Raw genomic sequence first — 116498 nt, 5'->3', positions numbered from 1 at the left:
GCTATAACTAATAAGATTAGAAGAGAACGATATAATGGTCAGATTCAGAAAGTTAGTAAAAGGGTATAGGATGAAAAATATTCAAATAAAAAGAAAGAAGAAACAGTTGAAAAAAAGGAGAGTTAGTAGAGCTCAAAAATAATAATTTATTCATCAATTGAGCAGCATAATTTTCACAAGATTTTTTGAATGTATTGAAGCGGTCATAGAAGGGGTTAAGGAATGGGTTTAGTCTATTGTACAATCTCATTGTTCTATTCAGGTAGGAATTGAAATGGTGAACGGTTTTGACAAACGGTATCTGGAATAGCATATTAAGCCTTGGTCTATTGCATGGAACATGGAAATTTAACGAATTGATGAAATCTGGCATGAATATATTATTATTTAGAATTTCATATAATAACATTAATGCTCTAATGGATCTTCTGGTTTTCAATTTTTGGACTTTAAATGTTGACCTTAAGGTTTCGGTGGAAAAAGCTATTGGACAAAATGTATTATACGTTTTGAAATAAAGATACCTCAATAACTTATTTTGAATAATCTCCAAATCATTTACGGCAGTGCTCTGTGATGGCTCCCAAACAAGTGCAGCATACTCTAGCTTGCTCCTCACTGTTGCATTATAAATATTCAATATGACCTCACATCTAGTGAAGGGCTTACAATTACGAAAGGGAAACCCTAGTGATCTATTGGCCGAATTCATGACATGAGCCATTATAATGCACACTTAATTTAATTTTTTTTAAAATTGTAATCTATAGATACAACTTATAAAATTTAACTTGTAGAGACGTAATCAATCAGTCTATTTTATAGGGAGTGCAAACATAAGCATCTTGAAGAAATACTTGACAATTACAGTCGACTCCCTCTATACAGAGTTCTGAAAAAGGTGCCCATAAGTTTTTCAACAATGTTGAATGTCATTACAACATACAGGACAGTGACATGGCATTTGATTAGTCAATATTAACATTCAACTAGAAATAAATCGAAAAATACTATAATAGCTTATAGTCAATAGGTAACTCTATACCATATTTCAAACATATTTACAATCGACTCACAATATTATAATGCACACTTAATTTAAATTTTTTTTAAACTGTAATCTATTGATAGAGCTTATAAAATTTAACTTGTAAAGACGTAATCAATCAGTCTATTTGAGTGCAAACGTAAGCATCTTTTATTTTCTTGGTATTTTAAACAATATTGAATGTCATTACAACATACAGGACAGTGACATGACATTTGATTTGTCAATATTAACATTCAACTAGAAATAAATCGAAAAATACTATAATAGCTTATAGTCAATAGGTAACTCTATACCATATTTCAAACATATTTACAATCGACTCACAATATTATAATGCACACTTAATTTACTTTTTTTAATTGTAATCTATAGATAGAACTTATAAAATTTAACTTGTAGAGACGTAATCAATCAGTCTATTTGAGTGCGAACATAAGCATCTTGAATAAATACTTGATAATTACAGTCGACTCCCTCTATACAGTGTTCTGAAAAAGGTGCCCATAAGTTTTTCAACAATGTTGAATGTCATTACAACATACAGGACAGTGACATGGCATTTGATTTGTCAATATTAACATTCAACTAGAAATAAATCGAAAAATACTATAATAGCTTATAGTCAATAGGTAACTTTATACCATATTTCAAACATATTTACAATCGACTCTCTATATTATAATGCACACTTAATATAAATTTTTTTTAAATTGTAATCTATAGATAGAACTTATAAAATTTAACTTGTAAAGACGTAATCAATCAGTCTATTTGAGTGCAAACATAAGCATCTTGAAGAAATACTTGATAATTACAGTCGACTCCCTCTATACAGAGTGTTCTGAAAAAGGTGCCCATAAGTCAGTGCGTGATTCCTCACATCAAAAGAACAAAAATAAATTCCAATTAACATAGATCCGAAAATGCTTGGTTACCAAGTTATACAGGGTGGAAGATTTCGTCTGAATTTCTGTGCCCCTGCTGAAACGAAGCCCTACGGGTATTTGTTGGCTGTTAATTAAGATGTACAATTTAGCGTACTTTATGTAAAATGAACTGAGAAATTGAAAAAAACCTTTTCCAGATCTGTAGCTACAGTAATTTTTAAGATATGTGACGAAAAACGCGTAACTTGGTCCCGAAAAAGAAGTTCCTTCAAGGTTTGAAGCAGATTTACTATGTTGAATGTAAAAAAAACACGGAATAATTTTTCACAGAACTTGTAGAAAATTTAATTTCGAAGAAAAAGATGTAGAATAAGTCTATAATAGACAAACGCAAAATTAAAAAATAATCCTTAATTACATACAAAACGCTTGAAAAATGGGTAACTTAAAAGATTTTGTCTGTTTTTCATGCGTTTTGTATCTAATTAAGGATTATTTTCTGAAGGTTGCGTTCGTCTATTATAGACTTATTCTGCATCTTTCTCTTCGAAATTAAATTTCCTACAAGTTCTGTAAAAACTTATTCTGTGTTTATTGTACATTTAACACAGTAAATCTGCTTCAAACCTTAAAGGAACTTGTTTTTCAAGAACAAGTTTCGCGTATTTCGTCACATGTCTTAAAAATTACTGTAGCCACAGGTCTGGAAACAGTTTTATTCAATTTTTCAGTTCATTTTATATAAAGTACTCTGATTTGTACATCTTAATTAACAGCCAACAAATACCCGTAGGGCTTCCGTTTCGGCAGGGGAACTGAAATTCAGACAAAATCTTCCACTCTGTATAACTTGGTAATCAAGCATTTTCGGACCTATGTTAATAAGTACTTTTTTCCTTCTTTTGATGAGAGGAATCACGCCCTGACATATGGGCACCTTTTTCAAAACATAATTTATAATAGCTTATAGTCAATAGGTAACTTTATACCGTATTTCAAACATATTTACAGTCAACTCTTTATATTATAAGGCACCGTCAATATTTATAATAATTCTAACAATTATTGTTACTATCTATAGATACAACATATAAAATCTAACATAAAAATATAACTCATAGAGAGCAATCAGCCTATTTGAAAGAGAGTACAAACATAAGCATCTTAAAGAAATACTTAATAATATTACAGTCGACTCTCTATATTATAAGGCACCCTCAATAATTATAATTTTTATGATCTATAGATACACACCATATAAAATCTGACATGAAAATTTAAATCGTATAGAAGAGAGCAATCAGCCTATTTGAAAGGGAGCGCAAACATCTCAAAGAAATACTTAATCATTTATCCTATCAATCTCTAAGGCCCGGTTGCACAAAAGCCGGTTAAATATTAACCGTGATTGATTTCTCCTGAACCAATTGGAGAAGGTCTTTTTGATAAGACGTCTTATTGATTGGTTCCCGTGAATTAATCACTATTAAAAATTAACCGGCTTCTGTGCAACCGGCACATGTCGTGACGAAATAACTTAAAAAGGGTACTCACAAATTTAAATTATCTACTGAATGCTCGAATTAAAATAATCGGCAGGGAGGCAGGTGAAATTCATAATGAAATTTTACTTTCATTTTAATGTCTGTTGATGTGAAATAACTTTGTACTATGGACTAGTCCCCTGTTACATTATGAATTGATATTATTTCACATTGCTATGTATTTTTGGCGTTAAAGTGTTTATTTGGCGTCGAAGGGTACTCAGATTCATTTTATTTTCATTCATATTCAAAAGTAGCCCTAAGGAAAAAAGACAATTTAAATTTCTCTTGGTCCCTGTAATTTATTCTTAAAAATCGACTGTAATAGACACGGCCCATTCACACTGAAATTCGATGTCAGTAATACCAGTAGAATTACACAGTTGTTTCCAATCTGGCACCAACTTTGTAACCACCATGTATGATTTTGTGCTCGAATAGAAGTTACTGTAATGTGTAATAGAAAGAAAAATAAAAATCTTAGTACGCTTTTTGAAATATTTAATCACAACATGTTTCGGACATTGATGCCATTTTCAAGTGATATAAAGTAAATAAATAAATAAATTTATTTATTTTATTTATTTATCTATTGTACAAAATACTACAATCATAATATAATTATGACATTGAAGGAAAAACTAGGCTGAGCCTGTACTATTTCTCTCCACAAATTTTGATAAAAAGTTAATGTTGTCCAAAGGTTGAGGTTATGATATCACACACTGCTTCGTCACTTGATTTTTGGTCCAGGAATAATGATTTGATGATTTTGAATTTTGAAGGTTGACATTATTCTTCAAATAAATCACAGAATGTATCACAATGAATAAAAAATTTAAGAAATATTTTACTTATTTTATAAATTTGGATACAAAATCACAAACCTACCCACTCTTGATAGATAAATACTGCTAGAAGATTCTTATGGCATCAATGTCCGAAACATGTTGTGATTAAATATTTCAAAAAGGGTACTAAGATTTTTATTTTTCTTTATATTTCTATAGAAGTAGCCCTCTACAGAGAAGAGTGTAATGTGTAATGTATTGTATATCTCCTACTGCATTTCAGTTTCATTGCCAAACTTTATGATTTAATAATAATTATAATAATTTATTAATACATTTAATAATAATGGTTATCTTTCAAACATAATTACAGCAAATTACTCATCATTTACGAAGTGTATGTAGATGCTTGGGAACATTTCAAGTTTTTAAGAAATACTGATATGAGACATACTTTTATACTTCATGTGATAGGCCTACTTATTGGTAACTTTTATTATAAAAGACTAGTTAAGACAGTCAATTTCGTTAATAAAAGTGAAAAATAATAAGTAAGATAATAATAATAAAAATAATAAGTGAGACCATTCCGTAATAAAAGAGATCAAAAAATTACTTTAAGGTACAAAAAGTGATTAATCACTGACTGGTAATTGCTTTCTCAAGCGCGACGAGACTGACTGTATGCCACCAGATCCTGGAATGCCTCAACAAGAAGGTGTGGAGAAGATGAAACCATAGCCATCCACCCATCTGTCTTTGAAACAGCATTGGCATTTGTGCTTATGAATTCAATCGTATGTTTTTTTAGGTTTTTTGCGCCATGTTTATCGGCAAAAACGAGTATGGAGGCCGCATTATCAATCGACAATCTTTCAAAAAGCACTAGCTCGCACTTTGCCTTCAGTAAATCCAGTTCATAAATGTTCGCTGCAATCAAGAGTTCAAATGCCAGCATTTCATTATTATTTAGGCCGTTACAGTCCACTTTCCCTGTATATATGAACCTCACCATCTCTTTCAATGCACGAAACTCTATTTTGTCAATTTCATATACGGGACCATCACTAAGAAGCGCAAACTTTCTAAACCCCCAGGCTGTACCCACCATGAACTTGTGAGGCTTACCTGTTGTGCTTTTAGCAAATTCCTCCTGTTTGTTGTTGAGTAAAATGAAATCAAACTGTGCCGTTATTTCTTGTTTGTGACTAGCCAATAGGGCTAGGAAGACGGACAGATATCTCTGGTTACCAGCGATCCAGTTAGGGACGAGGCGCAAACGCCATTTCAACTTGTGAGAACGTCGAGGACAAAAGGGCTCCCTCCTCAGCAACCAAATTGAAATGCTCGATTGTCCATTTGAACGTGCACTTATCGAATGTCAAGTTGGTGTTACACCACTGTTCAGCCGCCATCTTGTATGCTGCTTGTAACGTCCTCGCCCTGTAACATAATTACAATAACAATTACAATAGTTGTATCAAACGGCTCGCAAAACTCGAACTTCTGGCCAGGACAATGATAATTCAATTCGAATGATTTATTTGCCAAAATACAATAGTTATTTGTGCAACTAGTGCGCAAAGTGACAGTTTGCTGCACCGAAAGAAACGTTTACGCCCGAGCCGTAGGCGAGGGCGGAATGGTTTCTTGAGTGCAGCAGAGGAACTTTGCGCACGTATTTCACATTAAGTTTTTCCTACAGTTACCATTGAATATGAAAAGTGGGTAATTATGGGTAAAATTGCCTGAAATCCATCAAATGTTTTTCTGTGTAATTTTATTATTGATAAAAACCTTAATTATTGTTAAATTGAATAAAAATGTTGTCCTTGGTTATAATATATAAAAGTAATAATTAGCGCGTTGTGCTTGGTTGCACCTCTGCTCACTATAGCAGCCACAGCAGTCACTGTTACCAACTTCATTTTGATTTTGCTGCACTGTTGCTCCATATAACCTACTAAGTATTTTGCGTTGCCATGTTGCAAATCTGGAGTGCAGAAAAATTTTTCCCGCACTAGAGCGAAAAAGTGATTCTTTGCGTTCTGTAATCAGTGCAGCAATGGCCACTTTTCAACGTAACTGTAGGAAATAATAATATTCCGTTTTTGAACTATTTTCAGTGTCGTTAAAAATAGTTCAAAAACGGATTATTACTTGCAGTTCGTCATGGATAGTGAAATAGATGAGTATAATCATTTGGAGGGTTAAGTAAGTGTAAGAGAGGCGTTCATCTATTGAATTCCTTATTTTTATTTTTTTTCAAGAATTTAAATCAAATAGCTTATCAAGCCATCCTGAAATCATGATAATGGTACAGTAAGAGAGACTACCACTCTACCAGCGTCACAACTTCACGAAAAATAACTATTAGGACTAACGGCTTGAGTTAACAGTTGATTTTGGAACATAAACGCTCTATACCATGAGATATCTTCTTATGCTATCTTCTCTCTAAGGTGTCATTAATATGTGCGATATCTCAAACGTAAGAGTATTCCAACATTTCGTTATTTGTGTTTATTATCTAAAATATCATTTCAAACAATAGTAGCATATTGTCATTTAAAAGCCAAAACCTAACCTTTCGTTTTACCTTTAAAACCTAATTGAACAGAACCTCTTAGATTATGTCCATAAACTAGACAAATTGAAATATCACAGATCTAAGGCAGTCCCGTGGAAGTCCCTTGAAAACCCCTCCAAATTAATGATGTTTCGACTGGAGCTGATAACCGAACGCGTATTATTAAGAATTTAATCTGAATCTCACTATACACTACTACACTCACACTAACGCGACTCAAGTCGAGAAGAGACTGCAACTAGTCTCTTCTCGACGCAGCATGAGTTTTCAATTGTAACTCTCAGACCAGTCGATTCTAGTCTCCGCGACGTCACTATTTGAAAACAAATGCTGCGTCGTAAGGAGACTAGAGTTGCAGTCTCTTCTCGACTTGAGTCGCGTGTGAGCTGAGCCTTAGTGCACTTTACCGGTACATAACCTATGCATTCTACTAGAAACTTCTATAAAGCAAAGTGAGGTATCGAAAAGGCTTCAGGAACACAAGAGGTTCCGTTGTACTCTTATGTAGAGGCTATCAACATTGAGAAGGCTTCTCTGATCACGACATGAATGATGTAAGCTCAATCACACCATCCCAACTGGAGAGGGAGGATGAGCTTCTCAGAAGTCCAGAAAAGCAAGAATCCGCAGGAATGCCTGAGGATGCAATAGAGCAACCGAGCAGTTTGCGGGAGGAGAGACCAAACCTCACCACTGCTCAAAGAAGGGCGGCCATTCAGGCAAAACGTCTTGAAGTTGTGAAGGGGCAAAAATAAAAAACCAAGAGACCAGAGAAGGGTGAAACTCCAGGCACAAATGTGGGTCAAGAGGCTGAGTCGAGGGTGACCAGTCGCCGGGAGCCCTAGAGGCAATATGGCGACCACTCCCTCACGGGAAGGACCTACAAATGAAAGGCCAGGAGTGGAACTCACGTAGGTCACCAGGACCAATCAGTCTGAAGAAACTGCCTAGCATATCTTACTGGATTGCGAGAGACTATAGTGAGGTCCACTTATAATAGCAGTGTTTGATTAGCAATTGTATTGCTATCCTTGTCTATCATTCAACAAAGCAGATAGCGCTATCTCTTTCTCACTTTGCTTTGTTGCCAGATTGTTTTTTAACAACGTGAAAATATAATTAATTAACAAAATATTTGATCTTGATTATAAAAATTCATTATGAAATCATTGATAAATATAATTTCTTGCTTGATAAAATACTAGTAGTTCTGCGAACAGTAGACCTCGCTCATGAATAGCCTACAACTTTCAAACTAATGAGAAGGGCCATTAAGAAAGTACAGTATATTGTGAAGATTTATCCATGACATCTATTATTTTCTCCTTTGAAAGTGCCAAAGACATTGTTTCCAGGGACACCGGACTTATAAATGTCTCTCAAGAAGGTACCTCCATATTGTCCCCATATTTACAATATTACAACTTTTCTAACAATCAATATTATAAGAAATCGGTCAACTGATAGAAAAATGGAATATGCAGTAGACAATTTAGACGATGAATCGTCTCACAGACGATAGTGAGATGGAAAATGATTCTAAATAAGATGGGTTTGTTGGTGACAATGACAGGAGATTGCTAATAATGTTTTTCATGAAAAGTGGATTCAACGTCATGGCGGCTTGTTATGCCTATGCAGAATGTTTATGCTCACAATTCAGTTTCCGATCTCATACTAAAACGAAAACAAGAGCTAAAACTAAGCTGTGATGTCTCCGGCCGGTTCGGTAGGTCTAGAAACTATTAATCTATGAAACAGGGAAATATCGTGTTGAAAAGGGAAGAAATGGTGCAATCAAGTGAGAAGTTTTCTTCAATTAATAAATACAGTATGATTTGGAGCGGCTCAGACGTTTCAAGGTTTACCGCTGACAGCTCTTGTCCTCTATCGATAGCATTCCAACGATGCAATTCATTCAATACGGTACAGCACATTTTAGAGTGGCACAATTTATATTCAATTTATTTTAAAACCGGAGGTCTTATCAAAAATCGTTACACATCGTTACAGTTCTTGTTTCAAAGAACTTTCGTTTTGGCTAATGGTTTTGTCTAATGACAGACAAAGATAGCCTACTTAGTACAGCCAGAAATTTCACACTATAGAGCTTCCTCCATAAAGATCATTTCACACATAGAATGGGTTTGCAAGCCCAATTTTACAAACAAAACTAAAAAATAAAATGCAATAACTAATAGCAGAAGAATTCCACCACTTACTTGAAGCAGGCTTTGAAGGCTGAATACTGACGGTTCTAAGGCACTGTAAAGTGTTACCGGTTCTAAGGCACTTTAAAGTGTTATCACTGAGCACCTAGAAAAAATAAAAGTAATATAAGAATATTTTTCCAATAACCAAAAACATAATAATATCGATTACAATCAATTTGAATAAGAATTTTTAGTTATTCGTTGAAATTCCAAAAACAGTGAAAATTAGTTGATATTAGAGTTTGTTATTGCACCTCTAGCATTCTAGATCCTTTTCAAACCAAGTAAACCAATAAATGTTTCACAATATCATGCATTGGCTAGTTTTACACAATAGGTGGATGAGGATGAGCAAGAACTTTGAAAGAAAAACATTTATATACTAGTGACCCCCTGTGTTGGAGAACTCGCTCATGAACTGAACATGAAGCCAGATACAGCATATTGATTAAATCAATGTCTGTGAAGTGTCTAACATTTCTCATGATAAAGCCTAGCATCTTATTTGAATTATGTAGGATGTAATTAATGTGATCTCTGAAGGTGAGAGATCTGAATTATTTAGAATTAAAATAATTATTTATTATTTTGAATTATTTCGGATGTAATTAGTGTGATCTCTGAAGGTGATTTGAGGACACCCAAATCCTTAATCACATGAACTCTCTCAAGATGCTCATCTAATAATTTATAGTCAGCAAAAATCTGCTGCTGTCTAGTGAAAACAATAAATTTACATTTATTCGCACTTAGTGCCAGACTGTTTCTCTTACTCCAATTATTCAAACTGCCCAAATCCTCCTGTAACATCTGAGAGTCCTGATCATCCTGTATAGTTCCATAGATTTTAACAAACATCATCTGCATAAATAAGACAATAACTGTTTTTAATACACTCTGGAATGTCATTTATACGTAAACGGAACAAAAGAGGCCCAAGATTACTCCCCCGGGGTACACCTGAACCACTAGTAAAACATTTTCATCTGATATTATTGAAATACACAAAGAATACACGCTGAATAAGGTATGAGTGGAAGAAGGAAACCATTTTAGGTGTGAAACCAATAAAGGCAAACATTTTCTGCGGAAGGATCTTGTGGTCAACCTTATCAAAAGCTCTGAAATAATCGAGACAATGTTAAAGCTACTGTAGTGAGATTCACGTTGTAGTCAGTAGAAATAATAGGACGGCGGTGTTGCCACTTTTCCTTTTCAACCGCCTTCTAATAATGATCAATTCTATCTCAAATATATTTTACCCGTCAAGAAAATTTATTTTTCCATGATTTGATAGTAGGCCTAATACATTTTCATAATTGAGACAAAAGATTTTGTAAGTTACATTCTTTCTTCATAACTTGGAATCGATTTGGCAACGGTGCGAGGATGGAACAGGATAGAGCTATTGGTTTTGTCTAATGACAGACAAAGATAGCAAAACAATGCTTTCAGATGCTGAATTAATAAGGTGTTTCTCACTACAGTAGTAGCCTACTTAGTACAGCCAGAAATATTCACACTATAGAGCTTCCTCCATAAAGCTCATTTCACACATAGAATGGGTTTGCAAGCCCAATTTTACAAACAAAACTAAAAAATAAAATGCAATAACTAATAGCAGAAGAATTCCACCCCTTACTTGAAGCAGGCTTTGAAGGCTGAAACTGACGGTTCTAAGGCACTTTAAAGTGTTATCACTGAGCACCTAGAAAAAATAAAAGTAATATAAGAATATTTTTCCAATAACCAAAAACATAATAATATCGATTACAATCAATTCACACTATAGAGCTTCCTCCATAAAGCTCATTTCACACATAGAATGGGTTTGCAAGCCCAATTTTACCAAACAAAACTAAAAAATAAAATGCAATAACTAATAGCAGAAGAATTCCACCACTTACTTGAAGCAGGCTTTGAAGGCTGAATACTGACGGTTCTAAGGCACTGTAAAGTGTTACCGGTTCTAAGGCACTTTAAAGTGTTATCACTGAGCACCTAGAAAAAATAATAGTAATATAAGAATATTTTTCCAATAACCAAAAACATAATAATATCGATTACAATCAATTTGAATAAGAATTTTTAGTTATTCGTTGAAATTCCAAAAACAGTGAAAATTGATAAAAGAATTTTCGAAGTTGATATTAGAGTTTGTTATTGCACCTCTAGCATTCTAGACCCTTTTCAAACCAATAAATGTTTCACAATATCATGCATTGGCTAGTTTCACACAATAGGTGGATGAGGATGAGCAATAACTTTGAAAGAAAAACATTTATATACTAGTGACCGACCCCCTGTGTTGGAGAACTCGCTCATGAACTGATCTTTGATCAGCTTTGATGAGTTGCATGATCTTTGAAATCAACAGCTTGTGATTATTATATACAAAGTTGGTGAAAATTATGAAAACAGTTCAATATTCATTGTACAAGGATAATTTGACAGTAGGTGTTTCATTGAGAATCCTATTCAAATACAAAACCAATCTACTTTTCTGTCGCTTCAAAATTTTGGTCCGCCATCTTCGATCCACCATATGAATCCAACTTAACTTGATTCCAATTTCATATCTTTTAATGGGAAGGTGGTCGGTCATGTGATACATTATTTCGATACAGAATTTTGAGAGAAAACTAATGGCGAAAACCACACATCGATATCTCAAACCGATTATCAGTGAATATATCTAGAATCGTATTCAGAGAATTGTAGAATCTAACAGTTTTTTTTTTTGTAAGAATCAATTTACATGATGTACAGTACAGTGTAGGCCTATATTCTATACAAAGCGAAAAACATATGTGGGATAGTGTTTATTTATCAAAAATATCATTCACTATTCAAATATTCTTGAATCATGAACGTGCGCTAAAACATTCCAATAAATCGACATTCAAGATTTTAAATGAAACATTAAATGTTTCATAATGTTTTTACATTTTAAAAACAACATCCAATTAAGGCTACATAGATATATAACATTTTCTTTATAATCATGAAGAGGACTTAATTAAAATATAGACTATTTTAACTACAAACACAGTATTGATTTTGTTTTAATTGTTTTGTTTTTTTCATGGACGTTCCTTTTTTACTGGACAATCTACAAGATAAGAATTGCGTAACATGTATTGAAAATGACTGTAAAAGATTTTTCAATGTAAATTCTTTGAAGGTTTTTCATTTAAATATAAGAAGCGCTGCGAAAAACTTTAATGAATTATGTGTACTCCTCACAAGTCTGAATATTGATTTTGATTTGATAATTTTGACAGAAACATGCTGGGCACCTGGGCCTCAGAAGACTGTGGTAACTATGAATTGTCTAATTATTGTAAAATAATGAAAGAAACAAAGTATAATAAATGTGATGGCATCATATTGTATAGCCTACATCAGGCAAGATATTCCTTTCAATGTTCTTAATACTGATATTGAGAATACGAATGTCTTAAATTTTGTTATAACCTATGAAAATAATCCTTTTTACTGCACAGCGATGTACAGGTCTCCTAACGATACTGATCCAAATGATTTTTTAGATAGTCTAGAGCTATTCCTGGATCAAACCAGATCAAACAGGAATAGTATCTTAATAGGAGACACGAATATTGACATCTCTGAGGGTAATATGTCCATTACAGGTCATAAATATTTAGATTTATTGTCAGAGCATGGTTTTGTGGAATACCTTCAGGGTTGTACAAGATACTCCTCTATTCGTAAGCCTTGTTTGGACCACCTTTTTGTTAAGAGTCAATCCTTTGTTTTGAGACCGGCTATTTACAGCTCTTCTATTACTGATCATGAAATAGTAATGAGTTCAATCTCGCTTGTTTGTGATGATCGCGCTGGACCAGAAGTTAATGCTCCTGAAAATGATAGAGTTGAACATTTTAGTTGTACTAGATTTTATGAGCAGATGTTCAATGCATTGATTGAAAATGAATCACGGACAAATTTATATGTGGAGAATAATACTTCTAAGGCTTTCACTTTATTTTATAATAGGTTACTGTTATTATTCAATTCTTACACCATCACTAAAGCTGGGAAAATAAGTCACAAATTAATTAGAATCAAGCCATGGGTGACAAATAGTTTGGTCAAGTCAATCAGGAAGAGAGATAAGATGTCACTTAATATTCGTAAACAGCCATTTAATCCACTATTACGCATTACATATAAAAATTATAATAGAATTTTAAAGTCTGTTCTTAGGGCTGCGAAAGAAATGTATTTTCAAAAAAAGTGTGTTGATTGCGGGCTCAACTTAAAAAAGGTTTGGAAAACAATTGATGAAGCTACAGATACTGTCCGGCAAAGAAATAATTTCATTTCAAATATTGTGTCTTTGGATAACCAACATATAAAAAGTGATAGGATAGGGGGGTGGAGATGGCTGAGGAATTCAATAGGCATTTTGCAAATGTTGGTAAAAATATTACAGAAAAAATTAAAAATAAGAGAGATATAAATCATGGCATTAAACACAAAATTAATAGGACTTCATGCAATTCATTTTTAAGTTTCTTACTTGAAAATTATACTATCAATCATCAAAACTTTGTGAACGCCATGCGAAGAAAGCAACAGGTATCAAATCGGTACAAGCCTACAAACAAAATCACATGGTCGGACACAGTTACCGCAGTTTACTCAGAAAATGAAAATATCACATCCTTGAAAATAAGAATTGACATATAGCCAAACTGTATGAGTATAGACATAACCTAAGAGATAATAGAACCTGGAAGGTTTAAAAGGTAAGAGGTAGTTGGAGTATTTTATTTTTGCTTTATAATAGTAATATACTGGTAATATTTCAAATTTTCACTTAATTTGAAAGCAGGAAGCTTGCTTCTAAGAGCATGGTTTTGTTTTATAGTTTGTCTATATGTCACTATTCACTATTACGTGATTTTTGGGATGCGATATTTTGCCTATAGTGAGGTCCACGTTATAATGACAGTATTTGATCAACTTTGGTTTTGCTATCCTTGTCTATCATTCGACAAAGCCGGTGGTACTATCCTTTTATAGGTCCACAACGATTCCAATTATGTTTTTGACAGTGTAGAAATATAATTAATTAATGAAGAGAATCGGCATCGCTATTCTTCTATCTTTATCCACTGCCATTATAACGTGGACCTCACTATACCTGTTCTGCTTCTGTTCAAAATGTTATCATAATGCGCAAGCGCTGATACTGTTAATTGCTACCAACTACGATGGAAAAAGAAAAATAATTATGATAAAATTCTTAAATTATTCAGGAACGTACTAGAAAATTGCTATGTAAGTGATAATTTCTATGTTTATTTGTTGCATTTTTATTATGAAAAGTATATTATTATTAAACTATTATCTTATCCATCAATAGTAACAGCTGATTCCTGGACCGAAGTCCGAACCGAAGCTCACTGCTCCTCCTTGCCATGTATTGTTTGTAGAGTTGTTGTGGGTTGTGGGTTTTATTATTGATAGAGATGCTAAGTTGAATGTAATTAAAGCTTTATTTAAAGGAGTGTTACTTTTCTCAATTTCTGTTAGAACTATTGAAAATGAATCTGAGACTACTGTTCAGTTTTCTAATCTTACCAATATTGGTTCATGTATCGGTATTTGCTGTCAGTTTGGAACCCATAAATGCTGATGTTGTTTTTAAAAATGTCGATCGTTCCGTTAATTGGTCACGTAAGCTCATCATACTCTAGGCTTACAATCTGAATTTCCCAATAAAAAAAAGAATAGCTTCAATTGATTGCTGTCTACTTTACAGGGTTGAGTAATGAAGTATGGATAATTTTGAATATCAGTTATAAACTCAAATTTGAACGAAGATCCTCACAAGGTCCTTGTTCCTCAAGCTGCCTGAGAGTACCATAAGTAAGTCCGAACATTCGCTTAAAATCATGCAAGCTATTTCAATGGAGAGGAAAAAATTGTATCATGCGTCTATTTCGCTCGTGCGAAGCCAATGCATCCGGCTAACGAAAATTTTAGCGCGTCTAGTATAGTTTGGGCCTTAGTGGGGTTCCACAGCAAAGCTGGGCCGAGCCGAGCGGAATCCACGTGCGCGGTAACTATGCAGGATCTAGTCATGAGCATTCAAATTCAACGCCGGGCCGAGCCGAGCGGATTTGTGCAGTCGGCTTGACGCCCAACTCGAGCGTTTTCGGCCAACCGGATTCTGCCTTCTTTCAGTTTAGTTCGATCTTCCCACGTGGTGAGTTGCTCAGTATTTTTTATTACTGAGCGTATCGGCTTCAGTGCAAACGCAGGCAGATTCCGCCCGGCCCGGCTCAGCTTTGGTGTGAAATCCGCCTTAGAATTGCCATAGCTTCTCTGGATGTAGCCTATGACAATGTCATAATGACTATGTCAATGTTGGAACCATACAGTATATCGTGAAATCCTTTCCGGGATCAGACCCAGTAGTTGAAAAATTACCAAGCAAAGGTGTAAATGCAAGTTTCAAATTTGGAATTAATTTTGATAAGAGGGCGGAAATCATGACTAGCTCTGTTTGGCCAAAAAACCTAGTCTTGAAGCGTTTTTTATTCAGGAGAGACTCCAAGAAGACAGTCAGCTAGCTAGTACAAACGGATCTGACTTGAAAACTGTACAAATTGTAAATAAAATTCTCAAGTTTGTCTATGTGAATGTTCAATGTCTTAGAACCAAATTTAATTTAGTGTCTCTATTTGTTGACAATGTATGTCCTGATATTTTGTGTTTGAGTGAGCATCATTTGGTGCAGTCTGAAACCAATCACTACAACTCCATTTCTCATTTGAGTCTGGCAGCTGTTTATGCTAGGACAAATCACAAAAATGGTGGTGCTGCTATTTATGTTAACAAAATTTTGATTACAAACCTATTGATGTAACACAATACTGTGTTGAATTTGAAATTGAATTGGCTTGTGTGGAACTCAGTGCTTTGTCCATTATAGTGGTCTCTGTCTACCGTGCTCCAAGTGGAAACCTGGATAAATTCTTCGATTTGTTGGATGGATGCTTGGTGTTCTTGTCTAGGCTGGGCAGGCGGATGATACTGGGAGGAGACATGAACATACATCTGCAAGTTGAGGATGAAAAGTACTCTATATTCAAGTATCTTCTCCAGAGTCATGGTCTATTTATCACAAACCGTGAACCGACTCGTGGTAGCTCCTGCTTGGACACAATTGCAACATCCTTGAACACCTGGGAATATGAAGTGACTGTTGTTGATCCAGTTATTGCTGACCATGATGCAATTGTGATGGACCTGCACCTGGGGCTGGTGAGTGATTCTGGAGCTGGGCAGCCTGATACTGGACCAATCACATATCGTACTATCAGGGCAGACCGACTGCCTCTCTTCAAGGCTGCTGTTGATGGTGTTGACTGGAGCAATGTTCTGAACTGTTATCAGCCAGAGAACGCATTTGGTGTTTTCTTTGAGTCTTTTATGGATGTGTTCAACAGTCATTTTCCTTTAAAAGCCAGTACTTCCAGGAAATTTGCAAGGAATCATGGAAAGTCTGTAAAGATTCTCAATGACAAATCCTGGTACACACCAAGGCTGGCACAAATCAGAAATTTGATTGTTGCTCTCCATGCGAGGATGGGGCTCATTGATGATGAGGGGGGCAGACTTCATCTCCGCAACCAGTACCTGAGAGCAAAGAGCATTTATCGAGCTGAGGTTGATGCTGCTAAAAGGGCGGCCAACATGTCAAAAATTGAATCTGCAGGAAACCCATGTAAAGCTGCCTGGGACCTCATAAACCAGATCTCCAAAGATTGTTCGAGACCTAAATGTAAAGCTACACCGGATGAATTCAACAGCTTTTTTATTGGTGAGGTGGAAAAGATAGTTGCTTCCATGAATGATGTGAGATATAATGCTCCTGGTTACAATAACAACCGAGTGAAGTTAGAACGGTGGAAGGAGGTCAGACCTGCGGATGTTGTTCGTGTTATTCGCGGCTTCAAGAACTCCCACAGTCCTGACGTCCATGGAGTTACAGTTGGTGTGCTGAAGTGTGTTGCGGATGGGATTGCTCTTCCCCTGTCTCATGTGCTCAATGTCTGTATGCGACATGGCTGTTTTCCTGATGTCCTGAAGTTATCCCGCACGATTCCAGTCTTCAAAAAGGGTGACCCTGAGTCTATGAACAACTATAGACCTATATCAATCATTCCTGTATTGGGTAAGGTGTTTGAGGTCCTAATGAAGGAGCAACTTGTGTTCCACTTCGAGAGAAATAATCTTTTTCTGACGCACAGCATGGCTTTAGAAGTGGAAGGTCTACGTTTACAGCTGTCTCAGAGATGATTGATTTTATTGTTAAAGCCTTTGAGGAGAGAGATCTTGTTCACCTGGTCCTTGCTGATCTGAGTAAGGCATTTGATTGCGTGCCTCATGGAATTCTTCTTGAGAAGCTTGCTGGGTATGGACTGGGTGGTGAGGTGCTTGTGACCCTCAGATCCTACTTGACTGGAAGGAAGCAGATCATATCCATTGGAGGTGCTCTCTCACAGCCTATGCAGGTGGATCATGGTGTGCCACAGGGATCGGTGATGGGCCCACTACTCTTCCTGGTCATGATCAATGATCTTGGGCTTCTTGGGCCGGTGCTGATGTTTGCGGATGACACCACAATTTACTCTAGAGGGCGGACGGTTGAACAAGCTGGCTTGCAGGCTCAGCAAGTTTTTGATGATGCCAAGCAGTGGTTTGAGAGAAACAGACTCTGCTTGAATGAGGGGAAGACTCAGCAACTGGTTTGTGGACTTCGCAGCCTTGCTGACTCTGCCCATAAATCGTGGTGAAACTCCTGGGATTTGTCATTGACTCAAAATTGACATGGGCAGGCCATATTGATGGAGTTTGCACCAGGCTGGCACGAGTAATCTACTTGCTGCGTAGACTCAGAGCCCTTCTCAGCGGGAAAGATATGGTGATGGTATACTTTGCCCTTTTCCATTCCCATCTGCTGTATGGACTCCTGCTGTGGGGGCATGCAGCGGGCTGCAAGAGTGCTGATGCTCCAGAAGAAAGCACTTCGAGTGATCACCTCAGCAGGGCATCGTGAGCACTGTAGGCCTATCTTCATTGACCTGGGCATCCTTACGGTCTTCAACCAGTACATACTGTTGAGTCTGTTGCATGTTAAGGACACCGAGGGCAGTCATGTGCTGAGGGCTGATCGTCATGTGCACGCTACAAGGAGGAGACTTGACATTGACATACCTCGCTGCAGAACCAACAAGAGAAAAGACTCCTTCCCAATATTTGCACTGCGCCTATACAATGACCTGCCTGCTGGTGTGAAGAACCTGCAGGGTATTGCTTTTAAAAACCGAGTTGAGATCTGGCTGAAGAGGAACCCATTCTACTCAGTCAATGAGTATTTTAATGCTCACAAGGACAATATAGTTTGACCTGTCATCTTACCATTCGACGCCATCTATCCAGTTCCCTGGTCATGGATGTAGAAGGAGGAATTAAGGAATTGAGGAATTAAGGCTCATTATTATGTTGTCGTCTCAATTGTGGCAGAAAAAATCAAGCAGTATTGTTAAATGAAGATTTTAATTGACAGTGAAGCTTTCTCAAAGAAAGTAATGTCCCATAATAAGTCAGGGCCAAGCCATATTTAGCGTTTTTCAAGCGCCAAGCTTATCGAATTTAAAAACGCTTAACCTTCAGGTAGTCGCGCCCTACTCAATCACACGAGCAGTTGCGTGTTGTATTTATTACAGCATCCAATTTTCCAAGTGTTATGTACTCTGTTTACTGTCAAAACATATCAATTAATTGTATAATTACTTTTTCCATCTTCTTGGATTATTTTACGCCTATGAACATTTGTATGATTACCATTTCATAGCCCAATACGGTACATCAAGCAAAGCCATCAATTTTGTGTTATTGGTTCGTTTACAGTCCCCATATACAGTTTTCCCCTATCTTATGCACAGTGCGACTTATGTACTGTCGCGACTAAATAGCTCCTAAAGACTGTACCATTGCTCGGTTAATACTGCAACTCAGTGGAGTGATGGGGGAAAAGTTTTGGAATGCATAGGTGACTCATTCACTGACACCACCCCATTCAATAGTTTTGTGCAGCAAAAAAAACTGACACTGTTGTACTTTTCACAACAGCGCGACTGCCGTAAGGCTAATATGGTCTGACCCTTAGGCATTGCATAATTTGGGTATTGATCTTAGAAACAGTATTGAGAAATGGCTCAAGAGAAATCCATTCTACTTAGTGAATGAATATTTAGATGCGCACAAGGACAGTATGGTTTGACCTGCCATCTCAATTATCTCCTACTATCATGACTAACTTAATGCTACACCAAACAGTCAATTATTCGCCAACAAAAACAGCAATCAGAAAACTAGAATATTGACGTTTCCTCCATGGCAGATAGGCAAAGTTATCTCGTAAACGGCAGTACATCACAACAGGAGTGGAAATGATTGTGTAACTGCTATTTCAAATTGACCATACTTCTTTGCCGCACCCTGTATTTGAAGGATTTTTGTGGAAAAACTTCTATTACTTACTTGATACTTGAAGTAGTTGTCAATGACTGGGGTTTACAGATAGGAAGTGTCGGAATTTCTGATCACAGTACAATAACCTACATGGTCATTCACGCTGTGCTTGACTTCCAAAAAGAGGTTCCCTGTAAAAATCCTGCAGTGAGTAGAGTGGATTTTCTAGGAGTTTACTTTTCACTGTGGTATAGAACTAAGAGTCCCGTGTTTCCTGAATTTCTCTAGGAAGGCTGTTAAAAAATCGTATTGCCTGAGAAGGAAAGCTATTGAGAAGTTATTTAGAAGTACACATTTATTCAATTATTTCATATTTTACTTTTTCTGAAAGGTGATGCTCACATTCCTATTCTAGAAAAAAAACAAGAAACCTTACTATTCATTTCCTGTTGTAAAAGAAAATCTGGGCGACTATTTGTTTTCCTGAATTGAATTATTGTATTGTTCATATTATTTTTGGGTAGAAAATTATGTTCTCCATCTTTAATGTAAATAACTGAGAGTATAAACATAAAATGAAACATACTCAAAGCTCTAATAGTCTTTAATGTATTTTACAGCCTGGATCCAATTTCAAAGTTTATCCGGTCAAGGTGATCCATCATCCTGATAAACAGTTTTGGCATATTGATTTGAAAGAACCTCTCCAGCCAGGGAAAACAACACTCGTAAGTTTAAGCTAGTATATACTCACTTTGCTTATTAGGTCTACTGAGATTATTGAAACACAACGAATCTATCAAATACCGGATTATTTTAACATAATATTAGTTTAAACTCTTCAAGAGCCATTTTCAAGTCATTTAAACTTGAAAATGGATTTTGAATAGTTGAAACTAGGTGTGTTGTGATAAAATAAAAAGGTATACTTGATAACTTTACTTGTTTTTCAATAATGAAGCATGCATTTTTATTTTTAAAATACAAATTGACAGTCTACAGATGGAAATTACTGAGATATTGCAATTATTCAAATGCTAATGAATTAATATTTAATATTCAATTTTTCAATTCAATTTATTTCACCAAAACACAAAAACTTTACAAAGATGTGACAATCAGAAAAAAAACAATAATTATCATTCTAAATATCTATATCATCTATCTGTAAAATACGGCTGGAGGTGAAGAACTAACTACTGGCATAAGTGAAACACTTGTTCGCCAGTAGGAGTAGAGACTTACCGTAACTGTTTCTAAATCTTAAGCTAATAATTTAAAATGGAATATTTTTATTCAAACAATGGTAAGTATAATTAAAATAAATGCTATTAATTGTGAATTAATCCAGACAATAATGAATAGTTTTAAAAGCTGAAAAAAATTTTGAACTCATAAAATATTAAGATGGAAATAATAGTTGTGAAGTATCCAGTTTTTAATATTTATTGGTACAAGCTTAATATTAAACGAAAATCAAAATTAAATCCCAGGCTGACAAATAATTTTTGAATAGTAGCGCTCATCGAATTTCCATCTAGCTGTTTACCCTGTTGTCAATATTTGCAATAGCCGAAGTCTTCGGGGTGAATTACAGCATTTAATTTGGATTTTCGTTTAATAATAATTACAAATTGACAGGTTTAAAGTCTATACAGGGGTGAAGTTTAATGAATGTTGTATGAATAATTTAGTCTGTAATCTCCTGTTATCATATATTATTGTATAATATAATGATTTTTATTGACAATAAATGAATAAATAATGCTTTGAAACGTTTATATCTTTATTCTAAGAATTTTCAATTTCATCTTGAAAAAGTTGAAAATTAATTACAAGGATGTGTTTCATCTATATTTTTATTGTTTTTTTTTATTATTCAATTAGAAAATGCTCACACATCAAGTTTGCAAGGAGACTCATGCATCATGCTCGACTATGGACTTGGTGTGACAAATGGTGGTCATACTAAATGCTACCACTTATATACGATTCTTCATAAAACTGTTTGAGTTGCTTTTCCTATAATTCATACTACAAGGTGGTGCAGAGGAAACGCATGTTTTTCGAACCGCTAGTACTCGGCGACGGGAGGGGGTATCGACCTTGAACGAATGTTGGCAGACGGTTCATACTATGCCATTTCAGTCGCTATGTAGCATACACCATCGTGTGTTCACTGTCGAGCAGTTTATCAGAAACAATGGCCCATATGAATAAAACCAGAGCAAAAGCTCATGAGCAAGAGCATGGAGCATACGGTTTTGCTCATGAGCATTAGGTAGAAGCATAAGCATTTGCTCATTTCGATATGAATAAGCTTTACCTTATGCTCCTGAATCCTGGAGCAAATGCTCACGTATTTTAAAGATTTTTCATCAGCTGATTCACCTTTGTGGCCTTACTTAATTTTTATAGCTCACGTAAGTGCTAAATATGCAAGTTAGGAGACATCGCTTGTGTTTGCGTCGTCTGCTTTGTTTTCTATTTATGAATTGAGTTCTAGGCGAGTTGAGTTTAGAATTTTGAAATAATAGCGTGAAAAAATGTCATCTCTATAATAATCTTTAGCATATCTTATAATATCAATAGCCTTCTTATAATCGTCTACACTCTCATCTTTTTAAATGCCTATTTCGTATTCTGTGATGGTTATCTTTATATCGGATAGGTATCTTTTGTATTCATCCTTTTGCAGGAATAATGGTGATATATATCATGGTTGAATCTAAAAAGAGTTTTATAGTTTTCAACTATTGGTTGTGATCTTGTCTGGTATAGTTTCCTCTTACTCACACGAATTAGTTGAGCCATTTTACTATGAGCAAAAAGTGAAAAGCTGCTCCAGAGTAGACTCACCTTTTTTGAAGCATTTGCTTAATGCTCTAGTTTATTCATACAAATTTGAGCAAAAGCTTTTACTTTTGAGCAAATGCTCAAACTATTTTTTTGATGAGCATGAGCAAAAGGTTTTGCTCACGTTTATTCATAGAAAATTAAGCAAATGCTCCATATTTTAGAAGTATAAGCAAATGCTCAACTTTATTCATATGTCCCAATGAATCTGTAGCCACAGTGCAACGTATTCTTGGTCAATATTTTAGAGTTGGATGTCGAGGTGCAGTGCCTGATCGAATTACTGTACTCCGATGGGTTACAGCGTTTAGAAGTACTGGTTTAGTGATGAAAAAGAAACCACCTAGTCTTCCCCGTTCAGTTCTTACTCCGGAAAATGTAGACCGAGTCAGTGTCGTCTAGTCCTGAGACCATGTCATCTAGTCGATCTTTTAGGACTAGTAACAACTGCCGTTCAGACTCGGTCTACACTTTCCGGTGCACAAACTGAACAGAGGAGACCAGGTGGTTTACTTTTCATCACAGAATCAGTATTTTTAAACGCTGCAACCCATCGGAGTACAGTATTTCGATCAGACACTGCACCTCGACGTCCAACTCTAAAATATTGACGGAAAAGCGTTGCACTGTGACGACTACTAAATCATTGTTTCTAAAATACTGCTCGACAGCGAACACACGATGTTGTAAGTTCCAATGTTGGATATCGACTGAAACTGCAACATATTTCAAGGGTATTTATGTACCTCCTCCCATCGCCGAGTACTATCGGTTCGAAAAACATGCGTTTCCTCTAAATAATATTATATACAAGTACTAGACTTAGTATCTTAAGTTTCATAACCACACATAAATACCCTTGAAATATGTTGCAGTTTCAGTCGCTATCCAACATACACCATCGTGTGTTCACTGTCGAGCAGTTTATCAGAAACAATGGCCCATATGAATAAAACCAGAGCAAAAGCTCATGAGCAAGAGCATGGAGCATACGGTTTTGCTCATGAGCATTAGGTAGAAGCATAAGCATTTGCTCATTTCTATATGAATAAACTTTACCTTATGCTCCTGAATCCTGGAGCAAATTCTCACGTATTTCAAAGATTTTTCATCATCTGATTCACCTTTGTGGCCTTACTTTGTTTTTATAGCTCACGTAAGTGCTAAATATGCAAGTTAAGAGACACCGCTTGTGTTTGCGTCGTCTGCTTTGTTTTCTATTTATGAATTGAGTTCTAGGCTAGTTGAGTTTAGAATTTTGAAATAATAGCGTGAAAAATGTCATCTCTATAATAATCTTTAGCATATCTTATAATATCAATAGCCTTCTTATAATCGTCTACACTCTCATCTTTTTAAATGCCTATTTCGTATTCTGTGATGGTTATCTTTATATCGGATAGGTATCTTTTGTATTCATCCTTTTGCAGGAATAATGGTGATATATATCATGGTTGAATCTAAAAAGAGTTTTATAGTTTTCAACTATTGGTTGTGATCTTGTCTGGTATAGTTTCCTCTTACTCACACGAATTAGTTGAGCCATTTTACTATGAGCAAAAAGTGAAAAGCTGCTCCAGAGTAGACTCACCTTTTTTGAAGCATTTGCTTAATGCTCTAGTTTATTCATACAAATTTGAGCAAAAGCTTTTACTTTTGAGCAAATGCTCAAACTATTTTTTTGATGAGCATGAGCAAAAGGTTTTGCTCACGTTTATTCATAGAAAATTAAGCAAATGCTCCATATTTTAGAAGTATAAGCAAATGCTCAACTTTATTCATATGTCCCAATGAATCTGTAGTCACAGTGCAACGTATTCTCGGTCAATATTTTAGAGTTGGATGTCGAGGTGCAGTGCCTGATCGAATTACTGTACTCCGATGGGTTACAGCGTTTAGAAGTACTGGTTTAGTGATGAAAAAGAAACCACCTAGTCTTCCCCGTTCAGTTCTTACTCCAGAAAATGTAGACCGAGTCAGTGTCGTCTAGTCCTGAGACCATGTCGTCTAGTCGATCTTTTAGGACTAGTAACAACTGCCGTTCAGACTCGGTCTACACTTTCCGGTGCACAAACTGAACAGAGGAGACCAGGTGGTTTACTTTTCATCACAGAATCAGTATTTTTAAACGCTGCAACCCATCGGAGTACAGTATTTCGATCAGACACTGCACCTCGACGTACAACTCTAAAATATTGACGGAAAAGCGATGCACTGTGACTACAGACAGATTCATTGTCTCTAAAATACTGCTCGACAGCGAACACACGATGTTGTAAGTTCCAATGTTGGATATCGACTGAAACTGCAACATATTTCAAGGGTATTTATGTACCTCCTCCCATCGCCGAGTACTATCGGTTCGAAAAACATGCGTTTCCTCTAAATAATATTATAAACAAGTACTAGACTTAGTATCTTAAGTTTCATAACCACACATAAATACCCTTGAAATATGTTGCAGTTTCAGTCGCTATCCAACATTTGAACTTACAACATCGTGTGTTCGCTGTGGTTTTATCTTCACTCATAATCTATTCTCTCCATTGGACCATTCATGAAATAAACATAAATAGAAACGTTTTTTATCTCTTTTCTGTATAGGGCTACTTGTAATATAAATATAAAGAAAATAAAAATCTCAGTACCCTTTTTTTGAAATATTTTATCACTACATGTTTCGGACATTTATGCCATTTTCAAGTGATATGAAGTGAAAATGGCATAAATGTCCGAAACATGTAGTGATAAAATATTTCAAAAAAAGGGTACTGAGAATTTTATTTTCTTTATATTTATAGAAACGTTTGTATTTTAGTAATACCCTAATCATCACCTAGGCTTCAAACATTTGTAGATTGTTGCCTTTGTAAAATAGATGGAAGTTCAATGTGGAAATATTATGTATAGAGTTATAATTATATAGAGTTGAAATTCCGATATTCATTTATAAACACCGAGTATTAATTCTATAATATTTATAGTAATTAATTTATTTGTCTTGGATTGGGAAAATATATGCATTTCATATGCTAAAAAATGACTTTTTTTGTTGTAGGTGGAGATCGAGCTAGTCCTGACTAATGCTCTGACTTCTTTCCCAACCAAAATCACCCAAAAAGAGAAGCAACTTGTCCGTTTTACTGGGAATCATTACTTTTTTAGTCCCTACCAAGTGCTGAAGCAGACAACTACGGTGACCATTGGAACAAGACATGTCGAAACATATTCCAAATTACCACCCGTCTTGCAATCTGACTCAGTTTTCACCTACGGACCCTACTCGCAAATCCCGCCATTTTCTTATGTAAGTCGCACTAATGTATACTACCTAACATTTTATATTGACATTTAGAACCAGACCACATAAAGCGTTTTTACTTTCCTTGCCCTACTACCATAGGTAAGGAAAGTATTGCTTTCCAAAAAAAATTAAGGTACCCTAATTTCAAGTTTTCTATACGTTTCAAGGTCCCCTGAGTCCAAAAACATGATTTTTGGGTGTTGGTCTGTGTGTGTGTGTGTGTGTGTGTGGGTGTGTGTGTGTATGTGTGTTTATGTGTGTATGTCTGTGAACACGATAGCTCCATTCCTAATCAACCGATTGACTTGAAATTTTAAACTTAAGGTCCTTATACCATGAGGATCCGACAATAAGAAATTCAATAAAATTGAATTCAAAATGGCGGATAATTACTAAAAAACCATGTTTTTCACGGTTTTCTCGAAAACGGCTCTAACGATTTTCTTCAAATTTATATCATGGATAGCTATTTATAAGCTCTATCAACTGACATAAGTCTCATTTCTGGGAAAATTTCAGGAGCTCCGTAATATTCTTGAGAAAAATGGCGGATAATCACTAAAATACCATGTTATTCACGGTTTTCTCGAAAACGGCTCTAACGATTTTCTTCAAATTTATACCATGGATAGCTATTTATAAGCCCTATCAACTGACATGAGTCTCATTTCTGAGAAAATTGCAGGAGCTCCGTAATATTCTTGAGAAAAAAGGCGGATAATTACTAAAAAACCATGTTTTTCACGATTCTCTCAAAAATAACTTGACCGATTTTTTTCAAATTCATACCCTGTATAGTTTTTTATCAGCTCCATCAACTGGCATGAGTCTCCTTTCTGGGAAACTAATTGGGGGTCCACCCCATCCTTGATAAATGGACTTAGAAACCTCCTTCTCGTGCATGAGGTAGGTAGGTAGCGCAGTTCATAAAAAGAACACATAGTCGAGATATTTCATCTGTAGAACAGCTGCTTCGATGACTTTAAAAAAATGAGGACTAAAAAAATCATCGAGTTTCACAATTTACACAAAGGAAAAAGTACTCTGAAAACAATTATATATACACATATACAGAAGTCTGATCGTAGTTTCAAATATGAGCAAGAAAAGTTGTGTGAGTGTACCACACCGGATTTTTTTCAGGTGCCAACCCAATCAGACAATCTGAGAGTGTCCTTCCCTACCGACTCTGAAAACGCTTAATATGGTCTGGTCCTTATTGTGTTGCATATACAGAGTGTTCTGAAAAAAGGTGCCCATAATTCAGGACGTGATTCCTCTCATCAGAAGAAGAAAAGAAGTGCTTATTAACATAGGTCCGATAATGCTTGGTTACCAAGTTATACAGGGTGAAAGATTTCGTCTGAATTTCAGTTCCCCTGCCGAAACGAAGCTCTTCGGGTATTTGTGTGCTGTTAATCAAGATGTACAATTCAGCGTTCTTTATGTAAAATGAACTGAAAGATTGAATAAAACCGTTTCCAGACCTGTAGCTACAGTAATTTTCAAGATATTATGAAATACGCGAAACTTGGTCCCGAAAAACAAGTTCTTTTAAGGTTTGAAGCAGATTTACTATGTTAAATGTACAATAAACACAGAATATTTTTTTACAAAACTTGTAGAAAATTTAATTTCGAAGAGAAAGATGTAGAATGAGTCTATAATAGACAAACGCAACCTTGAAAAAATAATCCTTAATTACATACAAAACGCATGGAAAAATAGAGAACTTAACAGATTTTGTCTATTTTCCTCACATATCTTAATAATTACTGTAGCTACTGGTCTGGAAACGGTTTTATTCAATTTTTCAGTTCATTTTACATAAAGTACGCTAAATTGTACATCTTAATTAACAGCCAACAAATACCCGTAGGGCTTCGTTTCGGCATGGGCACAGAAATTCAGACAAAATCTTCCACTCTGTATAACTTGGTAACTAAGCATTTTCGGACCTATGTTAATTAGAACATTTTTTTCTTCTTTTGATGTGAGGAATCACGCACTGACTTATGGGCACCTTCTTCAGAGCATCATTTATAATAGCTTATAGTCAATAGGTAACTTTATACCGTATTTCAAACATGTTATTTTACAGTCGACTCTTTATATTATAAGGCACCCTCAATATTTAGAGGTCACCTTTTTCCAGAACACTCTGTATACATTCTTTTCCTCTATTGATTCAACATTGAATTTAAAAACTCTTGTGGTTTATTTATTGTTATTGATTTTTATTTTATGTTAGAAGCCTCTTGCAGTCATTCTTCTTGACTACATAATAATTATTTTCAATTTTTGTGTAGTTGAGAAGTTGATATTGTGGTAATTATTCATATTCAATGAAAAAGACTAAGAAATTGTCAAAAAACCACAGATTTATTGATACTTAGAAAGACCATGTGTATTGAATTTTCTAGATTTAAGAATATATCATAGCATTGGTTTTCACAAGTTTTCTATTTTCAGAAAACCAACCCCTTACTGATGTTATCATTCCTCTTCATTCTTGTTATCCTATTTCTCACAAACTTGCTGCTTTCAATAGCATGGTCTATAGAGCACCAACAATACCTATGAGTCATCATGATTTTGATACTGAGATCACTAAAATTAAACAGATAGCTGTCACAAATGGGTATGAAGAAAGTATGGTGGATAGATTATTGAGTAAAATTAACAGACAAATTTCAATCAATTCTAGCTTTGTAGGCTCAAACTGTGAGGAGAAGACTTGGATAACAATCCCATATTTAGGCCTTGTATCTGATAAGATAGGTAGGGAATTGAAGAGGAATGGATTTCATGTTGCTTTCAAGACCAAACCGATTTTAAATAGTCTATTTAGCTGGAGTAAAGACAAAATTGATATTTGGGATAAAAGTGGGGTGTACAAACTTAAATGTGGTGATTGTAATGCTTGTTATGTGGGTCAAACTGGTGGAAGTTTCAAAATTAGAATTAAAGAACACATCAGAGATTGGAATAAACAAAATGGGGAATCTAACTTTGCAGAACATTTGATAACAAATAATCACAAGTTCACAGTTGAGGAGAATGTTGAGTTTCTGCATGTAAAGGCAAATCTTTGAATATTCTAGAGGCTTTAGAAATAACAAGAGTAATTAAGGAAAATTCCCAGTATAGTTTAAATGACCAGATTTATTTCAACCAATACAACACTACGAATTTAGTTTTATCATAGCATTGTAAGCATACATTAGTCAATAGTTTTTCCATTTACATATTTGTTTTATTATCTTTCACACTTGTTTTCTTGGTTCTTATTTTGTACTGAAAGTAAATTTTGTTATCATGGCGAGTCTGTTGCTTAAGCCGCCATTTGACACCGTTGAGTGGGAGGAGACTGTCTAACTGGGCCAATGGCAGGCGTTCATGCCCTTGACCAATAGCAGTACTCTCCTACTAGTATAAATTCTGCTACTCTTGTATTTAGTTTTAGTTTATCAGAGATTGACAATTTTATGGTGTAATAACCGAAACCGGTCTTTCTAAGTATCAATAAATCTGTGGTTTTTTGACAATTTCTTAGTCTTTTTCATTCAATTATTTTCAAATTTCCAGGATCGTATGTATTTACACTATGAGAATAACTCTCCGTTCTTAAGCGTTACCAACTTGGAAAGAACAATAGAGGTATCGCATTGGGGAAATATTGCCATTGAGGAAACAATAGACCTTCTGCATACTGGAGCTCAACTGACTGGGCCTTTCTCGCGTTACGAGTATCAACGAGAGGTTCAAAGCGGCATTTCCAGTGTCAAATCTTTCAAGGTAATCAAAATATGCCACTCTAATTTCGAGCAATCTAATTTTACGTGATGATCACACTAATTATTCCATTGTGGGATAAGCGAGACAAAAGATATCATCGTCGAGATGTTCAAAAGAATCTGTAGACAAAGATTGCTGAACAAATAGGTATGAATAATCTGAAGGTAAGATTATTGTAATGAATAATCAATTTAGTGGATATCTGTTTATTCAATTTTCAAAATCTCCATATAATCATTGTTTATGAAAAATTTTGGTGGCTATGATAGTAGTTAATTCAATAATTGGCAACCAGCCAACTACTGAACTAGACTGAAGTAAACTGTTCCAATGGACGACCATATTCGGTCGAATTAAATACCAGTAGATTCGTCCGATCCAACGGCCGAATTGAATACGGTTCCAGTGGACGGCTAACCTACTGCGCCTCTTCCTGGATCAACAGTTGTCACACTAACGTTGTAGATGTGCAACTGAACAATTCAATGTGCATAATTTCGGGAGCCTCACGATCCACTCCAGTTTCCTGGCTCCCTGTGCTCAGCAGCATACCCCCACCTCCTCTTCGCAGAGCACAAGCTCTACTTCGGCTCTATGAAAGGATTTGCTCCAATCATCTACTCCCCATCCATCAGGACATTCCGGATTTATAAAGAAGGGAGCTAAAGTCTAGAAGGCCAGCGGTCAGGATGGTAGAGCAGTTAAGAAACGGGAGGTTCTCTCTGACCATAAGGGTAACCGTCTACTGGAACCGTATTCAACCGATCCGTTCGGCCGTTGGATCGGTAGAATCTGCCGGCCGTCAACTCGGCCGAATACGTTCGTCCATTGGAACCGTTTTCGTCAGTCCAATTCAGTAGTTGGCTGGATGCCAGAAAGTGAAGTGGCAAGCTAGTTAGTAGGGAAAGTGATTCTTCTTTGTGTGTTTATTTACAAAGTGTGTAAGATTCCATCCATCGAATGGATTTAGATGAGATTATATTACTTGAAAGTGCCTACTAATCATCAATTATTTATTTATTACATTCCACAGTCACAATATCAATATATTATAACACAATTATTTCTACTTTTTAATTCCACATCAGTAGAATTTTCTACATTTTTCCACTTGAATTCAGTTTTTTCTCTTAGTTTTTTGGTGTTAGAAACAAAATAGGCAAACTCATAATTTCCCCAACACATTCAAATAACTGTTTAAATTCACAACCTTCTATATAAGTCAATTGTGAGAAGCCTGTTAGAATATGCATGTGAAATTTGGAATCCATATTATAATGAACAGATTTACCTACTGGAACGTTTACAGAACAAATTTTTGAGATGCATTTATTACAGGAAACATAATATCTTTTGTCCTTTTGATTATCCTTCCAATTCACTTAGAGATGAGTTCGATTTTACTTCATTGAAAGTAAGACGCGATGTCAAATCACTTATTTTCCTTTATAATTTACTAAATAATAAAATTGATTCATCCCATTTGCTATCAAAAATTAATATATATGTCAATACCATTGCTCGCCGTTCTGGTTTTTCATTTGATATAGCGCGCTCTAGAACCGTAAGTCATTATAACTCTCCTCTAAATAGAGCTCAGAGAATCTTTAATCATTGTTCGGAACACTTAGACGTCTTCTGGTTCTCCCCCTCCAAATTCCGTAAGATCTCATATAACTTGGTTGGTAGCATGTGATCTGTCTTTTTGTGATTGGTGTACTAATTTTATAAAATTTCTATTATTATTAATTTGATTATTCATTCTTGGTTTTACACAGACATCCTTTCTCTCTTCATTCTTTCTTCTTCTTTTTTTCTCTTTTTAATATTACTTGATTCTATTTTGTTTAGTAATTATTCTTATAATCAATTATTATTGTTTACTTCAATGATTATTTGTATTCTTTCATATAATTGTATATTTCTTCTTTTTTATCTTCTTGTATTCCAAATTGTATAATGTGTTGAAAATATTGTATTGTGTGAAGGAGGCAAAATGGGTTTATCCTGTTGTCTCCATTAATAAAATTATTATTATTATTATTTAAATTCACAGATTCAGTTATTCATATCATCATACAAAAATAATTATTAAATATTCATTTATTAACTAAATATCAACAAAAGTAGAAGAATTTTATCTTAAAAACTTGAAATGATATTGTTTGATGACTTTGGAGGGTTATTTGAGGATGAACGCTATGACACAATTATAGAGTATGATGATGTGTTGAATTTTCAGCCGTCATTGAAATAGAACAATGCTTGTAAAACATCTTTATGACACAGAACAACTTCAAAAAAACAAACAAGACTGTGAAACAATTTTAGGTTAGGAACTCTAGTTGCTGTCTCAGCTCGACTAGCTACTTCGGCCGGATAGAGCCGGAAAATCCCATTCAATTCGGATCGAAAAATTGATCGGCCGTGCACGGCCGTATGAACCGGTTGCAATGGATGAGCATCTATTCCTTTCTTTGTTTGGGGATCGTTCGGACGAGTTGGGTAGTTCTCGGCCGATGCTAGTTCGGACGAAAACGGTTCCAGTGGACGGCCACCTTGGATTGAGAAAGGAAGTGCCCCCCAGGAATACCGGAGAGCTATTTCTCAGGCATTGGGCCTCCTGGTTCAGCTCCCCCGGCGCATCTTGGTGACGCTTAAAAGAATTAGAACCCAACATGGGAGATGCAATGCATCATTTTTGAAATGGGGACTTGCAGACTCACCACTATGTGACTGTGGGGCGATGGAGCAGACAGTGCACCACATTATATTTGAATGTGAGAGACGTGCCTACCTGAGCGAGGCTAACTTCACTGTAGCCAGTCCCCAGGCAATACACAGTACATTACAACATTTTACGTGCACTTATTACAGTGTGAAATTTTCTTAATTCTGACAAAAATACCATACTCTAAATAAATAATTTTTTGATATCATATTCATTTCAGAGGGTTCCCATCATCGAGTTACTTGATCTTGAAAGAATGTAGTACAATTAATCTTTTGATTAATTGTCAGGAAAATGATCTAGTATACTTTGGACATTTTTCCAAATTTTGTGTCTGGTTTAAGACAAGGGTATTTCCTGAAACGGGAGCAAAGAAGCCGGGTACTCAAGTTGCTCAACCAGCAATAGCCACACACCAGGCAGGTTTCTTTCCCAAAACAGGAGTTAACCCTCAGATGAGTGCCGTCACCGACAGGAGATGATTGATTGATTGATTGATTGATTATATGCCTCCTTATTAGGGCGGAATTAGGACTCCTGGTCCTCTCTGCCACACAACCCTTTACAAAAGAAGACAAATTTACATAAGAACAGAAAATAGATTAAATATTATGTAATAAGATTACATAAGAATTATATATAAGTAAATAAAACTAATTATCAAAATACAATAACATATAATAAAAGAGAATTTTAAACTTTATTTATTTATACAATTGGAAACAATATTTCAAATTCCACTAGATAAATCTATAGGAAAACCTATCAGAAATGAAGATCTACACTGACTGGTATTAAACATCACACGTGGCGTTTGTGAAAACGTTTTTCACATTTGTGAAAATTTTTTGTAAGCCAATAAAATTTGATTTGATTTTGTGTAGTTGAGAGGTTGATATTGTGGTAATTATTCATATTAGATAAAAAGACTAAGAAATTGTCAAAAACCACAGATTTTGCTATAAAATCTGTGGTTTTTGACAATTGTTTAGTTTTTTTACTTAAAATAAATAGATAACCGCATGAAAATCTCACAACACTGTCACTAAACCTGGATTGGTTGAAGTTGCATGAAAATTTTTGTTTTTAATCAGTTTTTAAATATCAAAATTCAAAATTTTTAGTTTAGTCATTAGTTTTGAAGTGGAAATTGGACTTTTTGAAGTGAAAGTGAAATCTTAACCTTATTCTTTTTTGAAACTTTTGTTTGTAAAAATTTGGGAGAAGACAGTTTTGGGCTATGCCTGTTGTCTTCACCCGATCATATTATATTTATTATAATTATGATTTGTAATTGTCATTGAAATAAATAAATAAAATGTCAGCCTTTTCCTGCCAGGTACCGAGTTGTAAAAAATTAAGAAAATATAGTTGAAAACCTAATTCTGGAACCATCCTCGTACATTGTATTGAAAGGACTCACTAACAAAACATTGTATCATTTCCAGACTATTCTTCCAGCTGCTGCATCAAGCGTGTATTACAGGGATGAAATTGGTAACATTTCTACATCACACATGAGAATTCTGAGTGACTCTGTAGAATTGGATCTGAGACCAAGATTTCCTCTGTTTGGAGGGTGGAAAGCACACTATATTCTTGGGTACAATGTTCCCAGCTATGAATATCTCTACAACTTAGGTAAAACTTATGACACAACGTCCAGTATTGATTTTATCTTCACAATTTAGTATCATAAGGATTATATTGTACAATATATATTTTGACCAAGTGTGATTGACTAATATTGATCATATTAGTGTACATGTTGATTCATTCGAAATTGTGATGTATATCCAATAGTGTATTTCTTTGAATATGATTTCTCTTTGAATTAAAATTGTAGTTTAAACCATCAGCTGACTCAATTGATACACATTATTATAAATGCGAAAATACTTTAATTAGAGTGGTTTAATAGTTAAACAAACTTCCGATAAAGCGATCCTTTCTCATCAGATATTTAGTCGGAACCACATTCCGATGTTTTCACTCATTGAACAAAATTTACTAAAATTGAAGGTTTCCAGGAAAGTTTATTTTTTCGGTAATATCAGCAGTGAACTTATTTTATTCAGGCTATAATTTGTGAATATGAGAATGGCAAGGGCAGTAGTGTGAGACTGCCAAACATATTTTTGTAATCAATTTGTGTTACAGTTTTTTGGGATTGCCTATAAAATTAGATTTATTTTTATAAAAATACATTTATATATTTTTGTATTATATTTTAATTAGATATATTTTTGTAATCAATTTGTGTTACAATTTTCGGGATTGCCTATAAAATTAGATTAACATTACCTAAAAGGTTCTGTTTCATTATGTTTCAAGGTAAAATACCATAATTACTGAAATACTTCACAATTTGAAATACAGAACAAAATTAATGTCACCCCAATTTTTCCCTATTAAGTATGAATATAAAACCTGAATTATCAGTCACCCAGAAAACAATTATAAAATCTGGCCTTGGCCTTTGCAGAAGATTTCCATCCGACCAGTTGTTCCTGACTTTTGATGTTTTCAGAATTAGGCAACTCTTCATCAAGGCAGTTCTTTTGTACATGTTTAAGAATAAAATATACTTCAATTCAAAAGTCTAATCACCCTCATTTTACTAGGCATGCCCGATTTCATCACCCGGGTCTCCCGCGTAACTTACGCTCAGCTTGCGATAGGAATATATCATTTCTGTGTCACACCATTATGAATGATATTCCTCATGAAATTAGTCAGCCGGGCATATATAAAATATCCAAATACAAAAAATCGTTTCAAACTGGCTGAAGACTATGGATGTAGATCAATGTGAGAGGCTGCTACAATCTGCCTACCAACACTAAATTAACCTTACCCAATTTCCTCTTTTTTCCCTTTCTCTCTTTGTCAACCGACTGTCAAGTGTAGACCCTTTTCTCATGGATATATCCTTTGCCATTGTGATTGCTCCGTATTCAACGTGTCTGAGTGTGTGTGTTATATTATTATTATTATTATTAAATAACATAAAATACTTTCAGTAGAATAAAACATATTATACAGTAGTTCTGAACTCATTGACCTACGAACAGGCCTATTAGGCCTATGTGGGCAATTATTATTTCATTATTAGGGTTCAGATACTTTGCTAAGCAGTGCAATGTTCTCACATCTAAGGCTAAACTACAATAGTCTAAAGCTCTTTATTTATAACACTATTAATAGATACCAATCTTTATTATTTCTTATAAGATGTACCACTATTATATTAGGTCACCTGGTCATATGGGACATATATATTTGTCTCATATTGATCAGGATTTTAGAGTTTTAAAATTAAAAAAGTTCAATGAACAGTGTTTTTGTCTTTGAACAATCTTTGTCATCGACAGAAAGATTGTTTATTTCATTTGTTGTCAAAATTAACGTAGCTTCTCTTTTGTTTCTAATAACAAACGTGCCGCTTCTGCGACAGATAAAAATATGTACTTGAAATGGCTTTCATGTTTGGCATTGACTGAGTTTATATTAATACCCAAAATTTAACTTTTGGCCAGTGAGCTCGTTCGTTAGGACTGTGAGTTAAGTCCGGCTGATCCAGTGAAAAAGGCTAGATTTCGTTTCGTTTTATAATACAGTTATTCTGTCACAGATCAGGCAGTTTAAAAATAATTGTATTGTTAAGGGAGACGGGTTCTGAGCCTATTCATTGGTTCAGTTAATATTTGTTCTTTTAAAATACTAAAGTCGCGATTAAACCAGTGAATGCCAAAGGGGGAAGCCTTTTCAAAAAGGTAGGTGACTACTGAATCCTTGTTCTTAAAATTTTCATAACCACAAAGATTGAATCATAATTAGCTGCAAGCGAGTGTTTTCCCCATAAAATTAATATGAATAATGTTTCATAATAAAATTAATCTTGTTTTGTTTAAATGTATATATATGTTAAAGATTCATTAATTAAAGTTCTAGTTAACCAGTTCTCTTTTGTTATAATAGTTGGTTGCCCTCACATAATTGGTGTAGGCACATCGTGTTTACAAATATAATATTATTATTGTATTACTCCTTATGTCATGATGTCTTAAGCTGCGTACAGATATACGCGCCTCCAACCCGCCCCGCGCAAGCTCCGCCCTCGTTCCGCCATCGCTCCGCCTCCGCTCTGTACACGCACCAATCATGAACGTTACGGGAGATGTTAGCTGTTCTCGCGTTCCACTCTTGCTCCCCGGTCGATCATCAATCGCTCTGCTCGAGTGACGTTCGGTTGCGGAGCAGAGCGAAAGTCTGTACGCACCTCTAAGTTTCATTTTACATAATTGTTACGTTGTGCTGCATGCATTATAGAGAGATAGATAGATAATTCAGCAGCCACTGACCACCTCTCAAAGGGGTATATGGACTTGTCAATCATTTAAATTATTCAACTTGAATTGTGCATTTATAAAACAGATTGTAACATATAATACTCTCGAAGGTCTACGAAAAATCACCGTGAACTAAAGCAACTGAAAAACTCCTGAATCGAATAAAAGCACTGTCTTCAACTGAACTCTCAGTTTTTCAAGCGTTAGACACGGCATTTTGTGCCCTTTTTAAATATTATTATCATATATAATTTGGCGAAATAAACTCAATTCAAATATACTGTGTATTGATATGTTTGATATATTCATAAATTTTCGTGAGAATAATTTTTTTCCACATTTTTAAGGTGATGATTACAAACTGAAAATGCGAATTGTTGATCACATATTCGATGACATGATTATTGATGGAGCGATTACCAAAGTAATTTTACCAGAGGGCGCACATAAGATTAGACTCAGTACTCCGTACCCTGTTGAAAGACTTCCAAACTCCTACCACTACACCTACCTTGATACAAAGGGCAAGCCTGTGATTTCTCTAAAATTGAAAAATTTGGTTGAACATCATATTCAGGATTTCGAGGTAAGGAGCTCTAATCAATTTTTTCATTTATCTGGCATTTCATCAATTAATATATACCGTATATATAGCCAAACACAAAGAGAAATATTTTCAACTGTGGTTAAAAATACAAATATGTTGTCAAATTCTACACAGTTCTACACAACTGTGTAGAATTTGACAACATATTTGTGTTTTTATTCAATTATGGAACGGTTCTACAATATTGACAATGACTCAGTCGAATTTTTAACACTGTGGTTGTTTCAATCAGTAATTAAGCTCCGTTTAAATTCCTGTTCGTGAAGACAGCTTTTCTTAACCTTCATTTATTCCAAATTCACCTTAAGCAGGATTTTCGTTTGTGCGTAAATGCCGTTGTCTCCCACGACAGGGTGAGAATCTTAGATTGGGTAGATTTCAATTTGTCTAAATAACTTGAAAGATTATCTTCAATCATGTTTTAATGGGGGAGGTTGAGTTAATACTTTTTCCTACAGGTACCTTGATTAGTGACCATTCCTGCACTGATTACAGAACGCAAAGAATCACTTTTCCGCTCTAGTGCGCAAAGTATTACTTTGCGTACTCTTAATACTTTGTGTATTATCTTGCAGCCATCCCAATCAGCTGTTGACATTGTTGGCGTGTATTTTGAATGCGAATTTGTTCTATCTATATTTTTTCTGATTCTCAGATAAATAAAAATGAGAACTCATTAAATTATACATTTTGAATATTATTAATTATTCATTATTTCAAATAATATTTTTTTTCATTCATAAATTGATTGGTTGAAAAATTATTTAGAAATCAAGATTCACTCAAAATTATTCAAATTTTCAAATTAATTGGATTAATTTAATTTTCAATTTGAATAAATTATCGATTATTAATTTTCAATTGGATTATCAAGTTTAAAATGAATTAAAGTTGTTATTAATAACAAAATTATACAGACAAACATTTTATGGATTTCAGCCATCATTTTACCCATAATCAATCACTTCTCATATTCAATGGTAACTGTAGGAAAAATTTAATGTGAAATACGTGAGCAAAGTTCCTCTGCTGCACTCAAGAAACCATTCTGCCCTCGCCTACGGCTCGTGCGTAAACGTTTCTTTCGGTGCAGCAAACTGTCACTTTGCGCACTTGTTGCACAAATAACTATTTTATACTTTTAAATGGCAATATGTTGTATTATTAGAAATGTTTTGATTCTTGATTAATAAATCAGCTGTTTTAGCACACTTGAAATTTGGAAAATATGAATGTCAACAATGCTTGTCGTCGTCGACTGCAGAAATTTACGCACAAACGAAAATGCACCTTTAGGATGGCCACTAACAACAGGACAAGTGCGTTGAACATATGTGTGAACACACATGTTGTGTAATCAACGAAAGGCTTCGAACAAATTTTTTTGAGGTTGGGTTTTTGTAGCTTCGATTTTTTGTTGTTTCTTTATTATTATTATTGGTTGTTTATTTCAAGTTAGAATGTGCTGTCAAACAGCTGTGAATGTCTTTTTTGTTCGAAGGCATGTCCGTTCACACATGTTCGACACACTTGACGTTAGTGGCCACCCTCATTGGGTAAATATTCAAAACTTGATTGTTTGGTAGTAAGAGCAGAGGCAGTGCTTATAATAATCAAATAATTCAACTATCAAAAATATACAATCTTGTTTCTACTTGCATGATAGCATTTAATTTACATTGTTTGCGTTCAAAGCCACTGATAAATTCCATTGTGTTTTTTTACGTTCAGTAAAAAACCTCATCACAGATTAGTGATCACAGAATGGAAACTCGGCTAGTATCCTGACGCCAAAATCCGCCACCTTGAAAGAAAATGTAGCAATATAGCAGTAATTTTAATTTCTAACAAGATGATGCAATTCTTGTTGCAACAGTATTGTATTTGCTGTTGATTTGTTGTTGATTACAAAAATCTTCTAGATCTTTAGTATATAATAATCTTTCAGATTGTCCCCTCAATGGCCGATTTCAATTCCAACTATACTAGCACTGCATGTGAGTCTATGCATCGTTCAACGACCTAACAGTGCTTCGTTCAGAGCCACGTTCACTCACCGTTCTCATCGTTCACTCACCGATCAGTGGCTTTGAACTCAACCATTCTCTCTACCACATGATATTATCATTATTAATAATGTCGATATATCTTTTCAGATCAACTATGTGTTCCCAAGAGTGCTCTTGTTTCAAGAACCAATTCTTGTTGCAACAGTATTGTATTTGCTGTTTCTAATGGTGATCATATACGTTCGACTGGATTTCTCCATTACTAAGGTAATAAATTATCTTTTATTTGGCCTAACTATTAGAGATCAACACCAACTGCATTAGTAAATTTATTGTTGGAAGTTTTCAGAGACTCCTGGTATTCAACTAATAAAATAACTTTAATGATATTCAAGGCACGCTTTGTTTGATTTCAACTTTGAATAAATTATTCTGTTGCCCTACATACAATAATAGAATCTTGTTATAAGAGCGATTGTACAAACGACAATATAGATTTACATTTATCTTTTAATCACTTTTATATCATATAAATTGTGTCGTAACTTATGTTTGAATTTTTATTGTATTTCAAGATTTTGTTTAGAGTTCAGGAGCCGTATCAGTGTTCTTACCTGTTGCCTCTATTAAAAATGAATAAATACGATGGTATTTTTTTCAAAATCTGATCACATAATTTATCATAACTCAGACAAGTTGTTAGGGTGACGATTTTCACAGAGCTGAACAGCGTATTCTCACCTCTAAAGCCAGATGAAGTTCTTTGAAAATCATCCAATGTAACAACAATATTCACCAAGTTTTGTCTTAGTTATCTATTATTCTCGGCTCTCTAAACTAATATCAAATCGTTTTTATAGATTTGAAAATGTTTCTTAAATTATTTCTCTTAAGTGACATCATTCAACCAAAAAATGCAGTTTCTGTTTTAAACAATAAAATGAAACACTGTTTTGAATAAAAAAGACTAAGAAATTGTCAAAAATCACAGATTTATTGATACTTAGAAAGACCGGTTTCGGTTATTACACCATTGTCAATATGAACAGAGATTGACAATGGTGTGATAACCGAAACCGGTCTTTCTAAGTATCAATAAATCTGTGTTTTTTGACAATTTCTAAGTCTTTTTTATTCAATATGAATAATTACCACAATATCAACTTCTCTACTACATTGTTTTATTTATACAATAATAGGAATGATTAAAATATATATTATATTTGGAAGAGAGATAATCCAGTTTTTTTTCAGGATGAAGTAAAAGAAAATCGTATGAAAATCTCAGTTCTCTGCGACAAGGTACTTGATTATCAGGACAGGCGTGCAGTGACATACAGTACTTTTGAGTCCCAACTTGCAAAGCTCAAACAAACCAAAGATGTCAACGCTTTCATGGTAAGTTCTCATAAGAAACCGAAATTGAACTGAAGCTTTTTTTATTGCGGATTATTCCCACCACATGAGCTTCAAGCTTGTGCGTAGGTAATGGAAAGTACGTTGTTGATTTGATGGATGGTCCATGCCTATCGGCGGGATTCGAACCCACCACCAGGTAGCGATAGCAGACTGAAAGGTAAACTCTAGCTTCTACCTGTGTCATACAAGGTCTATAAATACAGGTCATGACACTCGTGTTCCTTATGGAGCGGCCATTTTGTGGGGTCTTTATGGCAGTCCATTTGAAATATTCCAATCTGCTCATAACAAAATCATGCATTATGCTTTTTAAAAACAATATTCTGGTTCAGATAATATGTAAATTCAGGTTTTCAATTTTTTATAATGAAATTTCAATAATAAATGGTTCAATAATTCATCTTCTTATTATTAAAAATTGTTCTTATTCTTGTAACCTGCTTCGATTCTAATGGGACTATTCCCACTCATCCCGGCCGAGCCAGTATGAATAATACCGTTAGAAGTTATGGGAATTATATTTTCACGTGTGCGAATCCAGCTTTATTCGTCTCGGCTAATCAGGCCCGCCATTAATAGCTGTAAACTATAATATGTCAAATGTACTTTATGGGCCAGTGTTGTCGATCGCATCCTATGAAACATAAGTTAAAAACTTGAATATAAAATAATCTGTTTTCGCCACACTGCACAGAAAGTAGCTATTTTCCAGTCCCCACGTAGATCTGAAAGACATTGTTTGCAGACGACTCTCGTCTGACGTCAGAACAGGTTTCTTTCCGGCCTAGGCCGGAAAGAGTAGCCTACCCTTTCCGGCCGCTTTTTGAAAATTTTTGAAAATGTGTTTGGACAACTGTGCCATATGGTGCATTGTGTTCAGGAGGATGAGATCGGAAATTTCCACCCCACTTTGAGTACCCTACGACGTCTGGTTCTTGAGATATGAGACATCAAAGTTTCCCCCCCCCCTCATAAAACATTCTTATTCAATTTATTATTCTTATATAGCTGATGCCAGAAAGTTAGGCGGCTTCGTGGGTCACATGGTGTTACCTACTCACAGCTGATGCAATGCATCTATCTATTGCCAAGCTAGATGACAACTCTACTTGACAACATCAGCTGTTGGAACGTACAAGAGACCCACGAAATCGCCTAACTTTTTGGTGTCAGCTAAACCTGTAGTGTGGCGAAAAATATCGTACGCGACTCTCTCAGAAAGGTGTTTACGGTATTCGGATAACATATTCCCGAAACTATCCTCATACCGTGAACACTAACTTTCTGTGCTTGTAGCGTAATATAATATTTCATTGAAGTTTGAAGTTTTATTTTAATAATACTTTATACTGGATGCGACAGCAAAACTTCCTTTCTTAAAGTGAACGCCATTCAGTCAGCTGATGTCGTAGTAGAACAAATTTGGTCTCGTTAGAGAGGGCAGACCATAAAGTTTTCTTCCCGACATGGTCAGTCGCCATCATGCATTGGAACAATGAGAAGCGTGAATTTGCCGTTGAGACTTAATTTTCGAGCGGATGTTCTGTGATCACAACCCCGCGCGCATTTCGAAATAACTTTAATCTAGCCCCTTTAGCTACTGCCCCGGACCGGGAATCAATTGTTACGTGGGTCACTACATTCAGACAAACTGCAAGTGCGACGAATAACTGAAGTCCCTCGGCCCATTAGGTCACCTGAGAACGTTGAGGCAGTGTGGGTTTCAATGTTGCGATCACCACAGCGTTCTGCGCGCAAACATGCGTCTGCTCTTGGACTTTCCGATCGTTCTGTGAAATGAATTCTTCATTATAATCTTCATTTCCATCTATACAAGATGGCAACTGTGCAGGAACTTTCTGAACGTGACTTCAATTGAGGGAACACTTTCTAGGACGCCTCATCTCAATTAGGAGCGATTTGGAGTAGCCAGCCCGATCTCCCGATTTGAACCCTTGTGATTTTTTTCTATGGGGGTTTTTGATATTCCTTGTTTATGTGAACCTTCCAAGGACCCTACAAGATTTGAAGACCAATTTTTGAATATTTGAAGACGATATTAGATTTGAAGACGATTTTGAATATCAGGGAAAAAATTGCCAACATAACGCCTGTAATGCTGGCAGGAGTCATGACAAACGCCAGAAATCGGTTTACTTAGTGTATGGAGAATGGGGGACGTCACCTACCTGATTTGATATTCAAAACCAATTGAAACAAAACTTTATATATGTGTCTACATTACAAAAAATAAATACAAACTTTCTGATCCATACAAAGAGTTTAATTCACATTAAAAAAGGAAGTTTTGCTGCCGCATTCTGTATATGAAATCAATTTGAAGATTGAGCAGTGACTTATGCTTGTCATGTATGAAAAATGTTCAGCTGTTCAATCAATTGGATTAGCCTTATTTTCAAATTCTCTTGAATGTATCTCATTTAATCCTGCATACTCAATGTCATAGCATAGAGAGAAAAAATAGGATCTGCTAATTATGCTATCTTTTCTGTATATTCATAGTTGCAGGAACATATCTCATTAACTCACATTCGATGTAAAGCAGGCCTACATTCTATTTTAGCATAAATTTATGCTAAATTAAATTTACACCTGCATCAATTAAAGCTAAATTAAATTTACTAGTAGTTCTGTTAACAGTAGACCTTACGCAGTATTCTCATCCGCAAGTACCTGATTGAAACTATAGACCTTATGGAAATACAGCAATAGACGGGCTTCTCCACACATCTGTGTAATCACTTGTCAGCTGATTTATGATGAATAATTCTATAGTCTGATTTTTACTCTAATATTGGCGTATGAAGGAGGCTCCTTTTTCCTTTTATATTATCCTTGAGATGTAAAATTTTCAAAAACCTTGTATATACGTCGACGCGCAATTAAAAAAGGAACATACCTGTCAAATTTCATGAAAATCTATTACCGCGTTTCGCCGTAAATGCGCAACATATAAACATTTAAACATTAAGAGAAATGCCAAACCGTCGACTTGAATCTTAAACCTCACTTCGCTCGGTCAATAGATATGAGTTGCAATCATACTAATGCTTCTGATGTTTGGTGAAAGGATTTTCGATTTAAAATTTCTTATCTTTGCTACATTTAAAATTGAAAAATGGCGCCTCCAACTAATCTTACATCTTTAAATTCCAGACTGCTACAAAAACCTTGAATCAAGAATACAAAATTGAAACCAACCATATAAACGAATTGATTCTGAAGCTGAAATCGGAATCACCTGAAATAGCTGATAAGGTGTCTGAGCTTCAAAAGTTGGATAAGTATGTATACCTTCCTAATGTTTTTTTTTTATGTTTTTTGTTGAATGAAGTCGATCTTGTTTTTCAATTGATCTCGAATCAGATGTTTGGTAGGCTCCCAGTTTCTCAAAGTTTCAGTTCGTCTGGTTCCCGTTGCTTCAGTCCAGAGGATACAGTATCATATTTCTCTTAATACCAGCATATTCCCATTTCAGAACATGTTTCGGCTATATGATGCCATTATCAAGACAAAATAGTTATTTGTATATCTAGAGTGAAAAGTGCTGTTTTTTCTCCCTGAGGGAAAAGTTTGAAGCCCGAGGCGAAGCCGAGGGCAACAATTTTCCTGAGGGAGGAAAAACATTTTTCACTCGTGATATACACAACATTTTTCCTCCACCTACATTTTTATGAAAACTGCAAATAAAATAATTTTTAAAAACGTATGTAACCAAACAATGTGTTACAACATAATCTAAAAAGTAAACAGAAACAGCTGGCTTGTAATCACAGTTCTCCTCCGACAGCACTATCTGTCGGCTAAAGTTGTAACAACAATGACAGCCACAACTACAGCTATGATGAAGTTCCCGTTTCAAATTTGATTAGTTAATAAGTAATATTCGTTGGCTGGTATTTTGAATAACATGGATTAAAATAAAAAATATATAAATTTTTTCTAGTATAGTGATAAGAAGTTTGTAATAATAATTTCAGCATACAAACATAAATTTTATATATCGATCAAATGTCTGGTTGAGGTATTGAATTTAGTTGGTTTAATGACTACTCTATATGCTTCCTCATCTGAGCTTAGACCTTCTGACCTATTCCAAATGTACGTTTTTAAAATAGAGATGCTTCCCATGTTATTTAAATGGAGTCACTTTTACTCCCTAGGGAGTTTTTCTGTTTTTTACTACCGAGAGCGAAAAAGTGACACTAGTATTAGGTTTCAGGGAGTAAAGTAAGTACTTTAGACAGTAGGTGGAGGAAAAGACAATTTGATGACGAATCAACCTTATGTTTAATTATGTTTCAAAGGTAAAAGGATAGGTTAGGGGGCTTCCCGTTGCTTCAGTTCAGAGGATACAGTATCACATTTCTCTTAATATCAGCATATTCCCATTTAAGGCTGTGCAAAGGCTAAAAATAAACTTTCTACTCGTGATATTTTTCAAAGTTTTTTGATTTGTATATCATCAAGCTATCAAAATGAAGAAGTTTTCTCAGGAAAACATTTTTTTCTGGTCATTACTTTTTGAGATATGAGTGACTGAAGTTTGAATTTTTGGGACAGAACCTTTCAAATTCGGTACGATATAAATCCATGAGATTTAGAGGATGGATTCTTCATGGTATTGTTGATCTAGTAAAACAAAAATTTTCTGAAAATATCAATTTTTGAAAAAGTTATTCAATTTACCAAAAATAACTCAACAAAAAGTTATTTCTGGTTATTTTTAGTAAATTGAATAGCTATCTTAAAAATTGATATTTTCTAAAAAAGTTTGTTTTACTAGATCAACAATACCATGAAGAATCTATCCTATAAATCTCATGGATTTATCTCTTACCGAATTTGAAATGTTCTGTCCTAAAAATTTAGACTTTAGGCGCTCATATCTCAAAAAGTAATGATCAGAAAAAAATGTTTTCCTGAGAAAACTTCTTCATTTTGATAGCTTGATGATATACAAATCAAAAAACTTTGAAAAATATCACGAGTAGAAAGTTTATTTTTAGCCTTTGCAGAGCCTCAAGAAGAAATGTATTTCTATTTGTTGGCCCTGTTGCATGAGAAATTACAAGTTAATATTTTAGTTATGTCCTATTCTAATAATAATATTAATTCGTATTTTCTCATGTAATAGGTCCTAGGTATCATGTTTTTACCCATAAAGTTCCCATTTCATTTTAACTTTCTAATACCTTGTCTTGTTTTGCAGGCATCTGAAAGAACTGTACGCCCAGCAGCAATCTCTTTACGTTGACAGATTGGTTCCAGGCAAAATAAATCGTGGCCAATTTACCGACGCAGAGAACAGCTTGAATAAAAGAAAGGAAGAATATGTTGACAAGATAAATTCCATCATCAGATCTTTACACTAAAAATTGACCAACTCATGGTCACAGTTTTACTTACTTTCTCGGTGTTCAAACAAACATAGTCTATTACTTCGATGTTGAAGATAGATTCATAAAATTTTCGTCGGTGTTCAAACAAACATAGTCTATTACTTCGATGTTGTAGATTAATTCTTGAAGTTAATCTTATTAGTTATAATTGATTACTAATCATCCCAATCTCATGTGAACAGTTTTACTAATTTTCTCGGTGTTCAAACAAACATAATCTATTACTTCCCTGTTGAAGATAGATCATAAAATTTTCGCCGGTGTTCAAACAAACATAGTCTATTACTTCGATGTTGTAGATTAATTCTTGAAGTTAATCTTAATTAGTTATAATTGATTACTAATTATCCCAATCTCATGTGAACAGTTTTACTAATTTTCTCGGTGTTTAAACAAACATTGTTCATTACTTCCCTGTTGAAGATAGATATTTTCTAAAAAAGTTTGTTTTACTAGATCAACAATACCATGAAGAATCTATCCTATAAATCTCATGGATTTATCTCTTACCGAATTTGAAATGTTCTGTCCTAAAAATTTAGACTTTAGGCGCTCATATCTCAAAAAGTAATGATCAGAAAAAAATGTTTTCCTGAGAAAACTTTTTCATTTTGATAGCTTGATGATATACAAATCGAAAAACTTTGAAAAATATCACGAGTAGAAAGTTTATTTTTAGCCTTTGCACAGCCTTAAGAAGAAATGTATTTCTATTTGTTGGCCCTGTTGCATGAGAAATTACAAGTTAATATTTTAGTAATGTCCTATTCTAATAATATTATTAATTCTTATTTTCTCATGTAATAGGCTCTAGGTTTCAAGTTTTTACGGTCACTCATCAACTTCCCATTTCATTTTAACTTTCTAATACCTTGTCTTGTTTTGCAGGCATCTGAAAGAACTGTACGCCCAGCAGCAATCTCTTTACGTTGAAAGATTGGTTCCAGGCAAAATAAATCGTGGCCAATTTACCGACGCAGAGAACAGCTTGAATAAAAGAAAGGAAGAATATGTTGATAAGATAAATTCCATCATCAGATCTTTACACTAAAAATTGACCAACTCATGGTCACAGTTTTACTTACTTTCTCGGTGTTCAAACAAACATAGTCTATTACTTCGATGTTGAAGATAGATTCATAAAATTTTCGTCGGTGTTCAAACAAACATAGTCTATTACTTCGATGTTGTAGATTAATTCTTGAAGTTAATCTTAATTAGTTATAATTGATTACTAATCATCCCAATCTCATGTGAACAGTTTTACTAATTTTCTCGGTGTTCAAACAAACATAATCTATTACTTCCCTGTTGAAGATAGATCATAAAATTTTCGCCGGTGTTCAAACAAACATAGTCTATTACTTCGATGTTGTAGATTAATTCTTGAAGTTAATCTTAATTAGTTATAGTTGATTACTAATTATCCCAATCTCATGTGAACAGTTTTACTAATTTTCTCGGTGTTTAAACAAACATTGTTCATTACTTCCCTGTTGAAGATAGATCATAAAATTTTCGTCGGTGTTCAAACAAACATTGTATATTACTTCGATGTTGAAGTTTAATTCTTGAAGTTAATCTTAATTAGTTATAATTGATTACTAATCATCCCAATCTCATGTGAACAGTTTTACTAATTTTCTCGGTGTTCAAACAAACATAGTCTATTACTTCCCTGTTGAAGATAGATCATAAAATTTTCGCCGGTGTTCAAACAAACATAGTCTATTACTTCGATGTTGAAGATTAATTCTTGAATTTAATCTTAATTAGTTATAATTGATTACTAATCATCCCAATCTCATGGGAACAGTTTTACTTATTTTCTCGGTGTTTAAACAAACATTGTTCATTACTTCCCTGTTGAAGATAGATCATAAAATTTTCGCCGGTGTTCAAACAAACATAGTCTATTACTTCGATGTTGAAGATTAATTCTTGAAGTTAATCTTAATTAGTTATAATTGATTACTAATCATCCCACCTATTTTAAGTGTAAGAAGTTTTGAAGAATTAATTGTGTATTGTATTCTGGAGAATAACAAGTTTAAATATCACACTGATGTACTGTAAATATATTTTCTCCTTGAGACTGGAATGACTTGAGTCAGGTAGTTTATTAATAATTAATCTTCATTAGTATTTGTTATTTAGATAGTTGTATACCGATTTTAATTATTTTTCCAATGAATGTCGTTGTGAAGCGTATTGTATCACTCAATAATTTTTGTCTTCAATACTTGGCCATTGTTAAAGAGGTCCAGTATCTTGATAGATGTGAGCTGGTGGTGTGACCAGCTGTTATTATTGTGAGATAATACTGTCTGTATTAATTAAATTGATGTTATTTATGCTAATATTGTTCATTACTTCCCTGTTGAAGATAGATCATAAAATTTTCGTCGGTGTTCAAACAAACATTGTATATTACTTCGATGTTGAAGTTTAATTCTTGAAGTTAATCTTAATTAGTTATAATTGATTACTAATCATCCCAATCTCATGTGAACAGTTTTACTAATTTTCTCGGTGTTTAAACAAACATAGTCTATTACTTCCCTGTTGAAGATAGATCATAAAATTTTCGTCGGTGTTCAAACAAACATAGTCTATTACTTCGATGTTGAAGATTAATTCTTGAAGTTAATCTTAATTAGTTATAATTGATTACTAATCATCCCAATCTCATGTGAACAGTTTTACTAATTTTCTCGGTGTTTAAACAAACATTGTTCATTACTTCCCTGTTGAAGATAGATCATAAAATTTTCGTCGGTGTTCAAACAAACATAGTCTATTACTTCGATGTTGAAGATTAATTCTTGAAGTTAATCTTAATTAGTTATAATTGATTACTAATCATCCCACCTATTTTAAGTGTAAGAAGTTTTGAAGAATTAATTGTGTATTGTATTCTGGAGAATAACAAGTTTAAATATCACACTGATGTACTGTAAATATATTTTCTCCTTGAGACTGGAATGACTTGAGTCAGGTAGTTTATTAATAATTTTCTTCATTAGTATTTGTTATTTAGATAGTTGTATACCGATTTTAATTATTTTTCCAATGAATGTCGTTGTGAAGCGTATTGTATCACTCAATAATTTTTGTCTTCAATACTTGGCCATCGTTAAAGAGGTCCAGTATCTTGATAGATGTGAGCTGGTGGTATGCCCAGCTGTTATTATTGTGAGATAATACTGTCTGTATTAATTAAATTGATGTTATTTATGCTAATATTTTAGTGCCGGCAGTTGAAGTTATATTGACATATTCAATATTATACTAATAACTTATGAATTGATAAGTTAATCCAATATTATACATGTTAATATTATATTGTGTCGTAAATATATATATTCACTGTGTATTCAAATACGTATCTCGTTCAGTTTGACACAGACTACTTACGTTTGTATGAATAGATTTTGAAGTGGTTATAAAATCACTTTCGAATCAAATAATGTCAGTCTTCATTCAAGTGATGTGTAGCTTATAGGAATGATTGTTTAATTTCTCTCAGGTTTATAATTATTTACAAGCCAGAATTTACTATCATTGATTGTGAGAGCATTTCATTGTAATTCCGCATTCCACAATAAAATTGCATTTTTCAAGAGATGTAGTCTATACCTTTGTTACCAACCTATTCTCACTGGTATCCTAGTTCTGATAGGGGTTTTAGCGAATTTAATTTTTGCAAAAATCCATGGATTTCATGAAAAATACAAATCTCCCAGATTTGGTTGATATTCGGACTATGAAAAGAGGTTGACCTAACAAGTGTCGTGCTATAATATGAGACGTTTCGCTACAATACAGGGTGAGTTATTCACTGAAACATAAAATCTTACCTCTACTCTCAGATCAGAAAAATCACTCATCTTCAAATGCTTATAACTCAAGAATGGGAGTGAATTTCGCCAATGTTTTAAATTGTTAATTTATTCATTTATTTTATAAAACACTATAATCATGATACAATCATGAAATTGGAGGAAAAACTAGGCTGATCCTGCTGTACTATTTCCCTCCAAAATTTTGATAAAATTTAATGTTGTCCAAAAGTTAAGGTTATGTAATCACACACTGCTTCGTCACTTGATTTTCGGTCCAGGAGTAATGATTTGATGATTTTATAATGTGATGACATATTATTGTTTCTCTTGTCAAGTACTATCATTCCTTAGAGTTTGAGCGATTTTAATTTTTGCAAAAATCTTCAATGTTGTCCAAAAGTTAAGGTTATGTAATCACACACTGCTTCGTCACTTGATTTTCGGTCCAGGAGTAATGATTTGATGATTTTATAATGTGATGATATATTATTGTTTCTCTTGTCAAGTAGTATCATTCCTGAGAGTTTGAGCGATTTTAATATTTGTCCATTTTTGCATAAATCCATGATGTATTCATGGATTTCATGAGAAATACAAATCTCCCATATTTGGTTGATATTCGGACTATGGATAGAGGTTGACCTAACAAGTTTCGTGCTATAATATGAGACGTTTCGCTACAATACAGGGTGAGTTATTCACTGATCTGTCTTATTAGTCTGAAGATTTTAATGTTAAGATATTAGAATAGTGCAGGTATAGTGTTCACATTAATTGTTAAATTATGTTCTTATTGTCATGGAATATTTTGGTATTTATTTATCAACAATATTTACATCAGAAACTAGCAAGTTTCTAATGAACACATGATTCAAGCAAGAAATAATTATGTTTGATTTTAAAGCAATTATTTATTGTCAAAATATACCAAGAATCAAACGAAGAAAAATTTTATTACAGTTTCCATTATGGAGGAAATTAATTCAGTTCTTAATCTTGCTATTATGATACGCCTTAGAAATGTATTATTTAGGAATGGTAACATCAATCTAATGATAAATACATTTACATACATTTTCATAGTTCTATCATATAAAATAAATACTTTCAGTATAAACTGATTTTATTATAGATACGGTTTATTATAATGGAGAAGTGAGTTATTGGCTTCACATTATAATACTCCTTTTAAACATGAGGAATTCTATAAACTATCAATTCAACCATGATCATCTACTCCACTTTACAATTTATTTATGATTCTCAACTGAGCTATTATTATTTATGTTGATATAAAACTTACAAAATTTGCTGATCTGATAAATTTTTCATTTTTAATAATATACAATAATTACAAGTTAGGATTGCTACGAATTCTAGTATGATTATATGTAAGCAAAACTTATTTATGAGAGCACAATAATATTTTTAAAGAATTTCAAGAAGATTATGTCAATCAATGGAATGATACACAAACTTGAAGTCATTAATATCATCCATATAATGTTTTATTGCGTGTGAATAAAAACTGAAGAAATAATGCTGCAGCATGTTTAACAAAATCGAAATAATCTTTGCAAAAATGCAAATATTTTATTGCTATCAAGTTCACACAATAAGCCATCCGTATGATATTCATTGTGGTGAAAAAGAGAAGATTTTGTCCAAAAAGTGAAAGAATATGTGCCATTCAGATTAATATCATACAACCTGTGGCACTTGGCACTTTTATTGAAGATTTGATTTCAAACTATTTGACCTGTTATATCATCATCTGCTTATTGTTCCTACTATATCTAACTTATATTTTAATTTAGAGGACATGCGGTATTTATTTAAAGTTTTCTATCATTTACTTTTTACAAATTTGGATTTTTATAGTCTAGGATTATTTCTGAGACAAATAACTTTGCATGTGCTCGGTAGTCATAAGCTTATGACGTTTTTTAAAACCATAATTTTCTAGTATTATTTATTAGTGTTTCCATAACACTTGGTTTAATAGCTGGTAGGCTATGCTAGATTTTGTCCAAGTTTCAGAGATAAAACTTTTTTTTGTTAAGACTTGTAGAGCAAACAAAATTCAAGTCAGAGGCAAGAGTTTGTAAGAATATACATGTTACAAGACCTATAATTTCCCTCTACTTCTTATGCTCTTCAATTTCTGGACAAACCTCAACCACGCAGATATTAAACCTGGAACCATACAATGAAGTAAGCAGATTCTACTAGATAAGGCACATAAATTAACTGAAAAAAGACAAAATATTGCATTAGCAAGCTATTTCTGATAATTTTCTAGGTATCAGTGGTTATTCTGGTACGGTAAATATAGGCTTCTTAGATCAAAGTGTTTTGAATAATTTACAATTTGTACTACAAACAGCAGTCATAATAGCTCTGATGAAACTAGATATTCTTGAATGATATTTTATTTAAACTAACAAGTTTCAAATTTTAAATATTTAAACTATTCACAAATTAGCCTACTATACACAAATAGTCTACCCAAATTGTGTGACGATAGATTTAAACCTATTATCTACACATCACCGAATGTATTAAATTATAAAGGAAATGTTCGTTTCTAATGTAAATTAGGTCATTTATTCTACTCTCTAAAATCGTTTTTAAACGTTCCTACTATTATACTATAGGCTTTGAATAATTAAAATCTTCGTGTCAACAGCTTCATATAGTAAACTTTGACCATTTTGATTAAGTTACTTGAGTAGCCTACAGTATTTATTTTATTGAGGTAATATTGCTACGTCATCTTATAGCCTATATTGAAATGATCACGATGAAGATGAATAAAATAAGAGAGAAAGCAACTCCTAATAGGTAGGCACTATACAAAAAAAATGCAACTCATCAAGTTTGAAGTATAAATTAAATAAGTTTTCATTTATAAGAGGAAAATGTGCAAAACATACTCCGACAAGATCAACATATGCAGATGAATTACTTAATTGGTTTATAAGAGAACCAGATTAGATATTGTTGTGACAAATAATATACGAATAAATATGTACTATTGAACTGAAAAACTTGAATAAAAAGGTGAATTTTAGTCTACCTTAATAAATTGGTAGAACTACTGTCTCTTCAAGGAGTGAAATTATCAATGATGTTTGAATTTAACCAAACTAAATCGAATTCTAGATGAAGTGATCTAAGATTTTAAGTAGTATGTAGAAGCCATAAATCAGTCCGTTACCTTGATTTTCAACTTTTGGAAGTCCTTATATGTGTTTTTATAATTATATAAAATCTGTTGAATGGAAAACTAAATAGATCACATAACATTGTTCATTAATATTCCCAACTAAACCTTCTCCAAACTCAGAAGAGGCCCGCATAATAGCCTACACGATCTTCAAAATGTCAATCTCAAAAAGATGAATTTTAAGAAGGAATTGATTCAAGTATATGACTTGATTACGGAGGTTCCCAACTAAAAATGCAATTTTACTGGGTTACCAAAATTTGCAGTCATCGAAGCAGAAATGTTTACCTAAAGAATGAGTAATTGCAGGTTAAAAACCGAGGAGAACTAGACATAAAAAACGATTGCAAAATTGCAATCTAATTTTTGGTAAGACAAACAACAAAGTCGATGAGGGATTGATTGAGAATTTTGAGGATCTCAAACCAGATTAGTATTGTCGATTCCGAAAGCTTATCAAGATAGATCTTATAATTATAAAGAATCATAAGTTTTACACGTTATCAACAAGCATTTCACTACTAAAATGATCTGATGGGTGTGGTAGAATATCAATCAAATAAAGCAGGAAATTAAAGTAGAATAATGAAATAACCAAAAAGGTGAGATGTGGAAAATGAAAATACAAAATAAACAAAACATGATATTTATTAAAGGAGATATGTCGTCTACATTTTAAAGTTTATGAATTTCATTTTTACAAAATCATAGTATGATATTTCAATCGATTCCAACCTCAGTTTAGATTCTGAAAACATATTTGAGATATGGCAAACTAAAATGAGCTACGCTAAAGCGGAAAGTAGAATTTAATAGATGTAAGAATTATTTCAATATAGAATAAGAGAATATACCGGATGTTTTCTAACAGAAGGTTCAAGAACATAGTAGAAAAAGATAGGTAAATTGTTACCTATCAAATAAGTGAAACTTTTTTAAATTTCAAGATGTTATTAATTGTAAGAATTATGTTATTATGTAATTAAATATGTTCTCTGAATTTGTAATACATGATTTGCCTTTTTCAGAAATACCTTACTACTCGTACAAAAATAAAACGTAAAAAGATGACAAGAAATTTATAATAATATTGATATCTATTAATAGAATTTTCATTTCAATTTCCATCACAAACTTTCTTTTAATATTGCACAAGTGAAAGTCGATAAGATGTACAATTTTTACAATATATAAGGCGTCGTTGAAACAGTTTATTGGTGTTTAACGTTATACACTATTAACATTTTACTTTTTCTTTGGCTAATACAAACTTGAAATAAACATGGTACAAGAAATCCGCTTACACACAACACATAAAAACTCTTTTCACACAATAATACTAAAAAACTAAAAATTAACTCTTCCAAACAAATAAAGATAATTACTCATTTCAACATTGAAGGAATAATAATTATAAATTGGCTCATAATGAATGAAGTAATACTAATATTTTACTAAAAAAGTATGAAGAGGGCCTCTTTAATAATAATAAAGATCTTTTTATAATTATTATGAATGGAGATGACAGTAAGAAATTTAATTTTAGTAGGCACGTATGAAGAGGGCTTGTAATAAAAAATCTTGTAATTATTATGAATGGAAATGACAAGGAATATTTAAACTTTAATTGTAAAGCTGGTCTTATGGGAAAATGCCTTCAATCAAGAATAATCAAATGATAGATAAGTTCTATAAATGAAAAAACTACAAAATATGTCAGCTTCATATTTTTTTATATTTTATAAAGATCACCAGATTCTTAGAAGAGCTTAATTGAATTACACAAGAAGCTTCAAACGAATTAATTATGAGAAGGAAATTCATGATGCAAATAAAAAACATTAATCATCTCATCAATTATTCTTAATTGAAATAGAAAACATATAATACTGAATAACCAACTTAGATCATTTGAAATACTCATGTAATTGGGAGTTTGCATAACTGATATCAACAAAATTGTAATGTAATTTGGACATATCTCCAGATAATAAGTGAATCAAGTATGCAAAACTGATACCAATAAAAAAATAGAAAATAATTTGATTTTTTTATGTAATTAGGAGTTATATCCAAGTGGATAATAAATGAATAATTATGCATAACTGCTACCAAACTTTCATGGAATTGGGAGTTATCTCCAAGTGGATGATAAATGAATAACTATGCATAAGTGCTAACATCAGAATTTTCATTGAATTGGGAGTTATCTCCAAGTAGATAATAAGTAAATGAAATAAGCAAACTAATACTAACAAGATTTTCAAGTAATTGGGAGTTATCTCCAAATAGATAAGTGAATAAAGTATGCAAAACTGATACCAATAAGATCATTATAATTTGAAATTTTAATGTATTTGGAATTTTTGTCCATGTGAATAATAAGCAAATAAAGTATGCATAACTGCTCCCACCAAAATATTCATGTAATTGGGAGTTATCTCCATGTGAATAATAAATGAATAAAGTATGCATAACTGCTCCCACCACAATATTCATATAATTGGGAGTTATCTCTATGTGAATAATAAATGAATAAAGTATGAATAACTGATACCATCAAAGTTGTCATTAAATTGATACCATCCATTGAATTGATCACCATGTGTATAATAAATGAATAAAGTATGTAAAACTGCTACCATGAAAATTTTCATGTAATTGGGAGTTATCTCCAAGTAGATAATAAGTAAATAAAGTAAGCAAACTACAACTAACAAAATGTTCATGTAATTGGGAGTTATCTCCCCAGTGGAATGAGCAAATAAAGTATGCATAATACCAAAAATTTTTTCATGTTTTTGGGAGTTATCTCCAAGCGTATAATAGATAGATAAATGAAGAATGCGAAACTTCTACCGATATGATTAATGAGCAACAAATAGGAGATAAGCCATTTTTTTGTAATGAGAATAATAATTAATGATGAGCCAAGAATCCTTCCATCAACTAATACTATCTAATCCAGTGAATCAGAGAAGAAAAATTAATCAACTGTGCAAAATCACAACTCTTGAACAAAATTATCATCATATACCGGCAACTTAAAGAAGTCCAGACTAGATTGAGTTAGTTACAAAATAACACAATTTTACAAATGGCCATACTACATAATATATACAATAATTGACGATTTTCAGTAACATTATAGAATAGAGACAGGCTTCATGATTCAGCGTCTCATAAACTAATAAATCAGACCAAAACTTACAACATAAAACTAGGATTGAGATGAGAAAATAATGCCTGGTACAGTAAATGCAAAATTAGGCATTACAAAGAGCTCCATATTATGGTAACTGAAAAGACTTGCGTTCAAAAAACGATTAAGCCATTTCCGGGTTTTGTCATTTGCATAACAACGGGATATGAGATTACTCAAAGCACATTCATTTGAACAAAGATAAAAATCATTCAAAAACTATGCCAAATAGAAAGTTTCCTCCCAAAAGTAATCGCTATGACACTCTAAGATCAGTTCTCAAGTCTAACTCGACCGATAAGAAACATAATATATCTATTTGATCAATTGCAACATTTGATTAACAAAAAAGGTAATCAACTTATAACTCCCTGCAGGGAAGTGGAGCCCAATATTGAATGAAGCGAGATTATCAATAAAAAAAGATGTACGTAATAATCTAGGAGCCATTGCAGAATGCAAAGCGAGCTATAAAAACATAATACTAAACAAACTTATAATGAAAAACATCTATAATAATATAGTCTAGTTTTGGATACACTACACCTACGAATCCATATTATTTAATCGAGAGATCTTTGGTGATTCGCTGGGAATGGAAAATATGAGTTTTCCGCGGCATTCTTATAAAACTCAACATAACACGAGATAATTACAGGTTGTGTCATTTTCAATTGTCAACTATGCCACAACTGAGTGGCGCAAATATACAATTTACATTAGAAAAACTACCTTTTCTTGATAAGATTGATTGTGTCGTCATGTGGCGGGGAGGATCGCTTCAGAGGCTGCGAGGAGTCACCGTTACAGCAACTGCAGTCCTTCTTCACGTGACCTCTCAGAGAGGAACGCCGCTGATTATTATGTTGGTTACAGCTGTTTGGGCTGTTGCTGTTGCTGCTGCAACTGTTCCTAGTCTGCGACTTGTTGTCAACATGCGTCTTCTGCACAGTGGCCAAACCGTTGGGCGTCAGAACACGCAGATTACGGAAGTCGCCTTCCGACATCATCTCTTCATCGGTTGTCGTTGCAGCGATACACTTATCATCTTCATCATCGTCTTCCACTTCATCAGCATCTTTGGTCACAGATGACACAGTTTTCGGCTTGACACGGGTCCTGGAGTAGGTGAACACAGCTGGTCTCTCGTCATGCTGCTGCTGCCAGGATGCACCCTGTTTCGAGTCATCCATGGTGGCTGATGAGGGCGACAACCGCTGTCTCTTGGGACTCGATCTGCTTGAAGGCAGCGACGATGATGAAGAACAACAGGAATCATCAAAACTGCGATTGAACACCGGGAGCTGAGCACAGCTGTCTCTGCTAGATGGATCAAGAGGCGAATTCCCCGGATCTAGCAACAACTCAGCCTCAGGGAATAGATCACTGGTGCTCGGTTCATCCACGCCTAAATCTTCGCATTCTTCGGAAAGACTTTTCTGAAGCCGTAACTCGCCATCTAACGATGATACCGTCCTAGTGTCGACTGGCTCCCGGGGTTTCCTGGTCGCTCGTATTCGGTCGGACCTCCTGAATGCCATTTGGTAGATGGTATTCTGGACATCGCTGCCTGTACGTTGGTAGCGACGTATCTGGGAAGGAGAAGCGTGATTGTCACGTCGGTTGGAGTCGGCATCTGGGTCGTTTTCAGTATCGTCATTGGTTGGAGCTTTGGGCGAGCCTGGCTGGTAGCGCCATGCTGTTTCTGAAGCTGCGCGGGACTCACCAGTTTTCCTGTCGTTGGTCTGGTTCTCCTGTTTTGCTCTGCCACTACTTGTGCTATCACTAGATTCATTGTCGTCAGTCTCATGTTTTGGTGAAGCTTTTTTAAGGATAAAGCATTTCAATTCGTCCACAACTTTGGATTGTACTTTCGGATCTGTAATATAAAATGAATTCAACTATTTTAGTGAAGTGGAACTAATAAGATGAAATATGATTTTGAACATTATTCAACTGTTAATAAACCTGAAACACCATACAGAGCTGCCATAACTTTCAAAATTTCCTTATACATCCCTATAATTTATCCTATATCTTGAGGTGCGTATAGATACGCCACGGGCACGCTTATTAGATCTCTACTTGTACAGGAACAGTAAGATATAATAAGCATAGCATCAGCTGATGGAGAGCAACATGCGCGTGTTTGTGGCTAGTTACAAAAACATTGATGTCTGGACTTATGATTTTTTTGCCGTCCTTATAAAAATTCTATAAGATTGAACATAACTTGACAAACATATGATGTGATCATGTGTTTGTCAAGTTCTATTCAATCTGGTAGAATTTATAAGGTCAGAAAAAACCCGTACGTCCAAAAGTATGTGTGTGTAACTGGCTCAAGGATGTGATCACGTTGGATGCTTGTATGTACAAGTGCAGATCATGCATGAGCCGAAAAACAAAATCTGAGCAATTGAAACACGTTGTGACTTGTCTGTAGCTGCACACTCTGAACGCAACCAGAAAGTGCACGCGTTCAGCTTGAGTGCTCTTGCAAGATTTTGTTTCTCATCTGCGCGCTTGGTCATGCATGACCAGACGTGCAGTTTCACATACGTATCCAATGTGATCATACTCAATTCTGTACGCTCCTCAAGATTATTATTTTATTGTACTGATATTACAGCATTCACATGCCGCTTCGATGAAATAAATCAATATCGAACGAATGTGTTTTATAGGCTTGAAATCGAAAATACCTATAAAAAAGTAGAGGTTTGTTGTACTTTGTTATCCTTTAAGGTAACCACTAAATTACAACCAGATAGTAGTAGAAAAGTGTTCAATTTAAGTAATATTCTATGACATTGATGGAAGCATCTGTTCTGTGAATGTGTAATATTTCACCTTAGTCACTGATTAGAATGTAACCAGTGACTAACACCAAACCAAAAAAAAGAAAGTGGCTTGTTGGAATTGAATGGGTATAAAATATGTTTTGTAAATATGTTTATGTAAATATTCAATACAGTAGAATTGTACAAAGCATTGTTATTGAGTAAGATATTCCATTTTTATCTTTTATACTTATTCCATTCTATCGAGCCACGTTTATAATTTTTGGTTTCATGTATTTTTGAATTCTAGCTAGAACAAGAATATCCATGGATTTCTAATCTCTTTGAATAGTAGGATTAATTTTATTTATGAATAGATGAGCATCAACAAATATAACAAGTTCAGCAGAAAATACAACTGAAGTCACAAGATAAAATATCACACAGAAATATTAAAGACAGCATGCATTAAAAATTAACAAGTCTATTCTCTTCTATTTTCATCATTGATTGAACATACTGGATAATATAACAGTGTTTAATTAATACTAAATTACATGTTAAACGATTAGATATTTTTATCTAATTTTTTATATTTTAGAATTCAATAACATCATTATAAGCTGGATTCGTACACAACAGTGACAGTGAAAATATAATTTACATTAGTTCTAATTGGACTATTCCCACTCAGCCCGGCCGAGTGAGTATGAATAATACCATTAGAAGTCATGAGAATTATATTTTCACCATTCACTGACACTGTTGTGTGCGAATACAGCTTTATGCAAAAAATAGGTATTTGAACATTTAGGGCCGGTTTCCGAGCTCGGGACTTTAAACAGCTGGAGTCAGAAAATTGGCTTTCCAAAACGGGGCCGCAGTAAATAGTTGCAGCAAAATAAATATTTATTTTCTCATTTCTATAATTGGAAACGTTTTTCCTTGACGAAATGAAGCATTCCTGAATAATTCAAAATAGCTGAAACTTTACACTATTTTCTCTTTATTTTATGTTCAATTTTCTAGTTTTTCGAAATTTAATTTAAACGTGACTTTGACTATGATGAGTACGACTACGCATCGTTTTCGAAAGCCAATTTTCTGACTCCAGCTTTTGTCATTAGTAGTTTGAACGGTGTCCAATCCATCATTTGAAAGATCTGTCTCCAGCATTTTGTCGACAGTGCGCTTTTCATTTGTTTGCTGTCTCATGAGATTGACGTTTGATGTACAGATAGATAGAAGGTTGTTGGAATTTGTTTGGTATGTTGTGGATGTTGAAGTTGAAGTTGTGGCAGTGGCGGCTGTTACTAAGCGAGGTGGCTGCGATGTTGCTGTAGACGCATCTTGAGCAACTGACGTCAGCAGATTGCTCTGAACTGATCGATGGTGCAAGAAGCTGATCGAAGAAGCTGACGTGGTATTGATGAGAATCGTGTTGTCTAAGCTGATATTGCCTTCCAAACCACCCTCTGACGATATAGTGAATTTTGCGTCTTGTGGCAACACAACTGCAGATTGGGCAGTTGATATTCCTGTCAGGTTCTGAGCAGTGATGCCAACCGGATTTTTCATATGTTTGACATTAGTATTTTGCTTGTTGACACACATTGGCTGGAACGTTAACAGTGGCGAGCCAGGTACGATCTTGTACTTGTAAGTTGGCACTTTAGCGACGACTAGCCTCCCTTCGGAATGTACAGGAAACAGAACTTGTCTCACTGTACTCACTGTACCAGCAGGCACATTGGAGAGAGAAATCAAAGGCATTGCTGTAGTTCCCCCAACAACTACCTGCTTTCTAGTGAGCACTTTGGCTCCCTCAACATTGATCACAGTTGGCTGCATATTGTCTTGAACAATCACTGCTCTATTCTGAACAGAAGAATCGGTAAGAACCACTCTATGTTGTACTCTGGACTCTTTAGAATCAAGGGATTCGGATGTCTCTGAAGATATATCACCACCAGTCGGCGTTGATGGCTCATCCAACCTGCTTTGAGGAGAATTCAAAACCTGAGAGATTTGACTCACTCCATTTGAGCTATCTTCACTTCCCATCGTTCGCAAATCTTCAGATCCTGGACTCAATGATGAACAAGACGCTTGTTGAGAGGACATTTTTGATTTGGTTTGAGTGGATTTCTTTCGCTTGGAAGTCGGACTTGGATTGGTTGGAGGATTTGAACGCCTTCTAGGAGCTGGTTTGTTTTTTAGTTCTGGAGAATTCCTCAGTTGTTCAGCATACTTGTCCAAAATGGCATAAATTCGTTGTGTAGTTTGTTCATCCTCTTGTGGTTTTTGTTGTGGTTTTTGAAGTGTTGATACTTTGAGAGTGGTGGTGGTAGTAGTAGTTTTGCTTGATGTCTTTGATTTCACAGTTTTGCTAGTTTTTATTGAAAGCTTTGCCGTGGTTGAGTTAATTGAAGATGCTGGACTTGCGGAGGAAGAGCTAGCAGCAGGAGATGCTAAGAGACCACTGCAGTTTTGAACCAACACAATGGGGGTCCTCGAAGTTATTTTCTCATCAGATATGGCAGATAAGCCTGGAGTCTGGCCAATAAATGTCAAACTTACTCTCTCGCCATGTAAATCATGAACACTAGTGGATTTTGATGATTGTGCATGAGAATGAAAGGATGTTGGAGACCCACTATTAGAAGTATTTGTGAAATTGGTTGTGCTCGAAGAAGATGCAATTTGAAGAAGTGGCTCCAAATTTACTGATAGGGGCTGTGAAGTGCTGCTTCTATCTTTCATTTGACCGGTACTGGTCACTTGTTCCAGAACTGATTCGAATTCCCTCAATTGTTCCAACGTCTTAGAACTGACAGAAGTTTCCGAAATTGTATTGTGGGGTATAAGAGGCTCATTCGCAGTGGTTGGAGGAGGAGGAGAGAGAACAGACTGTACAGACCTATGTGTAGTTTCTGGAGGTGTGTTGGTTGATGCTTGGGCGCTGATATTAGTCAATTGCAACACGGATCGTGTATATTTGGTGGGAGTCAACACAGGTTGCCTCCTAGAATTCTTTTGCATACTAGATGGTAATGCAACTCTGTGTACATTTGCAACTGGAAGAATAGTTTGAACACTCATTTCCATTTTCTTTTTCTCAACCTCGATTTGCTTTGAAATGCAGCCAGATGTTACTGTAGTTATTGCTGTGGTTTCTGACGAGCTACAAGTCGAATTCTGAAGAGCGGCGGTCAGAAGAGCATTTATATTACTGTGGATGACAGTTTCTTTAGAACTGGTTTCATTGTCCAATTTGGTCTGGCTGGCTTTCTCAGCTGCTGTGCAAGTTTTCAAAATGGCCACAGGCTTCCTATGAATGATGCCTCCTGTTGCGACTGTCGTTGTGTTAGTTTTACAAGGGAATATGACACTGGTTGTAGTTTGCATCACTGAAGGCCTTTCATGAGCTTTATTGTGGCTTGTAACTATCCGTGTTGGTTGCATGTTAGTTGAAACAACGGTTTGTACTGTTCTCATACTTTGATTTAGTTTCAAGTTAAGATTATCAGATTTGAAGTTTGTTTCATGTAAATTCTTTTGATTAGATTTGATTGTTTTTGTCTCGGTCTCCTTATTTGATGTTTGAACAGCTTTAGATAGAACAGTGCAGACATTTGGTGTGGCCGAAGTGGATGTTCCGGGTGTGTGTGAGAATTCAGTCACCTCACCATCATCACAAATCGGATTACTTTGTGTAGCTATGGAACTAGAATTAGCTTGATACATGGTTTTGCCAAATGCTTGCTGGAATTTTGGCAAACTTGCAATCTGGCTACATCCAACTTGTTCAGAAGAATCAGACTTTTGGTTAGCAGTGTCATTGACTGGTTTTCCCTCTAAGTCCTTCCAACTTTTTACTTGAAGTCGAAAATTTGCTTTGCCAGGTGTACTGGAATTTCGACTGTCTTCCGACACAAAATTACCAGGAATTAAGTCTTTTGCAATGGCCAGTAATCTGGATTTGGAAATTTGGTTTTCGCGATCTGATGTGAAGACTTGCAATGGAGTAGTCACTGAGCTAGCGTTTTTTTCATCAGAAACATTTGATTTTTTATCTTTGGCAGTTTCATTCAGATTAACTAATTTTCCTTCTAAACAATGCTCTAAGCGTGGTACTTGTATTCTCAAAATTGGTTTATTTGCCAAAGATAATCCACGGGCATCCTCTGAATATTTGGGCAATGATTCTTTTGCAATGGATACTGTTTTTGAGTTGGTAAATTCGATATCTGAGGCCTGTACATGTATGCACACTTCATTGGTACTTCGAACTTCTCCAGAACTATTCGTCATAGAATCTTTTGTACAAGGTATTAATCTTGGAATGTCCGATTCATTCGACGAAGTAGCACTTTTACCATCATCAGTTGAATTAGGTTTTCTTTCCTTTATTGATTCTACAATACTCAGTATTCTGCCTTCTATAGAACGATTGATTTGTTTGCGTAGAGAGGGCTTATTCGACAATGAATCCTTTGCCATAGCGAGCATTTTAGCTTTAGTAGGATCGAGGTTTGAAGAGACTGAAGTTTGCTGATGTGAGTTTGATTTATTGCTTGGAGATGCGTTTTTTGAAAGTGGTTCATACTGGCCCGTATTCACAGTGTTAACAGATGCTGAAGTCATCGTTGTAGTGGGCTTTGACACAGCTGTGTGCACGTGACTGGGCTCACTTGAAGTCACGGTTGCCGTCATACTGGTTTGCGATACTCTAGATTGTCGATTCGAGGTTTGCGATGCTTTAGCGGTTGATACAACCTGAGTAAAAGCACTAGGCACAGATTGATTGATGGTTTGAGTTTGTTCCGAACTGCTGGATGATGTTGATTGCGCTGCACCGCTCTGCACATCAGCTGATGCTGCATCACCTGTATTTGTACTTGTCGATGATGATGTGTTTGATTTATTCTGGTCACTGGTTGTTGTTGAATTAGTCTGTTGAAGTGATGATACAACTTCGGAACTTTGAGAACTATTTGCCTGATTCCAGTTATCAGGAAGCTGAACAATTTGAACGGTGGGCTGCATTATATTGGGAATTATCATATCCAACGAATTCAAGCCAGGTACTGTTTTACACAAGTTGTCTCGAGTGATCAGGTCAGTTGAGACGTTTTTGCCATTTAGACAATTCTCATCATTTTTTTGCATGAAGTTGTCATCAAATTTGGATTTGAGTCTAGTGTGCGGCAAAGCTTTGGACTTTTGGTTGTTGAAATGCGGTCGAATTGGTGGTGTTTGTCCATTTCCAAGCGTACGAGATATATTTTCGATCGGTTTGAAATTATTGTTCATATTGAAGAAGGGTTCAGGATCATCGGAGGTCATGGGAGAGACCTGGTGAGTGGGCGTTCGACGAAACATCCGCAGTGTTTTCAACACAAAAGGATCACTGACTTTTTTGAGTAGGGAGATGTTGTTTGGCGTGCTTACAAAACTGGTCAAGAATTCGTCATTATTTGACAAATCACTGCCAATGCTACTTTCATTGGTCAGTTGTTGGCCGTTAACTTCATTGGTCAGTTCTCGACTATGAACTTCTTTGGCCTTCCGCGGAGCTTTGACAGCTTTTGGAGCCTTGACATTCAATACAAAAGGATCAGTAACTTTTCTGAGTAGAGAGATGTTGTTTGGCGTGCTTACGAAACTGGTCAAGAGTTCTTCATTATTTGAAAAATCGCTGCCAATGCTACAAATGCTACTTTCATTGGTCAGTTCTTGGTTAACTTGATTGGTTTGTTCTTGGCTGTTAACTGCATTGGTCAGTTCTTGACTTTGAACTTTTTTAGGCTTCCTCTGAGCTTTTCTTTTGACAACTCTTGGAGCCTTGAGATTCGTTTTTACTTGATTAGGTTGAAAGCCATCACTACCCAAACTATCGGTATTTAGAATACTATCTTGAGTTGCTGTATCTGCATCTGACACATTAAGAGGAACTGCTTCATCTTTCAACGCAACAGTTCTAGGTTTTCTCTTCCTTTTAGTTTGGGTAACATCGGTGGAATTTTTTGTTACTCTTGGCCGCTTCTTCTTCGGTTTGCCGGTCATTAACGATTCTGATGAATCGGAATCAATTTTCTTAGTAATAATTGGAGGAGGCACATAATACTCATCATTTGGCTCGATGCATTGTTCATAGCCTTTTTCTATTCCACAATACATATCACTGTCAACTTCTTCAGGCCAATCTTTGAAAATATTGTAGTCTATATTGAGGAATTTCAACTCTTTGGTTTGATTTTTCATTTCACCGTTCGACTCTAGATACGACTCACAGATGGAGAGAAGTTCGGGCCAATCTAGGACCCAGTTCAACATTTGGTAGCGAGGACTGCTTATCACCGTTGCCAGGTCATTGCACAATACGACGGAGAGACCAAGGGATTCGGCATCCAACACTTGACTCGGAGCAGATAGCACATCGTAGTTGGTTGATTCAGTCACCGATTTGCCTTTGATACGTATTAATGCATCGAGGGTTCGTTCTTTCTTTGTACTATTATCTGGAAGACTTGCATTTATTGAGCTGGAGCTGCATTTTGAACATTTGCTGTCTGTTTGGGAAGAGCAGTCAGTGCAGGTTGGATGCTGCTGGTCACTTGGTGTCTTATCGGTGCACTTACCACAAGCCACTGCCAAACTTTTGATTCGTTCCAGGCTTGATTTGGTAGGGTTCAATGAAAACGCAGTCAATACACATTCCCGACTAATGCCTACGTCATCCTGAAACAAATCTGCCAAAAGCAGATAACCATTCGCTAGTTGTATCTCTGTTTCTTTAACTTTCTCCTTGTCATTTTTGTCTCTCTGGGTCTCGACTTCGTTCATGTTGACAGTTAGCGCTATCACGAATAGTTCGATGCAAAACGGTTTCAACGTCGTGCCAAACTGAAACAAAAAAGTAAACCTGATTAGTCAAGTGAAGTTGTCTTTATCACAAAATTATCTTATAAAGCACCATTCTCTCACTCAAAACATTTTTAGGTAGAATACAGCTGCCCCTTGATAATCCGACAGTTAAGGGACTGAGAGAGTGTTGATTACCGAAAATGTCCGATTACCAAAAATATCAAAGATGTTTTATTCTTTATGTATTTGAACACAATGAAGTTAAATAAAAGGAAGAAACAGTAAAGGTACATGTAATTTATTAAAACCAGGATACAAAATGACAGTACATGTAAGTTTTTAAAAGAAATACAGAAATAAATTAAAGTAAAATATACAATTTTTTGTATACAAGGTTTTGCTTCCGGCCGGAGCGGAGGGAGGGAGATGCATGTTGCTGCCGGCAGCGTGTCGAACTACCGATTACGTCGCATTAAAAAGTGGCGGATTATCGAGGGACAGTTGTACTAGTATAGTAATGAGGGCCAATATAATGGGGGTTGTATCCAAGTTTCACGTTTTATTGTTACTTTCAATTTATATATTATTTTTGTACTGGAGCTATGATGAAATTAATTATTCAAGTCCAGGAAATCTGTCTGAAATGGCAATATTCCATATCCTCAATTCATTTTATTCAAAAACTTTATACATTACATAGTATGTAAAAACAAAGTAAAGACGATACATTAGTTTGTAACATTAATATAAAAAACAAGTAAAAAGTAAATGAATATAACTCTATGCTTGGACGACAAGTCCGTGTGCATGGAGGAGAAACAGAGTTTTTTAATGATTGACTAAGAAATTCTCATAATTGAGATGAAATATTATGGTTATTAATTATATTTTTACCAAGTTCTGGCAATTTTGCGGAGCGAGAAAAGGATAGCGCTATTTGCCTGGTCGAATGATAGACAAGGATAGCAACACCAATGTTGCTATTCAACTTAGATATTGTAGAACAAGATCAAATACTGCCATTATAAAATGGACCTCTCTATAGTAACACACATCGAGAAAAATGATTTTCTGTTCATACTCTGCAACTATAAATTACATAATACTATGTAACTTATTATCAATATTCTTTGATTGATTCATACAATAAGTACATCATTAAAATGATAGGGAGATAAAACATACGGTAACCTTGTGCAATTCCTCTCCCAAATTTATATAGGGTTAAAAAACATAGTCCGAAATAGGTTAAGTCTTGTTGTTGTAGATTATATTAGTAGATTGGACTTTTTGGAAATAAACCTATTTGAATCTGAATAAATACATTTTTTAATTAAATTTAATGGGATTGCCTCTATGTTGATGAGTTGATGGATTTGACTTACATGCTTTATCAAGACTTGGCAGAACGTATAGATGTGCTGAGAAGACAGTGCCGAGTAGACTAGCTTTTTAATAACATCCTCCAAATGGCTGCCGTTTTGAAAAGTGAGCCACTCTGTGATAAGCGCTTCCAAAATATTGCAATTTTCAATTTGTTCGATCGGTTGGAGGAAGGCGTTAGTCAAGAATACACAGGAACCGATTTCGACTATCTTTTTATAATTCTTCCACAGCTTTGCACTCAAACCAAATCCGCATTTGCGATTACGAAACCGGCGAAGCAGGTCAACACCCTCCGTCAGGTTATAATTCTGAAACTGTAACAAATAATTACGAACATCTTTAGAGTTTCAGAAGAAATACGTAAAATAATTGCATAAAATCAAATTTATTGCCTCGAAAATAATACAGAAACAATACATAAGATAATCCGTTTGGAACTACTTTCGACGACACTACAGTCTAATTTCTAATCAGCTTCACAAGTGAGTACTAGTTTTTAATAACTTATATTCAAAAATTATACTGTAGTGTTGTCGAAAATAGTTCAAAACGGATTATTAACTTGCAGTTCGTCATGGATAGTGAAATAGATGAGTAAGCCTACATAATATAAAATAATTCACTTAAAAATTATCAAATACATAAAATAATTTTAAATTTCTTACAATTTTATACATTAATTTGAATAATTTTGAGTAAATCTCAATTTCTAAATAATTCTTCAACCAATCCATTTATGAATGAAAAACATAATTGTTAGATTGTCTGAAATATTGCCTACTTACTACGGATTTCAGATCAGAGTTCTTCCCACAACGAGACAACAGCGTGAGGTAGAGATCGATGATTAGATCAAGTTGGTATGTTGCCAAGATCTGCTCGTTGACTTCCTCCATAGAAGCATTATTGTTCGATTCCTTGGCTTTCTCAGTTTTCAAAAATAGTTGACAGGTATCTGCCAGCCGTAGAGCAAAGTCTTCACATTTCGAATCTACAAGAGCCTCTATCCTCATCACGATTAGAACCCCGTTTTCACTGGTAAAATATTTTTGTACTGAAAGAAGTAAGAAAAAATGGTGAGTAAAACTGTAAAAGTTGAGAACAGCAATCAAAGTGCAGTAGAATATTTTAATAAATAAAATATTTTAGTTATTGTACCTTATTGCATTTCACAATATGACTTTCCTTTCATCATACTTTTCTATTTAGTTGTTTTTATACATCCTATATTGACTTACAACAATACTGTTTTTATCTAATTTGTAGGTTGGATTGTAACTTCAAGATTAAAGATGAATCTGAAAGTCAAAAATATTTTACATCTACTTGAATCAACAAACCTTGGAAACGGGTCTACATTGGTATAGTGGATTCAATTTTATGTTCTTGTAAACATGACTTCAAGTTTGCAAAATACAAGCATTTTATAAGCCTACAAACTTGAATTCAAGAAAACTTGACTAATGTAAACGCCCCTTTACGGACCAAACAAGCTTGCATATCCATGCATCTCCATTATCATCATTGGATTCAACTCAAAAGCTATCAACAGCACAACACTTCGGTCCTGTCGCAGGTATATCCATCAAATTTAACCGAGATTAAGGCTGTGCGAAAGCTAGAAATAAACTTTCTACAGATTATATTTTTCGATTTGTATATCATCAAGCTATCAAAATGAAAAAGTTTTCTCAGGAAAACATTTTTTCCGAACATTACATTTTGAGATATGAGCGCCTAAAGTTCAAATTTTTGGGACAGAACATTTCAAATACGGTTAGAGATAAATCCATCCGATTTTAGAGGATAAATTCTTCATGGTATTGTTGATTGAATAAAACATTTTTTCGAAAATATCAATTTTTGAGAAAGTTATTAAACTTACCAAAAATGACCAATAATAACTCAACTTGAGTTATTTTTAGTAAATTGAATAACTTTCTCAAAAATTTTAATTTTCAGAATTTTTTTAATCAATCAACAATACCATGAAGAATTTTTTCTCTGAATCTCATGGCATGATCTCTTAGCGAATTTGAAATGTCCCAAAAATGTAAACTTTAGGCCCTCATATCTCAAAAAGTAATGTTCGAAAAAAAGTTTTCCTGAGAAAACTTTTTCATTTTGATAGCTTGATGATATACAAATCGAAAAACTTCGAAAAATATAATCAGTAGAAAATTTATTTTTAGCCTTTGCACAGCCTTAATCTCGGTTAAATTTGATAGATGTACTTGCGACAGGACGGAAGTGTTGTGCTGTTGATAGCTTTTGAGTTGAATCCAATGATGATAATGGAAATGCATGGATATGCAAGCTTGTTTGGTCCGTAAAGGGGCGTTTACATTAGTCAATTAGTCAAGTTTTCTTGAATTCAAGTTTGTAGGCTTATAAAATGCTTGTATTTTGCAAACTTGAAGTCATGTTCAGAAGAACAGGAACTTGAAACCACTATACCAATGTAGACCCTTTTTCAAGTTGTGTTGATTCAAGTAGATGTAAAATATTTTCGACTACAAATCGAAAAACTTCGAAAAATATAATCAGTAGAAAGTTTATTTTTTGCCTTTGCACAGCCTTAAACGACGAACTGTCATCCGGCTCGATCATTGCCTCTCTTGGCTTTGATTCCGGTAGACTATGTGGGCCGATGTCAAACGAGGCAAACGACAGAAGAGTCCTGCGACAGTCGAGACCAGCGACGGTAGAGACCTGCGACATTCGAGGCCAGCGACGGTAGAGGACTCCTGAAAAAGAGGCCTCAAATGTCGCCTGCGTTAGGCGACAGTTGAGGCCTCTCTAATTTTTGTACAGCCCCGACAGTCGAGACCTGCGACGGTTGAGGACTCCTGAAAAAAAGGCCTCAAATGTCGCCTGCGTTAGGCGACAGTAGATAACTTTTCAATTTTCGTACACTCCCGACAGTCGAGGCCTACGACCGTAGAGGACTGGAAAACAGTCCTCTACTGTCGCAGGCCTCGACTGTCGTCGGTCTCGACTGTCGCGCCCCCGACTATGTTACTTAACGGCTGTTAAATATGATAGACGTACCTGCAACAGGGATTTTATCTTTGCTGTTATTATGAGAAAAATAGAAACTTACCTTCTTGATAGGTATGCTGGTTGCCCTGAATGATATCAGTCAATGTTTTTATGTCCCAGGGGTCATTCATGATGCTGATGAGATTATTGCAGAGTGCAATACAAAGGCCATTTATATTCCTTCTGTCCAGTTCACGTTGACATCTTGTCACTGTGACCATCAGATGGGTTTTGATGGCCTTGTTCATTCGCTTCCACTCAACTTTCAGTATCATATGCAGCGTGTGCCTACAATCACAAATAAAACAATGTTACTTTCAAAGTATTTATTTCTGTTTTCACAAAAAATTAACGAAACAATATTACTTTCAGAGCATTTATTACTGTTTTCACAAACAATATTAATGAACCAATTTTACTTTTTAGAGTATTTATTACTGTTTACACAAACAATGTTACTTTTAGAGTATTTATTTCTGTTTAACACAAATGACAATGTATTGCCAGATCTTGCAAGACCCATTGCATACTAACACTACATTATAATGGAAACACATGAAAAATTCAACGTAAAAATATCTGTTGAATACATAAATAAATAAATGATTATTTTAAACAAGACTGAACACTTAATATTAAATCAGATATACCGGTATCAGCTATCCTCTATGGAAGGCGGTGAGAGGGCTGAGTATCGGCAACGCTGTTGTCTTTCTCCACTGCTATTATAACGTGGACCGCTATTATAACAATAGACGCAAGACAGTCACATTCTAATTCATTCGTTTTTTCTGATGTACTGTATTTATTTTCAAAAATCTGTTGAACTTATAACTTTTCAAATTTTGGTATTTTGTAATACTGCTGGTTCTCAAGTTAATACCTATTTTGTTCGGGCTTGAGTTTATTAAAAATTTATTGGTTCAAATTTTTGGCCACTGCTGTTGCACTTGATGTAGACTAATGAGTAAATGAATTAATAAAATAGTCGAGAAACGTTCAGATCGATAAACTCCCAGACAATAAAATAGAAATAAATTAGTCGAGAAACTTAAAATAGAAATAGCAAGACAATAAAATCGATCATAAAAAAGTCGATAAACTTTCAGTCGTTCAAGTAATACTGTTTTATGACTTTTTGAGGAATATTTATGTTACCTGTAAATGAAACTTATCAGCTTGTCTATCAGTTCGGGTGTTGCACCTATCAGGTAAGTCGATACATGCTCCCATGATGCTAACAGTACTTCGATTTTATCGACGTACTGTTTCTTGCGATCGAGAATAGTCGTTTCCAAACGCTGAAACATGGAAAAAATAATATTTATAAAAGCAGTACGCTTATGTGGTTCAAATTAATTTAATTCCTGAGTCAACGAGAAAATGGGTTTCCATAAAATATACCTGATGTCTCCATAAATAAATAATAATTGAAGAAATTGGTACTTACGGGAAGAATATCCTCAGGTTCACGAACAATCAGCGACTGTGTGTTCTTCAAATCCATTATAAAGTTCAGAATCGACTTGAGTCCATAGATGTTAAAGTCATTGCTGCATCCCATTTGCCAGTGAGCAAATGTGGCAGCTCTGAGAGGACTGGTTCTCCGATGACACACTACAACAATTTAAAATAATAATCAAATTAATATTTATAAAGAAACTTGTAAGGTGTTAGAATGGAAAGAGTGTTACTTTATGGAGCTCCAAATTAACAGTATTATCGTGTCTATTATAGTGACGTATCACGACTTTTAGCTAATAATTCGAAGACCATTGATGCTTCGGAAACTGATAGATGACCAAGAATTGCAAGCTCAACCCAAAACCTATACGATATACAGGTGCTAGTTTAAAGTCCGCTTCAGTTTTGATGCTACACGACCTTATAACTACTACAGTCTATCCAGCAGCGCTGGTCAATGACTTAGAATAAAACTTTAACTTAAACACTACATTGTTAACTTTGGATAAAATAGAAGCAACGGGGGGAATTCATTATTCTCTCTATCGCTTATCTTCTAAAGCTGGGTTGTCACACAACAGTGACAGTGAAAATATAATTCCCTAGAGTTCTAATTGGACTATTCAGACTCAGCCCGGCCAAGTTAGTATGAATAATCCCATTGGAACGTATGGGAATTATATTTTCACTGTTCACTGTCACTGTTGTGGTGCGAATCCAGCTCAACAGTGAAAAGTTATGGCCCAGACTACTTGAAAAATAGCTTCATCCTCCTCGCTGATGTTCACTCCCGAGCCGCTCGATCCCAAAGGGTCGATGTCAAACGAGGCAAACGACAGAAGAGTCCTGCGACAGTCGAGACCAGCGACGGTAGAGGACTCCTGAAAAAGAGGCCTCAAATGTCGCCTGCGTAAGGCGACAGTTGATGCCTCTCTAATTTTTGTACAGCCCCGACAGTCGAGACCTGCGACGGTTGAGGACTCCTGAAAAAGAGGCCTCAAATGTCGCCTGCGTTAGGCGACAGTTGAGGCCTCTCTAAGTTTTGTACAGCCCCGACAGTCGAGACCTGCGACGGTTGAGGACTCCTGAAAAAGAGGCCTCAAATGTCGCCTGCGTAAGGCGACAGTTGAGGCCTCTCTAATTTTTGTACAGCCCCAGACAGTCGAGACCTGCGACCGTAGAGAACTCCTGAAAAAGAGGCCTCAACTGTCGCCTGCGCTAGGCTCTCCAGAATGGCAGACAGCACCAAAAGAATTATCATTTAATTAGTATATATTTACCAATTAATCAATCAATTAGTATGGATGTATTCCATAACATCTATTATACACTAGATAAAGATGCACTATTGACCCATTAGTACAGGTACAGTCTGATATCGCAGTAGGATGTGTCCTCAACTGTCGTCTGTTGCAAGCGACTCTCTAATTTTTGTACAGGCCCGACAGTCGAGACCTGCGACATTCGAGGCCAGCGACGGTAGAGGACTCCTGAAAAAGAGGCCTCAAATGTCGCCTGCGCTAGGCGACAGTTGAGGCCTCTCTAATTTTTGTACAGCCCCGACAGTCGAGACCTGCGACGGTTGAGGACTCCTGAAAAAGAGGCCTCAAATGTCACCTGCATTGGGTGACAGTAGAGGACTCTTCAATTTTCGTACACTCCCGACAGTCGAGGCCTACGACCGTAGAGGACTGGAAAACAGTCCTCTACTGTCGCAGGCCTCGACTGTCGTCGGTCTCGACTGTCGCGCCCCCGATCCCAAAGATTCATATGGCAGACACCTCAAGAATATTGTATCTATCAATGCATAAATAAATAAAAATTCAACGGTATTTTTTAGTTATAGATTCGCAATTGTGGAACTCACTACCACTTCATTTTATTAGGGGGAAAACATCAACAACACCTCTTCTCATCCTATAAGTATACCTACCTTTCTTCATTATTATTTTCTCACCATAATTTCGTTTATTAATACTGTACTTATTATTATTTTAGGGACGGATTCAAGGATCCAAAGAACCTCACACGTCAACCGGAGCTTATTGTGTTCCCAAGTACGCTAGTTAGGCAAACCATTACCTGTGATCTTTACAAGATCCAGGAGTTTTTCCCAATCCTAACATCTCATTCTTCACCTGGTTGCTTGCAGCCAAACAGAACCCTTCTCCTTGCCCCTGGGCTCTCGCAATCCAGTGTGATATGCTTGGCAGTAATACTGTACTTAATATTATATTTTTGTCGTATTATCATTATTATTACCATAGAGAAACAATAGCATAAGTAGATATCCCATGGTATAGGGCGTTTATGTCGAAACTTTTACTGTTATCTCAAGCCAATAGTCCACTTATTTCTTTTCCGTGAAGCTTTATGACGCTGGTAGTATCTCATATTGTGCCGTTTATACACTCTTACCCAGTCAAAACAGTAAAAATCGACAATAATCGGCTCGAGATAACAGTAAAAGTTGCGACATAAATGCCCTATACCATGGGATATCTATTTACGCTACTGTTTCTCTATGTTATTACTTTACTTTAGCTACAAGATTATTTTGTATTTTTTCTTGCATTTATAGTTGAAAGTGTTTTGTTTACATGGGCCTAAGCCTAGAAACTATCGCAATATTATTATACGATCTAATAAAATATATATTAAGATATTTTTCTCAAGCCACTACCGTGCTTCGGATGGACATGTTAAGCCGTTGGTACCGGCTGCTTAATAACAGTCGTTAGGTCATGTTGGACGCCATGAAATCTCTGACACCAGACCTGAGCCAGCCAGGTCACTCGATATTATTATTATATATTATCAAATAATATAATTAATTATGCCTGATAGATATTTAGCGTATAACAGACTTAAATTCTTACCAAATAAATTGATCAGGTGCGACCTGAAATCTCTGACACCAGGCCTGAGCCAGCCAGGTCACTCGATATTATTATACATTAAATAGCCTAATGCAATTATTCATGATTATGTCTGATAGATATTTCGCTTATAACAGACTTGAATTCTTACTAAATAAATTGTCTTAACTTGCAATTATATAGACTATTAATATTTAAACTGCATGTAACCTAGCCCTTTCTTCTATCACATGGATAAATGAAGACCAACGATTCAATGAGGATTCATTCGCATGATTAGAAATGAATCTGAGAGAATCTGAAAACTTACCAAATTGTGGTCGATCGTTCAGTGGAAGGATCTAACAAATCCTCTACTGATGAATCCCTCTTTCCTACAAAAGTGGTCCAGTATAAATTACAACAGACTGAATTTTCAAGTGCAGACTAAAGCCATTTTCTATACAACAATTCTCCAAAAGCCACAGTAGTCATTTTTTCAATGAAAACATTCATTTATAAATCCTTTCCAAAGAATAAACATTCAAACAGTTCTGATATGCAGACAGCTTTATCAGAGACAAATAATGCATTACTGTAATTGCAATACAATTATTGTATATTTTTGTTCCTCATCTTTTTTCATTATAGTTTCGTATCTTATCCTTCGGTTTCTTCACTTTCTCTTTTATTAAATTAAATTTTCAAGTGATTCTCTAATAAACCATCCAGATAGTTTTACTTTTTTGAATTGTCTAGTGATTGCTTGATTTTTCATTTTTAAACGAACTTACATCAAATACAACTCAAGTGGGGGAGGATTCATCAAGAAGAAAACACAGAATTTAAATATAACACGAATATGAGTCATATTATAGCCATACGAAAGTTATAACCACAATAATAAAAAAGTGAAATAAACTATTCATGAATCATAAAATTCACATTTTCATGATCAACAAAATACATGTTATCAACACTTTGGGAAATGAAAATTTGAGTTGCCGTTGACTAAAATCTGTTTAGAATGGGGCAATCGTCAAAATTTCCCATTCTGAAAATTCAACATAAACTTTCATAAAAATATATTACAGTGCGAAGCTTAGATATAGCTAGAGTTACCATTTGAATGTTAGCATTTTGGTGACATTGATCAAACAGTAGACATCAATAAATATAAACCAGAACTTATGTTATCTCAAGTTCCCAACAGAGGTAAAAATCGAGGCGCTATTTAAGCAAGACAATACTGATATTGATTGATAAACCACGGATTAATCTGGATTCCCATACGCCAGTGACAGTGAAAGTAAAATTAAAATATAACGTCAATGAATTCTGATTGTTCCCACTCAGCACGGCCTAGCGAATATGAATAGTCCTATTAGAAAATATGGGAATATTATTCTCTCTGTACCGGTTACTTTAACAGTCACTGTTTTGTGAGAATCCAAACAACTAACTGAATAAATAAACCAATGAATTATATTATGATTATAGGAAAACAAATGAGGTAAATACTCATAACTTATTATATTAATCTTAGAGTGCTGTAGCAGTAAATTCATAGGTTATTCTAACCCAGGAGCGCTGATCCAAATCCCTAAGGGCATTTTACTTCCACAGTAAGTTAGAAGCAGGGAAAAAGCTATGTAAAACATAGTCCAGACGCTTACGCCTTAACTATAAGTGCGTCTGACGCACTGAATTCATTTCGAACGCATCTTCAGAATGCATGGGGAGTGTCTATTCCGCTCGTGTAAGCTAGTTTACCTCATGATAGAAAATGCATCCGGCTAACAAGCGAAAAAATTCAGAGCATACGAGCGTATATTTACGTATAGTATACGCCTAAAACCATAGCCACCTCTAATACAAGGCCGCGGCCTACGATGTTGCAACGTCGCAGGGTAGGCCTAGAACTAATACATGATTAGTGAAAAAGATTTAAAAAAATACCAGCTGATCTTTTTCACCAATCATGTATTAGATTGTAGGCCTACACTGCGACGTTGCAATATCGTAGGCCGCGGCCTTGTATTAGAGGTGGCTATGCTAAAACTCATCTGTCGATTTCAACCTATAAAAATTTAAATCACGTAGGCATGTAGATGACGAATAACGTGATTCTCGAATCCCCATTTACGCAATTTAGGTTAGAGGTTACTCGTTTATAGGTTAGAATCTAACAATAATTAGTTTGACCGGCATCAAGACTATAAAGAGCTGCAAGCGTGCCTTATTATGAAAAATATTAGTAATATAGATTAATATTTGCACCTACCATTACAACAACAGCCTAATCATATTCTCAATTTTCACTACTTCAAACATTAAATTGCTCCTGACAGAGACAATATCTGAATCTTTGATAAGACACGGAAGAGTGGATTCGAAAATGGCATAATTAATGAATGTTAGGTACGGTACATTTGACAACAACAATAATTCTATTGGCTGTTAGCATAGATTCTAAACCTGAACTATCAAATAAGTGAACAACAGTGATCTGCGATCGAACTAAAATTAACTAAATGTTTATAGAGATATTCCTTTCAATTTACTATGATCATAATCAAAACCCAGTTACCCATTAAGAAGTTAAGTTGATCAAAAATTCATGAATATTAGATAGAATATAAGATGGGAATTTTGCAGGTACATAATAGATTCGTTCGAATCCTAAAACTAAATGATGTTGAAATAAATATTTTCAACTGAACCGTATAGTTTCAGCCTAAAGAATAACGCATGTCTTTCTGTGCGTTAGACAAGGTTAGCTAAGTTACTTTTATAACCGAGATCAAACAGAATGCTATTTCAAAAAATAAATTATAAAGAATATGTCAAAATTTCAACCCTGAAAAACTATAAATGAAATGTATAGTCTACTTGAATCGTTGAACTATACATAAATAATAACTTACAATGTTATTGTTCAGCCTACGATACCCACTCAATGCAAGTGTCTTGAGAACTAAGAATAAAGTTGAAGATCAAAATCAGATTTGTTATAATTGCGCGTCAATTCAACTTTATTTAGATTATTTTGACTTTTAAATCGAATAAACGTTGTATAAAAGTAAATAAGCCGTAACAAGGTTTATTTACATCATATTCACATAGCTGTATAAAATCATGGCGGATCACCACTACGACCTAAACAAGATGAAGTACCGTATAAGTTGGAGGAAACTTTGCACTATCATTTAAACAATTAATAAACTACGAATAAATACAGAACTCACCTAGCAAAATCCATAAAGTTTGCATCCATTATAACATTAGATTAATCACAATTCCAAACAGAATGCATAAAATCCATCTACAACTTATACTGACGCCATACCATCCACACCAACGGTCACGGAGAAATACATACATTCATGTTTCATCATGAAAAAGATATCATGTTGGCTAGTAACAATTATTGAGAATAAATTTGTGGATAAAATTGTTAGTTTTTTTTTAAGTATATTCAGTAAAGTGGTTTCAAATGAATGATGGCTTGAAATATCATAAACCATAATTCATACAAAAACTCTAATCATCAATGTTATATGAACAAATTAATTGAATGAAAGAAGCTTCTATTTCTATTTTCAAAATTTTTCTCGATTGAATAATACTTGAAGGTGATGATGTGAAATTAGTTCATATATCATAAATGAATTTTTGTTTTACCATGAGGTGAGGTTGCATGACTGCAGCGGTAAATTCAAATGCTAGTGGGTTAATCAAAAAGTGGCAATTTATAAACATAACCTATGATTAATTATTATTGATACAACTATTTTATAAAAATAGGTACCTATTTCAGCCGATTCTTCAACATAAAGAACTGGCCGTATTTTCGAGCAATACAGTTTTTATAGAGCTATGTTAATGTTACAATGAATAAAAATTCATCAATATAATTCCCACAGCTACAATTGTATGTTGTAAGTGGCATACCTATATCACAATATACATATTACACAGTATACTTATTCTGTGCCTATATAGCCTAGTCTCCTCTCCATGTTTTGTGGTACTCCCACACCAATTTAGACTTGCTTTCATTGGAGTCAAGAGCCTTGAGGGCTGCCTGACAATATGACAAGATTACTATATGCTTGTCGCAATATGCCAGAAAGATAATACAATTCAATTTTCTTTCCATCCAAGACCAGTCTTTACACTGGATAGATTTCGTCATAAGAAATTAAGTGTTGTCCCAGACTTGTACAGAGTTCTGTTCTGGGTGAATCACTGTACGACTGTACACCCCGTAGCCAGAATTCCCTTCAATGAGAGAACCGTCCGTGTGCCAAACAAGGGTACCTCTCTTGAAATACGGCCCTTCCTCAGACATCCATACCTCTCTGGAGCAGAATTTAACAGAAAAAGGTTGAGTGAAAACCATCTCTGTATTCATGACATTTGAAGTCATTTCAAGCACAGGGCTGTAAGCATCAGCTTTGGTAATTGTGCAGTGGCCTGTTCCAGACAGGCCTGCCATCCATTGGCCTGCGACTTGTCGATAGGCTGATGATTTTCGTGCTTCTGCCATGATAAAAATATCCGTGGGTAGTCCCTATTTGATGGCATGTTATGGCATATGGTATGACCTTGTAGGATGGTGCCTTCCAAGGGTGATGTACATGGCTATGGCACCAGAAACAGGCTGAGGCTGGACCTGCTATACCTATTGTAGATTGGGGAGGACCCAGAGCAGCCTCATCTACATACCAGCCAGAATTGTGGAAAAGCTGTCAGTCTCAGCCAGGAGTCTGCCTGAGACAGAGGGGACTGGGGGCTTTCCTTCAGGAGAACCCCTTTTATTCCATATGAGGGAGTTTTATTATTGTAATCCTCAGACTGTGAGTAGATATGTCTTGTCTGTCTGTTTCTTCCGTTTGCTGCTTGGATTTCATTGCATGCTATTTGTTGTTTATATGTTTGACTTGCAACTTTTGTTCTTTATTTGACCTGCCTTTTATGACAGCTAGTTTTTTATTGATCTTGACTTGTTCACTTATATGGACATGCCCATCTTCTTGGGTTGTAGGGTTGTGTTTGTTCGCATAAAAACATTTCAACTTGTGGATTGCATACCGGAAAACGGGAACGATTTAGATCTCCAAATTTTGCACATACTTTCTAAAAATATCAATCTCGTGCACCTCGAAGCCCAAATTTCAATTTCCTTCTAGATTTTTCAGAATTAATGGACAAATTTCATTCATGTGACATGAATATTATTATAATTGAAATGTACATACCACAATGTTAATATAGAACTATATCTAGATAGACTACAGTACCTCTTCGAAAAAGATTGTTAAAATTGTTAACTAAATCAATAAACCAGTCCAATTTTGTCAAGTTGGCATTAAGTTGAGATTCCTAAACAAGATTTGTGTTCTGTCTCTTTATTATGTTAGTACCTTATCTATACTATAATAAATGAAAGAACTGGTTTATATGAGTAAGGGATAGGAGAATTATATTTCATTTATTTATTTATTTCATTTATTTACAATGCAAATGACACTAATGTAATAACATTGAAAGATAGAATAATATAAGATAGTCCTTGTGCTATTTTTCTTCCAAATTTATAAGTGACAAAGTCCAAGATAATGTTAGAATTTCACGTGTACAATTTTTATAAAATTTTGGTCCAAAATAAACATTAAAACTATAAATGTTGAGTTTAGATGGCTTAAATTGATAAATTAATTAGAAATATTCCACTCAATTACCACTTTTAACGAATAATATTGAGTTATTTAAGAAAATTTGGAACTATTCAAGAAACACAAACTCGTAAACACTAAAGCTCATCACGCATCATCACGTCAAAACTACTGACTGAAATTAACTAGAAATTTGGCATATACATTATTTATTAACTGAGGATGGTTCTAGGCCTGTTTCAAATTCTTCAAGATTCCACTCGGTCAAGTTTTCAATTTGTAAAGTTTTTAAATGGACCCTTGCGGAGCACGGGTTACCTGCTAGTGTAAAATAACCACGCCATGATCAGAAACACCTTATTACCATTAGTATAAAGACTTACTAATGTGATGTAATTTTTGACCTGTGATATATTGATCTTGTCAAATTTGTTATTGCTTGTATGTTTTTTGATATCTTTTTCTAATGCTCTGACAATAAATGAATCTTATATTACATTTTTCGGGGAAGGGGCCCCTAAAATTATTGTTTTGCGGCCAGGAAACATTGAAAGCCTCTCTCCCACAGGTCAGTTATTCAGTATATACAGGTAGGACTATAAGTCATGATCAAATTTATCATAAATATCTACGGTATGTAATAATTCATCTATTATCTAAATTACGCACACATGATTCCTTGTATTGCAACAAGAAACATTGATGGTATTTGTTGTGATGTTATTTAGCTAATAAAATCCGACTTGTGAATAAAATAATCATCTGAATGAACAGTACAATAGATAAAAAATAGGCTCTCTATATTCTCATTATATAACAGTAATTAGTATCATAAAATAATTAAGGCAGTTTATCTTAACCAGCTTTTACGAAAACATAATATTGACACATGCACGATTTATAATCCATATTTGCATCTGTGAATTGGACTAGAACAGTTTTACAGCCAACCTAAACCTCCTAAGCATCCAAGTCCAATCCCATAATGTAGTACTGTCACCTGGTCATATGGGACATATATATGAATCATATATTTATCTCATATTGATCAGGATTTTAGAGTTTTTAAATTAAAGGTTCAATGAACAGTTTTTTGTCTTTGAACAATCTTTGTCATCGACAGAAAGATTGTTTATTTATTTATTTAACGTTAGCTTCTCTCTGTTTCTAATAACAAACGTGCCGCTTGTGCGACAAATAAAAATATGTACTTGAAATGGCTTTCATGTTTGGCATTGACTAAGTTTATATTAATACCGAAAATTTAGCTTTTGGGGCAGCGATCTCGTTCGTTAGGACTGTGAGTAAAGTCCGGCTGATCCAGTGAAAAAAGACTGGACTTCGTATCGTTTTATAATACAGTTATTCTGTCACAGATCGGGCAGTTTAAAAATAATTGTATTATCAAGGGAGACGGGTTCTGAGCCTATTCATTGGTTCAGTTAATTTTGTTTTTTAAAATACTAACTGTAAAATCGCGATTAAACCCGTGAATGCCAAAGGGGGAAGCCATCTTCAAAGGTAGGCGATTACTGGATAAGATCATTGTTCTTAATTTTCATAACCACAAAGATTGAATCATCATTAGCAGCAAGCGAGTACTTTCCCCATTAATTTCATTTCAATATTGTGTTTGTATATATATATTAAATATATAAATTTTATATTTTACCGTTTTGGAATAGATAAAAATTGATATTTATCATATTCAACCATATAAACCGAATGATACCAATTAATTAAAGTTCTAGTTATTCTTTTCTCTTTTGTTATCATAGTTCTTTTCCCTCCTTACATATTTGGTGGAGGCTTCTCCCACCGTTCCTCATCTTGCTTACAGTACACATTACTATGAAACCATACTGTAGTATAAACCACTAACTACCATTGGAATATAAATAGAAAATAATGTCATTTCTAAATTCTAGCTATAGTATACTTTCCCTATTCCCATTTTACACAGTCAATAGATATATTATCATATATTATTTGGTCGAATCTTTGATCAACGAGCTCTCTGATCGTTTATAATCTACAAATATTTGAAAGTCTAACACGACTCGACAGTTTTTAAAATTTGAAACTTTATTTTCGACTAAAACTTCGATAACCGAATAACAAAAAAGTTCAGGGGGCAAGTGTTTTCGTCGAGTAAATGTGTAGAACTAATGTATAAAATTTAAGAAGATACTATAAGAATAACAATAGAAATATAATAAGTAGGTAGCGGTATCGTCTTTACTAAGTTCTTCTATTGCTTGTAGTGCTTCAATCTTGATATTTCCACCATGTACGGTATTATATTAAATGAAAAGTTTGTTTTCAATTTAAGGAATGGAACTTCATTCACTTTTTGTGTAGTTGAGAAGTTGATATTGTGGTAACTATTCATATTGAATGAAAAAGACTAAGAAATTGTCAAAAAACCACAGATTTATTGATACTTAGAAAGACCGGTTTCGGTTATTACACCATTGTCTCCTATTTCTTCGTTCAAACCGAGTATCTGCATACGGCCCATAGGGCATCAAGTTCACATTCAAATACAGTATGTAGTATCTGATAAACTCCTCAAAAAAAAAAAAATGGAACTTCAGATGTGGTTGTATTTTAGGATGTTCGAATAACTGTTCTGACTTATTAAGATCCAATAATTGAGTCGAATTTGGATACAAATGTAGTGTTAAGTCTGATAAAATAATAGCTTTGTCCATTTTGTTCAGTAGATATTGATTGATAATAGGAATTAATTTTACAAAAGCAGCAGAATCATTAATGAAAAATTGTTTACAATGTTCTAATCTCTTATCACTCTTATCACTTTTGGTAGAGAGTTAGTGGGAAGGATATTTTGAATATTCTTTCCGAAGAATGGACATTGATATGTCCAAAGCTCCGCCAATTTATGTAGATGCATAACAATATTATCTATAGTTATCACAAATTGCTTTTTTCATATCATATACAGTTCAATAATTATTTTCTTAGTCTATATTATGTAAATTCATCTATAATTTTGCTGTATTGTAAGCTATTGTATATAAGTGTATAAGTCAGGACCTATATATTGTTGTAATCTACATGAATAAAGTACTCAAACAATCAATCAATCAATCACCTAACACTCCACTTATACACTTATTTTTAATCACTTGAAAAATAAGCTATAACGGTCCCCCAGGCAATCAACATGAAAAATTCTATTTATAATAATTCCTCAATAGAAAATGATGATTTCATATTGGAAATGATAATGTTATTCTCTAATATCTAGGAATTCGGAGGACCTTGAGTGAGGATATGACTATGATGTGTGAAGATTCGATTATATTATAGTTGCAGCTGTGATAAGTTCTAAATAGTGTATTTGTCTTTTCGTTCTCAAAATGTTATAGTTTTTTCAAAGTTTGGAATTTTCCAATTAATTGTGATTGATTGAATTTAATTTAGAAGTAATTCTTTTCATACAAAAATTTTTTTGTGTGTTTTGAATTGTAAATTAGGTGTGTAATTATTGAAGAATGTTAAGTGACAAATAACCTAGCTACATTTGGACTGTTGTATAAATTAGAATTCGAACCGTTTTGGGCTTATACGCCTGTGGTACTTTTCTGTAAGTTGTGTATTAATTCTGATTAAATAAATCTAAATCTAAATATTACTCACCCCTCGATGTGCGGCTGCTCCTTCGTGCTGCTGGTGGGGGCGCCCCATGCTGCACTTCTGTATGAGGCTTGAGTGAGGAATTGGTGAAGTGGGAGGAATATTTATATGAGGGCAAGAGTGCGCAAATTATGAGTTATTTGAGGACTGTTCCACTCTGAACTCAAAGAGTAACTGAACTACAGGGGAGAAGCGAGGCAGACGTCCTAACTGATAATGATAAAATGAGCTGCCGTTACACTAATATTGGTTAATATATTAATAGAATTCATATAATATTGCCAAATACAAGAAATATTTTCACAAATAAAAATAATCATTAAAATACAATATTTTTTTGGCGTGACTGGAAAAAGAAGCCTTGAGCTCCAGCCACGAGTTCTAAAAATAAGAAATACATTTTTTAATCTAATAACAGCAGTACAAATGAAACAATTCTGTTGATGGATGATCGGATCATCTATGGATGTTGAATTTTATCAATAAAATAATAATAAATTAATAAATGATATTAATTCATATTTATTAATAGAATTACAAAATCCATAATAGAATAGAATAGAATTTTATTAGTCATTCAATATTTTTTACAAAAAATACATCGACTTTGTCAAGACATCTTTTTTAAATCACTATTATCCATTAGTCAGTTGTAAAAATACAAACATAAAGAAATCATTTACTGTGTACAAACATTCATTAACTAATACATATTTAATTTTATTTTTAAATTGAGTAGATGCTAGTAGCTTTAATTTGTCTGGTGTGGAGTTATATAATTTTATTGACATGAAGTGCTAGTTTCTCTGAGATTTGGAATGGTTATATTGTTATATGCATCTTTTATACTGGATTGGATTAAGATATGTTTATTTCAAATTATCCATCTCCAATATGTAGTGTTTCAATCTTGTGTTATAAATCTTAAGAATTATTTGTCATAGCTTCCTCGTTTGTGTTTTTGAATTTGTCATCTGCTTGTGATTTTGTTACTTCGTTTGCAAAGATTGTATGTGACCTAGTTTCCGTAATTTTATTTATTTTAGTGGTTTGAATAAGCTTTTTTTTTCTATTGACATGTTTGCTGTACTCACATGTTTTCTATTGACATGTTTTCGAACTCACTGCCGGCGCACAAGTTGTTCTTTGCTGGTAGTGCCATTCTGTAGGTTAGAATATATTTTTTATCAATTTGTATTATTTTTTAGCAAAATAAATGGATTTGAATTTGAACTAGAAAAAATATTCCAGATCACCAGAAAGCCAATTTGACTGGAACAGAAGATGCTGAGAAACCAGGGTGGTGGAGCTTTTCAGTCTACCCACCATCCAGCAATTATTTCAAGAGATTTTTCCACTTTGGAACGCAGTCTCTCTTGTGCCGCTCCTCCTCCAAAGACTCTGACCGGCCAGGACCTGATGGACCTTCCTCTGGACCTCACCTTCCAGCCAAAACTGAAGAGATGGTCATCATAAAGGGGATTGGTATTGTACTCAATCAATTCATTAATTCTCATTAATTTATTCCTTATTAAATCTTGTTGTTTTTCATTTTAGAGAATTTAGAAACGAAATGAAATTTAGAGACTATTAACAAAGAGGAAAATCATCAAAATATATTAATAAGTTTCAGAATAAAATTGATCGAATTAAAATAAAAACACTTTTCGTTTTTATATGAAATAATTAAGACTTGTTCAATTTTTTTTAATTGTGGATGTTACCCACATGAACCCCCTGTGGGCTGGGGGAGCTTTGAGTCGAACATCGGACTCAAGAATCTGTTGAAGCCAGAATTTGCCCACAGTATCCCTGCTTGTCGTAGGAGGCAACTAAAAGGGGTCCCCTTTCCAAAGCCCTTCATACAAAACCCTTCTTCTCCTTCTTAGTATGCTTTGAATCTGTTAATTTCTAGAATGGCACTTTTTCCATTGACTTAGCTGTGTGTCATTCTTTCTTTCTTACCTTTTCCATCTGTCGGCCTTCCTTGGCCATTCACTCTTCTCTCTTTCTTTCTTTCTTCCTTCCCCTCTTTCTTGCTTCAGGCCAACCCAAGGTGTTATGTGGACCGTGCTGATGGGTTGATGGTACCAGGCCTTCTATACATGGTGCCACTAACGGTGCCTGCAGGATACCAGGCGCCCTCCTGCAGTACATAGCCTTGCCTGGACATGAGGGGTTCTGTCCGCATCGACCGTACTTCCCTAGCTGCTCGTGGGAATCACATTGACAAAGAAAAAACTACAAAACCAAAACCAAACCCCGAGGCAACTCTGGAAGTTGCCTCGACCTCATACCCATCGGGATCTGCCCCATCAGGGCAGATTCCTCAATCCGAATGGTTGCTTCAGGTACACAGGAGGTACTGTTGAACTCTCACCTAGAGGCTAACTTTGAGAAGGCTTCTACTGATCATTATATGGATGAGGTAAGCTCTATCACACCATCCCAATTGGAGGAGGATGAGCTCCACAAAAGTCCAGAAAAACAAGAACCCTCACAAATGCTCGAGGATGCAATACAGCAACTGAGCGGTTTGTGGGTGAAGAGATCAAATCTCACCAATGCTCAAAGAAGGGCGGCCATTCAGGCTAAACTTCATGGGAGGGGCGAGACTTTTGACCCTGCAAAGTTTCGCAGGGTCAAAAAGAAAAAACCTAAGAGACCAGAGCGGGGAGAAACTCCAGGCAAAAACGTGGGTCATGAAGCTGGGTCAAGGGCGGCCAAGCGCCCTAGAGGTGAATTGGCGACCCCTCCCGCAGCGGAAGGACCTACAAAAAAGGTCAGGAATGGAACTCAAGCAGGTCACGAGGACCAAACCCTGAATCTAGAGACTTCCAATAGATGAGCCTCTTACAGGGACACTTCTGCCACCAAAATGGCTATTGTCTTGGAAGGCTATCCTGAGTCTAAGCTTTCAGCAGAGCAAGGAGAAGTCATTCAAGAAACCATCATAGATGAGCTCCTACCCCTTGAGGAGGAATGCATTCCATCGTTTGCAGGCACCCACATGGAGAAGGGTGCCTTGATCATATCCTGCATCAACGATGATACCAAGCATTGGCTGGAGGCACTCATCCCCAGACTCAAACCGTTTGGGGAAACGAAACTCATTGTCGGTCTGAGAAAAGAAATCTTGAGGTCAGTGAGGGTGTTCTTTAGAGCTCATCTGTTGCTTCTGAAGAAAACTCCAGAAAAGATCATCAAGATGCTCGACAAGCAAAACCCCACCTTGAAGGCAAAGGAGTGGAATGTCCTGCCAGCCAAGCCGGACCCAAAAGGTTATGGATTTGTCTGTTTCCTGGATGAGGCCTGCTTTAGTGCTGTCAGGTCAGCCAACTCTAGAGCCAACCTAGAACTCTGGCAGGTTTCAATTATCTCAACACCAGTTGAGGATTATGCCCAGAGTCCTTCAAATCAATCTCCACCACAGTAAAGCAGCATCTGCTGCTTTCTGACATTTCTTCCTCAGAGAGGGATTTGACCTGGCACTGATCCAAGAACCATGGCATCACCGAGGAAGAGTTGCAGGCCTGGGTGATACCAAGGGTATGTTGATATACTGTACCTCTCTCAAGAATGTCAGAACCTGCATACTTTTGAGAAAGGGTATGGACTGCCTAACTCTTAATGAATTCTGTTCCAGAAATCTTACTGTGATCTCATTAACCTGGAGCTATGAGGGCAGGAAATGGAGCACAACTGCATGCTCAGCCTACTTGCCCTACGACTCTGGAGATCTTCCTCCATCAAGAGAACTTGAACTCCTGGTGGAGTCATCTTGTGCTGGCGGTCGACAACTCCTTGTAGGTTGTGACGCCAATGCTCACCACACAACTGGATGGGGAAGCTCAGACACGAACCCACGAGGTAAGGCTCTTCTTCAGTTTCTCATATCCAAGAATCGTTATGTCTGTAATGTTGGAAACCGTCCGACGTTCGTTACACAAAACCGGAGTGAGGTTATTGACATTACATTCTGCTCAGAAGGACTCCTAAGGGTCATTGACAACTGGCACGTAAGTCAAGAGGCCTCTTTGTCTGATCACAGGTATGTCTGTTTCGACATGCAAAGCCAGGGCGGCTCTTCCTGCTATCGGGATCCTAGGAAAACAGATTGGTCACTCTATAAGTCTGACCTTCTGTCTCAACTTGGGTCACTGGGCAGGAGGGTTACCTGCTTTGCAGACATTGATCAGATTGCTTCTGACCTTCAGAATGCAATCATGAGCTGCTTTCAGGATTGCGGCGGGGAAAGAGTCACACCAATACTAAGTGGTGGACTGCTGACCTTGACCGCAAAAGGGTGGCTATAAGGAAGCTTCATAACCATTGCAAACGTAGCCGTTTTTGGGAGCCATACCACAGGGCACTCACAGAATACAGCCTTGCAATCAAGAAAGCTAAAGAAAACTCCTGGAGATAATTTACACAAGAGGTAAACAGTCTCAGCACAGCAGCAAGACTGCAGCGTGTTTTAGCTTCAAGCCCAATTGGCCTCTTGGGAACTCTTAGGTCGCCAGGGGGACCATATCCAAGTTTGGCCCCTTCAAATCTCCTGGGGGGGATGGCATAATACCAGCTATGCTGCAACAAGGACCAGAAGCTCTACTAGTTCTCTTGTGTGAACTTTTTAGAGCAAGTCTGGCCTATGGGTACATCCCTCAAGCCTGGTGCCTCAGTAGAGTGGTCTTCATTCCAAAGAGAGGAAGAGCAGACTACTCAACTGCAAAATCATTTCATCCCATCAATCTCACATCGTTTCTCTTCAAGACACTGGAAATACTGGTGGAAAGACATCTAAGGAAGGGAGTGCTTTCAGACACTCCCCTCCACAGGAATCAGCATGCTTATCAGCCTGGCAAGTCCTGTGAAACAGCCCTGCATCAGCTTGTGAGCAGGGTGGAGAACAGCCATGCTGCCAGGGAGATTGCCCTGTGTGCCTCATGGACATAGAGGGCGCATTTGACAATGTCACTTACAAGGCCATGGTCCGAGCGGTCCGGGGGCGTGGTCATGAGCCTGCCATATGTAGGTGGGTTGAGGCCATGCTCTGCTCCATGCGGATCATGGCTGATCTTCAAGGTGAGTCAATGGTGATTGCGCCTGCAAGGGGCTGTCCGCAGGGAGGTGTGCTTTCACCTCTTCTGTGGAACCTTGAGGTCGATGGTCTCCTTAATGAACTCACAAGTAAAGGTGTCTTTGTACAGGGCGATGCTGATAACATAGTCCTCATGGTACAGGGAAAGTTCACCAACATTGTTGCTGATGTCATGAACGTTAACCTCAAAACTGTTAATGACTGCTGGTGTCTTGGAGAGAGACTAAGTATAAATCCCTCGAAGACTGCAGTCATTCCATTTACAAGGTCTCTCTCCAGGTTGAAACTTGGATTCACACGGCTCGAAGTATCAAGTACAGTCAAATATTTAGGGCTGACCATTGACTCAAAGCTGACTTGGAACAATCATTTAAACAATACACTGCATAAAGCTAAATGGGCGCTTATGACGACCAGAAGATTTGCAGGCTCCATGTGGGGGATAAAGCCTCACATAGCTTTCTGGCTGTACTGCGGCAGTAATAAGGCCTCAGGTAACTTATGGATCACTAGTCTGGTGGACATTTACAGCCACAGCCAAACTCACAAGTCTACAAAGGATGGGCACACTTCTAGTCACTGCAGCTTTCAGGAGCAGCCCGTCAGCAACTCTTGAAGTTGCTCTTAGCTTACTGCCATTCAACATTTTTATAATGGCAGAAGCACGAAAATCAGCCTATCGACTGAACGTTGCAGCCCAATGGAGAGAAGGCCTGTCTGGAACAGGCCACTGCACAATTGCCAAAGCTGTTGCTCACAGTCCTGTGCTTGTGATGATGTCAGATGTCATGAGCACGGAGTTGGTTTTTACTAAACCTTTCTCTGTTAAATTCTCCTCTAGAGAGGAGTGGAAGTCTGAGGAAGGGCCCTATCCGAAAAGAGGCAGCCTTGTCTGGTACACAGACGGTTCTCTCATTGAAGGAAATCTGGCTACGGGGTGTACAGTGATTCACCTAGAACACAAGTCTATGTAAGTCTGGGACAACACTGCACCATCTTTCTGGCAGAGATTTGGGGCATCATGGCTCGTGCCAACATAGGCATTGCCAGGCCCTACTGCAATAAGCATATAGTAATCCTGTCAGACTGTCAGGCAGCCCTCAAGGCTCTTGACTCCAACGAAATCAAGTCCAAATTGGTGTGGGAGTGCCACAAAACGCTCAGCAGGCTTGCAACGCTCAACTCTGTGCATCTTGGTTGGGTACCTGGCCATGTAGGCATAGGAGGTAATGAGTGTTCAGATGAGCTTGCAAAGTGGGGTTCTAGTATGCCATTCCTTGGCCCAGAGCCGGGCTGTGGCATAAGTAAAACAACTGCTTTCCACACAATAAATAAATGGTCCAGGGACTTACACCACCAGCAATGGCAGGGTCACCCTGGTCAAGCACTTGGCAAAAGACTGCTGGCAGACACAAGCCCTCGCTTCACCAGGTGGTTGGTGAGTCTGGGTAGAGGTCAGGTCAAGCAGGTAATTGCCCTGATAACTGGACATGGCCACTTCAGGAAACATCTCCACACAATTGGACTCAGAAATGAAAGCCAGATGTGTAGGCTTTGTAATCAGTCTGAAGAGACTGCTAAGCATATCATACTGGATTGCAGAAGTCTTGGAGCTAGAAGAAGGGCTCTGTTTGGCTGTAAGCAACCAGGTGAGGAATGGGATGTTGGTATAGGGAAGAAGCTCCTGGATCTTTTTAAAGACACGGGAGTTGGTTTGCCTGACTAACATACTTTTGGGACACACAATAAGCTTCGGTTGACGTGTGAGGTTCTTCGAACCTTTGGATCTTTGAATCCGTCCCTTCAAAACATAAACATAAACATACCCACATGAGCTTTTTGCTTGTGCGTGGTTAAGGTTGTGCAAAGGCTAAAAATAAACTTTCTACTCGTGATATTTTTCTAAGTTTTTAGATTCGTATATCATCAAGCTATCAAAATGAAAAAGTTTTCTCAGGAAAACATTTTTTTCTGATCATTACTTTTTGAGATATAAGCGCCTAAAGTTTAAATTTTTGGGACAGAACATTTCAAATTCGATAATATATAAATCTATGAGATTTATAGGATTAATTCTTCATGGTATTGTTGATCTAGTAAAACAAAAATTTTCTGAGAATATCAATTTTTAAGAAAGTTATTCAATTTACTAAAAATAACCAAAAATAACTTTTAGTTGAGTTATTTCTGGTTATTTTGGGTAAATTGAATAACTTTTACAAAAATTGATATTTTCAGAAATTTTTTGTTCTACTAGATCAACAATACCATGAAGAATCCATCCTATAAATCTCATGGATTTATATCTTATCGACTTTGAAATGTTCTGTCCCAAAAATTTAAACTTCAGGTGCACATATCTCAAAAAGTAATGACCGGGAAAAAAATGTTTTCCTGAGAAAACTTTTCCATTTTTATAGCTTGATGATATACAAATCGAAAAACTTTAAAAAATATTACAAGTAGAAAGTTTATTTTTATCCTTTGCACACCCTTAATGGGGAGTGCAAGGGTGAATTATTATGAAATGATCAAACGTCCATGCCTATTCGATGGGATTCGGCGGGACTCGAACCCGTGACCAGGTAGCACTAACAGACTGAAGGTTGCAACGCCTTAATCAATTCAGCTATCTGGCCGGCAATATCAACTGGCTTCCTTTTCTTCAATTATTATCAAAATATTAGCTTATACCTTTCAAATTAACTTGCTTAAATTTTGTACGATTATGTATTTAATAGACTTATTTCTTCTTTTTACTTTCCTTGTCCTATTACCAAGGTAAGGAAAGTATTGCTTTCCGAAAAATTAAGGTACCCCAATTTGTAAATTTCTATACGTTTCAAGGTCCCCCGAGTCCAAAAAAGTGGGGTTTGGGTATTGGTCTGTATGTGTGTGTGTGTGTGTGTGTGTGTGTGTGTGTGTGTGTGTGTGTGTGTGTGTGTGTGTGTGTGTGTGTGTGTGTGTGTGTGTGTGTGTGTGTGTGTGTGTGTGTGTGTGTGTGTGTGTATGAGTTTATGTGCGTCTGTGTACACGATATTTCATCACCCAATTAACGGAATGACTTGGAATTTGGAACTTAAGGTCCTTAGAATATAAGGATCCGACACGAACAATTTCGATTAAATTCAATTCAAGATGGCGGCTAAAATGGCGAAAATGTTGTCAAAAAAGGGTTTTTCACGATTTTCTCGAAAACGGCTCCAACGATTTTTATCAAATTTATACCTAAAATAGTCATTGATAAGCTCTATCAACACAAATTCCATATCTGTAGAAATTTCAGGAGCTCCGCCCCATCTATGCAAAGTTTGATTTTAGATTCCCAATTATCAGGCTTCAGATGCAATTTAAACAAAAAAAAATTCAAGTGGAAAAGATTGAGCATGAAAATCTATACAATTAATGTTCAGTAACATTTCCACCTAAAATTGAAAATAAGCTCGAAATACGAGAAAATTTGATTATTCAATTGCAAACTGTTGGCAACTGTTGATTCTATTAAATCATTCACTATGAAGAGATTGCAGACCTCGTGTGTCTCCAGCGTTATTGTCCTGTCACCAGCTGGCCCAGATCTTTGATTAGTAGACTTGAGATGCGCGTGAACACTAGCGTCAGGTGATCAATTTTCAAAACGGCAAGGAAAGTTGTGTGAGTGCACCACACCAGATTTTTTAATTTGCTCTACCATCTTCAGCTATATGTATCTCCTTTGTAACTTTTCTCCCCATCTGGGAAGTGTGGAGCCACCAAACATTTTCAAAATACAAACATTTGTTACAAATGGTGATACCAATAAATTGAAATTGAATAACTTTTCGACACAAATTATGGATGCGTACTTCCCGATTTTACACAACTGTCACATTTCTGCAGTAGAAGTTGTCACACAAGCGTTCAAATTCACCATACAATTTCGTCATATCTCAGGATACTTACTTACTCCTCAGCTCTACAGTTCTTTACAACCCTTGGCCTCCCTCACATAGCCTCTCCATCTGTCTCGATCCTCGGCCTGCCTCCTCCAGTTATGAACTCCAAGCGTCCTTAGATCGCGTTCCACATCATCCGTCCATCTATTTCTTGGTTGACCTTTTCTTCTTCTGTTATATATTTTCTCCTTCCATACACATTTCACCACTCTTCCATCTCCCATTCTCAACATATGGCCCATTCATCTTATTCTGCCAACTTTTATCGACCGCACGATGTCTTCATTGTTTAAGAATTCCTCTATTTCAAAATTTTCTCTTCCTCTCCAGAGACCATTCTCAAAAACAGGGCCCAAGATTCTTCTCACCTCCTTTCTTTCAAAAACTCTCAGTCTTTGCATATCTCCAGCAGTAAGCACCCATGTTTCCGATCCATAACACACCACAGGCTTCACCAATGCTTTGTATAGTTTCAATTTTGTAGCTCTTGACAGCAGCTCAGGCCTTATCTCAGGATAAGGGAAGGATATTCATGAATGGTAGTAACTTCAGTATTATGATGAACAGGATAGGATAATGAGAAAACGCTTTCATAAGTAGGCGATTGTAAAGAGAATTCAATGCAGTAGGATATTATATATACAATCGAACCTCTAACTCTGTATAACGAAGTCGATTTTCCCGAGAAAATATTCGCTGCAGAGAGGTATTCGTTATTGAGAGGTTCTGTCAAGAAAACTGCCACGATCCTATGGATCTTATAAATATCGTATCACGGCGGTAAATGAATGAATATGGTACATAAAACATATCATTGCGAACGGTAGGGTACCTATTAGGCCAATATTAATATGGAAATTTGAAAATTCATGCTGTTTGAAAAAAACATGTTTTTTAATATTTTATAGAATGTAATAAGTAAGTAAACTCACCAATTTATTTCCAGAAAGCTTGATTAGTACTATTAGTGGTAGAGTTTAATCAAAGTAAATATTATGTAGCAATATTTTTCAACTTTCTACACTACTATTAGATGGAACGCAAAATACGGTTATTTTGTCAATAACTTCACTATAAATACTATAATAACTCAACTTTCATATTTTTTAATGTTTTATATTTGGAAAAGTGAGTAATTTTCGGTTGAATTTTGCATTTGAATAAAACATCATGTTCGATAAACGACTCACATCTATTAAAACAGTCAGACATGTCTGGTACACTATTTTTCAGTTTCAATCCTTGCCTGGAAAGGCATTTTGAAAGCCTCTATAACTTCTTGATCTGACGGATTCTTTTCCTCAGGTTTGTCACAGCCATCATCATCATAGTCAGTTCAAAGAATTGAAATGTGTGACAAAAGCGAGAATGGGAAAGCCCAGTCGTTCACCTGCCTGGTCTACATTAATGACAAGTTATTGGAATTCAATTCCCGACTAAAAGAGAGACTGACCTGAATTGCCATTATTTTTAGTCTATTGACCTTTCTGTTGAAACTAAACATACTACATACCTACACATACTACATTTTTTATGTTGAAGTCAGAAGAAAACTTTGTTGTTGAGAGGTCCGAAATTCGTTAAATAGAGGTAAATAAGCAGCCAAATCTCTAAAATGTCATGGGACCAGGTAAAAATGCGTTGTGTAGAGGATTTCGTTAAGTGGAGGTTCGTTATAGAGAGGTTCGACTGTATATATTATTTATATATGGAGCAGTTTACCGCTATACTGCCATAATAGATCTGGTTCTTCAGAAATCAACTCTACATTTGATTTATCAATAATATTACTTACTTCCTTATGGGAAAATATACTATAATGTAATATAACATCCAATTTACAAAACTCTATACTAGTATCTAAAATGTACTAGTATCTGAAGGAATATATTGTTTGATATTCCCTTTGCTAGAACAAACAATCATTACAACTCATTTCTTTATAAAACCTTACGACTGTTTAATTAGCTTGAATGAACACATTGATCCTTTTTCGAACTCATTCAATGAATATAAGAAACATTGTCAACTGAATCTATCATAAGACGCTCGTTTTTGAGATGAATTGTTTTGTAAACTCTGGCTGGAACTCTCCTAGTTTAAGACTTTTTTTTGTTTACTTAGCTTTTTGTTTTTTTTTTTTTAATTATTATTTTCTTCCCTGTAATCTTTAAATCGTTTTTTTAATTGTATTTTCCTCTAGAATCTTTTGAAAAGATTGTTTTATCTTCTCTCTTTACACATTCTTCTTTATAATAATGAAATTAATTTGATTATTCTGAGTAAATGCTTTTTGCTTTCTTTCCACATTTTTCTTTATAAGAATGTAATTAATTTGATTATTGCAACTGTGTAAATGCTTTTTGCTTCCTTTTCTTTTATTTTATTTACTATATGTTATAATGTTAAATTGTTGTTTCATTTACTTGTGTAAATAAGGCTCTTTATGGATTTCTGTGAGCCTTTGTATGTAAAGAAAATGAATAAATAAATCACTTATTTTATATTTTATGGTTCAAGACACAGTGATTAAAAATAAGTGTATTAGTGAAGTGTTAGGTGATAAGAGATTAGAACATTGTAAACAATTTATTTATTTATTCATAATTTTTACAAAGTAGCACTGATTGGGAGAGAAAAACTAAGGATATTCCTTGTACTATTTCTCTCCCAAATTTAGATAACATTTTAAAAGTCTGAAATAGGGTTATGGTTTCACTTTTCTAAAATTTAGTCCATTCTTACTAAAAAAACAACGAAAACTAAGAATTTTAAATTTTGACGGTTGAAAACAGAATAAAAAAACAAAAATATCACACTCAAATCACCCACCATTAATTGGAACATTTTTGCGTAATTTGACAAAATTCAGAGCTAGAAAAAACACAACTCACTATATTCAGAACAGCTGTTCAATTATTTATTAATAAACTAAATAAAAGCGAAAAATGCTGGTTCAGCTCTGCAGCCGAATTTGAGAGAGCTTTCAATACTTAATAATTTTCAAATTATTGGCGTGAATATTTTTTACATCAACATTAAACTCGTCAATAAGCCGTTTGTTCAATTATTATAATATCGTTTATTCTCAATATTATGCTATAAGCGGTATTTATTTGACTGAACTTGGAATAATATTTCGTCGTATTTTTCTTTGTCAGTCGCACCCAGTGAGTAGAATTTACATCCAATGAGAATATAATGTAATTACATTCAATAGTCACTGGTCGCATTATTCATGTATCCCATGAAATAGCTGAGCCAAGTTTCTTTGAATGGTCTACGTTTATTTCTATTTTTGCTGAGAGTGATGTCATCTAGTTTCGTTTCTGTGTATTTTAAATGCATTGTTATGACTTCTAGATGGCCTTGAACAGTGTATTGTTTGCTAAGTTTAGGTGAAGAAATTATTTGTAACCGTACCTAATTTAATCAATCATTGAATAAAATTTAATCAATGGCTTTTGAAGCAACAATAACTAATCAAACGTATACACATTGAGTTGTTCTTACAGTTACAGTACCTATTATATGTAATGGTTGAACAAATTTAAATTTTTTTAAAATAATTTTCTGTTGAACACGCAATAGAAACTTGAAAATTGAAAAAATAAGGTATATAGTTTTTTATCACATACTGTTTGGGAGTGGAATAAAAGCAATGGTTCAAGTCCACTCAATGATATCTCCCAATAATAAAATAATCCACTAATATGATATCCACTAAATAATCCACTAATATGATATCCACTAAATAATCCACTCAATGATATCTCCCAATAATAAAATAATAATATTAATGAATAAAGCTACTTGAGGAACGGATCTGGATTGTAGTGATTATTTCATAGATATGGTGAAGGAAAATCACGGTATTCTTTTCATAAATAGTAGCCTACAGATTTAGAATTGAAATGAATATTTATGACGATGTCTGATTTTAGAGGAATTATATACATTTTAAAACTATTTTAGATGACAGTTCAGTCAAGTTTTTAAATAAAAGTTATTAAAAACTAGTACTCACGTGTGGACTTGGATTTTATACACGAGAGCACTAATAACTTTTATTAAAAAACTTGACTGAAAAGTGTCATCAAAAATAGTTCAAAAACGAATTACAATAAAATGTATAATAAACCAAATACCTTGGAATAATCATGGACTCAAGCCTCACTTGGTGTCAGCATATTAATAAATTGAAAAATCACCTCAATTCAATATGTCGGAAGTTATATCACATCCGCTATCTCTTTCCTGAATATATTTTGCGCTCTCTATATTAGAAAGCAGATTACAATATGGAATCGCAGTATGGGGTGGTGCATACTATTCCACTATCAAACCACTTATTGTAGGACATAAATATGTCATGAGGACCTTAGCTAAGAAGCACCGTATGACAAGTTCATATCCCTTATTCAAAGAATGGGGGTTTCTCCCACTAAGATATCTATATTTCTATAAAGTGTTGATGATCTTTTTCATTAGAAGTGGTAAACTTAATCCAGCTAGTAGCACTTATAGCTTGAGATCGACAGGGAACTGGATTCCACCCAGACCCTACAAAGAAATCTATCGAAGACACTACCTATATATCTCACCAAGAGTGTATAACATGTTACCCTTAAAATTGAAAAAGGTAAGCTTCAAGGTTAAATTGAAAGTCTGGTTATTAGAAACGAATGATGTTGAAGTCTTCTTACAAATTAACTTGAATCCTGATAGAAATAATTTTGTTAAAATAATTTTTTTAGACTCCGAAATCTACAGTTGATTCCAATGATGTATAATTTAAGTAAAAGACTGATTCTGAATAATATTGACAACACAAAATTAGTAAGTTGTAGCTCGACCAAGCACCGTCACCACAAAATAACAAATTAAATCAAACATTTAATATTTTAATGTAAATAATACATAAGTTTACCTCAGTTTATTATTATCTTTTTGTTCATATACAAATTATAAGTGTGTTTCTGGTTTATTTCTTTATGCTGGGACTCCCATATAGGCCTTTGCCTCGGGAGTACCTAATTATTTACTTTCAGATGTTTGTGTGTGTAGAAGTGATATTTTGTTGTTTTTTTTTCACGACATTAGCTATATACAGACTTTTGTATCACTTAACTATTCATACAGTGTAATTAATATTATTTTATATAATATTGTTTTTTGTTATTTTGTACACATCTTAATGGAAATAAAAATTATTATTATTATAATTCCTCTGAAATAAGATATCGTCAAAAACAAATTATTAACTAGCAGTTCGTCATGGTTAGTGAAATACATGAGTTTATTCTAATAATTAGATAGAGAATTCTATCGCAAGCATAATTTAACTTTAATTTTAATAAACTTTAACTTTTAATTTGTAATTTGAGTTCAATTTCTGTAAAATTAATCTTCTTAGCTTTTTCATGTTAACTGCACATCACAGGAGGAAGCAACAAGCGTTTATTGTCAAATCAATAAAATAAAATAAAATTGAAGAGAAAGTTTTCAATAGGTAGTAATAATTATTTGTTGAAACGACTGTTAGAACGCAGTTGCAGATTGATGAAACATGAAGGTAGATAAATCAATCTTATCAGTTGTTTTTCAGTGGCTGAGGCCTATTCAATCCCACGTTGATACCAATTTTATCTCTTTTTCATGTCGAAAAAGGTTTCCAGACAGGATTGGGAGGAACGAAGCACTGTCCACTGCCCAGTTGCTTCATTCTAGCTGCAGATCTGCCTCGAGTAGGAGCATTTTAATCCAGTAAGTATTCCTCTTCAAAACTTACTCCTTTTCCAAATTCTCTTTTGAAATATTTTCAATTGCCTTCTTTTAAAATCAATACTGACTACTATTATTTCCAAAATTCCGTTCAGGGTATTTTAAATGTCTACGAAGATGGAGATTTAACATATATTTTGAAATTGGTTTTCGAAAAATTCGTTAAATACTTGAAACTTTATATTTGTAGCGCACTTCAAATTTTTATCCAAACTATCCTCAATTGTCTAATTGTTAAAAACATAATTTTTAATCTTGAAAATTCCATATATTTATTAAAAAAGAAACAAACTTTTTGATGAGCCTGTGATGGTATTTTTTTATAATTTCAAAACTTCCTTTGGAAGTTTTGGATGAGAAAAATTCAAATTCTTCTAGCATTGCTTCAATTATTTTATAATATTCATTTAACACATTCTCATAACAATCAAAATTCATTGATAAACTCTAAAAGTGAACATAATAAATTAAACATGATTTTTAGACAAGAATTTCCCTGAAGATTGGAAACTAGACATGCAACATGCAACTTCTTGCTTAAATTACAATTTTTTTGAAAAATCAAGAATTCTTGTTGAGCTTCTTGTGATTATTTGTTATTTTTAAGTAAGCTATGTTCCTATCTAACTATTCTCTTCGCCATGTAGAAACGAATAATAAGTACCGTATGAATTAAGGAGAAAAAATAACAAATTCATATAAAACAGTGATAAGTAATGATTTTATAATTATTCCTGATTAGCATTAAAACCTTGACATCTTTGGATTTTTTAATAAATTCATTTGAAAATGGAATATGATAATCAAATAAATTTTAATAAAATTATATTTGAATCGACAAGTTGAAATCCAAATTGATTAATTAAAAATAACTAAAAACTAACTAAAGAACAATTTTCCAATAATATTTATTATGTTTTGTGAAAATCTCAAAATATGCCTGTTTATAAAAAGTTTATACCTTTTCTAGTTGGCGTAATTCATTTTTAAAAATTATTTTTTTTACTCTAATAATTTCTATAAACGGCTTTCTTTGTGTAGTGAGTTGAAAAAATTGATAGAATGATTCTCTCATAAATAGTTCTATATTTGGCTCGAAGTTGAGCAGTAACTCATGCCTATGCACAGGTTTTATACCAGTGTAGGCACATTTCCACGAAAAATTGTAAATTAGTTTTTAGTTTGTTACATTGTGAATCATTGGGTATGATATAATGATAGAATGACTCATTATTGTATTTTTTCTTCTGTATATCTTTTATATTCTAATTATTAAGCACTGTAATATTTGAAATCTTGCAAATATTGGAACACATTTTTGAATTGACTTGACTTGAATATCTTGTTGAAACATTTCCAGTTTACACGATTTTTTCTGTTTAAATTTTTTTCTCTTTTCCTATTATTTCTGATGTTTCTAGCAAAAAGTAGCTAACATTCTTTTAATATGATATTTAATCATCTGGTCAGTAGTAATTCATAAAATTAATATACTACCTACTTATAAGTAGCTTGATCATCTGGTCAGTAGTAATTCATAAAAAATATACTACCTACTTATAAGTAGCTTGAAATTCATTAACATTGACGAACTATTATCTTTATTCAGTTCATATTGCTACATTTAGCATCAACTTGCTAATGCAATAAGTAAGTACCCTTATTGTTTTTCGTTTTCTTTGTTTGCAATGTTTTTTGGAAAATAAAGTTCAAAAGTTCAAAGTTCAAAGTTCATATATTTCCAGCTTATTTGACAATACAAAAAATTACATACACTATTTTTTCTTAAAACATACTTTTTAACTCACCGTTTGCTCCCTTATGAACATTTTCTGTAGCTAAAACTGATGTTGAGTTCCCTATTAATTAATCCTCATTCTTAGATTTATATTGAAATTCATTGAAGATTTCATTATATATTGTAATTAATTTATTACCGTTAGTTTAGTGGCCAGTCTTATAAGATTATTTAATCTACCATGAAATTCTATCAGTAGGATAAATAAAAAAATTATACAGAACTTATTGACCCTCGAACAGGCCTAACAGCTCTATGTGGGAAAATATTATTCCATTAATAATTAGGGTACAGTATCTTTGCTAAGCAGTGCAGTTGTACTCATGTTAACTATATAGCCTAAAACTATTTATTCACATCAATATATATTTTTTCTTATAAAAATGACAAGATTTATTACCTACTACTATTAAGGTATTATATAAACTTATATTATATTAATCCAAATACCATGATTTACCGCTGTTTTATGTTTATGCTGCAAGCATTATTGTCCCATGTTTAAAATGTTAAAATCATGTATAATTTTGACGAAACAAACTCAATTTAATTAATTATTGTCATTTTAAAACATCAATGACTTTTTTCAAATCAACTTCTATTATTACCGTACAATAGAAATTAATGAAATTAACTACAATGATTTGAAGTTTAAAAACTAGTGGTTGTTAATTCAATGCATTAAAAGTGAATAAATATTATTTGAAGTTCGTAGTGGAATTCAAAATAACTGACGAATTCTATGATTTGTCATTTTCACTCGATTTACTGAAATGTAGTCGATATTTTACTTCAAACAATGCATAATTACTTTCAATTAATAAAGAAATAATTTTATATTACCTTTTTACAAAACTTTTTCTTATAAAATACAACTATTTTGATATTTTCCGACTTATCATTGTGAATGATTTTAATTTGTGACACTACTAATCCAACACTTTAATGTGTACTAGATAGTGAAAAATCATCAATCTTTTGCTTTTTTTTTTTATTTTTATAATTACAAAATATTAGTTTGCTGGTAAAATGAATTTTAGTATCTGTGAAACACCGCCGCCTTAGAGTGACTATCTAATTTTTCATAATATATATTAATATATCATTTAATTTTCATATACTATATGGATGGATAATTAACGTTTGAGACTCCCGATCACTTATATTGTATTTTTTATTTAGTATTATCCTTAATTCTGAATAAGATTAATATCTTTTGATGCTTACTTACTATAGAGTATCAAGTTTATTTTATTTTAAATTTAATTTAGTTTTATGATTTGAAGTTTTTGAGTTTCCATTTTTTTCCAATTCCCATTAACCCTATACCACCCTATTAATCATCCTTAGTTTCATCTAATACCCCATACTCCTTTTTAAATTCCTAAACTCCCAGTTCCATGAAAAAAATTTTTCTTTAGTTTATTTTTTAAGTTAGCATTCATTCTATTTATGTATTTTATTATTTGTAGGCACCTGCTGTAAAATCTTTTAGGTTTAGCGGGACCAATTTTGTAATGCATTTTACTGAATAAAATGATTGATTGATTGATTGATTGAACTAGGTACTTTCGGCTTTCAAGCCATTTTCAAGTTTTTTTCCAAAGTGAACTATTCACTTGAATAAAATAATAGTATAACACTAATATAAGAATATAGTATAATATAAATATAAAAATTTGAAAACGGCTTGAAAGCCGAAACTAGTTGTATTTTATGTAAAAAGTTTTGGAAAAAAGGGTACTATGAAATTATTTCATTATTAATTAACAATTGAAGTAGCCCTATTGGAAAACTTTATTATAAATAAGTTACTTATTTCTTAAGTAATTGAATAATTAATAAGTAATTATTTCGATGTAGGGTGAAAATCATAAAAGTTCAAATCGCAGTTCGTATTTGAGAAGTTCACATAACTTTGCGATTTTTATTCTCAGGTTTTCAATTACTGTTCATATTGTTTGAAAAATTACTGTTCATTTATTGTTTAATCGAAAAATTTACATCGTTTCACGATTTCTATCCTCAGGTTTTATACGTAAAGATTTGAAAGCAATTCAAAATGAGCTCTAACAATGGTGCATCGGCTAAGAGACAGGATGATGACGTCATTGAGCCGCAAGCTACTGAAAAAGCTATTAAGGAAACAAATATATGGTCTCAAACATCTGGTGTTAGCGCACCTCCAGCTAGACTTCCCTCACCTCCGCCGTATTCGACCGGGGACGGAGCTCAACTGGATTTTTTTAACAAAGTATATCGAGATTTGCCAATCATTTCAAAGCCGCTTGATGTGACAACCTGTGTCTACAGAGTGATCAAGGTATGCTAACTGTTTTCAAGTTAATTTTTTTCACATAATATGTAGAACAAACATATGTTCATGTTCCTCAAATAATGATCATATTCGTCATAATAATTATTCAAATATAATTTTAAATTTATACTCTGGTATTCTTTATTCAAATGAATAAACAATAAACAAATAGATCCCAAAAAGCGAATACAATAATTATAGTTTTCCAATATCTAATTTATGTTCCCTATGTGTTCTTGGAAATTAGAAAGTATCAAGTTATAATTGATAAAATTATGATGATATAGCGCGCTAGTCTATTCTACACAAGGAGAATAGCTCTGACAGAAATCGGATCTACCAATAAGGCATGCAGTTATATTTAAAAAAATGGATTAAATATAAGGAACAATCAAGTAATTATTGTAGCTTATATTGCGATGATATTCAGCTATAGAAGTGAAATATGGCTTAAATATTATTTTTCAAGATCATATTTGAATGATAAAGCCTTTCGCCATAGAATAAACAATCTTAGGTTTTCTTGGGGTATAGTTTTCTTAGGTATATGTTTTTCTGCTTGTGCACACCACTGCGTGCAGAGACGCTTGACGCTTGATGTGGTTAAAGGCTAAAAAAATATTTCTCAAAAATTGATATTTTGAGGATTTTTTGTTTTATACAATCAACAATACCATGAGGAATTTATCCTCAAAATTTCATCAATTCATTTCTTACCGAATTTCAAATGATCCGCCCCAAAAATTTAAACTTTTAAGGGCTTATATCTCAAAAAAAATTATTTGAAAAAAATTCTGAGAAAGCATGTTTGTTTTGATAGCTTTTGATATTATACAAATCGAGAAACTTTCAGAAATATCACCAGTAAAAAGTTTTTTTTTCAGCCTGTTGCACAGACTAAATATCAGTGAGCTTTACCGCATTGAGATTTATTATTCCTTATAACTTCTCTAATGGGACTATTTATACTACTATTGCATGTTCCATTGGTGCCTCTTCTTTCTCTATCTTTAAATGGAATAAATTTTCGAATAGTATGTAAAATACTGATTGAAAAATTAAATTGTTAATATCATGTAACAACTTGAGGCCTGTTTATAATGGTTGGCCGTATTTAATGTTTATATTTAATACCTATTCAATGTTTATAAACCAGTACCCTTTTCCCATACTATTTTTTTAGGGACACGACCAAATCCTGTCCTACAAAAAGGAATTTCTCTCCTTTTCACAGCAAAGAGTACTAGTTTATTAAATTAAAAATCAACGGTTGATAATGAAACACTGAATATTCTCATTCAGTCATGTAAGTCATAATAATTATATTATTTCATGATCAATGATTGACTTTATATACTGTTGTTGGTGAGATATAGTGATATACATAATGATACACTGAAATATTGTCTGAAGATGACACCATTGGTGTTGAAACATGCATGTAATTTTAAAAAAAATTGTGATATTTCTAGGCAACATTCCAGTGTATCATTATGGATAAATATCACTATATCCCACCAATAACACTATCTGAAGTCAACCACATTGATCATGAAATAATATAATTATTATGACTTGCATGACTGAATTATAGCATTTCTAATGACTCACTGAAGTCTTCATACTTTACAATTTACCAAATATAATGGTGGCTATAAAAAATTAGAATTATTCTCTTTTTCTATTTCGTTGTTGATTATCCATCTTGTTTTCACTGATATTATTACTATTGTATTTTTATATAACTTTAAAGTGAAAAACACTCACATTCTTTGGTGTGGCGACCGTTTCGTGCTGGTGTTGCACATTTTCAAGCCAAACAGAAATTTTTATATTTTTTCATTTGCAAATGATTTTAAACTTTTGTCTTCTACAGAACTCAAACTGTCTCTCGACTTGCGTCTTCGATGCAGCGGAAAGGACAGTGGGCTGTCTGAAAAGCACCGCGAATGAAAAAATCAATTATATCGTGAACCCAAAATTCATCAAGGATGTTGATAATGGGTTATGCCAAACCCTTGATTGTGTGGAATACAATGTTCCATGCATCAAATTTGATCCATTTAAGGTGAGTGAAAGCTTAATTTTAGAAAGTTATTATCAACTTTTGAATTGAATTGAATTGAATTGAAAATTTCTTTATTCATAAAAATGCACAAAATACATCTGAACAGTGTCAAATTACAACAAGAATTATTAATATCGTCACAAATTCATCCTTTACACATACAGAAGTCAAAAATTTTGATAAAAAACAAGATTCTGAAATCTTACAGTCAAATTGACATACTCCTGCAAAGAGTATAGGGATAGTCCCACCAAATATTCCTTCATTTTTTTTGTAGGTATTCAACCTCCTCTATTTCTTTCAACTCTCTAGGAAGTATATTGAAAAATTACTTTCGTTCATATCTGTCTGTAAATTACACGCAATTTTTGACCACTTCATGACTAGCTAGAGACGTGGAATTTTCAGACTAGAACTCATTGACAATGCACTGCTCTTTCGCCTTGGAAATTAATTCACCCATTCGTCCTTTTTGATGATAACAAGATTTCATTAGAAATACATGAGAAAGTATCTGTAGTGAGCTATCATTGTCTTGGAAATCAATCCATCTCATTCATTCATTTATCCATCTTGAGAATATCATTAAAAAAATTAAATCAAACAATTAAAAGATTAATTATTACTATCACATTGGGAGTGTACTTTTCTATTCTTCAATGATGAGAATATAAAAATGCCCCATTTACAATTTCAGATTTAATTTCTGGTTATTAGAAATGCATAAGAAAAATATATGTAGTAAGTTATCATTACAATTCACATGGACGATAATGACACAAGATTATGATCATCAGCTATTTATTATAATCAATTGAATTGAGAAGAGACAAGAAATATCAGTTTCCTGAGATTCTATTGTCTCCCATGATACGCACAAATTTATCGTAACTCTTGAATGATCATGACAGAGTTTGTCAAATCTGGCATGATCATGCAGAGTTTGATCATGACAGATTTGACAAACTCTGCATGATCATGCCAGATTTGACAAACTCTGCATGATCATGCCAGATTTGACAAACTCTGTCATGCTGAATTAGATAGTTGCGTTCATACTCTCAAGTAAGTTCGAATAAAACTGATGTTTTATTCAGATGCGCATTTCACAGTAAATAATATTTTCCCTGGTTTGTCAAAAAAATAATGTCCTGATGTTATGCGCTCAATATAATCTAGAAATATCAGGGTAATTATAAAATTGGTGACAGAATCAATTCAACAATTCAGTTTATTAAGAGATCTTGATAGGAACCTTTAAAATTATTTTCTTCTTCTTCCTTTTGATTGGCAGAAAAGCGTTGGGTTTTAAAAGTTGAAAACATTTTAGATCTTATTCAAGTTGAAATTTTTGAATGTCGTAAAAATCATAAATTTTCTCCTGGTTTGTCAAAAAAATGATGTCCTAATGTTATGCGCTCAATATAATCTAGAAATATCAGGGTAATTATAAAATTGGTGACAGAATCAATTTAACAATTCAGTTTATTAAGAGATCTTAATAAAACCTTTAAAATTATTCTCTTCTTCTTTTTGATTGGCAGAAAATAGTTTGGGTTTAAAAGATGAAAAACATTTTAGATCTTATTCAAGTTGAAGTTTTTGAATGTCGTCATTATCATAGATAATGATTATGATATAATTCATTATTAATTCCCATGGTAAAGGTAATTTATGTTCCAAGTTTCAAGCTGATTTTTTGTTGAATGAAGCCAATCACTGTCGTCTACTGTCTATTATTACTTTTACTGTTTTGTACTTAATTACTGTTTTGTTGGGGTGAGAGTGTGAGAACAGCACAGTATGAGAGACTACCAGTGTCACATAGCTTCAACAAAAACGACTAACAAGCACTATTGTCTTGAGTGAACAGTTACATTTGAATCATATACGCCCTATACCATGGGCTATCTTCTTATGCTATATTTTCTTTATGGTTATATCTAGCTATTTGAGTCAACCATCGTGATTTCATAATTAAGTTAGGAATATAACTATATTTATAACAGTCAGTTATAGACCTTCTATCATCATACTTTGTGATTGAAAAGTCACCGGTCAAATAAGTAACACTCAAAGGTGATAATTAATGAAATAAAATTAATTTTTAAAAGCTACTATTTACAACGATGCAAATGTTCTAACTCTAACATTTCTTCCTCTTCCTCAGGACCAAGCTGCGCTAGTCTAAGGGCCAAGCCACACAAAGCATTTTTTCAGGCATTTTCAGAATAGCAGGCAGGGCAGAAAGCTCTCTGATTGGCTGATTGGGTTGGCGTTCGGGAATCAGATTATAATCAACCAATTGGAGAGCTTCCTGCCCTGCCGACTCGTTTGAAAACGCCTGGAAAACGCTTAGTGTGGCTTGAGATTGAATCAACTTTGAGTGGGGTCTATACAAGATGTTGAAATAATTATATTAAATAGTCTAGTTAATACACAACCAATTTCCAAAGCAATTATTTTTAGTCATCTTTCAAGTTTTATTCTGATAATAATTATCACCGTTTTGTCTTGTGTGAAGATTGGAACAAAAGATTTATTCTATAATGATAATTTTTCATCTGTCAATCGATTACAATGATATTTTTAATTTATAATTTTTGAGATGATTGAGTTATGATATGTAAATATTTCTATTGATATTTATTCCATCTTGTTTCTATATCTTCCATTTCATTCAGTGTTAGGAACCTGAATATCAAAACCAAATATCATATTGTTATTCTTACATAATAGGTACTATTTTGAAAAAAAACAGTTTTATTTTCGCCACATTCATCAAGCCTAATAAAGTAATAAATGTGGAAATTATTAGACTAAATTCATCAAGCCTAATAAATGTGAAAATCATTTGAAAATTTGAAAAACACAGATTTATTTTTGCCACATTCATCAAGCCTAATAAATGTGAAAACTATTAGACTAAATTTCACATTCATCAAGCCTAATAAATGTGAAAATTATGAGACTAAATTTGAAAACTCAGTTTTACATCCACATTTATTAGACTTGATGGATGTGGCAGAAATAAAACTGTTTTTCCAATTATGGAGAAATTACACAATATCAGTTCTTATTCAACAAATTTTATCATTATTATTATTTTATTAAACGAAAGTCCAAATAATCATTATTTTATTTCAATAGAACAATATCAAATGATATAATTTATTTGTTGCAGATGTTCCTATATGTGTGCTCAGGAAGGTGTGCACTGAATTGCGTGTGTCAGTCAATAGATTTCACTTTTGAAACAGTCCGAAAAATACTAAGTACGCTGCTTTGTAAGAAGAATAGGGAAACACAGTCTGCAATAGAAGCAGCAGTTGCTGATGGTTAGTTGCACTTTGTTGAGTTCATAACCATTTTTCACACTTTAAATTTAAATCTCTAAATAAAATCGTGTGTAGATGTTTCTGGAGCTACAATTGAATACTTTAACTCAGGGATCTTGTTCTCATTACTGTAGATACTCTAATACTATAGATTTGAATAGAAATAATCAAATCCCAATCAACTAGGAGAAAAATGAATGCTTTCTTGAAAGATGGTTGCAGATTTTCCTTTCTTGCACAACTTACTTGACTATTAATTATAGTATTCGAAAATAACGTTTCAGTTGATAAGACGATGCTCTTTCATGTTTATGGATCAATGCATTCTTCCGACTCAATCCTTCTTTCATGTATCATTGTAACATTGCACATAGAATGGTATGTTTCTTTGTAATAAAATTATATTTATTTCATTTAAGGCTGTTAGGTACACTTTTTTTATTTAAATTGGATAATCTTTAACGATGAAACGATGGTTTCTCTCCATATGCATTCTCTATATCCTTCTTTGGTTTAAACTTGAATACAGTAATACGATATTTACGAGTTTATGATAATTGTATTAAACTTTCACAATATTGTACCAATAAAAAGGCGAGAGATTTATTAATAGATCCATTACAAATCGTTTCACTGAGTCTAGCTTATATTCCTATGACTAGGTGTGAAATTCGAGCAAATGAGAATGTTTTTATAATCAATCTATTCACAATAATAAGTTTAATATGATTACAATATACACCTCTGTCTCATTTGCCAAGAAAACGTCTCAATTCAGGGTTTAAAATATACATTTTTGGAGAGATCTGATAATCTAATGAATGATAGCTGGATATACATTGTGAGAAAAAATCTTGTGATCATGGGGGGTAGTCCTTGTCCCATAGCCGTTAAGGCAGCTCGGTACCCTTTTTTTATTTAAATTGGATAATCTTTTTCAATATAATTGTTAAGATCAATAAAATTAATAAAACAATATAAAAATCTTAAAGCACCCTTTATTTTTAAAAAAACATTAAAATATTTGAACAAATCATTGTTAAGATCATTATAAGAGTGATAAAAAGTGGCAACTGAAATTTTTAAGTGGTCTAATAAGCGAGTTATGGGTTGTTGAAGTGCTAACTCCGTTTTCTTTCCAGACCATAAACGGTTTCGAATTTTCCATTGTAGTTTTTTTTTAATACATTCAGTATAGCATTGGCTTTGTTCTAATATGCGGGTTTCGCGATTTATGCCAAAATAAACAAGTAATCGAATTTACAAAAAATGTTACTTTTTATTTATGAACAGTATAGGGGAATAAAATGTTTTAGTATGGAAAGATACATTTTTTGAATTTCTAAGAGAGGTTCGAAACCGTTTATGATCTGGAAAGAAAACGGAGTTAGCACTTCAACAACCCATAACTCGCTTATTAGACCACTTAAAAATTTCAGTTGCCACTTTTTCTCACTCTTATAATGATCTTAACGATGATTTGTTGAAATATTTTAAAGTTTTTTAAAAATAAAGGATGCTTTAAGATTTTTATATTGTTTTATTAATTTTATTGATCTTAACAATTATATTGAAAAAGATTATCCAATTTAAATAAAAAAAGGGTACCGAGCTGCCTTAACGGCTATGGGACAAGGACTACCCCCATGATCACAAGATTTTTTCTCACAATGTATATCCAGCTATCATTCATTAGATTATCAGATCTCTCCAAAAATGTATATTTTAAACCCTAAATTGAGACGTTTTCTTGACAATGAGACAATAGGTGTATATTGTAATCATTTTAAACTTATTGTGAATTTAAAGATTGATTATAAAAACATTCTCATTCGCTCAAATCATAAACACATTAAGACCTAGTCATAGGAATATAAGCTATAGTGAGGTCCACGTTTATAATGACAGTATTTGATCAACTTTGGTTTTGCTATCCTTGCCTATCAATCGACAAATCCGGTGGTACTATCCTTTTCTAGGTCCACAACGATGCCAATTAGGTTTTTGACAGTGTAGAAATATAATTAATTAATTCAGAGAATCGGCATCGCTATTCTTCTATCTTTATCCACTGCCATTATAACGTGGACCTCACTATAGACTTAGTGAAACTATTTGTAATGAATCTATTAATAAATCTCTCGCCTTTTTATTGGTGAAATTTTAATACAATTACAGTTGTGTTGTGAGTGATGTTGTGGTACTTTTCCATAATGAAAACACAAATTTGAAATTGTCAACCACTTTTTCTGTATATATTATAATAATTTATAATAATAAAAAGTGGTTGACAATTTCAAATTTGTGTTTTCATTTAATACAATTACCATAAACTCGTGAATATCGTATTACTGTATTAAAGTTCAAACTAAAGAAGGTTATAGAGAATGCATATGGAGAGAAACTATCGTTCAAAAAATCAAATCAAATCAATTTATTTTCCATTTTTACAGTATATACAGAGCATAAAATTACCATAGTTAAGGAAATAATTACAAGATAACTAAAAAATCACAACCATACCCTAAAGAGCATTACAAGAAATCATTATTATCGAAAATAATCCCAAAGGTTACAAAAACCTGTTTAAGCAGAAAAAATGAAGTGTTACAGTTAAAAAATAAAACTAAAAAAGGAAGATTCTAGCTTTATGCGTCCTATTCACTTTACATAAATCATAATAGGTGTATTTTCAACGATAGTATCTGAAAATAATTTCGAGTTGCATGGCTACAAAACAACGTTAGCTGATAAAAACCTTTCTATCAGACAAATCTAGTCTCACATTATCACATTTACAGATAATAATTGAAACGCGATGCTATAATTACTTTTTATTGAAGTTGCTTTCCATGACGAAACACTATATAATAACTTTGTTGAAGTTCTGACACTGTGTTACTAGTAAATATTTGAAAAAACACTTACTTTTGATTGGAGTCTTGAGGAATGCATTTCACTCCTGAAGAGGCTGATGAAGCTCCTCTTCAGGAGTGAAATGCATTCCTCAATACTCCAATCAAAAGTAAGTGTTTTTTCAATATTTACTAGTAACACAGTATCAGAACTTCAACAAAGTTATTACTTTTTAATTGAACTCACTACTGGCGCTCAAGTGTTACTTTTGCCAGTAGAGCCACAAATTTTATTATTACTTTGCTTAATATTATCACATGATCCTGTTAATTATATTGTACTGTATACTTCTAAAATTTTGTAATTTTATTATTGTTATTATTTTGTGATTGTAGAAATGTCTGTAAATTATTTGCCAAATAAATTTCAATTTCAATCTTAGATAGAAATAGAATTATGATATATTGATTGACTTACTTGTGAATATTTTGTAAAATTACGCTTGAGAATAGTTTGCCACATAAACATTTTATATTATTTTAATCAATGAAAAAACACATATGGGTACCAGTACATCATAAAATGTTAACAATTAATAAATACTGTGGAAGTTATCGCGAATAAACTTGAGTAGAATCTATATACATTTGCCAATTCTTTTCCAAATAAATATCTTACTAAGTCCATCATAAGATGCTAACAATTAATATAAAATGTGAAAATTACCGCGAATAAACTTGAGTAGGATATTTGCCATTTCTTTACCAAATAAATATCTTATTTTATTTATGTTTTTTTTCTATTGGTCAATACTATAGCCATCTAGTCTAAAGACTAATCTTTCTATCCTAAATTACTACTTGAAAAATTGAACAGTGAATTTCTCATTAGGAACTCTTACTGCTATTGTTTAATTAATATGTACACTTATTGACTGCACTATAGTAGCTAGATTCACTCAATCACTGCTCTGCTCTTTCACTGCTCTTTTTATTTATGTGAGTAAAATTTATTTGTCCAAAGTTTGTTCAATTTTATAAATGTCTTTTTCAGCGCTACCTACTCGGACCTGAACATTGGGTGGACAGAGTAATCCAAGCAGCATGCAGCTAGAACCTGGCTTCAACATTCCTAATGTAGAGTGGTCGTTGAACTAATGAATTAAGTGTAATTATAATTGTATCACTTCAATGTTATTTTATCATGAAGTTTTTAATGAAAATATTGAATGTGAGCCTTGAAAGTTTTATCTTTCTAATTTGTTGAAACCATTGTAAGAGAAATTTCAAGTGTCATATCGTCAGGGCTGGTGCAAAATACATGCGGGCAACTAAAGGATAAAACTTTCAATTTTGCGGAAATTTTAAAAGTACTGTATTTATTTAGCGCCACCAGCAAGCGGCGTCGCGGCCATGATAAGAATAACATTTTTAATTTGGTAGAAAAAATGGTACATATGTTTAGCTAGTATATGTTAGCTCCATGATAAATCATTTTATTCATAGCCAAAAAACAATAATTTGGAACAGTGTGTACTTCATACTTCACGAGCCTTCATATGGGGTTTCCCTCCTTCAGTCGTCTCCTCTACAAAATCCTGTCCATCTTCTCTCCGCGTTTCCAACCCTTCTCCTTCCACTCTGTCTCCCCACCTCATCCTAGGCCTTCCTCGCCCTCCCGTCCCATCCACATCCAAATCCTGCACCCTCCGTCCCACCTCATCCTGGCCTCCTGCATCTTCCATCCCAATCTATCCCTAAAAAAATATCCCTAGACTTATCCCTTTCGGTTTGAAAAATCCCTTGAAGTGAGACCACTGCTGAGCTCCCTAGCTAGAGCCCGACCGCTAGTTATGTAAATAGGCTGGTGGCGCCAAATCCGCCACTAAAAATTCTCCTTGCACCGACCCTAGCAGCTAGAACCTGGCTTCAAAGTTCCTAAATGTAGAGTGTATTAATAGTTCAACTATTAATAGTGACAATACCAAGTATCGTTTATTTCCGGAGAGGCCGGTACCTTGTCTGTAGCAGTCATACGCTAAAATTTATGTCCATTTATAAGCTATTTCTCAAAGGAGTTCAGAATAGTCAAATTTTCAGCAATAGCCGAAAAGCTAAAATTAATAATACTCAGAGAGTAAGTCAAAGTAATCTCTAAAGAAAAAGAGTGTTCTCAGTCAGTCAAAATACAAGAAAAGTTATGCAAAAAAGTGTTCTCAGTCAGTCAACATACAAGAAAAGTTATGCAACATAATCAGGAAACAGGGGGTACGACATGGCACAGGTCACAATCCCCTGAAACAAACACACACAAGAACACAAGCAAAAATTTTCGCCCTGACTTTCCAAATTACAAAACACAGCATATTTCAAGATCATAAAGCAGATACACTGGTACATGGTTAGATGATTAGAGTAAACAAGCATGTAACTCACCTTTTCATTCTATATCTCTCCGCCGCCATGTGCGGCGACATATCATGGTCAGAAGTTTCAGGAGTAACTGGTTAAAAGGTTAGACAATAGAAATGCAGTCGGAGGACGACAGATGGGCATGAGACGGGGACCGCCAGAACACCACGTAATCATAATTGTAATAATTGTCATAATCATTAAGTGTAATCATAATTGTACCAGGTCAATGATATTTTATCATAAAGTTTTTAATTGGAATATTAATTGTGATTAAATGCTTGTCAATCATGATGAACGCCTGTGATAGAGAAATGTACATTGTAGCCTACAAGCTTTGTTGAAAATTAGATTAGTGTTTTTGTAAACTATGTATTGTCCTCCATCAATGTGATATTAATCGTTATTGAAGCGGCTTTAGAAAACACATGATTATAATGGAAATGTTTTATAAATGTAGCCTTAATTGAATGTTGTTTTTAAAATGTAAAAACATTATGAAACATTTAATGTTTCATTTGAAATCTTGAATGTCAATTTATTGGAATGTTTTAGCGCACGTACATGATTCAAGAATGTTTGAATAGTGAATGATATTTTTGATAAATAAACACTATCCCACATTATACCGTTGTTGAGATTATTGCGAATCCTTCTAGAAATTTCATCAATTTTAAGTTCAGTTACATTCAAAATTTTGACCAAGCTCTACTATTAATACTAAAGAATATTTGTTATTAGTAATACGTTGTTGGTTATCCATCTTGTTTTCACCAATATAATTACTATTATATATCAGATAACTTTAAAGTGAAAAAGAGTGATAAAATAATCGAGTGTTTTTCACTTTTAAGTTATATAATAATACAATACTAAATTCAAAATTTCTAGCTAATATATATTCTTGGACAGAACTTTGAACTTTAAATTTCTAGATCATATTTATTTTTGGACAGAAATTGAACTTTAACTTTCCTCAGTAAGAACATAACCAATTTTTTCGGACATTTCATTATTTATCAAAATTTGGGAACAGAATAGTTTTGGGCGATGCCTATCGTTCTATCCCGATCATATTCATATGATTTGTAATTGTATCAACGAATAAATAAATAAATAATAGTAATTATTAGAAATACTTGAGATAATTAGAAACTCTACTATTAATGAGTGTAGGCTATCACAAAAATGTATTTTCAATTAAAATTATTGTCTGTGGATAACTTTCAGTTGCAGTTGTAATAAAAGAGTAGAATATTTCAATTTTACTCTGTATTAGAGAACTCTTGAATCAGAATTGAAATTGATATTTAGTTAGAATTAAAAAAGAAAAAAATTGAAATCCAGAATTGATTCATTAGGGCAATATTGTTAACTGACTTGAAAAGCCTCTATATTATTCAGCATCATGCATTTTTTTTAGAAACTAGGTAGTAGTGTCTTGTAGTGTCTTAGTAGTGTCTTAGCATCTATTATAACTTAATTCACATTAAAAGGGTACCGTACCTATATTTGAAGTGAGTACTTGAAATTATTATTTACTGTAACTTATACGCTACCCTATATTTATTTTTTATACATGTTTTAGGAAAGAATATTATGATCACCCCGACACATATTATTATAGTGGGGTATCATAATTAGAACTGAGTTAAGTATTTGCAATTTTGTATGTATAATATAACAACTATGTATATGTTTTGTCAATAAACTCCTCTGGTTGCAATTCATTGGCTATCAGAGAAATTATTATTTAGTATGGCACATTATGTGAACAAATACGACTCAAAAGAATCAATTATAGTGTCCGAAAATGAGTAAAAATAGAAAAATTATGTTTGTCGAGAATCGTATAGCATTGGAATTTAAAAAAAAAGAAACACCAAACAGGAATCTAATTTAAGAATTATTAAATTACTTGCTTTATATTGCTCTTATTATTTCTATGAGCCAGAACATGCATCCACTAAAAATCAAATTAATTACGGTACCGAATATCTTTCTGAAAGTCGAAGCTCTATTTGGTATTTTTGTACCAAATAAACCTTATTCTCAAAATTTTATTTAGAAGCTTTAATTGGTATATTTTTTGGTATCTGCACTGTGAAGAGGATCGACCTCCGAGCCCACCCCCTTTAACAAGGTTAAATATTTGGTCAAAGATCTTTGACCAACGTTTAGCAAAGATATTTTTTAACCATTTGACCCTCTATAGTTACACTATAAAATATTTGATAAAAGATGACCTAGCTATATTACAAATTACACCATAAAAGAGGTTGTTGATCAAATGAGATATCTGACTAAATATGGGGCATTGACCAGCAACGTAAATATATATATCAAGGTGAGTTATATACCGGTAGGTAAGCTTATGAACCGTACTTTATTCAATATAGATAAGATAAGATATTTATTAAGCCATAAACAATACAAGAAAGTACAGGCCAAGTCAATATTTACAATAATTTAAAAAGTCAAAAGACAATATTTACAATAAATTGTAAAACAATACACAAAATCTATAAAAAGATATCACAAAAACTTAACATATATCGTCAGAATAATTCAAAATAGCCTAAAGAATGTCATATGAATAAGCATGTCACAGCCAGCAATCCAACCACGTGTATTAAATACTACAGACATTATGAAATAAACAATATTTATCTATCAGTGAGGAACTCTTCCACACTATAATATGCTTTCTCCGCAAGAAAAGTATACACATCTTTTTTAAAAGTTGCAGATGACATGGACAGAGATCTAGGTAG

General features: G+C 34.2%; 3 protein-coding genes across 3 annotated transcripts; 2 read left to right on the top strand and 1 right to left on the bottom strand.

Moving 5' to 3' along the window:
• Window positions 1–14509: 14509 nt before the first annotated feature.
• Window positions 14510–46522, top strand: LOC111045068. The gene is made up of 12 exons (XM_039441414.1): window positions 14510–14785; window positions 16047–17387; window positions 17435–17865; window positions 20215–20322; window positions 25509–25757; window positions 29343–29552; window positions 33732–33924; window positions 36983–37221; window positions 39399–39518; window positions 40506–40649; window positions 43848–43975; window positions 45904–46522. The coding sequence occupies exons 1-12, from the start codon at window positions 14653–14655 to the stop codon at window positions 46064–46066; spliced, it is 3459 nt and encodes a 1152-aa protein (XP_039297348.1). The 5' UTR covers window positions 14510–14652; the 3' UTR covers window positions 46067–46522.
• Window positions 46523–53797: 7275 nt separating this feature from the next.
• LOC111045070 (serine-rich adhesin for platelets) lies at window positions 53798–78154 on the bottom strand. The gene is made up of 8 exons (XM_039441413.1): window positions 78021–78154; window positions 71901–72067; window positions 71609–71751; window positions 70512–70738; window positions 68194–68462; window positions 67408–67722; window positions 60209–66061; window positions 53798–58270 (listed from the first exon to the last, which is right to left on the bottom strand). Exons 1-8 carry the CDS (start codon window positions 78043–78045, stop codon window positions 57098–57100), a joined length of 8172 nt encoding a protein of 2723 aa, XP_039297347.1. The 5' UTR covers window positions 78046–78154; the 3' UTR covers window positions 53798–57097.
• A 20650-nt stretch (window positions 78155–98804) lies between these two features.
• Window positions 98805–114350, top strand: LOC111045071. Its single transcript, XM_022330377.2, has 5 exons — window positions 98805–98918; window positions 102764–103057; window positions 104928–105119; window positions 108304–108457; window positions 112367–114350. The coding sequence occupies exons 2-5, from the start codon at window positions 102797–102799 to the stop codon at window positions 112384–112386; spliced, it is 627 nt and encodes a 208-aa protein (XP_022186069.2). The 5' UTR covers window positions 98805–98918; window positions 102764–102796; the 3' UTR covers window positions 112387–114350.
• Window positions 114351–116498: the final 2148 nt, after the last annotated feature.

The sequence above is a fragment of the Nilaparvata lugens genome, chromosome X, assembly GCF_014356525.2.
Source record: "Nilaparvata lugens isolate BPH chromosome X, ASM1435652v1, whole genome shotgun sequence".
Lineage (NCBI taxonomy): Eukaryota > Metazoa > Arthropoda > Insecta > Hemiptera > Delphacidae > Nilaparvata > Nilaparvata lugens.
The sequence above is the reverse complement of the archived record's forward strand: the minus strand, read 5'-3'. Positions and strand labels throughout refer to the sequence as shown.

Coding starts and splice junctions, on each gene's coding strand:
- LOC111045070 (XM_039441413.1), bottom strand. CDS start 78,045: ATGCAAACTTTATGGATTTTGCTAG. Junction 70,739..71,608: donor CTGATAAGTTTCATTTACAG/GTAACATAAATA, acceptor TTGTGATTGTAG/GCACACGCTGCATATGATAC. Junction 66,062..67,407: donor GCCAAGTCTTGATAAAGCAT/GTAAGTCAAATC, acceptor TTTTTGTTTCAG/TTTGGCACGACGTTGAAACC.
- LOC111045071 (XM_022330377.2), top strand. CDS start 102,797: ATGAGCTCTAACAATGGTGCATCGGCTAAGAGACAGGATGATGACGTC. Junction 103,058..104,927: donor GTGTCTACAGAGTGATCAAG/GTATGCTAACTG, acceptor TGTCTTCTACAG/AACTCAAACTGTCTCTCGAC. Junction 105,120..108,303: donor TCAAATTTGATCCATTTAAG/GTGAGTGAAAGC, acceptor TATTTGTTGCAG/ATGTTCCTATATGTGTGCTC.
- LOC111045068 (XM_039441414.1), top strand. CDS start 14,653: ATGAATCTGAGACTACTGTTCAGTTTTCTAATCTTACCAATATTGGTT. Junction 37,222..39,398: donor ATCATATTCAGGATTTCGAG/GTAAGGAGCTCT, acceptor ATATCTTTTCAG/ATCAACTATGTGTTCCCAAG. Junction 39,519..40,505: donor TGGATTTCTCCATTACTAAG/GTAATAAATTAT, acceptor GTTTTTTTTCAG/GATGAAGTAAAAGAAAATCG.